Source organism: Meriones unguiculatus, chromosome 7 (assembly GCF_030254825.1).
Source record: "Meriones unguiculatus strain TT.TT164.6M chromosome 7, Bangor_MerUng_6.1, whole genome shotgun sequence".
Lineage (NCBI taxonomy): Eukaryota > Metazoa > Chordata > Mammalia > Rodentia > Muridae > Meriones > Meriones unguiculatus.
Genome location: NC_083355.1, coordinates 22305944 through 22425904, shown reverse-complemented (window position 1 = coordinate 22425904; position 119961 = coordinate 22305944). Strand labels below are relative to the sequence as shown.

The 119961-nt window shown below is 48.0% G+C and overlaps 5 protein-coding genes and 1 non-coding gene across 21 annotated transcripts; all 6 read left to right on the top strand.

Moving 5' to 3' along the window:
• The first annotated feature begins 2570 nt into the window (after positions 1 to 2570).
• Msl1 (MSL complex subunit 1) lies at positions 2571 to 14324 on the top strand. 3 transcript variants are annotated; one of them, XM_021653421.2, is made up of 9 exons: positions 2571 to 3671; positions 6199 to 6422; positions 6971 to 7353; positions 9238 to 9285; positions 9748 to 9812; positions 10542 to 10609; positions 11008 to 11132; positions 11468 to 11540; positions 11800 to 14324. In XM_021653421.2, exons 1-9 carry the CDS (start codon positions 2904 to 2906, stop codon positions 11888 to 11890), a joined length of 1845 nt encoding a protein of 614 aa, XP_021509096.1. In that variant the 5' UTR covers positions 2571 to 2903; the 3' UTR covers positions 11891 to 14324. The 3 variants fall into 3 exon arrangements, with proteins under 3 accessions (XP_021509096.1, XP_021509097.1, XP_060242765.1); XM_021653422.2 differs by lacking the exon at positions 9238 to 9285; XM_060386782.1 differs by lacking the exons at positions 2571 to 3671; positions 9238 to 9285; positions 9748 to 9812; ... (2 more) ...; positions 11468 to 11540; positions 11800 to 14324 and adding an exon at positions 5838 to 5855 and having other exon boundaries at positions 6971 to 8031.
• Positions 14325 to 16135: 1811 nt separating this feature from the next.
• Positions 16136 to 35391, top strand: Casc3 (CASC3 exon junction complex subunit). The gene is made up of 14 exons (XM_021653420.2): positions 16136 to 16466; positions 16821 to 16848; positions 17215 to 17252; positions 24391 to 24543; positions 24622 to 24773; positions 25413 to 25589; positions 25755 to 26437; positions 29765 to 29823; positions 30726 to 30840; positions 31069 to 31167; positions 31443 to 31657; positions 32874 to 32996; positions 33128 to 33191; positions 33819 to 35391. Exons 1-13 carry the CDS (start codon positions 16239 to 16241, stop codon positions 33149 to 33151), a joined length of 2094 nt encoding a protein of 697 aa, XP_021509095.2. The 5' UTR covers positions 16136 to 16238; the 3' UTR covers positions 33152 to 33191; positions 33819 to 35391.
• A 3259-nt stretch (positions 35392 to 38650) lies between these two features.
• Rapgefl1 (Rap guanine nucleotide exchange factor like 1) lies at positions 38651 to 53980 on the top strand. The gene is made up of 15 exons (XM_021653439.2): positions 38651 to 39548; positions 42119 to 42197; positions 43705 to 43840; positions 44071 to 44168; positions 46534 to 46646; positions 46785 to 46952; positions 47758 to 47855; positions 47966 to 48088; positions 50111 to 50289; positions 50367 to 50457; positions 50995 to 51045; positions 51143 to 51230; positions 51424 to 51488; positions 51873 to 51927; positions 52144 to 53980. The coding sequence occupies exons 1-15, from the start codon at positions 39029 to 39031 to the stop codon at positions 52266 to 52268; spliced, it is 1989 nt and encodes a 662-aa protein (XP_021509114.1). The 5' UTR covers positions 38651 to 39028; the 3' UTR covers positions 52269 to 53980.
• Positions 53981 to 60716: 6736 nt separating this feature from the next.
• Wipf2 (WAS/WASL interacting protein family member 2) lies at positions 60717 to 98848 on the top strand. Of its 12 annotated transcripts, none has more exons than XM_060386777.1 (10): positions 60717 to 60917; positions 72944 to 73040; positions 77468 to 77648; positions 81937 to 82068; positions 84881 to 85013; positions 85913 to 86029; positions 87736 to 88395; positions 91228 to 91437; positions 93139 to 93240; positions 93747 to 98848. In XM_060386777.1, the coding sequence occupies exons 4-10, from the start codon at positions 82006 to 82008 to the stop codon at positions 93785 to 93787; spliced, it is 1326 nt and encodes a 441-aa protein (XP_060242760.1). In that variant the 5' UTR covers positions 60717 to 60917; positions 72944 to 73040; positions 77468 to 77648; positions 81937 to 82005; the 3' UTR covers positions 93788 to 98848. The 12 variants fall into 12 exon arrangements, with proteins under 12 accessions (XP_060242760.1, XP_021509102.1, XP_021509105.1 ...); XM_060386776.1 differs by having other exon boundaries at positions 60718 to 60879; XM_021653427.2 differs by lacking the exon at positions 72944 to 73040 and having other exon boundaries at positions 60717 to 60879.
• On the top strand, positions 86928 to 87034 carry LOC132655491 (U6 spliceosomal RNA). Its single transcript, XR_009593299.1, has one exon. It is a non-coding gene; the product is annotated as a U6 spliceosomal RNA (small nuclear RNA).
• Positions 98849 to 101891: 3043 nt separating the features above from the next.
• On the top strand, positions 101892 to 114798 carry Cdc6 (cell division cycle 6). 3 transcript variants are annotated; one of them, XM_021653460.2, is made up of 13 exons: positions 101892 to 102075; positions 102785 to 103004; positions 104404 to 104685; positions 104799 to 104998; positions 105445 to 105617; positions 106089 to 106195; positions 107645 to 107784; positions 108872 to 108972; positions 110267 to 110331; positions 112488 to 112690; positions 113561 to 113701; positions 114000 to 114135; positions 114279 to 114798. In XM_021653460.2, the coding sequence occupies exons 2-12, from the start codon at positions 102824 to 102826 to the stop codon at positions 114087 to 114089; spliced, it is 1683 nt and encodes a 560-aa protein (XP_021509135.1). In that variant the 5' UTR covers positions 101892 to 102075; positions 102785 to 102823; the 3' UTR covers positions 114090 to 114135; positions 114279 to 114798. The 3 variants fall into 3 exon arrangements, with proteins under 3 accessions (XP_021509135.1, XP_021509136.1, XP_021509134.1); XM_021653461.2 differs by having other exon boundaries at positions 105448 to 105617; positions 114000 to 114798; XM_021653459.2 differs by having other exon boundaries at positions 114000 to 114798.
• The last annotated feature ends 5163 nt before the right edge of the window (positions 114799 to 119961 follow it).

The following is a 119961-nucleotide window of genomic DNA, read 5'->3' as shown; positions in this document are numbered from 1 at the left end:
AGCCATCTCACCAGTCCTTTTTTGTTTTAATGTAATACAGGAGGATTGAGCCTAGTACTTTGTGGATGCTGGGTACGCAAGCAAAAAGTACTCTAGCACTGAACCATAGCCCAGACCTGTCACTCCCCGACTTGGGATTTCTGGCCTTTGAGACAAGCCTGGCCTCTGCTTCCTCTCCTACCCGTACATTCTCTATATACCCTAAACCACTGGTGACCTAGAGTATTGACTCAACTGGAACTAAGTCTTCAGGTTGGCTTACATTAAGAGTCTACTTTGCAGAGAAAATAAACACCGGGAAAGGAGGCACTTACAAGACGACATTTAATAAAAAGAGCTAAAGAAGTGACGAGGAAACAGCAAATGTAGAGACCTGAGCAGACAGACGCATGAGGTGAATATGGCAGGAGAGGTGTGAAGGGAAGCAGTAAGAGCTCTGACATCCACAGCAGTGTGGAAGGGCCAGATCCTTCAGGCCATTACCATGACTGCTTTTAATTTAAGTGAGATAAGCCAAGAGGGTTTAGGATAATGACTATGATCTTATGTATGATCAGGCTCACTGTAGAGGCACAGGGCAGACTTAGCAAGGGTTGAAACTAAGAGACTAATTACAAGCATTCCATAATTAAAACAATAAATTAAAAAAAAAGCCGACTGTAGTTTACATCAAGGTGGACGTTATGGAGATGATGCAAAGTGTATTGTTTTGGATTCGGATTTTGAAAGTGAGATGGACTGACTTACTGGATATGGGGAAGCAGGACTCAGGTGGCAGGGTAAAAACCTTGATTTTGGAATGTCTATTAGACACCTACCCTGTTGGGCTCATTCTGGGCAGCTGGAGATAGGATTTTGCGGTAAGAGTCCAACAAACTACACATCTAGGAGGTCTGAGCGCATGTCAAATGATAGTGATAGTACAGCGTTCATGCTGAGAAAGACTACATTCTACAAACTTCTCATCCTCCTGCCCCTCTATGCCTACATATCCCCAAGGCCAGGTCTTCCTTTGTAGATCTGAGGCCGGTCTGATGGAAAGAGGGCTGGGACTCGGGATTTTCACACCCATTCCCTTAAACTTTTCAGTGTTTCATGCTTAAGAGTGTATGGAGCAGAGGTAGTTTCTAACTAGCTTTCCTATTGGGCCAGATGTCCTCTCTATGCCTGTACGATTTAACTATTTATTTTTGGAGTAAAGGTCTCTCTATGTAGCCCTGGTTGTCTTGGGACTCCCTACAGTGACCAGGCTGGCCTCGAACTTAGAAATCCTCTTGCCTCTGCCTCACAAGAGTTGGGATTAAAGGCATGCACCACTACACCCGGCTATCTCCATAAAAATTGCTAAAAGTGCACTACAGACAGAAAAGCAACCAATTAATTTACAACTGTTTACATGTTTCTCTATAGGGACCTGTGTGGATCTGGTGGCTCGAGTCGCTTGGAAAACGAAGGCACCCACAAACACTATGAACCCGGAGAAGTGGGAAGTGCTCCAACACAAGGCCCTACAAACACACTTAGTTCTAATAGGAGCATACACCTCTTCCTGAACCTTCTTCCAGAAGATGCTAGGAGAAGCTTAAGAAGGCTGGGCCCACGGCTGCCGGGAAAGAACTGTCGGTAGTTGGCAGTACTTCACCCAAGGTTGTGGTTACAACTCCCTGGGCAGCAGACATCATGGATTCTGCTGCTCCTGAGAACCAGTGGTTCCTCCATTTCTGGGCTGGATCCCTTCGAGACAAAGAACTTCATTCCTTCCCCAACCCGTGTGGGACCGCCAGGCAGCCCTGAGGGATGGAAGCTTTGACTTCTGCATGCGAGGGGAGCCTGGGGTCGGGGCTGGTCCGGAGGGCGCGCGGGGCTCCCGCGTGGGCCAGGCACGTTGCCAGCTGGCCGGGGAAGGGCCAACCCAACGCAGGCCGGCTCCGCCGAGCGGTCGGTAGGCGACCGCGAGGGGCGGGCGCAGCCACCTCCTTCCTTCCTCCAACCCCATCCCCTCGTGCTTCGCTTCCCCGGGGATCCTCCGCCTTCCCCGGCCGCCGGCGGCCGCCCTCCCCACCCCCGGCCTGCGCAGCCCACCTCGGGCCGCTCCCGCGTCCCAGCCCCCGTCCGCGACCTCCCCGCGTGGGCCCCCGCGCCCCGGCCCCCTCCCCCTCGTGGCGGCGGCGGGCCCCTTTCACAATAGCGCTACCCGCCTCCCTCCTCCGGGCTCCCGGTTCGCTCCCGCCCGCTGCCCTCTCGGCGCATGCGCGCTCCGGGCGGCGGCGGCGGCGGCGGCGGCGGCTGCGGCGGCTCCGTTTTTTTTTAAAGGGAAACGCCGAGGCGCCGGGGGTGACCGTGGGGGAGGGGGGACCCGGAGCCGCGGAGACCCCCGGGGGAGGCGGTAGACCTCCCCCCCTCTCCCGGAGTAGGAGGGCTCTGGGCGGACCCGTCCCTCCCACCCCCTCCTGAGGAGGAGCGGGGGGGAAATGGAGGCTCGGGGCGGCTGAGGCGAGCTCCGGGGCGGGGGGGCCGGGGCGGGGAAGGGGGGGTGCGGGGTGGGGAGACGAGGCGGGCCCGGCCGGGCCAGGGGGGGCCGAAGCGAGCTCCGGGGATGAGCTCGGGGGCGGCTGGGTGCGAGCTCCTGCCTCTGCGGCGAAGGCGACGGTGGCGGCAGCAGAGGCGGCGGCGAGGCCCCCATGGGTCGGCGGCGGGCCTCAGCCGCGGCCTCCACTCCTCCGCTCGCCGGCGGGATGGCGCCGGGGCCTCGGGGAAGAAGCCGCGTTAGCGGAGGCCTGCGGCCGCTCTGCTGAAGCGAGCCCGCCAAACTCCCCTCCCCCTCCTCCGTCCTCGACCCCCCGCACCTCGCCCCTTCCCCACCCCCTCCTCCGTCTCGGTCCCCCGCGCCGCTCCGGACCACTATGACCATGAGATCCGCAGTGTTCAAGGCGGCCGCGGCCCCTGCCGGCGGCAACCCCGAGCAGCGACTGGACTACGAGCGGGCTGCGGCGCTGGGCGGGCCCGAGGACGAGTCCGGGGCGGCCGAAGCCCACTTCCTCCCCCGGCATCGTAAGCTCAAGGAGCCGGGGCCCCCGCTGGCCTCCTCCCAGGGCGGGAGCCCCGCGCCCTCTCCAGCCGGCTGCGGCGGCAAGGGCCGGGGCTTGTTACTCCCGGCCGGGGCGGCCCCCGGGCAGCAGGAAGAGAGCTGGGGCGGTTCGGTGCCCTTGCCCTGTCCGCCCCCAGCCACCAAACAAGCCGGCATCGGCGGGGAGCCAGTCGCAGCCGGCGCCGGCTGCAGCCCCCGGCCCAAGTATCAGGCGGTGCTGCCCATTCAGACGGGCTCTCTCGTGGCGGCGGCCAAAGAGCCTACGCCCTGGGCTGGGGACAAGGGTGGGGCGGCTCCCCCAGCTGCCACCGCCTCGGACCCGGCGGGACCCCCACCACTACCTCTGCCCGGGCCGCCACCCCTCGCGCCCACCGCCACGGCCGGGACCCTGGCGGCCAGCGAGGGCAGATGGAAGAGTATGAGGAAGAGCCCTCTCGGGGGTGGCGGCGGCTCGGGAGCCTCCAGTCAGGCCGCCTGCCTCAAACAGATCCTTCTGCTGCAATTGGACCTCATCGAACAGCAGCAGCAGCAGCTGCAGGCCAAGGAAAAGGAGATCGAGGAGCTCAAGTCCGAGAGAGACACGGTACGGGAGGGGTTAATCTGCATTAGGGACGGGGAGGGAGCTGTGCGCATGCTCGGGGGAAGGGGGCTGTAGGAGGCTGAGGTCCCGGCTTGCTTAGGGTTAGAGGAAGTTGGCCGCCAGGGAAGGAGTGCCTTAGATATTGGGTCGTTGGGTGCCAACACGTTGGGTCGGAGGGAAGGGTTAAAGGGCAGTCTCCAGTGTGTGTGTGTGTGTTTGTGTGTTGTGTGTGTGGTGAATGGGAGGCTGTGGTATCCAAAGGGTTAATTTAAAATGACAGCCCCAGACTTGTGGGGGGGGGGAGGGAAACGTTTGGAGTGGGAAAAGACCTGACTTAGGAGGGGTTAAAAATGATAGGGCGGACTGCAGATGTGCTGGCTGTATGGAAGGTGCTAAGTTAAAGCGCTGTTGCGTTAGAAATGCGTTGTGGAGGTGAGGGACATGACAGCTGTTGCTCTAACCACTGCTGCAGCATCTTGAGACAGAAGGGTTGTCCTAGGTCTCTTAGCCGGTAGAAGGTGAAGACGGTTTTCATGGACTCCTGTTTTAGCTTTCCTACATGACAGTCCCTGCCTTTGATTTCAGATAGTTTTTTAGTAGGAATCTGAGTTATAAGACACTGCCCACCCACCAGGTCCCTTCAGTAAGCCTGCCGATTTTGAGACATGAACTTATCCGATGTATTTGGTGAATCCTTCCACCTCCCAAACCCGTTTTAGACTCTTGAGATGCAGAGAGGTCGTTTATCTCTTTGTACTTCTGAGGAACATGACTACAGAGGCTTGTTTCCACTGCAGCAGCAGCCTTAGACACCTCCGAGTTAAGCATACCCCCTCACACATCAAGTGGGGTATTACCGTGTGAACATACCTCTCAGCTGCCTAAAAATAAGCATGGCTTCTACAGTCGTGCTCAGGCTGCAGCTCTCTTTCTCACTGTCTTTCCCCGCTTCTCTCCCTCTGGTGCTGTGTGTGCCAAAGACTGAGCATGGGAGCCGAAGAGCTATTCATTTTGTTTGTTTTCTAAGGGAATTGCCATCAGGCAACTGTTTGATTGGAGACTGCGTTCTGCAAGGTGGAATGGGAACTGGGGCAGGTCTTGTTGAAATACCTCAGTGTTGATTTGTGGAAGTTACTCAACATGGAGGTGGCAGTGCTCGGTACTGTACTGCAGTCTAGGGGTGTGCTGGTACTGTAATTACAACACATCATATCCTTCCTTCCATGGGAAGGGGGTGGGAAGAGAAAGACCAGGAAAGGAGAAGAAATGAAGACTGTCACCCAAAAACATGGTTAAGTAATGCTAAGGCTGTGAATCAAAACAGAAGATGAGATGAGAGAATGGCTGACAAGGGGGACCCTGCTGGTTTTGGAGGTTTCTGCTGAGTTCCTGAGGTACTGCCCCCTTCATAGGCTTTTCAAGGTAGGAAACAGTGGGGTGAGTTAAGGATAAGCATCAGTCTAAACTTGGCGTTCACTGCTTCTGTAATGCACTGCAGTCTTAGCATTGCTTAAGCCTGTTCCTCTTATTCCAGTTAGTGTTTGGCCTTTACTGAAATCTGTGTAATACACGTGATGAAGGCAACGTTAATATCACTGTGTAACCCAGGCAAAATTCCTGTAGTGTGATAGAAGCAGCACAGTTGATATTTTTTTGTCAAGACTGAGTTAATACGAAGTTTTTGATGGCAACAGACATCCATTTCTGTTTGACTTTCGTGGTTCTCTTTAATTGGAATTAATGAAATTTTAGTAAATATTTAGATAGGTTATTTTCCTGTTATCTTAAATGTAAAGTAGAATATATATATATATACATATATATACACACACATATATTTCCTATGTGTTGGGATTATTTACTGATGTGTATTGTAATTCTTTCCAGTGTAGTATGTTTCAGAGGTGATCCCTCAAATATGCACACATCACATTTTGATGTAATACTGCTGCTATCCCTAGTGAGACTCTGTGAGACTCCTTTTTACTGTGCTGTTTGAACATTCCATTGTGTCTAGAGTTTTGGAGTGAACATAGAGCAGATAGAATTTGGACAGCCTTAGGACACCTTAAAAGAACACTGGGCTGAGAATGTAGCTCAGTGGTGTTCAGAGTGCTTGCCAAGAACACTCATGAGGCCCTGGTTCTATCCCTAGCACCGCATACAACAGTGAGGAACATACATAAGGTTAAATTTAGGGACTCCCAAATGACCTGGGCCACGTGGCTAGCTATAGCAGAGGCCTGGTCATTAAAAGGCACACTGGCCCTGCCCAGCGGGGAGGATCTTCTTTCAGAGGAATGAATTTCTAATTGCCCCATCCCTGTTACCATCCAGACTAACTCCTGGAATTAAGTGTCTTTTGCCTGTATTGGGTTTAAGGAAAGCTGTTCAGATTTGTGCCTGCCAATTCAAAGTTGAATTGGTAGGGTCCACAGCAACAAGCAGAAGACTGCTGATTCCCAACTGGGGCTAAGTAGCCCAGTTTTAACTCTTGTGTTTAAGTCTGCATCTTGTCACTTTCTTTTAGCTCCTTGCTCGGATTGAACGTATGGAAAGGCGGATGCAGCTGGTAAAGAGGGATAACGAGAAAGAAAGGCACAAGCTGTTTCAGGGCTATGAAACTGAAGAGAGAGAGGAAACAGAGTTGTCTGAGAAAATTAAACTGGAGCGCCAGCCGGAGCTTTGTGAGACATCCCAGGCTCTGCCTTCCAAGCCTTTCTCATGTGGTCGGAGTGGAAAGGGACACAAAAGGTGTGCTGCTTGCTAACTTTATTATCCCAACAAGATGAGGAGCTGTTCCTGATGACTGAGAATGTGGGGTTGGGATTTATGATTGGCCTTCTAGCAATCATAGCCTGAATTGAGAGGTCTCTTGTACTAGGGACATGGTGGATCAGCCCTGTATAATCACAGAACTTAGGATACTGAGGCAAGAGGCTTGTTCTGAGTTCAAGGTCTGCCTGGGCAACAGAGAAACTGTTTTGTTTTGCTTTTTAAGTTTCTGTGTTGAGAAATTGTCTTGAAACACTTTTTGTCACACTGCTAAGTACAGAATACAGAGTATATCTTAAAGAATTTTGTAGGCAGTAGAACAGTTAGATATTCTTGAGTATAGATGCTTGCTCATTTACCAAAGGTCTGTTCTATATATTTTCAAACATGACAGTTGCTGCCCATGTCTTGCAAATGAGCAGTAGATGTTTAGGCACCTAGATACTTCTTTTGCCCTCAAATATATTCTAATCACATTTTATTCAAAAGTCAATTAATTTTATAACATTCTCTTTCCTACCTAATAGGAAAACCCCATTTGGAAATACAGAAAGAAAGACTCCTGTTAAAAAGCTGGCTCCTGAATTTTCAAAAGTCAAAACAAAAACTCCTAAGCACTCTCCCATTAAAGAGGAACCCTGTGGTTCCATATCAGAAACTGTTTGTAAACGTGAATTGAGGAGCCAAGAAACCCCAGAAAAGCCCCGGTCTTCAGTGGATACCCCATCAAGACTCTCTACTCCCCAAAAGGGATCCAGCGCCCACCCTAAGGAGAAAGCCTTCTCAAGTGAGATGGAAGATTTGCCGTACCTTTCCACCACAGAAATGTATTTGTGTCGTTGGCACCAGCCTCCCCCATCACCGTTACCATTACGGGAACCCTCTCCAAAGAAGGAGGAGACTGTAGCAAGTAAGGCATAGAGAACACTTGCTCTTATACCCTAGTGGTGGCGGTCAAGCTAACAAGTGTGAAATGCCTTTGGCATTTTTTAAAAAGTGCAATCAATAAAGCAGAGTTCTGTCAAGAATGAGTAAGTTAACAGCCAGAGACAGACACTGTGCAGGCATTGCAAATAGATGGAATTACAGCAAAATGTGCTCAATGTATGTGTCTGCTTACAACACTGGGAGATGTGTTTGCCAGTAAGTTGCTCATCACAAGAGCACCAGACTTGGGGGGTGTAATCTCCGGCAACTTGCATGCCCTCTGAAATAAGGGTTTTCTGTGCTGTGAAATGCATAGAACTTACACTTTGCCGTGCACGACTGTTCCTGCAATTGATATTGTGTGAAACCTGGGAGGGTGGTCTTTGGGTGTTCTCAGGGGCCAATGGTAAATTTTGGTTGGGGAGCCAGGTTGGGGTGGGGAATTTCACCTGGGCCTCCGCTCTCTTAACTTCATAAACATTTATCTGTATCTCTATGTCCCGGTCTGGGGGCAGGAGGAATCTGCCAAAGACCAACAGTCTTACTTTACCTTACACTTCACAAGGTTCTAAGATGTGAAGAGTTTACTTGGATTGCAGTAGCCCATTGGTTGTTCATATATTTAAATAAAATGGTCTACAAACTATTTTTCAAACAATAAGGACTATCTTGGGATATCTGAGCTGCTTGGGGAGGGTGTGGGGTGCGGGAACTTGGTCTTTATTCCTGTTGGTTTCTTAATGGCTTCCACAGAGATGATCCCCATCTTCTATACGAACTAGTAACTGTAATTAATGTGCCTTCAATTGTGTTTTAGTCTATGACAGTCATTGCGGGTGCTCTTGGGTAATGGTGGGGAAAGCTTCCTTAGGTTGAGGCCTAAGTTTCTACCCCTGTGCCTTCCTCTAGCAGGGATGGGGATGGGAATCCGTTCCAATAAGAGGTGACCATTCTCCAGGCTTTGTTTGGCTGCTGTGACAAATCTAAGTGGGAAGACAGACAAACGGTCTAACCTTTATTAGGCCTCACACCTGAGCACGTGAGACAGACCAGGGTCCTGATCTAGATTCAGGTACTTTTTTGTTGTTTCAGTCAGTTGAGCAGGTTCATCTTAATAGTTAATTTCTGCTGCTATAGCAATGCTGTGGGGCAAGTTAGGAGAAACCATGAAGCAACTTCCCATCCGGATTTAGGAAATGGCTTGGTCTGGAGTTATTCTGTGTGACTGGCTGGTTTTGAAAACACTGTCTACTCTAGTAGAGCAAGTTCCGAACACATCTGAGATTGTGGGCATAACAGTATGAGGGAGTGTGACTGGGAGATCCCAGTCTCTTGAGGAGCCGGAGTTCTGCATAAGTGTGTGAATCCTTACTTGATGATACTCCTATCTCAAGAGGAAGTCTCAATGACTTATTCTAAGGAAGCCAAAGTCTTTGTGCATGTTGTTCAGTCTGGACCAGCAAGGTAGTTTGTTTGGAGGGAGGAGGAAACTGTTTAAGAAGACTACATATGTAAGTTCTGAGAACACTGATCTATTTATTTGAAAAATAGGGTCAACTTTTACTCACCTGCCATGTTCTGAGTTTAAGGTTTGATATCCTTGGCCATCAACTGTTGCAGGGAAACCACCCTAAATAATGAAGAAAAGAAGTCGTCTCAGTGTAAAAAAAAAAAGTGGTGGGCTTATTTTCTTTTCTTTTGTCTGTTGTTCCCTCTTCCCCTTCCCCAGAGAGAAATTCTCAAAAGAACAACTCAAAAAACAAAATGGCTTCCTAGTGAGAACATCAGTGATGATCCTTTCCTCCATTTTGGGTATGGGCTTTTTTCTTTTTACACTGAGATGATTCTTCTTTCCTGCATTATTTAGGGTGTCTGATGCCATCAAGTGTTGCAGGAGAAACTTCAGTCTTGGCTGGTGAGTAGATTAGGAAATGCTGGCTGGGCCTGGGGTGGGGAATTGGTGGGATGGTGGCTGGTTGGGAGCTACGTTCTCGTCTGTTGGATGTGGAACAGTAAGATTCCTTGGCGTTTGCTGACACTTCTGTAGACATCAAAATGACAACACATTCCAGTTGTTTTTCAGGAACTTCAATAGCATCCATTATATGAATTGTCAGGTATTGATTGGCTTAGGGTTTTTTGTGACCCTGAGTTTGGCAGACTGCAATGGCACTTTTAGGTTCTTTTATATCATAGCGAGGACACTGACTATGGCTTTGGGTGAGGCCATAGAATGGATTCCTATCATTTGGTAACTGTCTTATCTGGGGAGAAACCTCTTGTCCTAGTGAATAGTTGGACAGTTGTGTGACTTTGGATTTAAGGGTGGTTCCACCCCCTCCCCTTTTTCTTTTTCTTCTTCTTTATTTTTTTTCAGTTCCTTCTTGGAGGGACCACTCAGTAGAGCCTCTAAGGGACCCAAATCCTTCAGACATTTTGGAGGTAAGTACTAAGAGCTGTTAAGGGACTAGGAAATAGAATCCAGGGGTATACAACAGGCCATTGTAGTTGCATCTACAGTCCCAGCTACTCAAGGGATTGAGGCAAGAGAGTTATTTGAATTTAGGAGGTTGAGGCTTGTCTAGGCAACGTAGATCTTGTCTCAGAAGGGGGTGGGGGGCTCTTTTCTTATAACTGTGGATGGATTAAAAAGAACTCTTCTAAAGCCAGAAAGGAGCTTGAGGTTATTCAGTCTGTATTTTTCATCTTATGGATGAGAAAAGCCAGATCTAGAGTAGTTAAGTCATTTTTCAAAGTCAGTATTGAGGTGATGTTCCAAACTAAGGTAGATTCCATGCTAAGCACAGAAATTAGGCTGTGCCCCTCAGCACCATAATCTTATATTTGAAACTTACTTGAGTATTGAAAAAAAAAATGGCTATTTGAATTCAGATTCTTACAAAGTATCTAGAGAACAGGAAGAGTTTATGTGCCCTCACAGGTGTTTGACATTTACCCTGAAAGGTTGGGGGAATTAATTTTGAAATTTGGGTTTTTGGAAAGGATGGGGGTAAGGACAGGGAGTGTCTTTTATTGATTCTTTCGCTAAGAGGTTTACAGATCTATAGAACTCGTAGGTGTTTTTAGAACCTGAAGCTGGAAGATTTTATACTGAAAACTGTGAGTTACTCCAACATGGTCATAAGTAGCTGTCCCTCTGCTCCTCTTCAGAACCTGGATGACAGTGTGTTTTCAAAGAGGCATGCAAAACTGGAGCTGGATGAGAAGAGGAGGAAAAGGTAAGGCCAAGACCTCCACCCCCAAACATCTGAGCCCTAGGACTCTTACTCCCTCTTCCACACTGGGGAGAGCCCTGGGCCGCTTGACATTCCTGTGACACTAGTGTCGTAGTTAGCTGAGTGTCTCAGCTGGGGGTGGTTGTCCTTACAGGCACACGTGTTGGCCTTTTCACGGATGCCCTCCCTCAGTACTACTTTCTGTGGAACACCAACACATATTCTAGACTGCTAGACCCAAAGAGTTCTCCTCAACCAGGTAGTCAGTTCCCTTCCCCCGTCTAGAGGGCTTAAACAAGGGTCTGGCAGCCTCTGCAGAGTGCGAACCGCTTCTCTGGGGCAGCTTGCAGGTGAGTAGTGACGCTGGCTTTGTCTGTTTTTGTTTGTCTGGTCTTTCCCAGATGGGATATTCAGAGGATCAGGGAACAAAGAATTTTACAGCGACTGCAGCTCAGAATGTACAAGAAGAAAGGAATCCAGGAGTCTGAGCCCGAGGTTACCTCATTTTTCCCTGAGCCAGATGACGGTAAGTTGTGTCGATCTAAAACTGTCGCCTTTGGGGCTGGAGCCATGCAGCTCAGTGGTTAAGAGCACTTCTGTTCTTGGAGGGACCTCTTGGTTTCCAGCACCCGTATTGGGCAGCTCAGAACTGCTTGTAACTCCAGTCACAAGGGACCCGATGCCCTTTTCTGACCTCAGAGGGCACATAAAATAAATAATTTACTTTTCGAGGGGACAAAGAAAGGGCTCAGCTCACCACAGCACAGCTTATTTTATGAGTGAGCTGTGTTTTGGAGGTAGTATAGTTGTTAGACATGTCTCACCTCTTGCTAACAAGGTCCATTTGATTTTCTTCCATAGTTGAAAGTTTGATGATTACCCCCTTCTTACCTGTTGTAGCATTTGGACGACCATTACCAAAATTAACTCCACAGTAAGTAAAAAGGATTTTTCCTCTTTTTTTTCAGGTAGTTTGTACCTCCTTTTCAGACTCCATGGAAGTCTAGATAATAATGGGGGTCTACATGGCTTAGGGATAGCCATGGTTCTCTATTGACAAGCCAGGAAGTAGGAATGCCTTTTAAATGAGACCTGGATGGCTTTGCTGCTTTCCTGGTGGCTGTATCAGCTAGCTGTTACTCGGTGTTGGAGCAGCCTTCCCACTTGGCTGTCCTCATCTTTTCTTTCACCAGGAACTTTGAGCTACCCTGGTTGGATGAGCGAAGCCGTTGCAGGTTGGAGATCCAGAAGAAGCAGACGCCTCACCGGACGTGTAGAAAGTAGCTGTGCTGTCAAGAGCCTGTCTTCAGATAGTTGTAGCATGCCTTTCCAAGAGAATGGCAGAGACCTGTATATGTGACCTATGTCTTCATGTATGTTATCTTTCACTGGTAATGCCTTTCCATACTCCCTTCATTTTAGTTTTGTTTTCTTTACTCTGATTTCACAAAAAAACAAAAAACAAAAAAAAAACAAAAGAAACTTTGCATCGGGCTGATTGTGAACTATGGAGTTATTTGGCACTTCTTTTCCCTTTCTGGGGAAATGAGCTCTTGAGCTCATCCTGTAGGATGGTAGATTTGGGAATTTTAGGAGTCACTTTTTACTTGCCTACGTTAAAGGGGTAAAGTGTTCTTCATTAGCCGAGTCAAAGATGGAGCAACCCCTGGCTGTAGGAGCGGTGCCTGCCCTGACTCTGCGCTTACCTGGAGCGCCTTCTAAATAGTGTGGGTGTAGTGGATTTTACACTAAAATAAAGCAAAAAGACCTTACCATGTGCTTTGGGGCCCAAGGAGGAATAACATGAAGCGATGAAGCCAGGCAGTCATCCTCATAGAGGAAGAAACTGGACAATTCGTCAGAAAGTTGGTTCTCTTAAAACTATTCTGTGATAACAGCCGTGGGAAGAGACGGGTGGCTGGTCACTTTCTTAGCTGATAGGTAACTGAACTTCCTTCCCAACCCCCCCAAAAGAAAATGTTCAGAAAAAGAGATTGGGGGTGTGAGTTTCCAGCCAGTTGCAGTGCTGAACCGATGCAGCTGTCATTTGGGGATGGCATGCCAGCATCTGTAGAGATGTCCTTGTGCGGTCTCACTTTTCAAGTATTCCTTAGTGGGGCTTCATCCTATTAGCCAAGCTTCGATGGTGAGGTAGAAACTTGGGGCGGGGGGAGGGTATGGAAGGATGCGTTTCCTCCGGCTGGCACATATCTACATCTTGAAACAGTTGTACCTAATGAACTTTGTTTGCTTAGTGAAATAGGTTTACACATGTACCATCTTGGTTCCCATCTCTTGCCCTTGTTTTGTTAAACCCCCCCCCAAAAAAAAATAGAAAAGAAAAAAAAATCAGAACAGCACTTCCAGGCCATTTAGGTCTCAGTGAAAGATCCCTGTTAACTATCTGGAAGGAAAATAGAGCTGAGGCCTTCGGTCTTCTATATAGGAATTGCCTTTCGTTAGTCTTCAGGACTATTGTATAAAAACAAGTAGGGGTCTAATCTCCTAGGAGGTAGGGGCTTTATCCTTGAAGAGAATATGTCCCCAGATTATTAGCACTTTTAGAGGAGAAGCCAAGGTATATAGGGTGTGTGGCTGGCCCATCCGCTGAGCATGAGAGAATGGGGTTACCATTGTGGGGAGAGAAGGAAAGTTCCTCAGGGCCTCCCACTGCTAAAGCTTTTTTGAGATGTTATCTGTGCTCCCTGGGTTTGACTTTGAAAGGAATTATTCCAGCAGTACATGTAGTATTCTTGGATGATCTTGCTGCTTTTAATTCTCTTTTGTGTGTGTTTGTGTGTGGCTCTGGGTTTCCACTTGTAACTCCATCTTCTTAGGAGCATGGTCTCTCTGTAACGGAAGCTGCTGTAAAGTCACTGCAGCAAGGATGTAGAGACGAGGACTTACTCCATTAGGGGCTTTCATCTCACACCTTAAGGATGATGATAGATCTAGAAAAATTGGGCCAGATTTTTGTTTTTTATTTTTTAACGTGGCAAGCTGGTTAGTGCCCCTCCTCTGACCTGTGTTATGTTTCTTTACAACGTGCTCCTCCCAAAAATAACCTCAATCAGTTGTCTCTTTACTTCGTTTCTTGATCCCTCTCAGTTTCTTCTTGATAACCATGATTTGTCAGATTCCTAATTTGGGTATGGGTTAGCAGACTTAGCCTCTAGGTCTCTGCCCTACACAGAGGAGTCCTCAGATCCTGTTTTTGCTAGACTGAGAGGAATCCATGAGGTGCTATCTGGCAGGACTTAGTGGATTCTATTGCTTTGGTTCTCGTTTCCCTGAGGACCTAATGTTTTCTTATGTCCTCTCCCGGATTTCCTTTGCTTTGGGTCTGTTGAGGTTTGTTGAGAAGGAGGTTGAAGCAAAGCTCCAAGAGTGAAATTACAGTGTGTTCAGAATGTGGGGAAATGAACCTTATTTTTCCCTACGTGGGATACAGCACTGTGAAATTCAGTCTTCAACAAAAAGAGAGGCCCTGCAGTTCTCCTAAAACAGTTCCTTATTTCTTTAACAAAGTTTAAGCTAGCGTTAATAAATTAAAAGAGAAATTGCTTGTCTCTCCACCTCAGCTTTGTTTTTTTCCCATTTCATATCGTTGTCTGTGCTGTAATTCATACTTTTGATACCATTTCTGATGTGTAAAGTCGGCTGTCTTGTAAATATCTTATAAAGAGTTCAATTGTAAATAAACTATTGTGGCCGTTAACTTTTGAACTTTTGCCTCAATTTATTAGATTTGTTGGAAAACATTAAATAATTCTTAAATATATGAAAGATTAAGAATCTTATTAACCCAAGTAAAATAGAATAACATATTACTTCCCTCTTTTTTTATAAGAACCTCATTCCATTGTGTCAGTACAGTAGGTTTCATTCCTTTATCCTGAGCCCATCTTTACACATAACTGGCAAATTACAAGGCTCATGGTGAGACTCAGCCTCTGATAATGATTCCTCCTGGGCAAAAAGTCCAGATCTGCTTGAACCCAATGTCTTCCTACATACATCTGTATGTTTGAAAACTCTCATTGTAACTTGAATCCATTGGCTCCCTATTTGTGATTAGAGATGAAAAGACCAGTCTCTTACTTCCCTCACAGTTCCTCTAATAAGGTGTCTGTGGAATCCCAGACCATCTGTTCACGCTAACCATTGACAGTTTCTTACAACTTTCTCAGAAGGACCGTGATCCCAAGCACTCACACAGCTAGGACAGTCCCAGGTTTGATGTCAGCCTAGCTTACATAAGACACTGTCTCAAAAACAGAAAGTTGGACTCACTAGGGTCTAGCTGTGCACACCTGTAATCCTAGCACCTGGGGAAGCCAAAGCTGGTGGATCCTGAGTGTGAAAACACTAGCCTGAGGTCAGACTCTCTAAAAAATATCCCAAACTGGACTCAGACCAAACAACTGAAGGACAAAGTGGCAAACTACCCTTTTCCTTATTTAGACACTAAACTTGGCAGTCTTACCGCACCTTTTTAGCTTGTGATGGATGAGATTCTCGGGCTTTTCACACTTACTAAATTATGCATCCTCCATTTTGAATTCAGACAGTTTTGGAGCTGAACTCCATGATACAGTTGGCTACCTGTCTCCAGTTGAATCAGTCCCTGCAGACATTCATGGTTCCTTCTAGTCTCCTACTGTCTATAAATCTGGTAAGCAGTGAGATCTTAACCAAAACAGCTCAGAATCCTGTTACCTCAGCGATTTGACGCATGTTACCAATATGCACTAATAACTTAGCTCACAGGCTACAAGTGGCAAAGGTAGCTAGCTGTGCTGAGGTGCTTTGTTTTTCATTGTTAGCAAACGCATTGCCCAAAGCATTTTCTGTCAGGTAACAACACATCAGGTTTCTCTAGACTTACGGGGAGGGGGTGGAGAGGGGCATTCTTCCAAAACTGACCTCTAACTATGTAGTCAAGGATGATCCAGCCCTAAGTTTTCAAAGCAGAGTAAGACTAGTGTCCTGCCAACCCTACAGTGCTCAAAAGGTGGTAACAAGGTTGGGAAGCCACATGGAGAAGGGAGAACTTCAGTATACACGGAAAACAACGCAACACCAAGTTCTGTCTCCACTGCAGACAGTTGCTCCTTTCCCCTCAAATTCAGACTGATGTGAATGAAGAGCTGGCAAATCTGACGCAGGGCTAAAAGGCTTTTTCAGCTGGATTCGTGATTTTTTTTTTTTTTTTTTTTTGCACCATGCGAAGGGATACAGTAAAAAGCTCTGTCTAAAACTCAGGGCGATACGAGAAATGGAAAACGAAAATCATGCAACAGCTCCAACGCCGCTCTAACAGGTCGAAGACCTCCCCAAGGAAAAGCCCAAGATGGCCGAGCTAAGCACCCAGAGAGGCTGAAGCGGCCCGATCCCCCGCGCCCAACGCCCGCCCAGGGGGAAAGGAGCGCCGGGCCACGCCCCCTTACGTCACCGACTACGTCACTCGCTCGCCAGAAAACGTGCCGCAGGGCGCAGCCCCCGCCCCGTAGAGAGAGGGGCGGCCCGCCCTGGACGTGGAGCACGCCGGGACCGCTCTCGAGCCTCCCGGCAGCCTCTGCGACGGGCGTGGTGCGTAAGGAGCTGACCGGCGGTGGCCGTTCTCCGTAAGATGGCGGACCGGCGTCGGCAGCGCGCTTCCCAGGACACTGAAGACGAGGAATCTGGCGCTTCGGGTTCCGACAGCGGCTCCCCGGCGCGGGGCGGCGGCAGCTGCAGCGGGAGCGCCGGAGGCGGCGGCAGTGGCTCGCTGCCCTCTCAGCGCGGCGGCCGCGGCGGGGGCCTCCATCTGCGGCGGGTGGAGAGCGGGGGCGCCAAGAGCGCAGAGGAGTCGGAGTGTGTGAGTGAGCGCCTGCCGGGCGGCGACCCGGCAGGGGGCGGGGTGTGGGCGATGCGGGATGCTGGGCCTCCGGTTAGAGGGAAAGGTTATCCCGCTGCGGATTTGCAGCCGTCCAGAGCTCCGGTAGTGGGGGCGGGGGGAGGACAGGATGCTTTCTCAGCTCCGGGAGTGCAGCACGGAAATTGGGGCTCGGGGTGGAGAGAACCGGCCTTCTTGGTGGGACTTCTGATGATTTGCCTTTCTCCGTATCCCTGTTCAACCGTTTGTGTTGATTCTTCAGTCCTCATTTTTGCGGGTGGGCTTCCCAGGTCTGGAAATCACAGCTCTAACCGGTTGTCATCTTCTTAATCCTAGGAGAGTGAAGATGGCATGGAAGGAGATGGTGAGTGATCCTGCTTTTTCGTGAAATCTTTTGGCCACATGTTTCTCCCAGATTGTTAAGGGTTGTCGGGGAGTGGCTCTTTGGGTCATAGCGGTTAGGAGTGTAGTGGTTTTCTTAGGTTCCTTTTTGGAAAGTGACAGATTGAGTCCACTTCGGTACCACCTGCCAACCGATTAGGTTTTTGTCAGCGGATCACAGACTTCCGTCTGTAGATGAAAACTAACATTTTGTCAGCCTCAGAAGTTGCCGTCGAAATTAATGAGGCTTTTAGCTTGACCCACAGCGAGCAGTCAGAAATGTAGTTATAAACGTGTGTGTTGTTTTCCTCTTCCTCTCCCCTTTAACATATTTGTGTTTTCCTTTCAGCTGTTCTTTCCGATTACGAAAGTGCAGAAGATTCAGAAGTGAGTGTGATAGATTCTTTTTCTTTATGGTGTAAGTGAGGAAATGTCTTCTAAAAACCTACATCTGTATGGAACAAAAATTTCCTGACTTGCTTCTCTGCTTGTACATTCTTCATGTATGCTTTTAAAAGTGTGTTAAAAGCCAGGTAATGGGGGCACAAGCCTTTAATCCGAGCACTTGGGACACCTCTTCAAGCTGCAGGTTACACTTGATTTATTCTTATTTGAAGAAAGCTAGTTTCTGAACCAGAGAATAAGCTGCTGAAATCCTTTACAGGGTGTTTAGACAGTCTATTCTGTCTAGGTGGACAAGACAGCCACTTGGATAGCCCCCCTCACCTCTGTATTTTGAATACTTAAAAGGACAGAGATCTGAGAAGTGTGTCCAAAACCACACCCCTTATTTTATAAGTAGGGCTCTCTTGTGTCTTGGCAGTATTTTCCAAGGCAGGCAGACATTGTGTTGTAAATGTTTTGTTTTGTTTTGTTTTGATTGAATAAGTAACTGTAGACACTGTCAGAGTAACATTGTCATAGAATTATTTGTTATAGGGTTGTTGAACAGACTCCTGAGTTTTGTATTTTGGAGATGGGGTCATATTCAGGGAGAATTGGACTGTGGGTCAAAGATTTGGTCTATGAACATGTTTGTTTCATTCGTTAGGTTTTGTGGTGCTGGGGGTTGAACCCAGCGGTCAGTGCATTCAAAAGAAGTGCTCTGCGGCTGAGTCTACTACCAGCCCTTACCCTATAAATATTATAGGATTTTTTTTGTAAACATTTTTATTTATTTTTATGAATATGAATGCTCTGTCTTCACACACACCAGAAGAGGGCACCAGATCTCATTATAGACAGTTGTAAGTCACCAGGTAGTTGCTGGGAATTGAACTCAGGACCTTTGTAAGGGCAGTCAGTGCTCTTAACTGCTGAGCCATCTCTCCAGCCCCAATATCCTAGAATTTTGACTCTCTGAGACCATATTATACCTTGGGAGATGAGAGCATTATTTCAGAATTTTGATTTTAGGAAGTTGCACAGAAGAAAATGATACCCTAGAAAATCAAGGAAATAAAACCTTGTGACACAGAAATAAATTCATCAAAATATAAATTCATACAAGGGCTGGAGATCTGGCTCAGTTGGTAAAGAGGGCCTGAATTCAATCTTCAGAACCAGTGTGAAAAGCTGGGTGCGATGGTGTGTGTGATTCCAGTGCTGGGGAGGCAGAAGCAGATCTCTGGAGCTTGCTGGCCAACCAGTCTGGCCTTCCTGGTAGCTCCAGACGATGGGGAGACTGTCTTAGAAAATAAGATGGACACCTCTCCTGAGGAAGAGTTCTGGATTCTCTGAGCTCCTCATACATGCTTATGCACACGTTTCTGCACAGACACCAGTCACATTCCAGTATTTAAGAGTCAGTGCCAGGAAGGTTGTTTCACGTTCAAGGCCATCCTGGGAAATGAATCTTTCTAAGATTTTTTTCAAAAAATTTCATGTGTATGCTTATTTTATATATATGATACATATGTATCATATATATCATATATACATATAATGTATGTGTTGCCTAAACACATACTATATCATGTTTATGGGTGGAGGTGGTTGTGAGCTGAACCCAAGTTCTCTGTAAGAGCAACAAGTGCTTTTAACAGCTTAGCCTCCAGCCCCTGGTTGTAAGTTTATAGTGCCTCATGTTTATAAAGGAGTTTGGATGTAATTCTGAGAACAACAAAAGAAACGGTACAGAACGTTTAAATGCATAGCATCAACTGTGGGTGAGGCAAGACTGTAAAGACCTTTAAAAGTTGCTTAAGAGCTGAGTGGTAGCACACACTTTTAATCCTAGCACCCAGGAGGCAGAGGCAGGTGGATCTCTGAGTTCAAGTCTAGTCTGTTCTACAGAGCCACTTCCAGGAAAGCCAGGGCTACACAGAGAAACCCTGTCTCAAAACCACCCCCTCCAAAATAAAGTTTCTTCGGGACTAGGTGTTATAATATACAACTCACGTATAATACTAGTGCTTGAATGTAAAGTCAGAAGGATCGAGTTCAAGGCCAGCCCTTCATAGGGCTGTCTCCAAAAAAGGAGTTAAAAAAAAAAAGTTTCTTAGGTTAGTCTAAGGAACTTGATGGCAGTTTCCTAGACATAGTAGTGAGACTGGCAAGATGTGGACTGATGTGAGTTTATAAAAACAAGGACTCTCTATGCCCGCCTCAGGTCCTGAATAATGACATGGAGACCTGTTATATTTATCAAAAGCTTTAGGCACTATAGCTGGGCAGATACTGAGTTATTCTAACCCCACTATGCTGGCCTGGCCTACTTCCCAGCCATGTGGCTCATTACCTGCCATCTTAGTCTCACGCTAGCTGTTCCGTCTCTGTCTGTGTTCCAATAGTGACTGCCCCTGTCTCCATTCCTCACCTAAGATCCCCTCACTGAGATCAGCCTTAACTCTCCTGCCCAGTTATAGGCTGTTCAGCTCTTCATTAACCAATCAGAAGGTGATGGTGATAGAAAACAATGTTTTCACAACATCGAGACGTGAAATGCTTCATAAAGTGACAGTACCAAAGTCTGGCCTGAATCAGATCTGCACTGACACAGAAATCAGCATTTAAAGAATAAGAGAAGGTTTTTACACAGTATACAAAGACATTATCCCAACAGGTTATTTTTGGTGGGGCTAATAGAACCCAGCCCTTAAATTAAATTTGGACTCTGAAGGAGTCAGTGTCTAGATTGATTACTGGAGTTAATAACTAAAAAAGAGACCATTGTCAGAAAAGTCAGTGGTGTGGGTTTTAGATGCCTTCTTAGATTTATTTCTGTCATGCTACTGATCCATTTCGGGGCCTTGCCCTGTGAGGGTGGTGCCCTAACACTGAGCAACACTCAACCAACCAGGTTTTGGGTGTTTTAAGAACAAAGGAACCTATGGAGCTTTCAAGTACTAATGTCTAACACATGATTTCTAATCAGTCTTTCTTTTCCTAATATTGAAATCAGGTAAAGACATAACAAAAACAACAGACCATTTTCTCAGATGAATGTAAATGCAGAAATTCTCAGCAAAGTACTTGTAAACCAAATTGAGAAACACATTAGGATCATACATCATGCCAGGTGGCTTCATTCCAAAGGTGCAACTTTGATGTTACATGAGTAAGTTAATGAATATAATGCACCATATAAATAAGCTAAAGGTCAGTGAACTCTCAAATTAGGTAAATTATCTCATTCATAATAGAATTCTTGGCCAGATTTATGATTTGTTTCTCTTGCTCTTTTTAGAAGAAGCTTATTATTGCTGTCTGTAAGGAAAAAAGTACCAAACATCATTGTTTGGAGTCTATAGGAAAGCAAAGTGAACTTAAGAATGATCACACTTGAAAAAAAGAAGAAAAAAAAAGAAATAGAGTTGGTCCAGTGTGGAAAATGCAAGAGGTCTCTCCATCTGGACTCTTTAAGTAGTGTATGGGAGCATAGTCTCCTTTCGCAGAGTTGCAGGTGGAGCCAGACTTCATGTCTTTATCCACACATCCGTGAGTTTCTTTGAGACTTGTGGGCAGTGACTGAGGAGACAGCCCTGCAGGAAGCAGACCTCTAGAGCACTTGGTCTGCATTTGAGTTAGTGGGGGAAAGGTGCTTATTTTTCTTTTAGTGCATTAGTAATAAACTATTAAGATTTGTTATTGGGCTGGAGAGATGGCTCAGAGGTTATGGCACTGGCTGCTCTTCCAAAGGTCCTGAGTTCAGTTCCCAGCAACCACATGATGGCTTATAACCATCTATCATGAGATCTGGTGCCCTCCTGCAGGCACACATGCAGGCAGAATACTGTATACAAAATAAATAGATGAATAAAATTTAAAAAAATTTTTTTTATTAAGCCCGGCATGCTGGTACATGACTTTAATTGCAGTACTTGGGAGGCAGAAGCAGGTGGATCTCTGAGTTCCAGGCTAGCCTGGTCCACAGAGCTAGTTCCAGGACAGCCAAGGCTATGCAGAGAAACCCTGTCTTGAAAAGATGGGAGAGGGGGGTGAAAAAAAGACCAGAAAGAAAACACTGCTTTTGCAGAGGAGCCTGGTTCTGTTCTCAGCACCCACATGGCAGCTCACAACCATCTGTAACTCCAGTTCCAGGGGATCTTGTGCTTTCTGATAGCCATAGTTTGTGCATGTATTTGGTGCACTTAACATGCATTCAGGTGGACACACATATGCACAGAATAAAGATAGTTTTCTTTCGAGGTTGAAATTCAGAGAGCATAAGAATGGAAGAGAATAAATAGCATTATCTGTACATCAAGGAAGTTCTTGTATTTGTCTGCTCCATAACCTGGGATTAAGGAAAGTACTGAACGATTACCGTCCTCTCATCCCCAAATAGAGGGAAAGCAATCCTTGCAGAGGATGAACAGAATCAAGGGTGCTTGTTAAGATGTAGATAAAGACTAGATTGTCACAGTGCAGGCATTTTGAAGCTTCTTCAGGTCTCTATTACCTCCTAAGAATCCTCACTAAAAACACTTTGAAGACAAAATTATCCAGATACTGAGTAGTTTGGAGTGTAAACACAGAAATGGAAAGAATAGGAAGAGGGATTAATGGCTTATTTGTTTAGGACAATTAGGCAAGCTTAGCTTTATTTGAAGAAAGGACAGAACATTGAAAGCTTCTAACCTAGTCAGGACTCTTCACGTAGTACCTCTGACCAGATTCTTGGGGCTAGCCTGATCCTGAAGTGAGAGGGCAGTCTGGTTTAGGTTAGGTGCCAGCCACAGAAGGAGAACAAGAGACCAGTCTACACACAAGCATACACACATGTACAGGGGTAGAGGGAACACAGCACCAGTAATTCAGCCACCTTCCCTTCAGCCCATTTCTTTGCATTCTTACAGCTTTTAACCTCCCTCTGTAGTCTATTATTTGTCTTCTTAGCACCAAGTCTGGAGAGAATGGGGGGAGAGTGAGACCTTGTTTTAAAGCCATTGCTTTCCCTGTGTGGAGCTATACTTTCATTGCTTGTCCCACTTTAGTGTCCTAAATGATACTTTCCTTACTAACATTCTTTGTCAGGAACTGGATCATTCAAACTTGGTATGTTAAGAGGAGAAGAAGAAGAAGAAGAAGAAGAAGAAGAAAAAAAAAAAAAGCCAGGTGTGGCAGCTCTAGCATTTAAGCCTGGACTACATAGCAAAGTCCAGGACATCCAAGACTTTGATAAGAAAAAAAGTGTGGGGGTGTGGGTAATGGTTCAGAAAGTGTACTTAGGCTTGTTTGTTTGGGTCAATTAGGTAAACTTAGCTTTATTTGAAGAAAGGACAGATGATTGAAAGCTAACCTAGTGTGTGATCTGTGCTTGTGGCTCACATAATTCAGTGGATACCGTTTGTCCTGCCTATTTGAGGCTCCGAGCTCAAGCCACGGTAAGGAAGGAAAAAAATAAGTAATGGGGTAGAGTAAATGCACCCCAGGCTCTGGCTTAATCCCTAGCTCCAAAAAAAGGGGGTGAAGCTGATGAGTGATGACTCATTGGATAAGAGTACTTGTCATAAAGCCTGTCAACCCTTTAGTTTCTGGAACCCGTATGTGGAAGGAGAGAACTAACTCCCAAAGTGTCCTCTGGCCTCCACACAAGACATGGAGAACTTTTGTCTTTGTGTTTTCTCAGTCTGGTTATAGAAATCCTGAGCGTTTAAATCCTGGCTTCACAAGAGCTGTATGGAGTGGTTTTAGTTGTAGTTTTTCTTTTGAAGTTGAAGTAGGATTTTAATGTGATACCCACGCTGGCCTTGAACTCTCAGTCTTCTTGCCTCACCTTCTTGAGTTGCTGAACTGCATAATCGAGAAGATTGTTAATTTCTACTGTGTGACACTTTTCAAAACAATTGTGTATGTGTGTGTGTGCATGCGAATGTGCACACGTGCTCCCCCAGCACAAGCTTGCATGTGCCATAGCGTGCGTGTGCAAGTTAGAGGAGTGCAAGTAGGTTCTGTGGTTCAAATTCCAGCCCTTGGGCTTGGCAGCAAGTGCAGTTACTTGCTCACTGAGCATTTTTGCTAGTCTCCTAAAACATTTTGAGATTAGAAAATTCTCAAATTAAGCCAGATTATTCTCATTAAACACTGTGTTTAAGATTTGTAGAAAGGGAAATACAGGCTCTATGAAGTCAGCTTTCCAACCCCTTGCTCTTTTCCTCAGACTACGACTATTAACAGTTCCTTACCTGAGCAAGTGGACATAGCTCCTAAGGAATGACACTTACCTGGTGGCACACACTTTTAAACCCAGCACTCAGGGAGCCCAGGACAACCAAGGATACACAGAGAAACTGTGTCTCGAAAAATCAAAAAACAAAACAAAATTCTTTACCTGTATATTCCAGAACTGTTTATAAAGACGTGCATATTTTGCATGCATGTGTGCATGTCAGAGAAGGAGGGGGAATTTTATAGTGCCCCTGTTCTCTAGACCTTTGGTTATGAATATTGGTTTGGTGTGGCTAAAGATTGATCCCATCCCAAGGCCTTGTTATGCTAGGCAAATACTCTACCACAGAGTTAACAACCCCAGCCCTTGAAGTGCTTGTTGTCTTGTGGGGGTAGGGGAAGGGTGGTGTGGTGTAGGCCGGAGGACAACTTCAGGTGTCATTCCTTAGGAGCTATGTCCACTTGTGTTTGGAGACAGGGTCTCTCATGAGGACCAGAGGCTTATCAGTTAAGTCAGGTCAGCTAGCCAACAAGCCCCACAACCCGTTGTCTGTGTCTTGACCTCTGGGGTTGCAAATGTGTACCACCATGCCTAGCTTTCTTCATGGGTGCTAGACATAGGTCCTCATACTTTTGTGGCAAGCACTTTTTTATCAACTGCGCTATCTCTCCAGCCCATAGTTTTTGTTTTCATAAGGAACATCTCACATAGCACAGGTTGGCCTCACTGAATATGTAGCTGGAAATGACCTTGCACACCTGGTCTTCTTGTCTCTACCTCCCAGGTGCTGGGATTGTAAGCATGTGCCACTGTACTTCCAGTGCTTGTGGTTAGTTCTAACATTTTTCTCAAAAGAATGGAAAACAAACGTTTACCATTCAGCTCTTATCTCTATAATTAACACCTTTTCAGGGTGAAGAAGAATACAGTGAAGAAGAAAACTCTAAGGTGGAGCTGAAGTCAGAAGCTAATGATACTGCTGATTCCTCAGCAAAGGAGAAGGGAGAAGAAAAGCCCGAGAGTAAAGGCACTGTGACTGGAGAGCGGCAGAGTGGGGATGGACAGGTCAGTACACAGCATAGCTCTCCGCTGCCATAGGGCCTCTCAACTCCTTGGAAGAGTAAGGAGTTCTTCATCTTCCAGGAGAGCACAGAGCCTGTGGAGAACAAAGTGGGGAAAAAAGGCCCTAAACATTTGGATGATGATGAAGATCGGAAAAATCCAGCCTATATACCCAGGAAAGGGCTCTTCTTTGAGCATGATCTTCGAGGACAGACTCAGGAAGAGGAAGTCCGGTAACAGCCATTTTCTGCTATTCCTGTTGCTGGCTTCTGTGCTTGGTGCTCACTGTGTGTCAGATGTTTTGTTGGCTTCTTTGCCTGTGGTTCCCTTCGCCACTCACATTTAAGATAAGCATTATGACTATTCCTCTTGTGCAGATGAGGAGAATGAAGTGCACGGTACTTGATAGCTAGTTGCTGGGCATGGTGTCACACATTTACAGTCCCAGCACTCAGGAGTTGGGAGCAGCTTAGTCAAACTAGTGAGACCCTGTCTCACAAAGCAGAGAGAGTGGGTGTAGTAGTATGTACCCCCAATCCCAACTCTCAGGAGGCAGAGGCGGGAGGATCTCAGAGAGGTGAATTCGAGGCCATCCTGGTCTACATATTACAGTTTCCAGGCCAGCCAGAGCTACATGGTAAGACCCTGTCTTGAAAAAAAAGAAAAAGAAAGAAAGAATTTGGTAACTCTTGGTAGTAAAAGAGCTGGGATCCAAATTCAGGGAAGTTCTCTCCAGAACCTTAATCATTACAGCTCTACTGCCTTTAATCTGTGGCTCCTGAGATAGGAAGGCTTTTACAGCCTACGTCTCAGTAGAGAGATAGTTTCAAAGTAGTCATTGTCTTAAGGTACGTGTGCTTTGTTTGGTCCAGACCCAAGGGACGGCAGCGGAAGTTATGGAAGGATGAGGGTCGCTGGGAGCACGATAAGTTTCGGGAAGATGAACAGGCCCCCAAGTCCCGACAGGAGCTCATTGCTCTGTATGGCTATGACATTCGATCTGCTCACAGTCCAGACGACATCAAACCCAGAAGAACCCGGAAACCTCGGTAAGAAAGTTCAGGAGCCCGGATTATTGATACGTCAGACTCTTCTGCTTATCTAAATGCCTTTCTGTTAAGTGACCAAGTATGGGGTATGGCACATCTCCTTGCCTTTTGGTATAAACATGGAGGTCTTCTCTTACATTGTCTTAACAATTTTACTGTTTTCAGATTTGGAAGTTCCCCACAAAGAGATCCAAACTGGATTGGTGATCGATCAAACAAGTCCCATCGCCTCCAGGGTCCTGGGGGCACACTACCACCAAAGACCTTTATTAACAGGAATGCAGCAGGTACTGGCCGCATGTCTGCATCCAGGAATTATTCTCGCTCTGGGGGCTTCAAGGAAGGTCGTACTAGTTTTAGGCCTGTGGAGGTTGGTGGGCAGCATGGTGGCCGGTCAGGTGAGACTCTTAAGCATGAAGCTAATTACCGGTCACGGCGTCTGGAGCAGACTCCTGTGAGGGATCCATCCCCAGAACCAGATGCTCCATTACTTGTCAGTCCTGAGAAAGAAGAGGTGGCCACAGAGACACCAGCTGCTGCTCCTGATACCACACCACCAGCTCCTGACAGGCCCATTGAAAAGAAATCCTACTCCCGGGCAAGAAGGACCCGGGCCAAAGTTGGGGATGCAGTCAAAGCTGCTGAGGAGGTTCCCCCTCCTTCTGAAGGACTCACTGCAGCAGCCACAGTCCCAGAAACTCCGCCTGCAGCTGCTAAAACTGGGAGCTGGGAAACTCCAGTAGATTCTACCACAGCTGGACTTGAGCAAGATGTGGCACAGCTAAATATAGCAGAACAAAATTGGAGTCCAGGACAGCCTTCATTCCTGCAACCACGGGAGCTTCGAGGTGAGCATCACAGGCCTGAGGTCAGGGAACGTGTCCCTGGGAATGTAGTGTCTGACAAATAGCTCCCTTTTCCTTAATGGAGCAGAAAGTATAGATTCAGAGGTCTGTCTGCCTATCCTCAGAGCAATTTTCTGTTTCCCAAGCCTGTCCTGCTGCTTATACACACGGCTAACTGTTGGTACTTAGCTCCTCGGTCAAGATTATTTCCTCTTCTCTGCACAAAAGGTGATAGAAGATAGCATCTTAGACTGTTGGAGCCAGTGCTTAAATGTTTGAAGGTAGAAATGTATTTGAATTTGAATCCGGATGCTTTGTTCTAAAAGGAAAGCCTTTCTAATATCCTTTTATCTAGAGACAGACATCTCACTAGAACTATATATAATACTGGTGCCTTTGGGTATGTTTTGAAATGTGGCTAGAAGGAAGAATTGAACTTTCAGTTGATTTTAAAAACACGTGTGTGGTGGTGCATGCCTTTAATCCCAGCACTTGGGAGGCAGAAGCAGGTGGATCTCTTGAGTTCAAGACTAGCCTGGTCTACAGAGTGAGTTCCAGGACAGCCAGCGCTACAGAGAAAGCCTGTCTCAAAACCAAAACAAACATTAAAAGCACATGTAGCTAGCAGGTAGCATTTAGTTTTTGAAATCCAGTGTAACTTTTTAGATAATATCTTTATGTGTGTCTGTAGGTGTTTTGCCTACACCTCTGTTTATGCATCGTGTTTACAGTGCCACAGAGGCCAGAGGAAGGTATCAGATCCTTTGAGAGTAGAATTATAGACGAGATGGTTGAGCTGTGGTGTGGGTGCTGGGAATTAAACCTGGGTCCTCTGGAAGAGCAGCCAGTGCTCCTGACCACTGGGCTGTCTGTCCTACGCTGTAGGCCAGACTTAAAGAGTGCAGATCTTCATGAGCACTGGGAATTTTGGCACTCTACTTTAGTACAGGTGATCTTATTTTCATTATTATTAATTTTTTTGTTTGTTTTTGAGATTATACCATAATTACATCATTTTCCACTTCCCTTTCCTCCTAAACCTTCTCAAGTACTCTTCCTTACTCTTCTTTGAAATTCATAACCTTTTTATTAACTGTTGGCGTATGCACACATGTACATACATTTATATTTCCTAAATACGTAACTATTCACCCTTCTCAGTCTGTGCCCTGTAACTGTCATGTCTGTTTTCAGGGCTGACTGTTTGGTGTTGGATAACCAGTTGGTGTGCTCCTCCCATTTCTCCTGCTCTCCTCATTTACCTTAGTTACCTGCAGGTCTTTGTATAGGGTTAAGGTTTTTCCACTATCCACTTTGACTTGTCTGTTGTTTCCTTGTTCAGCGAGAACATGTTTTTCAGAGTTTATGGGTGTAGTTTTTTAATGGTACTAGGAAATACAATCTCTCAGCAAACTCCCTGATCCTTTAGCTCTTAAAATCTTTCCATCCCCTCTTCCTCAGTGATCCCTGAACCTTAGTTGTGAAAGTTGTGTTGTGGATTTATCTGTTGGAAGTAGGCTCCAAAACTTCATTTTGATTGGTTGTGGTTTTGTTTTCTGTGAAGGTCTCCATCTATTGCAAAGAGAAGTTTCCTTGATGAGTGATCAGAACTACATTTATCTGTGGTTATAAGGACAAATATTTAGAATGTAGTAGGGATTATGCTGATTTAGTAAAATGGTGATTTAGGTTCTCCAAAATCCATGACTTAACTAACTACCTTGGGTAATTGGCCAGATTTCCAGTACTAATCTTGATTTCTCTCATGTTGAGTGGGTCTTAAGTTCAATTAGAGAGCTGTTGGTTACCACCAAGCTTTGTGTGCCACTAATGCACCCTCAGTTTCTCCATGCCATGCTGATTGCTGTGGTTCATATGCATCTTAGTAGGGTATTATTGGTTGGTTGCTTCTTTCTTTAGAAATCTGTATGGTGCTTTCTGGTCAGAGATCAACTAACTCTAGGACCAATATAGTTTACACTAATTTATTTTTTTAGGGTTCAGACTTCATTGGTTCAACCAAAAAGGCAATGTTAACTATTATTCCGGGGGTGTCATCCACTGACATGAACGCCACCTTTCTTACGCTAATTTTTGATGCTCCAATGTTTGATGCTCCTGGCTGGCACTGACCTGAAAGTCTCTGCCCTGACAACTAGCTTTTTTTGTACCAGCACTCGGGAGACAGAGACAGGCAAAAAATGTATTTGCTTGAGAGCTGGAGAAATGGCTCAGTGGCAAAGAGCACGTATTGTTACAAAAGACTGACGTTCAATTCTCAGCACCCACATCAGACACCTGTTAACTGCGTGGAACGCCAGCTTTATGGAGTCAACGCCTCTTGGACCTCCTTGGGTACATACACAGATACACGCACACACACACACACACAAATTCATTTAAGGAGGATTTATTTACTTTATGTGTATGAATATTTTAGCCTGCATGTATATTTGTGTACCATATACATGTCTAGTGCCCAAGTAGGCCAGAAGGGAAGGTAGAATTCCCTGGAACTAGAGTTACTGATGGTTGTGAGCCACCAGTATCAAAATCAAACCTGAGTTTTTTTCCAAGAGCCATGAGTGCTCTTAACCACTGAGTCATGCCTTTATTCTAAGTAATTTTAATCCAGAGAGAATGTAATCTCTTTCTTACATCTACTGTTGTTAGGAAACACTTAGGCCAGCATCTTATAGTATGTTTAATAATGTGCTCTATAGGGAAATACCTTACTTGGGAAAAAGTTGAACTTGAGTTTATTTTTTAGGTGTTTTGTTTTGGTTTGGTTTGGTTTTTTGAGGACTTTTTTGTGGTAATAAAGATGTTGGGCGACAGGGGCCAATTTTCAAATGCTAGCACTTACAATAAGCAGACAATTTAAAATATTTGGGGTGTGTGCCTGTGTGTGTGTGTGCACTTGAGCGCCTGAGTGGATATGTGTACACTGCATGTAAAGGCATTGATCCCCTGGAACTAGAGTTACGTATGGTTGTAAGCGTGTACGTAATTGTTGGGGACTGAGCTGCAAGAGTAACACGTTAAGGACAGGCAATGGAGGCTCTCACCTTTAATCCCAGCACGCGGGAGTCAGAGGCAGGTGAGTTCAAAGCAGCCTGGTCTGTAGAGTGAGTTCCAGAACAACTAAAGCTACACAGAGAAACCCTGTCTTGAATTAAAAAAGAGAAAGAGAGAGAGAAAAATAAGTTAAACAGTTTTAAAGTATTTTGATAGTTTAAAAAAAGAATGCATTTGTTATTTTCTTGATGGTACCTTTGAATCCTGTTCACCTACCTCTGCTCTCAACCAGTGCTTTTTTGTATATTACAGGTATGCCCAACCACATCCATATGGGAGCAGGACCTCAGTTTAACCGGATGGAAGAAATGGTACAAAAATGGGAAGGAGGACTGGGCCTGTCTTCCTGGGTGGTAGAGAAGGCATGGTGCCCTTGATTCAGCCTTCAGTACTGTCAGATGTTGAACTAGGGTCTCATGGTTAAGCTGTGGCTAGCCTTGGACTCAGGCAGATCTGTCTCTGCCTCTCAACTGCTAGTACTAAAGATGTGCACCACCATACCTGGGGCCTTAGTGACTGTGACAAAACACCATGGCCAGGGCAACTTATAAAAGAAGGATTTCACTGGGCTTGCAGTTTTGGAGAGTTAGGGGCCATGATGGCAGAGAAAGACATGGCAGCAGGAACATGTGGGAGCTTACAACGTCATCCAGAAGTAGGAGGCAGGGAGAGCACACCTGGAATGACCCAGCTTTTGAAGTCACAGAGCCCGCCTGCATGACATACCTTCAACAAGGCCATACCTCCTCATTTTTCCCAAACAGTTCTACCAACTCAGGACTAAGTATTCAAATGTGGATCATTCTCTTTCAGACACTTGTTCACTGATAAAACCAAAATCAGCTCTTTTTATTGTTGGAGGTGTTCTCTAATCCTTTAACCCAGCCTGGCCTGGAACATTCATATAGCTCAGGTTAGCTGCACACTCATAGTCCTCCTGTTTTGATTCCAGGGTTCTGAGATGAAAGCTTAGGCTGCTATGCCAGCCAATAGCAGTTTTCTACTGATTACTCAGGGGGCTTTATTTTGTTTAATTTGGACCTCAGAAATAGAGTGTTTAGAGGTTCAAATGCTGGTATGTTGCATCAGATTTTCAGTTCATCTTAAAAATATTTATTAAATACTTCCATGTACCAAATTTTAGCAACCTAAAGCAGGTAGGCTTTGCTGTGAGAATCACTTCTGGGTTCTGAATGAGATCTCTTTACCTCAGGGTGGCCAGGGTGGTCGAGCTAAACGTTATTCATCCCAGCGGCAGAGACCTGTGCCAGAGCCCCCTGCTCCTCCCGTGCATATCAGTATCATGGAGGGACATTACTATGATCCATGTGAGTTCTTTCTTATTGTTGGGCTACCTTTCTTGTCAGCATAAGGGAATTAAGTGTCCAGCCTTCCAGCTTTTAATTTCCCTTCTGGCTTCACAGTGGTTATCCCACGTTGTTTAGTTGCTATTTTCTTCCTATAGAAAATTTAGAACCTAGCAGGCTTGCAAGACAGAAAGTTGCTGATGTGCCTTGAAGGGCCGGGACTTACAAGAATCTCAATATGTCTTACAGTGCAATTCCAGGGCCCAATCTATACCCATGGTGACAGCCCTGCCCCACTGCCCCCGCAGGGCATGATTGTACAGCCAGAAATGCACCTTCCTCACCCAGGTAAGCTTGCATTCCTCTTGTATGCTGTGTTAAGGGTTTGTGTTAAGGACTGTACAAAGCCTACCTTTCTCACACCGCCATGCCATCAGATGCTGTCCATCCTGGCTGCTTATACAGCAAACTTAAGTCCCACTTTAAGGGTTGGAGCCAAGCCTGTTGTGCTTGGTGGTCCAAGTTAAGCCATCCCAAAATAAAAGTGGTATACTCTTTACAGTTTGGTTTTTTGTTGTTGTTGTTGTTGTTTCCTGATCTTTTCTTTTCCTTTTTTTGCACAGGTTTACATCCCCATCAGTCACCAGCACCTCTACCCAATCCGGGTCTTTACCCTCCTCCAGTGTCCATGTCTCCAGGACAGCCACCACCCCAGCAGTTGCTTGCTCCTACTTACTTCTCTGCCCCGGGTGTCATGAATTTTGGTAACCCCAGTTACCCTTATGCTCCGGGAGCATTGCCTCCTCCTCCGCCTCCTCATCTGTATCCTAACACACAGGTAAGATGCCTAGTTTTTCTAGGTTTACATCCTTTAAATCACACAGGAGAGAATGTTAAAAGAATTTTCGAAGAACATTTCAGTGCCTCTGATCTCCTTTGTGGCACTAGGATGCCTCTTGGTGGTCAGGAACTGGAAGTGCAGCTTACGTAATGTCTATCATTCGCTTATTTTCAGAGGTTTTTTTGTTGTTATTTGATACAAAGTATGTTACTGTGTAGGGCTCACTGGCCTGGAACTCATTATATAGACCAGACTGGCCTCAAATTCAGAGATCTACCTGCCTGTCCCTCCTGAGTCCTGGGATTAAAGGCATACACCACCAAGTGTGTTGTTTTGTTTTGTTTTTGTTTTTTTGAGGTAGGGTCTCAGGATAGCCCTGTTTGGCCTGGAATATATGATCCTCAGCCTCTGATTCCCAGGTACTTTGGAAAACCATGGTTGGCTTTCTCTTCAGTTTCTTTAAGAATCAGTGTCTTACAGTATATCATGGGTGTGCCCATGTGCTATTTATTCAACTGTACAAAGGAGTGTCTTCTTCTGGATAGCATATCTTATCCCTGTCCTGAGGCACTTGATACCATCTGGCATCTAGAATGCTACCACTGAGCAAAGCCCTCTATTTGTCAGCTAATGGAAGGGCTGGAGACAGTTGGACAGTACTTTAAAGAATGGAAATCAGGGGCTGGGAAGATGGCTGTGTGGTTAAGAGCACTGGCTGTTCTTGCAGAGGACCCAGGTGCAGTCCCAGCACCCATGGCGGGCAGCTCTCAACTGCCAGTAACTCCAGCCTCTGAGGTCACCATCATATATTCACACAGACACAGTCTTAAGTAAAATTACTGTTGCTATGAAAGAAAAGCAGTAGTATGATCAAAAGCAACTTGGGCAGAGAAGGGTTTATTTTGCTGACATTTCTGCACCACTATTTATCACTGAAGGAAGTCAGGGCAGAAAGCAGGAGGCAGAGGCTGATGTAAGGCCATGGAGGAGTGCTGCTCTCTGGCTTGCTCCTTGCGGCTTGCTCAGCCTGTTTTCTTTTTCGGTTTTTGAGACAGGGTATTGCTGTGTACGGTGCCACCACATCTGGGGGGAGAAGTATTTTTTAAAAATTTTTAAGTTGTTCAGGTTTAGCTAATGTTAGCTAATATTTTCTGTTTCTCGTAATTTGGGTTAACTCTTTGTTTGTTTTTTCTCCTGGCTTGTGGGGTCCTAGGCTCCGTCACAGGTGTATGGAGGAGTGACTTACTATAACCCTGCCCAGCAGCAGGTGCAGCCAAAGCCCTCCCCGCCCCGGAGGACTCCGCAGCCCGTCTCCATCAAGCCCCCTCCACCTGAGGTATGGCTCCACCCACACCCTTAGCATATGGCCTCTGCTTTCTCCAGAGGCTCTTTTCCGTTTAGAGTGTTTGTCTATGGAAGTCTCTTTTGGTATGACATGGTAACACAGTCCACCTTTTATCATTTCAGGTTGTAAGCAGGGGTTCCAGCTAAAATGAGTTTTCAAATATTTTAAGTTTAACATCATGTGAAAGTAAGTACCTGATGTGTTGTGACTCTTATGCTCATCCTTATGTGCTTACCAAGACCACCTACTTTACAGTCGTTGGATATCTCAGGAAACTTGTTTATGAATGCTTTTTAGAATCGAAGAGAAATCATCCCTACCTTCAGAGTTTCATTTGGGAAACTGCAGAATAAAAATACAGAGCACAATCTAAATCCGGAAAGATAAAAAAAAAAAAAAAATCTGAATTTAATTTATTACAACCAAAAAAACCAGTTTTAAGGATTTTACAAGAGAGTGCCTATGGGATTGCTTCCAGGCTTTGGTGGAATGTGTGTTTTCTTTAGGAGGTTAAGATCTCACTGTATAGCCCAAACTGGCCTCAAACTTTCCATCTTCCTGCTTCCACCTCCTGAGTGCTCAGATTACAGGTTTGGGCCACCACACCTGTCTCTGGGATATTTTTATTGCTGTTGTTTTGTTTTGTGGTTATTAAAACACATTATTTAGAAGCTTAGGGTGTAGCATGTTCAAGGTCTTAGACTTGATCTGTGGCACCAAGTAAACCACATTATATAGAAATGTGGCCCCCAAGAAGGCTTATATAAATACTCAGAGGTTCACTGACACACTTCTTCTCTTTTTAACTCTCAGTATATCAGGAGAGGTGGAAACTCAGGAGAGAAGAGAAACACAACTGGCTGTCTTCTCAGAGGGCTTCAAAAATGTGGGGTGGCCCTGCCAGTGGACAGCTGGGGGGCGAGAGGCCCTCTTTCTCTGAGGACAGGTCTGCTAGAGAGAGAAGAAAGAGGTGGCTACCTTCCACCTCCACTCTTCGCTTGAGCTGCCTGGACTCAGGGAGCAGAGACTGGACAACCCAGGTTTCTGAATCTAGATTCAGAAGCTTGCATCTCACTGTTCTTTACTTTCTCTCTGAAAACTCAAGTGTCCTCTGCTCCCAGAGAAGTTCCTTCCTGCTTGTTTGTTTGAATGTTCATTTTTAAAGCCTGACTTACCCTTTTTAAATTAATATTCTTAGTTTTTTTTCTCCTTTTCCCTGCTCTGCCCCTGACTTTACATGGAACAGGTTCGTCTAGTTTACTACCCTTTCAGGGTTCCCTTTTGACCCCTCCCTTAATCCCACATAATTGAGAATGTATCAACCAAGTGTAAAAATAGCTGGCCTTTTCCTTGTGGTTGGTCTTTATTAGTCTCTTAACTCCTCTGAACCCTGTGGAAGCTATCTGCACGCAGTATCCCACTGTAGAGAGAGCTCAGAGTTGGTGAGTAGGGAACACTTGTTTGGGGTGTAGGTTTGAGCCTCCATCAGGACCTCTAGTCTGATGGCTTCAGTCCTCCACTGAGGCAGAATATCTGCTGTGGGAAGAGAAAACAAACTTGTGAGAAGGGAGGGTGGAGCAAGATCCCCTGCTCGGTTAGGGAATGCATGGCTGAGTCCTCAGGGCTGTCTTTGAGGTAAGTGGAATTAGTGGGTCCTGCTGCTTCCCTTCATACGCCTCCTACTACATCCATCCCTTCCCAGTTGCTGTGGACCAACGCGTCTCTAGAGACACACACTACCCAGCGTCTGTCTGCCTTGTCTTTTGCAGTTCTCCAGGCCTTCCCTGCTACAAGTGTTTTTAGATGTTCCTGCCTTGCTGTCCCCAAATTCTGCTCCTGTACCTGCAAACAGAAGGTACCTGGACTTAAATCCTAGGGGAGCAATCACCTTCTAGGCAAAGGCTCTCCTTTCTGTCCTTCCTCTCCATGGCACCATACCACATCCCGGTGCCTATATGGAAGTCTTACTGCAGCACTCTGTATGCCTGCCAGGTTCCTACAGAACCTGAGGGAAAGGCGGTGGCTGTCTCTCCCTGGTAATGTCACTGTTTCTATTCTTCCCTCCTACAGCTGGCCTAACCACTCTGAGTTGGGGGTGGGGGTAAAACCCCAAGGAGGAAATAATTAAGAGGTTCTTCCAGGGGTAGCTGGTGGTTGTGCCTTTTATAGGCTTCCCTTTGCCTTAAACCTGAAGATGTCTTTTCAAGCCTGTGGGCAGCATGCCCAGATTCCCAGACCTTAAGACACTGTGACAGTTGTCTGTTGGTCCACTGTGTTTAGTTGCAAAGATTTCACCATGTGTGTGTTTTTGTTATTGTTCTAACGGGTGCACATTTGTGATCAGCATTGTGACTTGGAGATAATAAAATTTAGACTATAGACTTGACTCTGTTGCCAGTTATTACATGTGTCTTCATTTGGGAGGGAAGAAAGAGACTCTAATTTCACTACAGAATTACAGGCATAATTTGAGCCAGCTCAGACTGGTAAAAATGGAAGGTCAGAGAAGTAAGGTGCCCCTGAGGCCCCAAGTTTGAATGTGTTCACCAACAGTTTACCAACTAAGCTTCCCCCCTTCCTTTTTTTTTTAAGACAGGGTTTCTCTATGTAGCCTCAGCTGTCCTGGACTTGATTTGTAGACCATGCTGGCCTTGAACTCTCAGAGATCCTCTTGCCTCTGTCTCCCTGAGTGCTGGGGTTACAGGTGTGCTCCACTGAGCCCAGCCTCTTCCCCTTTTTTGTTATTGATTTTTGTTTTTCAGGCCAGGAGCTCATGTTGCTCAACCTGGCTCTTAACTCACCTTGTAGCTGAGGGTAACCTTTACTTTCTGATCCTCCTGCTGCCACTTCCCAGGTGATGGGATTTCAGGTGCACACTGCTACACTCAACTTCTGACAATTTATTATTTTAAATATTTATATTTGGGGTTTTGAGACCCTGCCTTGTCTCACTGTGTAGCCCTGGCTGGCCTGGAACTTAGAGAGATCCACCTGCCTCTGCCTCCCAAATGCTGGGATAAAAGACAGGCACCACTACCCTTACCTGTAGGTAGCCATCTTTCTTGGAAAGTAAAGATGGCACTCAAATACCAAGGCCCATCTGAAGGACAGCTACCAGTCTTAACACTGGTAAGACAAGAACAAAGACGACCAATTGGTTCAGGCTGCCTTTTACTTGAGACTCTGGAATACACAGAGTAATTACCAGTTTTGAATTAACTTTGAGTGGAAGTGTACAACTATTCTACAAAAGCAACCCCTGGTATGGAAGACCGTTGGGTATTGTGGCGCAGGAAACGTTTATTCTTGGCTCCGCCAAGCTTTACCTTGGTGGTGTGGGAATGCCCACAAACTGGGACATCTTCCCTCTGTCCCACAAGGTGACACTATAGACCTGATATCCCTGGTCATGCAAAGAATGTCAGCCAATCTTGGGGGTGGGTTACTGGCAGGAAAAAGGCATGTTGGGATGCTTCCTTCTCACCCCTGTCTCTTCCCAAGTCCTGCAGTTAGAGCCCATTGCTCTCTGTTGCCCTGGTAACCAGCTCAGCAAGAAGAAACTCAAGCTTAGCAAATCCCTCAGGTTCTGTCTGTCTTCCTAGCCTTCCTCTTGGTGGGCAGAGATAATGGGAGTTTAAGGGGCAAATAGATTACTGCCTGTCCAATACCTCTGTCGGAACCCATGGGTTGGGCGCCTCCGTTAAGCTTGTTGGCTCCATTTCCTCAGGTAATTTAATACCACCTTGCCTTTCTCTTCGTTTTTCTCATGGTAATGCAGATACCCTATCAATTTTCCCCTGTGGGTCAGTCCATGGACCTACCTGAAGGTGACTCAAAACAGCAAGAATTTGTAGTTACAGGGTCACCTGACACCTGCAGCTGACCTGATGTCATGATTTTCTTATTTTGTTTATTTTGGTTTTTCAAGACAGGGTTTCTCTGTGTAGCCTTGGCTGTCCCAGGCTCGCGTTGTAGACCAGGCTGGCCTCAAACACACAGAGATCCGCCTGCCTCTGCCTCCCCGAATGCTGGGATCACAGGTGTGCGCCATTGTTCCCGGCTTGAGCAGTGGTTTCGACGCTGGCTCTCTGAATCACCTGGGGAGCTTTTAAACTCACAGAAGCCGTGGGCCTGCCACAGAGGATCTCATAATTGATGGAGGGTGTGACCCTGGTGTTGGCAATTCTGAAAAACTCCCATATGGTTCCAGGGAGCAGCCGAAGTGGAAACCACTGCTGTCCCAGGAGGACCGCGAGTTAATGCCGCCTTTGCTTCTGATTCAAGGTCTCAAACTCCGTGACTGACACTTTCGCCGCTTTCTGGAAGGGTCTGGAGTCCTGTTCCCCAAGCCTTTACTTTCTAGAAGTCTCTCACTCTTATTTCCAGCCCCCACACCCTTCACACCCTCCAATTTTTCACCCTTCCTAACCGGCAGTCCCAAATCCTGCCCAGAGAGGAGGTTGCCAAGGCAACCGGCTTAATCTGGTAACTGTGGCATGTGCAGGAAGAGAAGCCCTTCCCTCTTCTTACTTGGTTCCTAAAAGGTTACCTGGGGAGCTCCAAGGCACTCTGGCTAATTTCGGCTTTCAACCTTAAGCAATACTGAGTGTCCGATGAAGGGACTCCAAAAAGCCAATACCCAGACCTAGATTCCTGGCCAAAATCAATTTTTTTTTTTTTTTTTTTTTTGTTCCCTCTCCAAATCCACAGATGGGTATGCAGAGCTCTATTTCTGTGACACATGCTCTAGCACACATGGAACTGGGTAGGCACAAGCGTAACGCACACCCTGTCAGTTCCGCCCCTCCCAGCTATTAGCATTCCTGTCCAACCACGCCGGGTTGAGGCTCCGTAAACAGGGGCGGGGCCTGGTCCAAGGAGGCCCAGCCCACCAGGAACCTGCTGCCACGCCCTCATCACGTACACCCACCCAGCCTGGATGGGTTCGCGATACCCCATCCTCCTTGGGGACAGATTGCTCTGGCGTGGCCAACAGGGGTAAGGGCAATATGTCTCCCGTCCCATGACTACATGAGCTTGGTTGAGAGTTGGCGGTCTTCCCACTCATCTCTCCGGTCTTGCTTCCCTTTGCGGCCACCTGGAGTAAACTACCCGTACGCTCTCGGTCTCCTCTAGCTGGTCTACTATCTCTCTTTGCACCAATTAGACCTGCCACAACCTGCTGGCCTCTGCCTGGCTCTCTCCTACCTGCCAGTACCTGCCTTCCAGGGCGGCCCTGCACCATCTACCCTATCAGAAAACGGTGTGGGTACCGCCCCCAGTGCCAATGCCAGTTTACCCAAGACGCCGTCCTCACAGGTGGAAGATAAAGACCAAATAAAATTGTGGGAAGGATGCAGAGAGTTCAGCGGTCTTTATACGCCTCGCCCGTGTACACGTGGGCGTGCCAAGGCGTAGGTCAGAGATCCGCCCCGGCTATTGGGAACGATCCAAGAGGCCGGAGTCCTCTCCCTTGGTAAATCTCTCCCTCGCCTTTGCCCTTAGTCTCTGCGACCGTCAGACACCGAGTCCCAGTTTCCCTCGCGGTCAGCACCAGCGGCCTGAGTTCAAGCCTGGCGCGGCCCGGTGGGGGCGGGCCTACAGGGGAGGGGAGGGGACTGGAGGAGGGGGCGCGGTCTCGATTCTGCCACCTTCCCGGGGGCCAGGAGCGCAGCCGCCGCCGCGTCCTCAGCCTCGCGCTCCGCCCGCTGCCTCTGTCGCCTCAGCCGGGCCCCGGAGCGCCGAGCCGGGGACGCCGGCCGCTCAGCCTGCCCGCCCTTCGGCCGCAGCCGGCATGGGGGGTCGCTGAGGGCGAGCTCCTCTCCCCCCCGGCACCTCCCCCGGCCGCTGGCCTCTGGACTCCGGCCAGCGGGGCTCGGCCACCTCTGGCTCGCAGTCCGACGCCTGGCACGGCCCTCGGCTCTGCTCCTCCGGCTCTGAGCATCGTGTCCCCGCCCCCCCCGCCCGCGCCTGGGACACCTGGGTCCCCCGGCGGCCCCTAGGAGAGGGGCGGGGGGGGGGGCATGAAGCCTCTGGAGAAATTTTTGAAGAAGCAGACGTCGCAGCTGGCGGGGCGAGCGGTGGCGGGAGGTCCCGGCGGGGGTCCGGGTTGCTGCGGAGGGCCTGGAGCGGGTGGGGGTCCTGGCGGGGGCGGCGGTCCGGCCGGGGGAGCGCGGCCACTGCAGCGGCGTCAGAGCGTGTCTCGCCTTCTGCTCCCGGCTTTCCTCCGAGAGCCCCCAACCGAGCCCGGGCTGGAGCCGCCCGTTGAGGAGGAAGGGGGAGAGCCATTAGTGGTCTCTGAGGAGCCGGGCAGCGGGGGGCCCTGTTGGCTTCAGCTAGAGGAGGTGCCCGGGCCTGGGCCGCTGGGGTGCGGGGTCCCCCTGCGCTCCCCTTCCTCGTACTCCTCAGATGAGCTATCCCCTGGAGAGCCACTGGCTTCACCGCCCTGGGCCCCCCTGGGCGCCCCAGAGCGTCCAGAGCATCTTCTGAACCGGGTTCTGGAGCGCCTGGCTGGAGGGACCAGCAGAGACAGCGGCGCCTCAGGTAAGCCTCCTCATCCATCCCAGAGCGGCGGTGGCGGGGGGGAGGTGCCCCTGGTTTATTTTCCTGTCCTTAGCACCGGTGTGGGAGCTGAGGGGAACCCCGAAGTAATGGAAGGGAAGGGACATGATAGTGCTCATCCAGCTTCCTCCCCACACCTAGCGCCATTCTCAGGGAAGAAGCCAAGCCATCTCTCTCCTCCAGCCACCCTCCCTCTCCCTTGGATATTTAAGCCAGTCTCCCATGGGCCCTTGGTCCTGCCTACCTCCTCCCATGCCCCCAGATTGGGCCTGACACCCTAAGATGGAGGCTTTCCCCAGCTGAGGTTATTAGATAGCACCCTTTAGACCGTATCTGAGGCCTGGAAATGCTGACAGGATTCCTGGCTGGGTAGAAGCTCCCCCAGAACAAGCGCTGGCTCATCTGGTGGGGCAGTGTGGGTAAGACACGGGGCTCGGCTGCCCTTAGGCAAAGTGTCCTCCTTGGGAGGGGACGCAAAGGTCTCTGAGGGAAGGTACCAGGAGACTGCAGCATCCAGAAGGATCTAGGCCTCTGCAGCTCCCAACCTTCCTATGTCATGCCTCAGCACAAGGCCCTTTTAAAAAATAATAACCACACCCTGGGAGGCTTAGTCCCTAAATGATGGTGCATTTCACCCCCTTCGGTACCCTATTAAAGGGTTTTTTTGAGGAACGTAGCCCTCCACCCCACACACACATCATTAGTTGGAACTGAGGTAGAAGACGTCAGGGTCTTTAGATCTAACTAGGCTCTGCACTAAACCCAGAAGGGTCTTAGGTTTGCCCAGAGTTGAGACCCTAAAGATAAGGGTGTTACACGTCACTCTCCGTCCTGTGCAAGGTGTCCTGGCCATAGTGTGGTGTCACCCTGGCTGCTACGTTTTCCCCCCTGGAGGTCGGGGTCCTCTCTTTTGGCTTAGGCTGCAGTTGCCCTGGGGAGCTGACACCTTTTGGATTTAATTAGTACGATATCAGACACACACAGCTCTCTTAACCATAACTTCCCGCCTACACCACACACCGTGTCTCTCTGACACATTCCCCGGGGAGGCTGTGCGTTGGACCAGAGCCTGCCGTGGAAGAAGCAGATGCCAAACTGTAGCCCCCGTATCAGCGTCTCCCCCACTCTGCCCATGTTCCTCTTTCCTTTACTCTGCTTTTAACATTCCCACTCTTGTGAGATGAAGATGCTAGGAAGGATGTCAGGCCTACTTAGGCTTATTCTCCAGCCTTGGGGCTGGGCATTAGGGCGGGGGGGGGGGGTGTGGTGGTGCTTCTGACTGACTTTCAGAACCATAGCAGGGTATCCAGGCAGAGAGGGAAAGAGGGGTTGTATTTCCTCTTCTGCAGGGGCACGGTGCCACAGACTGTTCAGTTTTCCCTGGGTTAAGACTCCTGAATTGTCGCCCATATTATCTGGCTTGGCAGTCTAAATCCCCAGAGTGACTGGTTTGGGAAAGCTCCCAGCTTCACCTGCCACTCCAATATTTCCAATATAAGCCTCGTTCTCCAGCCATTTGGTTGCCTCCCAGGCTGTGTGGGAGGAGACAACTGCTTATTGAAGGCTCTCCACACCCAGCCAGAGCCTCTGAGAGGTCTTCTTCTGGCTCCAGGCAAGTGCCTCCTCGCTCTGGGCCTCAGTTTCTCATCTGTGAAGCAAAATAACTTGAAGGAGACAATCTCTTGTTGCTTCTCTGCCTCCACCTTCATGGCTGGCACCGGCAGCAGGGCATGACAACCAAGGGTTGTCACAAGCCTTGGTTTTGTCCTGGAGCAGTGCCTGGGGACCGGGCCCTAACCTGTCCTGGTGAGGCCACCTGGCTCCCTCCCTGTGCCCTGCCTGTCTGTGGGTGCCAAGCAGCCCTGCCCTACCCCAAGGCTGGCGGCAAGTCAGGGCGACCTTGTACCTGGCTGACTGGCTGAGCCAGGCCCAGACAGGGGTGTGGAGGGAAAAGGGTGATGAGAAAGCCCCTCCCTCTCCCTTCCCTCATTAACCCTTCCACCTCTGAGCACCCAGAGAACAGAGGGTTTCTATTTAAAGACTGCGATAAAGAGATGGCAGTCTGTGTCCTCTGTCAATTTTAATAGGGATGGTCCCCAACGTGCCTTGTTGAAACTCAAAAGCTATGAGGTAGGGAGTGGCAGGGGAGGATGGACATGCGTCCGCACCCATCTCCATCCCTCAGACTGGAACCTCTGTGTTTGCCAATTCTCTGTTGAGGGTTCCTTCTGCGAACTGTTTTTTTGTTGTTGTTTTCCAAGCACAGCTCAGGCGTGCTGTGTTATCTGACCAACTTCTCACACGCTGAAGAGAAGAGTGCATGGCCTTCAAAGCCATCCCCCCTTCCCTCCAGCTGCCTTGGCAGCTGCCAGCCCCACCCCCGCAGCGGCTGCCCAGAACCTTCACACATGTGCGTGCGCGTGTGCAGAGCATGACGGGGCAGGTGGCCGCGGCTCCAGCCTTACTAAAGGGGCAAGAGATGAGGGTGCGGGGTTTCCAGAAGGGTTCTGGAAGCCCCCCTCTGACATCTGTGACACCCGTTATCTCCACAGATATTCTCCTTGATGACATTGTCCTCACCCATTCCCTCTTCCTGCCAACAGAAAAGTTTCTACAGGAGTTACACCAGTAATATCCTTTTACGGAGCTTATTAAGACGGCAGACCGGAAGGGGGCCATTTCTCCTACCCTGACAAACTACATCCCAGCCCAAGCTCTTCCTTAGAGGACACATCCAGCTTTTTATCTCACCAGCTGTGTGACCTTGGGCACATCACCTCATGTCCTGGAGCCTCAGTTTGCTGGTCAGGAAAATGGAGACACAGTTGTTCTGCTCTGGGCTACTGTGAGGACCAGCCACGTTGCAGGAGTTGGGGGAGGGGGCAGTGCTCAGAGTACAGTGTCAGGTTCTAGCTGGTCCTGGGCAGGGAGTTATCAGTAGTAACTGAGGCGTCGACCACATGAACACATGTAAGGGGTTGCTGGTCTAATAAGGGGCTCCTGTGTCCCCACTGAAGATCCTTGCTCTAAGCACACGCCTTTAATCCCAGAATTTGGGAGGCAGAGGCAGGTGAATCTCTGAGTTCGAAGCCAGCCTGCTCTACAGAACAAGTTCCAGGACAGCCAGGGCTACACAGAGACAGCCTGAGTCAGAAGAGAGAAAAAAAAAAAAGTCCTTGCTCTAAACATAGGGTCTGATGTCAGCATTAGGTCATGGCTGTGCTTCAGTAGGGTCAGCTAGAGATGAGCTACTGCTGGCCTGTTTACTGGGTCTCCTGGCAGCATGCGTTCACTTTACTTGGTAGTTTTGTTTTGTTTTGTTTTGTTTTAGAGTGAGATCTCACTAGGTAACCCTGGGTAGCTTAGAACTTCTTACATAGACCAGGCTGTCACTGACTTGTGGAGGGCCTCTCGAGTGCTAGGATTACAGGAATGCACCACCAGGTCTGGCTTCACTGAATTATTTTAGAACCTAATTGTAAGTGTCAAGCCCTTGGGTAGAATGTGTTTAGGCTCTCTTAAAAAAGTCAGGCCTCACCCTCACCGTGACGTGAGGTCAGGTTTGTGGGCTGGGCAGAGATTAGATGGGTTCTGGCAATATTCTAATTTTTTTTTGAGACAGGGTTTCTCTGTGTAACCTTGGCTGTCCTGGACTTGCTTTGTAGGCCAGGCTGGCCTTGAACTCCCAGAGATCCACCTGCTTCTGACTCCCTGAGTGACGGAACGACAGGTGTGCGCCACCACACCAGGTCCTGGCAATATTCTTAAGTGAACCTTTTAACAAGCAAGAGCTGAATGTGAAGTGCTGGGAGTCGTGGCCCATGCCCGTAATCCCAGCACTCAGGGAGGCAGAGGCAGGCAGATCTCTGCGAGCTCGAGGCTGTCCTGGTTTACAAAGCGAGTCCAGGACAACCAAGGCTACACAGAAAAACCCTGTCTCAAGGGGGAAAAAAAAGCTGAATGTGGTCAAGTCGAAGCCTTCACTGTTTGTGCTCTGGCTGGTATGGGTGAGTGTCTTAGCTCCAGGGCCCTGAAAACCTTCTTTCCTTCTGGCACCCGGGCCTGGAATATTCAGGGGGCAGTTTGCTTTTGTCAGTTTCCTTGGCCATCCAGAACTTTTACTTAACTTAGCGGTCAGCTTTGTTCAGTCACAGAATGTGGAGGGTCCGGAGGGGCTGGGCCGGAAGCAGGCCTGCCTAGCTCTGCTCCTCCATTTCCTGGATACCTACCAAGGGCTGCTGCAAGAGGAAGAAGGGGCCGGCCAAATCATCAAGGTGGGCCTGGGAGGGAACCGGTGGGCCAGCCAGCGGGCAGTTCTTCAAGGGGACCCCTTATGAAGGAGTCACGCTCCTTAAGCTGGCTACCTGCAATCCAAAGATGCCAGGGGGCATCACTGTCATTCCTGTGGGCTTAAGGCATCTCGGAGGCCCTTTCTCAGCCCTGGTAGTGCGTGGTCCTTGGGATGAGGCATCTGCCCTCGTCTCATCCTTTGCCCTCTCCTTAGGAACTGTATCTACTAATTATGAAGGATGAGTCCCTTTACCAAGACCTTCGAGAGGACACACTGAGGCTGCACCAGCTGGTGGAGACGGTGGAGCTAAAGTGAGGGGGGAAGGGGGACCCTGAGTTCCTCTGTTGTGGGGGCTGCCTCTGGTCTCGTGGCTTCAACATATTAGTCGTTTGTTTGCTGGCTTTTTAAAGATGCTTATTAATTTATTTTTATTGTTTTGCCTGCACGTATATCTGTATACCATCTGCATGCTTGGGTGCACTGAGGTCAGGGGAGGGCACTGGGTCCTTGGGAGCTTGAGTCATAGATGGCTGTGAGCCACCAGGAGGGTGCTGGGAACACAAATGGGGTCCTCTGCAAGGACTCTAAATCACTGAGCCATCTCTGCAGCCCCTTCAGCCCTTCAGTATGTTTTTTCTTTCCGCTCCTTTCCCTTACTGAGAGTAACATAGGACCACAGAACACTGTCTCTAGTATAACCTCTTTTTGGGGAGCAGGGGGAAGCTGGGCAGTGTGTCTTACTACATATATATAGCTCAACCTAAACGCCCAACTTAAGTGTGTAGCCTAAGATGACTTCTACCGGTAATCCTCCTGTCTCAGGTTTACAAGGGGGCCTGTGCAACCAGGCTCAGCTCCAGTGTTTCCTTTTTTTTTTTTAATTTTTTTTTTTTTATTTTTTTAGTTTTTGATCCATTTTGCCATGGGCTTGCCTATTAATTTGTTAGTATTCTGGCAGACAGTTAGCAACCTGTGTTTTATGAGAAATATCCCTGGTTTCCAGCTCTGGTTCCCACAGTGTAAATTCTCTTACCACAGTTGGTTTCTAGCTAGCAACATGGTGTCCTGGGAAGGGATCTGCAGTAATACAAAATCTTTCCAGCACAGTTACATATGTATAAATAAGCTATAGCACAGGCCATACAAAACTTAGTAAAGTGCTTTTACTGCGTTTTTTTTTTCTCATTTATTTATTTATTTATTTTGAGTCAGAGTCCTTGAAACTTTGCGGGAGCCTTTTAGCCTCCCAAGGTGGGATTCTAAGTTTGTGCCATGATGCCTGGCTTGATACTGTCTTTTGCTTGTTTGTTTTCTGAGATAAAGTTTCTCTGTGTAGCCCTGACTGTCTTGGAACCCACTTTGTAGAGCAGGTTGGCCTAGAATGCACAGAGATCCACCTGTCTCTGCCTCCCAAGTGCTGGGATTAAAGGCTTGTGCCACCACCACCTGGCAAAACTGTCTTTTTGATAATTTATTTGACCTTAAGTTTATGAAATGTGTGTATGAAAGGACACACATATTTAATGGCTGTCATTAAAAATCAGTAAACAGGGGCTTCAGAGATGGCTTTCTGGTTTAAGAGCAGTTGCTCTTCCAGAGGAGATTCCCAGCACCCATATGGCAGCTGACAATCATCTGTGACTCCAGTTCCGGAGGAGCTGATGCCCTCCAGAACTGCCCTCCAAGTGTAGTGCCCGCATATGGCACACATGTAGGCAAAACATGCAAACACACTAAAAACACAGGTGAATCTTAAAAATGTGTATCAGCTGGGCATGGTGTCACACCCCTGTGATTCTAGGTATTTAGGAGGCTAAAACAGAAGACTCATCAATTCAAGACCAGCTTGGACAACTTAGTGAGATCATGTCTCAAGATTAAAAAAAAAAAAAAATAGTAAGGGCTTGGAATATAGTTCAGAGGTGGATTGCGGGTCTGCTGTGTGTAAGGCCCTGGGTTTAACCCCCAGTATTAACAAAACAAACAAACAGTTGGCAAAACTCCCCAAGATTGACTTCACCAGCTTCAGATCATGAGTCCTATTCATCGCTTGGTTTTCTCCTTCATTCTGTTGCTACAGGGTTCACTAAACAGACTTCCATAAACCATCCCTTCACCCTCCAATTCCCAAAGCATCCGTGTTCCCTAATGTCTCAGAGCTAGACACCTAGCACAGCCCCAGCTTCCTGCCATCTGCTGATCTTCCCGGCTCCTCTCATGCATCCCTCTTCACCTATTACCCTGGCAACTTCTGTGCATTCCTGCATTCCTACCTCTTCTTCCCATGATCCTTCAAGGCCTGGGGGTCAAATGCCGTCTCTTCCATAGAAGCACCTCAGACATCCCCCTTCCAGAAAGTTTTCTTCCTCCCCCACACCGGAAGGATGAAAAATACCCAGTAAAAACTAATCCCATTCCTCAAAAGCTGTCAGTCCGGTAGAAAAGACGTGCGCATAAACAATATTATTCCATCGTTTTGCAGCTTTTTGAGACAGGAGAGTGGTCTTTCCTCATGGGTGGGTGGATCAGAGAAGACCAGAGAAAGAGGTGGCGGTTGATTTGGGTCACTTGGACAATTGTCCTGTGCTAGTCACTGTCCTGTCCCTGCTTAATGTTCCTGCCTGGTGCTCCATATGCCTGGCAGGGCTTGCTGATGCCTGGCTGTGTTCATGCCAGGATTCCAGAAGAGAGCCAGCCACCCAGCAAGCAGGTTAAGCCGCTCTTTCGCCACTTCCGCCGGATAGACTCCTGTCTGCAGACCCGAGTGGCATTCCGGGGCTCCGATGAGAGTGAGTGTGGCCATTAGGAAGAGCAAGGCTTCTGTGGGTCGGGGTTGGGGGGGGTTCAGGGAGGTGGGCGGGAGCCATGGGCCTTCTGCACCCAAGGAAGCCAGCCCCTTTCACGGCATCTTCCCTGTCTCTGAACAGTCTTCTGCCGAGTCTACATGCCCGACCACTCCTATGTGACCATACGCAGCCGCCTCTCGGCATCCGTGCAGGACATTCTGGGCTCTGTGACAGAGAAGCTGCAGTACTCCGAGGAGCCTGCGGAGCGAGAGGATGCCCTCATCCTGGTGGCTGTTGCTTCCTCTGGAGGTGAGGGGCAGCCCACTTGGCAGGGCTAAAGGCTAAATTCTAGCTCCTTGACACTCAAAGTGTCACCCTGGGTCCAGCCTTGGTGAGGGCATCACCTGGGAGACCCTACCCCAAACCTACACGATTAGAATCTGCATTTGGACCAGAAACCCCTACCCACACCCCCAGGAGATTCCTATGCACATTTAAATCTGGGACACACCGGTTCAGAGCCATCAGGTTCTGGCCTGGGTGCTGCCTAATATCCACCTGGAGAATTGTGTGCTGGTCATTCACACACACCTCTCCCCAGCATCTTATATGCTCCATTTTTTTTTTCTTCCCACTAAAGACATAGGGGAGGCTCCATCCTGTAGGGAGGCAGAGAACTAGCAATGTTAGCATAACTCCTGTGTGTGTGTGTGTGCGTGTGTATGCATGTGTGTGCACGCACAAGACAAGATCTAGTGTGTAAGCCCAGGCTGGTCTGGAATTTGCAGTCTTCTCTGCTTCAGCCACCCCAGTGCTAGGATTTCAGACATGCACCGTCATGCTCATCTTAGCCTTATTTTCCATAAAGAAAAAGTATTCCGGTGTCATAGGGATGAAGGATTGAGAGATGCCCTACATACAGGGTGGAGTCTATAAATGCAAAAGAAATCATCTGACAAATTTCAGAGAAAGATGGTGTAGGCTGGCGATGATGCCAGTCCCACCAGTCTAGGTCCTGCCAGCAGTGTTACCAGTTTCTGGACGGGAAGGGTGCTGGTGTCTCAGGTATGTGGTGGTGTGGGTGGCCGAAGCTGAACAGCCTGTTCCTCTGCAGAGAAGGTCCTTCTTCAGCCAACAGAGGACTGTGTTTTCACCACACTGGGCATCAACAGCCACCTGTTTGCTTGTACCCGGGACAGCTATGAGGCCCTGGTAAGAACTCCATCACCTGTCTTGGCTGGTAACAGGAGCTGGGGGGTGGGGACTGAGTCTCTTACTCCGCCACGGGGTGCCAAGTTTCTCTGACCCCACCTGCCAACCAGGTACCCCTTCCTGAGGAGATCCAGGTCTCCCCTGGAGACACGGAGATTCACCGGGTGGAGCCTGAAGATGTTGCCAACCATCTCACTGCCTTCCACTGGGAGCTGTTCCGATGTGTGCACGAGGTGGGACCGGAGTTCCATGCTGGGCAGGGGGTGTGGCACGGAATGTGCTGTCGGGTGTCCACTTTTGCAACAAACAGGCCTCCTCGTTAGAGGACGCACTCATAGCATACGTGTGGGCAATGTATGACCATAACCTTTATAGGCCTTTGTCCCCTCCTCTGGGAAAATGGTGGCAAGCCTTTTCAGCAGAGTATACATACAGGGCCCAAGCACTGCTTAGGCAGACTCCGAATTAGAACTCATGTCAGGATTCCTAAGAGTGTTTCCTGGGCTGGGGAGATAGCTCAGGGTTAAGAGCACTGGCTGCTCTTCCAGAGGTCCTGAGTTCAATTCCCAGAATTCACATGGTGGGTCATAATCATCTGTAATGAGATCTGGTGCCCTCTTCTGGCATGCAGGCAGAATACTGTATACATAATAAATAAATCTCAAAAAAAAAAGGTCCCTGTTAGGCTGAGGGTGTAGCTCAGTTGGTAGAGTGCCTTCCTACCATGCATAAGGCCCTGGGCTCGACCCTCACCACTGAAGGAACCCAGCGGTGCATGCATGCTGGTAGTCTCAGCGCCTGGGAAACAGAGACCAAGGGATACAGAAAACCCTCTCTCAAAACAGCAGACAAAAAAAGTGAAGGCTGGAGGGTTGGCTTAGAGGTTAAGCATGCCTGCCAACTGCTCTTTCTGAGGACCAGTTTGATTCCACCTGTAACTCCAGCAACTCCAGCTTCAGAGACTCTGATGCACACACACACACACACACACACACACACACACACACACAAGTAAACATAAAAGTCTTAATTCATTGTTGTTTTTGAAACAAGTTCTGAGTGTGTAGCTCTGCTTGGCCTGGAACTCACTATGTGGACCAGGCTGGCCTTGAACTCAGAGATCAGCCTGTCTCTGCCTCTGAAGTGCTGGGATGAAAGGTGTGTACCACCATACCTGGCAAATTTACCTTAAGATTTATTTTATTTTTGTGTGTGCATGTGTGTGTGCATGTACATGCATGCGTACATGCTCACATGTGAGTGCAGGTGCCTACAGAGGCCTGATACAGCAGATCCCCCTGAGCTGGAGTTACAGATAGTTGTGAACCACCTGATTTGGGTTCTGGGAACTGAGTTTACGTTCCCTGAAAGATCAATACACATTTTTAACCACTGAGTACTATCACCAGCTTCCTGCCTCAATAAAATCTTTTTCAGTTTTATTATTATTTATTTCTGAGTGTGTGTGTGTGTGTGTGTGTGTGTGTGTGTGTGTATAAGGTCACAGTGGTGTCAGATTCCCTGGAGTAATAGGCAGTTGTGAGCTGCCTGATTGTGGGTGCTGGGAATTTAACTTGGGTCCTCCGTAAAACCAATATGTGCTCTTAATCAACAAGCCATGGCTTCAGCCCCCCAAATGAGATCTTTTTTGCGGGGGAGCGTTCGAGACAAGGGTTTCTCTGTGGAGCCCTGGAACTCATAGAGATCTGCCTCCTGAGTGCTGGGATTAAAGGTGTGTGCCACCACCACCTGGTTAAAATAAAATAAAGAGAGAGAGAAAGGAAGGAAGGAAGGAAGGAAGGAAGGAAGGAAGGAAGGAAGGAAAAGAAAGAAAGAAAGAAAGAAAGAAAGAAAGAAAAGAAAGAAAGAAAAGAAAAAGAAAACTGTCTTCAGAAGACAGGAGCGGGGTTGGGGATTTAGCTCAGTGGTAGAGCGCTTGCCTAGCAAGCGCAAGGCCCTGGGTTCGGTCCTCAGCTCTGGAAAAAAAAAAAAAAAAAAAAAAAAAAAGACAGAAGACAGGAGCAGTTGTCCTCCAGAGGGGGAATAACACAGATGTTAGCAAGTGCCTGGTACCTACGTGCTCACTAGGTGGGGAATAGTGTTTATGTTAGTTGCCTCTGTTGCACCTTGTCAGGTCCCCACTTTCCTACTTTCCTGCCAGCTCACTCCTGTCTTTCCCTTTCCATGTGCTCCGTGCTGCCGTTTTCCCACCCATGTCCTGTGGCCCGGCCTCCCCTCTGCGGCTGTGGACACAGCTGGAGTTCGTGGACTACGTGTTCCACGGGGAGCGAGGCCGCAGGGAGACTGCGAACCTGGAGCTGCTGCTGCAACGCTGCAGTGAGGTCACTCACTGGGTGGCCACTGAGGTGCTGCTCTGTGAGGCCCCTGGCAAGCGCGTACAGCTGCTTAAGAAGTTCATTAAGATCGCCGCCATGTGAGTGCTGCTGCTGGCAGAGGCTGGGAAGGGCAGAGCCCCCCAGCACCCCCTGACACCACCTCCCTCCCACACAGCTGCAAGCAGAACCAGGACCTACTGTCTTTCTATGCTGTGGTCATGGGGCTGGACAATGCTGCTGTCAGCCGCCTGCGGCTCACCTGGGAGGTGAGGCGACCTCTCCCTTTTCTACCCACAGTCCCACCTCCCACCTCAGGATCTGTGCTTCTGGGGCTCTCTCTAGTGCAGCCTCAGGCTGCTGCAGCTACTTGGTGGGGAATCTCTGTGCCAGTGGGAAGCAGGTGCCCTCTTCTGGCCTCCGCCTCTCAGGACACAGAGCTTTGCCCCTGTCTTTGCAAGTTAGTAAAAAGCCAGAGTCCCTTCCGAGTGGCCTTGCTATGGGCGTCTGCTGGGTCTCGGCCAGCACGCAGTGGGAGCGCTTTGGTGCCTGGCTCCTGCGTAGGCAGAGGTCTCACTTTGTCCAGAATAATTTGCTCCTCCGGCAGTTTCAAGCTCCCTGATTTACCCTTAGGGCTGACTCTATGTCCTACTGGCTTCTCCCCTCCTTTGCAAGATACACAAGCCTACAGCCCTCTAAGGAAGACTGGTCACATGCTCCCATGAAATTAGAGGAGCGCTGCTCTGACGTTTTTTTTTTTTTTTTTTTTTTTTTTTTTTTCTCCCTTCCTTCAAACTCTCTTACAGAAGCTGCCGGGGAAATTCAAGAACCTGTTCCGCAAATTTGAGAACCTGACGGTGAGTGGAGTTGGCTTTCATCATCCCCTAGGGAATGGGAGACATCTTGGGGGGGGCACTGGGCCCATCTGTCTCTGACCCTTCTGTGGAATGCTAGGACCCCTGCCGGAACCATAAAAGCTACAGAGAGGTCATCTCCAAAATGAAGCCCCCTCTGATTCCGTTTGTGCCCCTGGTCCTCAAAGGTCAGTCGCTCCCAGTCTGTGCTCCTCACAGCCACATTCCCTTCTGCCCCTGCCCCCAGGCCTGCCTCTTAGACCCCCCTCAGCCCACTTGCAGAGAACCCCTCCCCCACTCCGCAGACTGCATGTGTCATGGTGGATGGGGCGGGTTCCCTCTCCTGCTCTGCCCTCACATTCAGCTGTCTTCGTCCCCTAGACCTGACCTTCCTGCATGAGGGGAGCAAGACCCTTGTGGATGGTTTGGTGAACATTGAGAAGTTGGTGAGTTGGGCTCCCCCCCCACATACACACACTAAGCCGTGTCCTGTGAGCAAGCAAGCGAGGGGCTGTCTCCTCCCCCGCTCTCCTGTCATTTCCCCCAAATAGCAGCTTCCTCTCCTGGTGCCCAGCCTGCCTAACAGACTCCAGACTGTCTCCCTGGTGGCATGACTGTGCCAATCCACCCACAAGAGGCAAAGGCTGACAGGCAGCTTGGGGGTAGTTCAGCCTCCCTCTCTTGGTACCGTGCTATCACCCGTCCTTTGGCCCTTCCGAGACCCCATCACTGGAGACTAGGGATGGACAGGAGGGCTGACTTGATTGAGGATGAAGTGGGGAAGCATGTGTCTGGGCCCTCTGCAGGGCTAATTGCTTGTCATCTCCCAGCATTCAGTGGCTGAGAAAGTGAGGACAATTCGGAAATACCGGAGCCGGCCCCTCTGTGAGTACCTCAGCAGAACTGTGGCAGAGGAGGGACTGGGGGACCTCCATGCCCGTGTGTGGATTTCATTAGTTAGACTGGTCAGTTCTCCATTCTCTCCTGCTAACACCTGTCCTCTTTCATACCCCTTTGACCTGCCCTGCCTGCCCTGCCTGTAGGAGATGGGGAGGGAGGGGAGGCTGGGAGTCTGACTGCTCCTCCCTCCCTGTGCCCCAGGCCTAGATATGGAGGCCTCCCCGCACCACCTGCAGACCAAGGCCTATGTGCGACAGTTCCAGGTCATTGACAACCAGAACCACCTGTTCGAGCTCTCCTACAAGTTGGAGGCTAATAGTCAGTGAGAGTGGAGGGGCCCGGCAGCCTTCACCTCAGTCCCGGGCCCCTGGCCCTCAATGACCCACGTCGACATCTTTTCCCTGGAGCCACTTCCTGATCCTACGAGGAGGAGTTGGGTAGCCCTGCCAGGACGCATAAGCCTGTTCATCCTGCTGAGGTCCTTTTGCCTTGCTCCTTCACACTCAAGCTGCTCTGCTGGTTTCTGACCTCTCTGGGCAAGGGGTGACAGAGCACCTCTGTGCCCTCCCAGGGAGGTCTGTTCCAGAGATGGAATTTCTAGCCTCCACTTCCCAAGCAGAGAGGAAGCACCCCCCATCCCCATCACAGCTGCGGTGTGGGAGGCACTGGAAACCTTCTTCCTGTTTCCTTGGATATACAGCCCCTAGGACTGTGTGTGTGTGTGTGTGTGTTCATGTGTTCATGTCCTGCTTTTAGGGAGCAGGAGCACATCTGATAATGTTGGGTGTCACCAGTGTTTTGAGGGTCCTTTCCTGTTTGGTGCTACCCTTGTTGGCTATGTCTCCTCCACTGCCTGCCCAGCTCCACCGGCTGTCCTACATATGAAGACTGTGGGCCAGCGTGTTCCCGAAGGCAGGGAATATCAGTGAGCAGGGGAGTTACCCATCAGCCCCTGCAAATCTCCCACCCAAGATTCCCCAAAACTTCTGGGTATGTGCCAGTGAGAGGCTGAGACGCTCAGCTCAGGGAAACAGGCCTAAGCTGCCTCTTGGGCCCTGCCTCTACCTTACAGTAGATGGGATGCTTGTGGTATTAGAACTAGGGGTGCTGTTCCCCATACCTCCCTGCTTTTGGGGGGGTGGTTCTCACTGCTAAGGAGGGAGTTATCATCCTTCTGGCTCTGTGTCTACCACCAGCCACACAGTCTGTCCGTCTGTCTGTCTTCATTCCCCTTTGTCTCTCTGTAGAGCCAAGGGTGGATCTCAGTACCTAGGGCAGATAGCTCCTCCTCCGAGTGGGGAGAAGCGAGACAGCAGCAGCTATAAAGATGGAGCTGGGCTCTGGCAAGACCTTCAATACCTCTCTGTCACCCTTCCCTCTCCCATCACAGCCTCCAGGGCTTGCAGGGGCTTGGGGAGTTTCGGGGGGCTCCTGGCAGCTATTGGGTGGGGTTTCCTGGCACAGCCTCACCCTCCTTCCTGGCCCTTCTGAAGAGGTAGCAGTGGCTGAGGCAGCAGTGAAATCGGCTGCGGCTCCTGCTCTGGGAGTGTACATATTTTTTACCCAAAGCTCTGGAATTGTACATTTATTTTTTAAAGCCCAAAGAGGGGAAGAACCGTGTATCATATGTAAACACTGTATTATAGGTTATGTTGTACAGTCCCTTTTATACAGCAGTTCCTGTCAAAATATCCACAGGTATGCCATGCCACTTCCCCCGCCCAAAGGGGTGATGGTGACCATGCCTCCCCCATGCTCGGCCGCTTCCCTGCAACTTCTGGCTGCTCCCCTGCAGCCCAGGCTTCCTGCTGCTCCTTGGGAACCCCTCCTCAGCCTCCTCTAGCTCCCAAGTCCCCCAGGAACACCACCTCCCCCACCCCTTGGCTGCTACTTGCCTCTGGTCATGATGCTTGCCCCGCTGCTTCTCAGGGGCCCCCTGTAGCTTTAACGGAAAACCATGCGTATTGTATAGGCCCAGTTGTCATTGCAGAAACTGCTCGGTAGAAGAAAAAAAAATACACTGAAGTCTATGAATCAACCTCCCCATGTTCTCCATCGTTTCTCCGAGGCTGGCGAAGGGCTGGGGTTGGGAAAGGGAACAGGGAACACACTCCCAGCACTCAAGGTCCCTCAGCAGGGCCGTCTAGAATGAAATGTGAGTGGGAGGGAGGGATGCTACCTTAACAGGAGACGGTTCTGTCCTCACTTGTTCCAGGTCACATTGATATGGGATCACACTTCTAACCCTGTGAGGATTGAAGCCAAGGCTGAGCAGGCCCCGCTAAAGTCCTAGTTCCAGGGCTCCAGGCAGGCCTGCTACCCTAATCGTGGCCCCTCTGAGGCAGGCAGCACACGCTATTCATGCAGCTGGCAGTTACCAGTCTTGCCAAGATAGAGACACATGGAGCCTGTGCTAAGTGTCATGATAGCCTGAGCTCCAGCACACACTGTACACTTAAATAGCCTCATGTGAGTTCTTGTCTGAGCCTCCCTCAATCTTGATAACAGAAAATCGTCCTCTCGTTCATCCAGCTTTTTTCTTCTCTGTGTAGCCTTGGCTGTCCTGGACTCGATTTGTAAACCATCCTGGCCTTGAACTCACAGAGATCCACCTGCCTCTGCCTCCCTGAGTGCTGGGGTTACAGGCATGCGCCACTGCACCCGGCTGCTTTTTTCTTTTCTTTTGGTGGTGTTTCCATCCAGCTTCTCAAGGCAAAAAGCTAGACTGTAGGGGCCTGGGAGATTGGCCCAGTCTGCAAGGCTGAGAACAATCTGTGTTTGATACCCAGAGCCCATGTAAAAGTGGAAGCAGGGAAAAGAGTCCTTTGGCCTCTCTACGCATGCCCTAGATCATGTATGCAAAGACATACCACATGCTGGGCGGGGTGGCACATGCCAGAGGCTGGTGGATCTCAGTAAGTTTGAGGCCACTCTGGTCTACAAAGCAAGTCCAGGACAGCCAAGGCTACACAGAGAAACCCTGTCTCAAAAAACAAGACATCACACACACACAGAGTCTAGCATCTAGCTGGGTGTGGTAGGGCATGCCTGTAATCCCAGCACTTAGGAGATGGTAGCAGGAGGATAGAGAGGTCTATCAACTACATACCGAGACCCTGTCTGAAATAAACATCTAGAACTCACTCCACCTGCCTATTCTGACTCATCCTCACTCATCTTTTTGTTTTGTGTCTCACTCATCTTTTTGCTTGATTATTTGTTGTTTTTGAGACGGGGTCTCATTGTATTGCTCTGGATGGCCTGGAGCTCACTATGTACTCTTACTCACAGCAATCCTCCTGCCTCTACCTCCCAAGCGCTGAGATTAAAATGGAGCACTGTCATGCCTAGCCTCATTCACTTAATTAGCCACTCCCCTTGGCTAATCCAGCACATCTGGATTGTTACTTTCCTTGGTTGCCCTAACCCATGCTACCTACGGGATGACAAGGCTAACCTCCTGCTGGTTCAGCAGCGTCTTGTCTCCAGCCCACCCCTACTTTTGCCCAGCCAGGACTCTACACTGCAGCCCACGCATTCTGTCCAAAACCGTATTTTCACTGCCGATAGCCAAGATGAAAAAGACAGGAGGCACCAGTCCCAGTGAGGATGGGGAACTTTTTTCCTGAGACAAGAACTCATTATGTAGCTCAGGCTGACCTATAGCTGTCAGTCCTATCCCTTCAGCCTCCCAAGTGCTGAAGGAATAGGCGTGCACCACTATGCCCAGGTATAACTGGAACTTTTATGTGCTGCTGATGGGAATGTAGACTGGTACTACCACTTTGGAAAACTGGCAGTATCTACTAGAAGTAGGTCACATAACTAACCCATGAGGAGGTGAGGCAGGAAGATCATTATTTCATGTGAGCCTGAACGATGGAGCAAGAACTCATACACACGCGCATGCACGCATACATATCATGAACATACAGATCCACACACACACAAAAAGAAATGTTCTTCAGCAGGTGAATGGACAAGTAAGTTGTGATACATTCATACAACAGAATAATACATGACAATAAAGAAAAATTGACTCTAGATGAATGGATGAATCTCAAACTTGATAGTGAATAACAGACATCAGGCACTTAACACTGTATGACTCCACTCAAGAGAAGTGATTACGCACCTTTAACCACAGTGCTAGGGGGCAGAGGCAGGTGGATCTCTGCCAAGTTCAAAGCCAGCCTGCTCTACACAGAAAGTTCCAAGGCTGGCCAGGGCTGCATAGTGAGACCTTATCTCTAAATAACTATATCTCTATATCACTCCTCTCTGGCCAGCCTGACCATTTTCTTGTCCTTGTCACAGTCAATGTTGTTTTAGAGATTTTTTTTTTTCCATTCTGTAAGCCAAACTTGACCAGACAAAACCCACCCAAGTCTCTGTTTTGCTCAAGGCACTCCTCACTCATGACATCACATATGCTCCTTTGTGTATTTGCTTAATGGTTCCCTCCCACACCAGAATGGATCAGCCCCGTGACTGGATCTTGCTCACTGGCCAGTATCTGCAATAGTAGCTGGCACAGAGCAGACACTCAATACATATTTGTTGAATGAATAAATGAAGTTGGTTGTAATAGGAACCAGAGGAGCAGGACACAATGCAAGATGATAAGTGCTATAGGAATTAAGCCAAGGAGAGTCACTGTTGGTCTGGGAACTCGGAGCAGAGAAAATAAAGAAAAAATTCCTTTGAAGAGATGAGCCCAAAGCAGGGACAGGTTTTTTTGTTTTGTTTTTATTTTTCTTGTCTGGGTTTTGGAGATAGGGTCTTTTCATGTAGCACAGGCTGGTCCCAGACACTCAATGTTCCTGCCTTGGCCGCTGGGTACTGGATTGCAGGTACACATGTACCACCATGCCCAGTGGGGAGAGGGTTCAAACACCAGAAGATGCGGCTGACCAGCTAGAGAACTGCACTGGAGTCACTCAGAAAGCTGGGCCTCATTCAGTATGGAGGGTTGCCATCCTGGACAATATAGTACAATACATCCAGGGGGGCAGAAGTGTGGATGCTGAGCAATTTCTGCCCTTGTTCAAAGGATGCTGCCTTAGCTGTGCTCCTACCCAAGGACAGGCAGAGGAAGTGACCTAGTTAGTCTACTCCCTTCATCCTGTGTCAGCCACCTGCAGAACCATTAGCCCTTATTTTCAAGATAGCATTCCAGGGCATGTCCTTTGTTGCTGCCTGTGTGCAGCTTTGTGTTTTGTTTTGTTTGTTTACCCTGGCCTCTAACTCTCCATCCTCCTGCCTCAGCCTCCTGAGTACTGAAACTGTAGGGTTTATTCGTATTCTTTCATTTAATCTTTCCAGCAAACTCAAAGAGCTGGTTGTGCTGACTCCACTTTCTAGATGGAAAACTGAGATCTTGAGAGACTTCCTTTTTATCTGAAATTCTCTATGAAGCCGAGGATGACCTTGAACTCCCGATCCAACTGTTTCCATTTCCTACTCCTCGTTGGGGCTATAGGCATAAACCATTATCTTCGGCCAGAGACTTTTTTTTTTTTAAACAGAAGCAAGGAAAGGCCAAGTTGTCATCCGGGGTCTCAAATCCACCTTTTCTGACTCTGGACCCCAGATCCAAGGAGTCTAAATCACTGAGAAGTGTGTATCCTTCAAGGTGCAGGCCATCTTTTTGATGGCTGGTGTGATCATGTTTCTTCTTCCACTGCCTGTGTTGGGTGGGTGGTCTAAAGATCAAAAGGGTAGGAAAGGGCTCGGAGTGGGGAAGAAAGTGAGTCTGAACAGAAGCATTGGGTCTCCTAGGCTGGTAAGATGATGAAAAGAATCTGAAGTGGTCAGAAGGGCTGCCTAACCAGAGCCCTGAAGAATCTGAAGTGGTCAGAAGGGCTGCCTAACCAGAGCCCTGTTGGGAGCGTAAGCTGTAGAAAGCAAGGAGCTTAGGCAGTGACATTTTCAACCACCAGGTGTCACCACAGAGACTACTTTCTCATGGTGCCTAGGAGTGGGAATAATCTAGCATAGAGCATTTTTAAAAAAGATTTATTATTTACACAGTATTTCGCCTGCATGTATGCCTGCACACCAGAAGAGGGCACCGGATCTCATTATAGATGGTTGTGAGCCACCAGGTGGTTGCTGGGAATTGAACTCAGGACCTTTGGAAGAACAGCCAGTGCTCTTAACCTCTGAGCTGTCTCTCCAGCCCTCTGAATAGGGCATTTTAAAAAACAGGTGTTTATTTATATGAGTGCTCTATTTGCAGGAATGCCTGCATGACAGAAGAGGACATCAGATCTCACTATAGTTCGTTCTGAGCCACAATGTGGTTGTTGGGAATTGAACTGAGGATCTCTGGAAGAGAAGCCAGTGCTCTTAACCTCTGAACCATCTCTCCAGCTCTAGCAAAGAACATTTTTTTTCCCCTTGAGACAGGGTCTCACTGTGTAGCTCTGGAACTCACTAGGTAGACCAGGGTAGCCTCTAATTCACAGAGATTCACCTGCTTCTGCCTCTGTGGTGCCAGGATTAAAGGTGAGACCCTGTCTCCAAACAGAGAAACACCTAAGTAAATAATCAGAACCACAATCATGTGGCTGGAAAGATGATGGCTCAGTATTTGTGAACACTTACTGCCCTTACAGAGGACACAGGTTGGATTCCTAGCACCCACATGGTAGCTCACAACCATCTGAAACAGCAGTTCTAGGGGATCCAATGCCGTCTTCTGACCTCCAAGGGTATCAGGCCCACATGAGGTACACATACATACGTGAGGAAAAACACGCATACACATAAAAACAACTCATTAACCAAAAAAGGAAGGACGGTATAGAGTCAACGGTATGAATATTAAAAGCACAAAATCTGAAAACCCTGGCCCATTCCTACAGACTTTATATAGAAAATGAGAGACGGGCTCTTGGTTTCTTTCCTCATAAAGCTTATTATTGGTATCTCTCCAAGCGAGATGTCCCTGTGTCCACCCTCGTGGCTGCCCTTGACAGAGGGCGGTGTTGATAAGACAGCAGGGGCTTACTCTGGCTGTCCTGGGCAGGGAATACTCTCTGGAAAGGGGTCACTGCGGCAACGGCTTGAGCAATGAACATGAAAGGAGGAAAACCGCCAGTTCAAGGCCCCTGAGGTGGAAAACTTCACAGTGGGTTTCAGGAATTGAAAGCAGGTCCACGTAATGTTGAGCCACCAAGGATGGGACCAGCAAGATGAGGCAAAGGGTGGGGAAGTGCTAGTAAGCAGTGTAGATTCACGGCCCCACGGGCCCAATCACCCCACTTTCAGGTATACAGGAAGTAGCTACTGAACCTCTCTACCTTTGTACCCACTGATCCTGCCTGACCTGTTCCTGGCTGTCACTATGGGGAGTGAAATTCTACCCATCTTTCTTTTTTTTGGGGGGGATGGGAGGGTTCTAAGACAGGGTTTCTGCGTGTAGTCGTGGCTGTCCTGAAACTCACTATAGAACACGAAAGCCTGGAACTAGGAGATCCACCTGCCTCTGCCTCCTCAGTGCCACCACACCCAGCAAAATTCGACTCATCATTCAAGGACTAGTTCAAACCATTCACAAAAATCTCTTCTCATTCCTCAGCAGGAATTAATGAGTCCTGTGACATCCCAGCACATGTCACCGCAACTCTAATCACATGCCGACTTGGATGACGTCAGCTAGCTGTTTACATGCCAGTCTGCACACCAGCATGGTGACTTCCCAGAGGACAGAAGCTCTATCTTAGTCACTTCTGGGCCCATCTCCTGGTACCAGGCCCAGTGAATAGTCCACAGCAGAAACCCAATGTGACATTTACTTGGCTACTGGGTGGGGGCCGACACGTAAGGCAGAACACAGGGAAAACAAAAATAATAACAGCCTATGGCTTATCACATGCCTTCCCGTTCATTACCCCTACGGGCCTCCAAGGACTCTATGGGATATGAGGTAGCTGAGGCCCAACAGCACACAGCCAATAAGTGTGAATGAAGCCCCAATACTTTTACTTGAGCTTTAGCCCTGGTCATTGGTTTGACTTGAGGAGCCGGTAAGGGGGTTGTCTGGAGGGGTGACGAGCTTCTGTGTGTGAAGAAGAGATCCTTAGTCATCTGCAACAGGGTTAGCAATGAAGGCAGCAAAGGGCAAGGATTCCTCTCTCTCATCCGAGGACCCGGAGGAGTTCACAACACCATCCCTCAGTCCAGCGATCCGGGGATCCCCCTTCCTGAAGAGGATGTTCAGGTTCGGTGGTTGGGATGACATAAACGGACGACTTGTTGGCAGAAGCTTACCTCTCTATTGCCATGGCAACCGGAGCACGTCTACCGGGACTCTGCAAGGGTAGCGGAGTCGTGTTCCTCCATAACTGAACACCATATAAGGGCCTGTGGGGTGTGTGTGTGTGTGTGTGTGTGTGTGTGTGTGTGTGTGTGGCGCGCGCGCCTGTGCCCTGGAATAAACACGGAAAGAACATTTGAGAAAACATCGGTTCGCTCAGTGATTCTCTACCTGCGCAATTTTAAAGGTCCAGATGCTCGGGCTGCATTTGACCAATTGAGTAAGCACCCCGTGGGCCGGGCCCTGGCATCACCAGCCGCCGAAAAGCCTCGCGGGCGGTCCCAAACGCGGCCTGAGAGGCAACCCCGCCTTTCAACTGCGGAGCTCGTCTCGCGACCTCCTCAAGATGGTGTCGCTCCGCCCCCACGTGCGGCGGCCGAGGGCAGGCTTGCCAGGGCGCATGCGTGCGGCGGCTCCCGGCTCCCGGCTCCCTCCTCCTTTTTTCCCCCCCGCCTCCATTTTGTTCGCGGACGCTGGGGACGGTGGGAGCAGATCCATTTCCGGGTTGGTAAAAGGGGCGGCGGCGGGGAAGAGGGCTCGCGGCGGGGCGCACGAGCAGGACCAAAGCAGGACGGAGGTGACGGAGGATTCGCTCTCGGAGCAGCCCCGGCCAGGTGGGCCAGACGCCGAGGCGGCAGAGCCCGCCGCCGAGGTGACCTGCGGACCTGAGTAGGAGGGAGAGCCGGGGAAGGGGGTCGGGCGGGGGGGAGGGGACCCCGGGGGAGGGGCCTGGGGCGGGCAGGGGGGCCTGGGGGCGGGGCCTGGAGACCCCGGGGAGGGGGGCGTGGGCCGGCGGAGTGCGAGGCGGTGGTGCGCGGCGGGTGCCGACCGAGCAAATGGGCTGGAGGGAGGCTTTTGGGAGACAGGAAATTAGAGATCCTGAAGGGCTGGGTGAGGTGAGTAATAAGACGGCGACTCTGGGCGAGGAAGGAGGGGAGCCGCGCGCAGAGGGGGAGATGGGGAAGGGAGGACCTGTTGGGAAAGGTAATGATTAGCAGGATGCCGCGGCTGGAGGAGTCCGGGGTGACATTTCGGAACCGATCTGGGTGGGAAGGAATGGTTGAGAGGGAAGCCTGGGGGGGGGGATCCTGGAGAGTGTTGGGTGAGAGGGGGTCGGAGAGGGGTCCGAGGTGCGCTCGGAAGCACCTGGAGTTGAAGGTCCCTGTGAAATGAGGGAAGGTGGGAATGGGAAAGGGCTAAACGAAGGCTGAGTGTGCGGTTGAGTGACTGATGAGGGGTGATCGGGAAGGCATATTCTGGAAGGCTGATATTGGAACGAGGAGCTGGAGGAAGCTGCTGTGACTGGAATCTAACGTCCTCCCTCCCTCCGCTTGCTTTCTGGGGATTGAATCCTGGTCCACCTGCGTGCTGGGCAAGGACTGTTACTCTAAGCTACACCCCATCCCCGAAATTCATTTTTTCCTTCTGTTTGTTTTTTTTTTTTTCGAGACAGTTTCTCTGTGTAGCTTTCACTGCCCTGGAACTCGCTCTGTAGACCAGGCTGGCCTCGAACACACAGAGATGCGCTTGCCTCTGCCTGTCGAGTGCTGGGATGAAAGGTGGGCACCGGCCTGAGTCTATTTGAATAGTGCTAGGTTGCTCTTTCCTGGACCCATTTTCCCCCTTCCCCCGTGCTATTACTTTGCTCTAGAATTCTGTCTTCTGAATGGCTTGCTGCATGTTTTTTGGCTACTCCTTTCTCTTTTGATGAACCAGAAGAGAACTTTAGGGAGTAAAAAGTACTCAAGCTTATGAATAGATTTACGTGTGACTTTGAGACAGATCATTAAACTCTCTCTTCCTCCTTTGTAATAGGTCTGACCTTTCTGTTAACCAATTAAGATTGTGTTAAAGCAATTAGATCTTTGAAGTGGTTGTAAAGAAAAACAAGATTGTGCTATTGCTATATTTATTTATTTGCTTTTTCGAGACATGGTGTCTAAGTGTAGCCCTGGCTGGGCTGGAACTCCATAGACCAGGCCAGCCTGGAACTCCATAGACCAGGCCAGCCTTGAACTCAGAGATCTAATGCCTCTGCCTCTGGAGTGATGGGATAAAAGGCATGTGCACCACAGCCTGGCTATCTTGATTTTGTTTTGTTTTTTTGGTTTTTCAACAGGGCCTGTGCAACAGAGCACTGGCTATTCTGGTCCTGTAGACCAGGCTAGCCTTGAACTCACAAATATCTGCCTGCCTCTGCCTCGCCTGGCTATCTTTACTATTTTTAATGGTCAAACTTTTTATATTATTGTGTTGCTAAGAGGAAGATATGGGTTAGAGTCATTAGAGTCGGAAATGAACAAGCTCAGCTCTTAGTGACTTGGAGAGGACACTGTTTTATTTTCTAACTCCCTGAGTATTGGAGAGAGTTGAGCCACATGCTTTGGTTCAGTCCCTGTGGCCTTGCCGTCCATGGTAGGTACCATGCGCTAGACAGGATTAGATGCTTTCTTGTCAATCCTTTGAAGCTCTCTTTTGGCTTTTTCTTTGGCTATAACACTCAACACTGGGCATATAAGTGAACTTGTTTAGTTAGCCTAGAAGTGTTTCTGAAAGTCTTGGCATTTCTGAGCTCTGACGTGGGTTTGCCTAAGACTGGGCAGTTTTAAATCTCTGTTTCTCTCTCGATAACAGAAACGGTGTTTACACTAGTTAGGGCTGATTAGTTATGTGGACACAGAGGTGAGATGGGGAGGGGAAGGAACAGAATAGCTTATTAAGTTTTGCTATGGGGCCTGGAGAGATGGCTCAGTGGTTAAGAGCACTGTCTGCTCTTCCAGAGGTCCTGAGTTTCAATTCCCAGCAACTACATGGTGGCTCATAACCATCTATAGTGGGATCTGATGCCCTGTAAGTTTTGCTGTAGACTTTAAGAAAGGAGTCCTGTTCTGCTGAAGAGAATACCATCATGTGTTCTTGCTTGACTGCAGCCTCCTGATCTGCTCCCTGGCACACTTGAGTATGTTTTTCTCTTGCCCTCAAGTAATTCTGAAGTTCATGGGCTGTTAGCTCAGGCTGTTCTAGCAAACCCTAGTCTTCGTACCAACTCAGGAACAGCTGCAGGCAGCAAAGTAAATGCATTTATTTGGAAATAAACACTTGTGTAATATTGTACTACTGGGTTTGTTTGTTTGGTTGGTTAGTTTTTTGAGACAAGGTTTTTCTCTGTAGGCCTGGCCATCCTCGAACTCCCTCTGTAGAGCTCAGAGATGTGACTGCTCCTGAGTACTGAGATTAAAGGCATGTGCCACCACACCTGGCTTCTTGGTTTATTTTTAAGAGGGTTTTGTTATAACTTATAGAGACTCAGAACTGTTGTAAAGGCCTCTTTCTTTAGCCCAATGATTTTTCAGTTTTTTCTGTCCTGTCACATTTTCCCATTGCTCTGCTTCAACTACTCCGAAGTAGAAAGCGGCACATGACTCCCTCCCTCCCCCTCCCCTGCCCCCTTTCCTCTGGTGGGCATCTTGTCTGTGTCACAGTGTGATACCATCGAAATGAAAGATTTCTTTACTGCTTCAAATGGGAAGGGTGACAGAAGCTGAGCTGGATTTCTTGAGGCAGAGAATGGACTCTGTCACAGCAAAGAATAGTTACGGAGACACAAACTGGGACCTTGAAGCTGTGACTAACGTTTTGGCAACATGCATCCCTTTGCCAAATAACTTCTTTTCTTTAAGAGTGTGATTGTTGATCTCTTTTTCAAAGTAAGCTCTTGTTAACTGTTCTCCACACAGCTCCCAAGCAGAAGCTGGCGGAGTTCCGGTTGATTGACTGACTGCCTCTTGAGGGATATGCCCCGGATTAGAGCGGATGGGGCGTTCCATGTCAAAATGAAGTCCACTGGTGGATTGTAAGGGCTGCTCTGCAAGGAAATTGAGGCAGAACTCTTCACTGAATGCTTTGCCAGTCCTTTTCTTCTATTTGTTCGTCATCTGCTGATTCAGTGTAGGACCGTTGCTTTTTGCCCAACTTTGAGGAAGACAGTGTTTCGAGCTTACTCCTGTTCTCATGCCCAAATCCGTGAGCCTGAAGAGCCTTACAGGCTAAAGTTAGGGACAGCCCCCCAACCCCCACCTCGGGGTGGACTGACTCCGGAGCTTCTTGTGTGCCAGGCAAATGCTCTACCACTGAATGGCGTGTCTGCACCTCCAGCCCCAGTAAGTGTTTACTGGCGTTATGTAGGACAGGATACTGGAAAATGTTAAGTGGAAGCTGGGCCTGGCAGTTCATGCTTATAGTCCCAGAACCTGGGAGGCCGAGAGGATGGCTGTAGATACAAGGCCAGCCCGGGCTATAGAGTGAGACCTCGTCTTAAAACCCAAAGGGGTTGGACTCTAAAGAACTTAAAGATGTTAGAGAAAAATACTGCTGATAGGCGTGTTAATGCCTAAGTGAGTCTTAACTAAGTGAAGAGTTCTGGCTTAGCATGCAGAGAGATTCTGCGGAGCCATCTAGGTTATCAGAGAGTGGAGCCAGGCATGGGCCTACATGGCTTTTAGACTGTCTGCGTGCGTTCTACTCAGTAAATAACCTTTTTGTTTTTCAGGGGATAGTTAGTTGAAGATAACATTGAGCTTTGGGTGGATTATGAAGATGTTTTTTTGCCTATATGGCAATAGCCCTAATAGCATGGGAGGTAACCCCAAAATAAATCCTCTTTGAATTGAATCCAGATTTTTCTTCTCATCGTTAGAGTATTTTAAAAATTATTATTCATTATTGTTGTGTATCTGCATGGTTGTGTGTGTATGTGAGAGAAGCTTGTGCTGTGGCGTGTGTGTCAGTCAGAGGACCGCTGTGTGGAACTGGTTCTCCTCTTCCACTTGTGTTCTGGGGGTGGAAGTGAAGTTATCAGGCTGACCTGGCAAGTGCCATTAGCCACAGAGCCACATCCCCGGCCCTGGGATATTCTATTTTTAATACTCAGATTTGAAAACCTGGCAGGGGGGCTGGTGCTAGAGCTTAGTGGAAGAGCGCTTGTCACACATAGCCAAGGGTAGGATGGGTACCCAGCACTCTCCTCTCGGGGGGGGGGGGGAATGCCAGCAGGTTTAGGGATGAAGGTTTCCACTCTGTCCAGAGCTTTGAGTTCTGATTGTGGCAACAATATGAGTTACATTTATGTCCCACATCTTTCTTTTCTGAAAAGTGGCAAACTGGTATATAGGTATATATCTAAGACAGACAGACAGACGGAAAGAAAGAAAGATAGAAGGATAAACCAGGTGTGGTGGTGCATACCTTTAATCCCAGCACTCCGTAGGCAGGCGGATCTCTGAGTTTGAGTCCAGCCTGGTCTACAGAGTGAGTCCAGAACAGCCAAGGCTACACAGAGAAACTGTGTCTCAAAAAATTGAAACAAACAGACAAAAAGTGTGTGCCACTGTTGTCAGGCTTCATCTTTTGTTTTTCGGTATGTTTTGGTCTTTATTCTCCACTAGTAATAAATTTGTCCTATCCTGATACAGACTCAAACTTTCTAGTCTTTTACAAACTATGCTCCAAAAAAAAAAATTACCACAATGAATTTACCTTTTGAAGTTGTTTTTGTGTTTGTTTGTTTGTTTTTTGCTCTGTCTTCATTTTCTACCAGCTGAACTATAACCCAATCCTTACCTCATTAAAAAGAAATCATGCGTGTACATGATTGCTCGCACATGCCTGTGGAGGACAGAAGAGGGTGTCAAATTCCATGGAGCTGGGGTTACACAGGCTGTTGTGAACCCGCAGGTGGGGTGCTGGGGAACCCTGGAGGTTAACCTTGGGTCACGAGGAAGGACTGCAGGCACTCTTAACCGCGGAGTCCTGGCTTTGTGCTTTTGGTCTCGTGGCTCAGGCTGGCCTTCAAGTGTGTGCTACTATGCTCGGCATTTTGTTTAGATTAGTTTAGCTTTTTTTTTTTTTTTTTTAATGTTTTCCTTTGAAGTTACTCTAAAGTTAATGGGAAATAATGATGTTTTCCCCTGAGGTGTACCAAGCACCATACTGGATGCTGGAGGTACGGCCGAGAGCAAATCAGCTTGAGTTTCTGCCTTTGTGGCAACTACTATCTAGTGGAAAAGGCCTCCAGTAAAGAAATGATTAACTGTCGCTGTCCTTTCTTGCGCAGGCAGCTTAATGGGGAGCCCAGGCTGACTAAGGAGAGGGCAGTCAGGTGAGAGCTTAGAGGAACTGAGTTTTTAAGGTGAAACCTCAGGATGAGGGGAGGTTTTAAGGATGACTTAGGGGAAGGTCCTAAGGTCCTTTTGGTTTTTGTTTTGTTTATTATTGTTTTGATTTTTTTTTGAGACAGGGTTTCTCTGTGTAGCCTTGGCTATCCTGGACTCCATTTTTTGGCCAGGCTGGCCTTGAACTCAGAGATCCGCTTGCCTCTGCCTCCCTGAGTGCTGGGATTATAGGCATGCACCACCATGGTTGGCTGGTCCTAAGGAAGGAATGTGTTTTGAGGAAAGAAGACCCTCATAGTTAGCACTATGAGGTGAGAGGCAGAGAAGTCAGGCAAGAGAATGTGGGCCTTCCTGAAAAATCAGGTAGGTACTTCAGTTAGCTAACTAGTTAGTTTTTGTGATACTGAAGACCAGACTCAAGGCCTCTAGCAGGCCAGACAAGTCTCTGCCTCTGAGCTATATCCACCAGCTTCAGCTTCAGAGAATTCTGAGCTCAGCACCAGGAAGCTTCCGGTAACTCTCTCCATGGGGCTGCTTCCCTGCAGTGGGTGCTGAAGCTGACTGCTTGTATTTGGATCGTGTTCCCACCAGAATTTCCCTTGAGAAAGAAAGCCTGTCCCTTTGGTCTCAACTTCTCCCCGGTCTTGTAAATTAAACCTGGATTGCTGGCTGGACTAGGTTTTATGATTACTGGGGAGCAGTCCTTAGATTATGGAGTTTTCTATTGAAGAGACAAAAGATCTGTAGTTGTAGTTGTAGGGAGTCTTGACAGCTTTTCAGAGTCTTCCTGGGGCCAAGGAGAGAATACAGATGTCCTTATACGAATTGGTAAGAAAAGTGAATAGTGTTCTGTCGCCCATCATCTGGGTCATATTTCTTCACAGGACAGTTAAGTCTTGGGCATACAAGTGAATGAGTGCCCTGAGGGGAGAGGGCTGTCAACGTGTGAAGGCCTTTTTTATCTGGGGCCATTATAACAGTGGAAAAGCATTTGTATCTGCTGACTTTTGTTCAGAAATCACAGCATTCAAAGCCCAGATGGTCCTGTGTGATGGAGTACCTCCTTACGTAATTGGATCAGCCTGCTTTGCTTTCATAACTTCAAGCATACTCTTGATTTAGCCCTATTGCTGGTGATCAAGGAATGACAACGTGTGAGCTTTTCTAGCGTTTCAGCGAGAAGTGTCTGCATTTCTGGTGGCTCAAGGGCATTAGAATGTGAGAGAAGAGACCTCGGCAAGGAGAGTCACACGCTGTCAGATCATCTGTGGTGAGCTGGGACGTAATACATTCTGTTTGAAATGAGGCATGACACCTCTTCCCTCTGTGAAGTCTGATCAGCGTTTTGTGGAGCATCTGCAGAGTTTCCATCAGGCCCTTTCTTAGTGGGGTCTGTCAGCAGCTTCCCTCCTTTCTCTGTATGTGCTTTTCTGCTCTGTGTCTGGGGTGGGCATGTGAAGGATGCTGTGAAGGACAGCTACTTACAAGAGATATGGCTAGCTTATAGTGAGAATAGCCTGTTTTGTCATCAGTGACTAGCTTTCTGCCTTTCTTGTTTGTGACACATTTCTTTGTTTGTTTGTTTTGAGACAGAGTCTCACTATGTAGCCTTGGCTGGCCAGCAACCCTGGGTCTGGTCAGTGTAATGCTACTGTTAAAAAACCAATTGGCAGCTGGACTCACCTTTAATCCCACTTGGAGGAGGCAGAGGCAGGGCATCTCTGTGAATCCAAGGCCAACCTGGTCTACATAGTGAGTTCTAGGCCAGTGAGGACTACATAATAAAGAGACCCTGTCTCAATAGAAAAAGAAAACGAGACCCTAAAAGTCGAAAAGTAAGTGATAGGTCTCAGTCATGCAACCCTCCTACATCAGCCTTCAGGTCTCTGGGATGCCAGGCATGGTCCACTGTGCTCATCTTAGCCTCTCCTTGTGACTTTGCACTTAGGTTGTTGTTTTAATTTATTTAAAGACATGAATCCTGTTACCCATGCTGGCTCCAAATACCTAGGCTGAAGCCATTTCCTGCTTCAGCCTCCTGAATAGCTGGGACTATGGTGGTGTCACCACACCCGGTTTGGTCATGATCTGCTCTAGTGTCCTGGAGGCTGCTCACATACTTGGCCTCTAGAATAAGTGCTGAGGCCACTGATCACCGTGTGGTTACACCCAGAGTGTGCTGAGATCCAGGTCACTGTGGGCAGCCTGCGTCTATTAGAGGTTCAAGCAAGACATAGCTAAGTGTCCTTTTAATTCTTTCCTGTTGGTGAGCGTGCACAGGTCAACAGGTGAGTGTGCCGCAGGTAGATGGCTGGTGTGTGTACAGGTCAGAAGGTATCTTTATGGTGTTGTTTCTTTTATCTTTATTTGGATTCCAGGTATCAGACTTAGGGTGTTAGGCTTGAGGGTCCAGCACCTTACCTGAGGAGCCATTTTCTGGCTGTTTTTTGGGGGGGTGAGATGGATGGATAGAGTTTACTCTTAATTATTTGCTTTGGTAACAGGTCCAACATTGACTTGAACCCTTGGCCATTCCTTTTTTTTTTTTGAGGGTTTTGAGACAGGGTTTCCTTGTGTAGCCTTGGTTGTCCTGTACCCACTTTGTAGATCAAGCTGGCCTCAAACTCAAATCTGCCTGCCTCAGCCTCTCATAGTGATGGGATTATAGGTGTGCGCCACTGTGCCCAGCTTTGGCCATTCTTCTTTCTTTTCTTTTTTTTTTTTTTTAAAGATTTATTTCTTTATTATATATACAGGGTTCTGTCTGCCTATACACCTGCACGCCAGAAGAGGGCATTAGATCTCATTATAGATGGTTGTGAGCCACCATGTGGTTGCTGGGAGTTGAACTCAGGACCTCAGGAAGAGCAGACAGTGCTCTTAACCTCTGAGCCATCTCTCCGGTCCTCTGGCCATTTTTCTTAAGTGGTGGTTTTGTTTATTCCCTCCCTCTCTCCGTCCCTCCCTCCCTCCCTCCCTCCCTCCCTCCCTCCCTCCTTCCCTCCCTCCCTCCCTTCCTTCCTTTGTAAAAGGTTGTGAGCCATGTGGTTGCTGGGAATTGAACTCAGGACCACTGGGAGAGCAGCCAGTGCTTTGACCTCTGAGTCATCTCTCCACCCTCTATCCCTTTATTTTTAAAACAGGGTCACTCATACTTAAAAATGAAATTAATCTTAAAACAACAACTAAAAATGAGAGATGGCTCAGCGGTGTAGAACACTGTTTGTTCTTCCAGAGGTCCTGAGTTCAATTCCCAGCAACCACAGGGTGGCTCACAACCATCTATACAGGGATCTGATGCCCTCTTCTGGCCTGCAGATGTGCATGCAAATAGAGCACTCATACATAAAAATGAATACATGCATATTTTTAAAAAAGAAAAAAAAACAACTATAAAAGCTTCGAACGGGGGCTGGTGAGTCATCTCAGGGGTAAAGGTGCTCACTGTGAATCCTCATGATCTGAGTTCAACCCCTAGGACCTGCAGAAGAGAGACCTGACTCTCCCGAGTTGTCCTCTGTCCTTCACAAGCGCACCAAGGCACACAATGCCCCTCACCCTACGCCCCAAATAATGTAAGAAAATAATTAGGGCCTAATGACACATTTCATATAGTAGAGGCACCTGCCATTCAAGCCTGGTGACTTGAGTTTAATTCCTGGAACCCATGTCAAGATGAACCGAGAGAACCGTCTCCACATCGTTTTTGTATTCTGATCCCCTACATGCATGCTGTGGAACACACTCATAAATAAGTCAATAAAGGATGGGGGAGTGGGGAAGACAGTGTCACTGTGTAGACCAGGCTGGCCTCATCTTGCTTTGTAACTGAGGAAGACCTTGACCTTCCTGTCCACCTCCTCTACTTCCAGGGTGTTAGGGTTACAGGCACTGACTACCGTGCCCCATCTTCCAGCTGTTAGGATTACAGGCATCTGTGCCCAGGGTTTTGTTGTTGTTTGTTTTAAGACAGGATTGCAGTTTGTAGCCCAGACTGGCCTTGAATTGGAGGCACTCCTGCTTCATCCTCTTGAGAGCTGGGTTACAGGCATGAGCCACCGCACCCAGCTTGTCTTTTTATTGAAACTGTAAGGAAGAATACAAAGTTTAAAGAGTCACCTAGCGCTGGGTGTGTTGACAATACCTTTAGTCCCAGCACTGGGGAGGCAGGGGCAGGTGTGTCTCTAAGTTCTAGATCAGCCTGGTCTACAGAGCAAGTTCTAGGACAGCCAGGCTACATGTTATGGCTATAGAATTGGCTCAGTGGCTACGAGCCCTTGCTATGCAGTCATGTAACGAGTCTGGCATCTTGAACATGCCTGTAACCCCAGCCCTGAGGTGAGGGAGATAGGAGGATCACTGGAGCTCACTGGCTTCCAGCCCAGCAGAGAAAAATGCAAACCCCAGCATCAGTGCTAGCCCTAGCCCTGAGGCTCTCAAAACGAGTGGGTGGCAGGTGACAGAGGAGCCTACCTGACGACTTCTGGCCTTAGTTGCACACAGACAGCACTTGCCCATCTGAATCAACACAGATATATAAAATCCCTGAAACAGCTGCCTTGTTTCTTCTTGCTTATTCTCAGTTACTGTCTTAAGTTTTCAAACTGTTTTGTTTGTTTATTTTTATGTGTGTGGGTTCTTTTTACTTGCACGGAGATCTAGGCACTGTATGCATGCAGTGCCCATGAGTCCAGAAGAGAGGGCATCAGACCCCTGGGACTAGAGTTGCAAATGGTTGTGAGCCACCATGTGGGTGCTGGGTATCAAACCTGGGTCTTGAGCCATCTCTCCCGCCTTTTTTTTTTTTAATGTTTATTTATGGGTGTTTTGCCTTTATGTATGTATGTCTGTGTACCACATGTATGCATGATGCCTTTGGAGGTCAGAGTATCAGATGCCCTGGAACTTGAGTTATGGATGGTTGTGAATCACTTTGTGGGTGCTTGGAGTTGAACTCATGTCCTCCACAAGAACAAACAGGTAATCTTAACCATTGAGCCATCTCTTCAGCTCCTTCAGCCCTTTTCATGTATATAATATATATTATGCATATGAATGTTATATATATGACATATGAGTATTATCTAGGTGAATATATATTTAAATGTGTTCATTGCCAGGTGTGTATTTGTTGCTGGTGCATGCCTTTAATCCCAGCACTCGCACTCGAGGAAGGAGCAGGTGTATTTCTGTGAGTTTGAGGCCAGCCTGGTTCGTATGAGTTCCAAGTGAGCCAAAGCTACATCATGAGTCCTTAACTAAGAACCAACAACAAAATAATACTGTGTGTGCAGGATGTGTTTGTGGGGTCGGTGTGCAGGTGGCAGTAGGGTGACAACTTCGTGCTGTCAGTTCTCTCTGTTCCCCATAACCGGGGTTTTTAATTTGTGGGTTCTTCTTGTTCCCACTCCCCCAGTTTCACCCCCTAACACTAGATTGGCAAGAAACAAGGAGAGAGGAATTAGGAAAATCCTTGAATCTAATTTCTTTTCGTTTCTTTGAACATGGTACTGACAAACTGCAAACAGCCCCCCAAATGATCACTAACCACCCGCTCCCGTGCGGCCTTTTGCCTCTATGGACCCCCTGAAGAGTTCCAGGACCCCAGCCGTCACACAGGTGCAGAAACTGTGAGCGGCTGGCTCACAGACCGTGTTTGTGCTAGAGCAAGAGGCAAATCATAGTCAGCTGCTGCGGACAGTTCGTTTTAATGCCTGCACCTGAGATTAAAACGAAAACACATTTTCAGAGTATTTCTGTGGTTAAAAAAAAAAAAAAAACCACCAAAATTCCAGAATTGTCACTACAGTTCCCTTCTGTGTGGTTTCTGGGGATTGGAATTATCTCACCAGGTTTTATTACATTGATTTAATAACTGTGTGTGTACAGATATGTATAGGTGTGTGCACGGGTATGTACAGGTGTGTGCACAGGTGTGTGCAGGTGTGTGCAGGGGTGTGTACGGGTGTGTGTACAGATATGTATAGGTATGTGCACGGGTGTGTACGGGTGTGTGCACGGGGAGGGAAGCTGTGCCCTGGTGCACTCGTGAAGGTAAGAGGACAGCTGGGGGAGTCAGCTCTCCCACGTAGGTCCGAGGAACCGAATTCAGGTTGTTAGACATGGCAGCGAGGGCCTTCACCCACTGAACCGTCTCACCTGCCCCTCTCAGTTTTTCAAGATTTGTTTGTATGTTTGTCCATCCCCGTCCGGTTGGCACAGGTGTGCACACGCTGGTGCATGTGCGTGTGTGCACGCACGTGCCCTCATTCAGAAGCAGGTACTGGATCCCTGGGGCTGGAGTTACAGGCAGTTGTGAGCCTTCCAACGCAGATGGCGGAAACTGAACTTGGGTCTGCCGTTTAACTGCGAAGCCGTTGTGCCCAGCCCTCGCCTACTTTCAGTCAGCATGTTTCTGAATTACATATTATCTTTATATTTCCACAGAGCATGCTTATACCGCCGTTTTCTTTTTTCTCTCTCTCTTTCTTTCTTTCTTTGGACACAGGAGTTCACTGTGTATCGGTGGTTGTCCTGGAGCTCACTCTGTGTCTAGATCAGGCTGACTTTGAAGTCCCAGGAACGCAGGAGATCTGCCTCTGCCTGTGAGTGGTGCCGAGATGAAGCCATGTGCCACCACACCTGACATCATACTCTCTAGTCTCCCCCCCACAGGGTTTCTCAGTCTAGCCTTGGCTGTCCTAGAACGCACTCTGTAGACCAGGCTGGCCTCGAACTCACAGAGATCCGCCTGCCTCTGCCTCCCCGAGTGCTGGGATTAAAGGTGTGTGCCACCACGCCTGGCCTGTTTCTTAATTTTTCTGATTTGTGTATATAGACGGTAAAGCTCCCCCTCTCTTTTTTTTTTTTTTCATTTTGAGACAAAGTTTCTCTATGACCGGCTGGCCTCAAAAACTCCACAGAAACCCACCCAACACTGCCTCCCAAAGTGTCATGCCTCCTTGCAGGTGTATGCCATATGGCTGGCAAGCTTTTAGTTTCTGCCTGCTACTTACTCTCAACAGTTCTTTTTATACTAGTGCAGATCATCAGTCTTCAGTGTTTGTGTATGTTATTTTATTTATTTACTTACTGGTTTATTTTATTTATATTTATTATTGTTAATTTTTAAAATATGTTTTTAATTTATGTGTATGGGTATTTTCCTTGTTTTGCACCGTGTGTGTGTGGTGTCTGTGGAGGCCAGAAGCAGGCTCTGGACTCTCTGAACCACTTAAGCAAGTGGACAGACCTGTGGCTGCTGGGAACCAGGCCTGGGTCCTGTGGGAAAGCAGCAAGTGTTCTTCTTTCTTTCTTTCTTTCTTTCTTTCTTTCTTTCTTTCTTTCTTTCTCTTTCTCTCTCTCTCTCTCTCTCTCTTCTTTCTTTCTTTCTTTCTTTCTTTCTTTCTTTCTTTCTTTCTTTCTTTCTTTCTTTCTCTTTTCTGAGACCAGGCTTTCTACACAGGGTTTCTCTGTGTAGCCTTGGCTGTCCTGGACTCACTTTGTAGACCAGGCTGGGCTCACGGAGATCCACCTGTCTCTGTCTCCCCGAGTGCTGGCATTACAGGCATGTACCACTGTGTCTGGCTCAGCAAATGTTTTTGGTTTGGTTTTTTTTTTTTTTTAGATTTTTTTTTTTTTTTAAGATTTATTTACTATGTACACAGTACTCTGCCTGCATGTGTGCCTCAGGGCAGCAGAGGGCATCAGATCTTACTATAGATGGTTGTGAGCCACCATGTGGTTGCTGGGAATTGAACTCAGCATCTTTGGAAGAGCAGACAGTGCTCTTAACCGCTGAGCTATCTCTCCAGCCCTCAGCAGATGTTCTTAACTGCTAAGCCAATTCTCCAACCCCATTATTATTATGGGTTGTTTTTTGTTTTTGTTTTTGTTCTTGCTGTTTTGTTTTTTTGAGAGCAATCTTGGTGTGTAGCTCCAGTTGGCTCTAAATTCATGGTCCTTCTGTCTCCAGAGTGCTGGGATGATAACAGGCATGTGTCACCTCAAGCAACCATTCCTTGATCAATAGTATATAATTTAAAATTTTTGTTACACATATTTATTTACTCAGTGTGTGTACATGTGCGTATGTGCTTATGTACTCACACGTGCATATATGTGCATGATGTGGGAATATGGAAGCCATATTTAAAAGTTTTGCGGGAGTCTGTGCTCTCCTCAGATCTCTGTGGCTGGAAGGACCTTTACCCACCGAGTCAGCTGGCTGCCCTGACCGCTCTCTTCTCAGTGTGGCCCTCTTGTCCTTAGGTGTGACTGGCCGGTCCCCTCGGGGCTCGCTGGTTCAGCAGTCTTCTGCCTGGTAGTGTGGAGGAGGGGGAGGAGGGATCTGTTTCTTACAGACTTTCAGCCTGTCGTGAGGCAGTCTCTCCTGCTCCCTGTCTTCCCTAGGTTCCGGGGACCTCTGCTTTTGTGAGGTTTTTCTAAACTTCATTTGTGGGGATCCTCTCTACTGCCAAGTGTTCAGCCTTTTTCTCTCTGTAGTTACAGATCACTGGCACACCTGCCTTCAGCGTTCCACTTTGTCAGTCCCCCCCCCAGCGTGTGTGTGTGTGTGTGTGTGTGTGTGTGTGTGAGAGAGAGAGAGAGGGAGAGAGGGAGAGATCTCCATTTTCTTCGTCATTGTTTTTGATTTGTTTAATGCTAGGTATTAAACCTAGGGCCTTGGACTTGCTGAGCACCTCCTCTGCTGCTGAGCTGTATTCCAGCCTCATTGGTTCCTTCAGAAAATAAATCCCCTTCTATTGGGATTTTAATGTCTTATGAGGGACCATTGAAAGTAGATGCATTCTGTCATCACCTCTTCTCTGCTGATACCCATTCAGATGCCAAAGTCAATTACTGGGGCTTCCGTGCAGCGCTTCTCCGACTCCTTCACACCGAGCAGCCTTTAAAGTGCTTCTTGACTAGATAGACTACCTGAAGGGAGGTTTCTGGTCAGATAGGTTTGGGTTAGGGCCTTCCTTGTGTTTGAGTTTGTTCCTTTTTTGTTTTGGTTTTTAAGATTTATTTTATTTATCGTGTATATGGTTTTCTGCCTGCATGTACACATGCACTCCAGCAGAGGGCGCCAGATCTCATTTTAGATGGCTGTGCACCACCATGTGGGTGCTGGGAATGGAACTCAGGACCTTTAGAAGAGCAGCCAGCGCTCTTAATCGCTTAGCCAGTTCTCCATCCCTTGAGTTTGTTTCTTAAACAAATGTCCTAGATGTGGTTTATTACAGGGGAGCTGAGAAACCCAACTTTAGAAGAGTTCTTTGTAAGCATCGGCACCTTTCACATCTCCTCAGGCCTTCCCCGGTATTGTCTTCATGTTCTGACAGCTAGACAGTCTGTCTAGCTTTGGTCTTTTGGTCTGGATGTCTAAATTAGAATATGTGTCTTTTATCTGATTAACTCTTCTCTTCAGTCAGTCAGTCAGCATCCTAAATCATGGCCTTTTCCAGTATTAAAGCTGGCTGCTGGTAGTAAATTTTAGCTGTGTGACTTCAGTTTTTCTTGCCGATATCTTTTAAGCTCTCTGGTTGCTGGGATATGTGGGTGGGGAGGAAATATCAGTTATGAACATTGAGCCATCATTTACCTGTCAAAATTCAGGTGTGTGTTAATGCCTCTGGTGAAGTGGGAAGCAGATGCAGTCTCTGAAAGCACATGTAAATCATCAGCCTTGGATTTCCACAGTGTCCTTTTGAAGATGGTGCGCTGAGCTTTTGAAGTTGGCTTTTTTAGTTTTGGAGATGGGGTCTCAAGTAACCCAAGCTGCTCTCCCAGGCCTTCTGCCTCTACCTCCCAAAGCCTGGCCTTGAGGTCTGTTTTTCACATATGACATATGAAGGGCATGTTCACATTTTCCCTTTATAAGGTAGGATCATAAATGATAGATTCATAGGCTTAGAAAAGAGCCACTCTGGTCTTTCCTGCTAGCCAGCAAAGCATCTGGAATTGTGTCTGCAGTGAGCTACTCCTTGGATGCTGTCAATTGCCTGGAGGTCAGGGCCACGCAGTGCTTGTAGCTAGCACTGTGGAGGCAGAGTGCAACGCAACAGTGGCCAGGTTTTGGAAATTCCTTTGTTAGTTAGACCATGTTCATTGGCTCTGGCATTGAGTGCGTTTGCACTCTCTGACAAGTTGCTTTATAGAAACAGCTCTATGTTTTATGTGTTTTCTTTTCTGCTGAGGGATAAACCCACGGCTTTGTGTATGCATGCATATTCCCTACCACTGAGCCATACCGCTCGGCCTCATCTTTTCTGAAATGTTAATTTATTACGGTTTTGTGTGTGAGGCCTGTGCAGCATGTGCAAGTACAGGCATTCACGTGGACCCTGAGGGCCACTTGAGGGAGTCAGTTTCCTCGTTCCACTCTGGCTCCCAGGGATTGATCTCGGGTTGTCCAACAAGTACCTTGAACTGCTGAGCCATCTCCTGGGCCCATCCCATCCTCGACTCTTTCTAAAATGCTTTACAAGTGCTGTTTTAAGCAGTTTTGTGGTGTGCAGAGTGGAAAAACAACCACGGAATAAAAAGTATGAGTGTCTCCCGATTCTTCATCACTGCTGTCTTAACTGTCACTGGCTTATCACTGTTAACACAATACTTTGTACTTCTCTGGTGCAAAGCTAGATTGTCTCTGCCCTGATGGGAGGAGCATGGCAGGGCTGGAGGAGTTTGTTGAGGTCACTCCTCATCTGTTTGGGGTGCTGTTCAGGCATTTAATTTACAGTTTCTTCTGCATTACTTATCTCTAGTCTTCGTTTTTATGAACCATTCTTTGCACTGTGTGGTAACTTCATTGAGTGTGAACATGGTGTCTCCCTGTTTGTCATTATTTTAGATAAGAAGTCTTGCCTTCTGGGCTTTCCTGTGTCTGGAAATAAATATTTACACACAGAATAAGTAGACGTCTGTGTTTACATTTTAGAGCTTAAGAAAATAATCCAGGGCAAGAAGAAAAAGCTCGGTATGGGGGAAAAGTTGGTGATCTGGCTGTCTCTGTTTTTGTTTTTAGGTAGCGTTTGCTGTCATGCACCTTGCTGTCTGACTTGGCCTCCCGTGTGCTGAGGCTACAGGTGTGCTACTTGCCCAGCCTCTGTGCTTTTTACAGCAGTGAGAAATGACTAACCTGGAGTAACAGTTCCGGCTGTGGTGTGTGCCTGTAAGCCCAGCACTCAAGAGGCGAAGGTAGGAAGGTCAGTAACCCTGGGTCATCCTTGGCTACTTAGAGAGTTCAGAGCTAGCCCCAGCAGCGTGAGGCTTTGCTAATTCATCCATCCGTTGCCTACTGCTTTTTGAGACAGTCTTTTCTAGGTAGCACTAGTTGGCCTAGAACTTGCTGTGTAGATCAGGCCAACCTGGAACTTAGACAAATTCATCGCCTCTGTCTCTAGGTCCTGATACTAAACTGTGCACCAACACTCCGGCTAGAACTTTGTTTTAAAACACCCCCCCCCCCCAAAAAAAAAAGACCACACACAACAAAAACCCTGCCCATATATAGTATGTTTTAAAAAACCTAGGGCTTTTTAGATTAAACATTTATGGTAAGTATTTGATTTTAATGTCTTTCTGGGCCAATCAGGCTTGCTACACAGTTAAGTTTATGTGATTAAAACAATTTTTGCCTGAATTTGGAAAAAAATTCGTTCTATGAGATCACTTTGGAATTTTAACTCCATCTCTGCATATGATGAAATGTATTTTACCAGGCATTTGACTGAACTGAATTTCAGAAACAAGTTGGCACCTTTTCTGTTGAGAGAAGAGAGCTCTGGACTGTATAGCCTATTTAATGAAGTAGTGATGGAAAATAAGTATAACATGAAAGTTGATCTTGACTGGGCCACTGTACATTAGAGACACTAGAAATGCCTATGTGGGAGCCTTCTCTAATCTGACCTAGAACACAGACACACGTGCGCTTGACTGTGTGGACATCAGTTCCCCAGTAAGCACAGGAACCTGTTGGTTCCTGTTGTTGGGAGTCCCCTGAGGTGTGCCCTACTCTTGGGCAGCTCTCACTCTTGCTGTATTGGGGACTGGGTGCCATTGCACCACTGTGCTAAGGAACTACTGATTTCCCAGATTTCTTGTGTTGCCGTTGTTATTTTGGGGCGGGGGGGGGGGGTGTTTTTGAGGCATGGTTTCACTCTATAGCCCTGGCTGGCCTAAGTTGTATTCGGAGCGCGCTGGCCTCACCCCAAGAGCTCCACCTGGCTCTGCCTTGAGTGCTGAGCTTAAAGGCACACGCCAACATATCAGGCTTCTCCTGTCTTTAGGAACAATGTTAGAGGACAGGTAGATGGGAAGGCATGTTCCATGTGGTGACTTTTAAACCTAGAAGGCTTCTAAGAAGTGTGTAAGTCTCCACTGTCCTAAAAAGAGTCTGTGTGTGGATCTAGTGAGCCCACTGTGTTCCTGCTGTGCTGTGAGTAGGAAGCTGTTGTTCCATTTTGGCTCCTTTGGTGTCATTGGCATATTGGCTAGAGAAGGACACTTCTGGATGTGGAGAATGACCCCTTAGATTTATTTTAAATTTACCCCCTTGATGATAGGGTTTCCGCAAATGAAGATTTCCTACTTGGGTTGACATTTTCAGGAAGCTAAGCATCTGTTTGGGGCACTGAGTGGGATGAGGCTGGTGTTGGCCTCCTGGGTTTAGAAGGTCTTCCCACCTCAGCTTCTCAAGTAGCTGGACCACAGCTATCGGGCATCGCTCCTCCTAGCAGATTTTGATAAAAAAGACTAAAGTGGTGGTTGTCAACCCTCCTAAGGCTGTGACCTTTTAATATAATTCCTCATGTTGTGGTGACCCCCCCAACTATAAAATTAGTTTGTTGCTACTTCATAACTGCAATTTTGCCACTGTTGTGAATCGTAATGTAAGATTCTGATATGCCACCTGCAAAGGGGTGGAGACTGTGTGGCTGAGAACTGCCGTGCTGGAGGGTTAGGTCTCCAGTTAAGGGAGGCTGCTAGCTATACTCACCTCTGCAACCAGAAGCGAAATGGCATTTCCCTTGGAGGGAGCTAGCTAGTGTGTGTGTGCACTCCTGTGGGGGACCGTAAGGACAACTGAGAATGTCAAGTCTCTCATTGGCCTGGAACTTGTGAAAGCTAGGCTGCCTCCTCCTGTCTTGTTTACTCTGCACCAGGATTAAAAGTGTGCACCGCCATACTAAGCGTTTGTCTGTTTGTGTAGCCCTCGCTGGCCTCGAACTCAGAAGTTCAGCTGCCTCTTCTGGGATTAAAAGCATGCGCTCCCATCTCTGGGCATACTCAACTATTTTAGCGTTGGTTCTGGGGACCGAACCCAGTGCACATTACTGACTGAGCTATCTCTCCAGTCCCTGCTTGGATGTGTGTGAAAGTCAGAGGACAACTTGTTGGGAGTGCTTCCCCCCCCCCCCCCATATTAGCTCTAAGGACTGAACGCAGGCTTGTAGTCTTGGAGGCAAATGCTCTTACCCTTGAGCCATATCACCACCCCACAGCTTGGTTTTGAAGTGAGTTTAGGTGTCAGCCTCCACAAGATGCCATCCTGGCACTGTCCATATCTTTGCTGAGCTCTTTGAAACAGCTCTGTCGTGCCAGATATCACGCTGGCAGGAGCTGGGGTTGGAGATTTGTCAGTCAGGTTTCTAATGAGTTCTACTCCCCTTCGACAGTTCCTGGTCTTAGAGAACCTTTGGGACACCTCTTTCCATTCTTCACTCCAGGACATGGAGAGACTATTGAAATTGCTCTATTCACAGTGGATCATGGATATTCCTGTAAGGCCTTCAAAACTAGGCCTTCCTGTGGCTTGCCATGCTAGCTTGACCTTAAGGCATGCCTTGGTACACATGCTGTCCCATCTGTACTGTGGGTTACTGCAAATCCCTGTGCCCTAATCTGTTTTGTTTTAAGATTTATTTTTACTTTTGTTTCTGTGTGCCACGTGTGGGTGGGTGGGTGCCCGTGGAGGCCAGAGAGGCCATTGGATCTCTGGAACTGGAGTTATAGGCTGTTGGGAACAGCACCGTGTGGGAGCTGCAAAAGCAGCGGGTTCTCTTAACTGCTGAGCCATCTCTCTAGCCCTTTATTTTGTATCTTTCCTATCTGAGTTTGTGTTCATGGTGCCGTGTTATTTTGGCTTCCATTTTTGGAGATCAAGGAAAGAGATTTTTTTTGGGGACCAAACTTTGGAGGACTTGCTGTTCTTAAGCTCTCGTTTTATCTTTAGCCAGTTTAATGACCTCAGTTCTCTCATTTCAGTCCTATCTGAAATGAAGCAAACTGTTATGGGCAGATAGAGGTAGGTTTCAAAGGCTAAGTGTTTTGTGACCAAGTAGGTAGGTAATTTCTCATGTAGTCTTTATTCTCTAATCAAGCCCCATGGGTCTGACTGTTCCGAGGTACAGGTGAACTGTGGCCTGTGAGTCAAATCTGATTGACAGCTTGTTTTTTAATGCCTCTCAAACTGAGAATGATTTCACATGTATGTATATTTTTGCATATTATGTGTATGTCTGTGTGTGTGTAGTAGGTTTTTTAAGACAGGTTTTTTTGGTTTGGTTTGTTTTTTTTTTTTTTTTCTTCTGTGTAGCCCTGGCTGTTCTGGGACTTGTTCTGTTGACTAGGCTGGCCTTGAACTCAGAGATCCACTTGCCTGCGCCTCTGTGCTGGGATTAAAGGCATGTGCTACCACCATGATTTTATATTCTTAAAAAGCTGTAAAAAATAAATAAATAAATAAATAAATAAAGAGACTGAGAAAGCAGGCCACAAACTGGAAGAAAATATTTCACTAGATACATAGAGCTTTAAAACCCAACAGTAAAATGAAAAGTCTAATGAAAAGGAAAGAAAGAAAAAAAGGAAGGCTAGGGCTTTGAATGGCTCATTGGTAGAAGGCAGGCTCACCACACCTTCAGGCTCTAGCACCATCCCCCCAAAGTCAAAGGACTGCCTCAGCCAAGAAAATACGCCAATGGCAGGTAGGCTTATGAAAATAAAGGAATTATTTATTGCTGGTGCAAATCCAAAATTGGGATAGCCACTTTTGAAGAAGTTTGGCATCTTCTGACAGAATTAAGCATGCTCTTGGTGTATGATCCAGCGATCATGCTGGGGTGAGATGCATGCATGGGGACAGAGTTACAGAGAAATTCTTGATGCTTCTTGCTTGGTTTTGCTGTGAACCTGAAACTTCTAAAATATAGTGGGTCTTTTTTGTTGTTTTCTGTTTGTTTTTTAATTGGGCTGGGGGGAGAGATCAGTGGTGAAGCCCACACTTAGTACACATGAGGCCCTGGATTTGAGTCCTAGTACCACAAAACAGAATAATTTATAAAAGGAGACCGTAAGTTGGCGCTTTACAGGGCGTTTATGTATGAGACGAAGTGCTCAGGATCTCTGGTCCCTGTCCAGTGTAGACCTCCTGAGCACACAGGAACCACTAAGTATAAAGTTGTGTTTTGAATTTGGTTTTGTTTACAGGTATATGAATGACCTAAAGCTGCAAATAAAGACGGAGAGAGAACGGTGCCAACTGGGAGCAGGGCAAGGATGCCAATTCCTCCTCCTCCCCCACCTCCGCCCGGCCCTCCCCCACCTCCCACCTTTAATCAGGTAAGTAAGCTCTCCACTAGGCTGTCCTAAAACCTTTAAGTAAACTGGTGGACTTTCCATACTGTTATGTTCTTTTTCTTTTCAATCTTCTTTGTTGAAAACGTTGATTTTTTCTTACCTGACCACTCTTTCACTCTGAGTTTGCTCTTCAGTTGTATTTTTTATTTCTTTTATATTTACTTTACATGGATGAGTGTTTTGTCTGCATGTATGTGTACCATATGCATGCCTGGTGCCCCAGGAGGCAGGAGAGGTCTTCAGGATCTTTAGGAACTGGGATTACAAGCAGCTGTGTTCAGCCAAACATGGTTTCTGGGAACTGAATCTAAGTTCAAGAGCAGCAAATATTCTTAACACTGAGCCATCTCTCCAGCACCCACCCCTCCTGTGGTTTTGTTTGTAACAGGATCTTGCTATGTAAGGTTAGTCTCAGCAGGGTGGTGGCGCACACCTTTAATCCCAGCACTGGGGAGGCAGAGGCAGACGGGATCTCTGAGTTTGGAGCCAGCCTGTTCTGCAGAGTGAGTTCCAGGACAGCCAAGGCTACATTGAGAAACCCTTTCTTGAAAATCCAGAAAACATAGATAAACAAACAAAAACAACAGCAAAAAAAAAGAAAGAAAAGAAAAAAAAATCCAAATAGGTCAGTCTCATTTCTCTAACATCCTTGAGAGGGGATGAGGATTCGAGGTGGTAGTTTCCTGCTGCCATACGGTCTGTTACCCCCAGTCAGTTCATTACAGGTTTCTAAATTGTTTTATTTGATAGGTATGGGTGTGTGTGTGTGTGTGCGCACCATGTGAGTGCCCAGTGTTGTAGGAGGCCAGAAGAGGTGTCAGGTGCCCTGAACTGATAAGTGCCATGTGGGTACTAAGAATTGAACCCAGGTCTTCTGGAAGAGCGGCCAGTGCCCTCAAGCCCTGAGCCATCTCCAGCCCCTTATTTTGTTTTGTTGAGTACAGGTCTCACTGTATAGTGTGGGCTGGTGTGGAGCTCACTGTGTAGACCAAGCTGGCCTTGAACTCACAAAGATCTGCCTCCCAAGTGCCGGGATTAAAGGTGTGTACCACCACCAAGCTCACCACCTGCTGTTTGTTGTTTAAAAAAGGGTATTTGAGGCCTAGGCTGGTCTGAATGTGAGTAGTCATCACACACACACAGATGAAATAAATAAATGGGGGCAAAAAAAAGAAAAACAGCTCTATGCTTGCTAGTGTTAAGATTTAACAGGTGAACTGGGGCTGTAGCTCAGTTGTAGAGCACTTGCGTAGACGATACCGTGCGCTGAGTTTGAGCCCCAGCACTGACACACACACAGACATTTGACAAGTGCACCCAGAACTACAGCTGTGGTGTGCTATATTTTAGATGTGTGGGATACTATGTGGAGATGCCCTGTACTTGCTAATGTGCATGTGGAGCTCAGGTCAGACATGAAGGGAAGAAGTGAAAAACAGGAGGGTTGAGGAGACAGCACACTCAGTAAAGTGCTTGAAGCACAAGTGTGAGGTCCTCAGTTCACTCTAGTTAGTGTATAAAAAAAAAAAAAAAGCTGAGAGCCAGGCACAGTGGTGCACACCCGTAATCCCAGCATTCTGGGAGACAGAGGCAGTCAAATCTCTGTGAGTTCAAGGCCAGCCTGGTCTGCAAATTGAGTCCAGGGCAGACAAAGCTACACAGAGAAACCCTGTCTCAAAAAACCAAAACAAAAGCTGAGCGTAGCAGAGGTGAGTGGATCTTTGTGAGTTCAGGACAGCCAGGACTGTGTAGTGAGGCTTGGTCTCAAACAAATACAAAAAAATGAACTGGAGAGCAATTGAGGAAAACACATGATGTCAGCCTCTGGTCTCCTTATGCATGTGCACACACGCAGATACAAATGAACATATCCACCCACAACACACAGAGATTTGGGGGCTTATATGTAGTGCACAAATCCTGATTGGCTTTCATCATTAACATTTAGGTGGAGGCTAAGGATAGAACTCTGGGAAGTGACATAAGAGGAATCTGAAGGACCTGAAAAGAAACATGGTGTTGAAAGAGGCAGGGACTCTGAGGCAATCGCATCGGCATTTAAAACTTGGCTCAGGTCTGACAGGTACAGGCTCTTGCTGTGCAGGCCTGGTGACCCGAGTTCGCGCTCCAGAACGCAGAGTGGAAGGGGAAAGCTAGCTCCAGAAAGTTGTCCTCTGACCTCTGCATGTTCAGCTACTTTCTAGAACTATTATTACCTCAGTTTTGGGGTAGGACTGCTGAGGCCTTCTGCTTAACACTGTATAGAAGACAGCGTAGTAGGAAGTTGACAGGTTATGCTGGGATACAGTTCTGCAGAGTCAGCATTGGGGTGTGGATTCTTGCTTTTACCAGTTACTAATTGCATGACCATCGGAAACTCCTGAGCTTCTGAGCCACACTTTGAAATGTGGATCATGGTAATCATACCTTTCTGTGGGAGTATTTCAAGTTTTAAATGAGGCAACCTAAGCAATACATAGCACGATGCCTGACGCACGGTGAGTGCTCAGTAAAAGCTTGTGCTGGGATGGAGCTTTTTTAACATGTCCTAGACACAAAGTCGTGGTTGGTCTTGCCCTCCCCAGAAGCTTGTGAATGGAGGGAGGTCTGTGCCCTTCACAGAAGGAAGTGGGGAGTTGAGAGAGTAATGGTGCACATTGATATTGCTACTTGGCACATCTATCTGACTGTATTGCACCAGCATCTTATGGAACACCTTGGCTTAAGTCACTTTGGCAGGCTTGTGATAGAAGGAGCTCTTCAGGGTCACCTTCACATTTGCTTCTTCCTCCAGGCAAACACAGAACAGCCCAAACTCAGTAGAGATGAGCAGCGGAATAGAGGAGCCCTCTTACAAGACATTTGCAAAGGGACCAAACTGAAGAAGGTGACCAACGTTAATGATCGGAGCGCTCCTATCATTGAGAGTGAGTCTAAGCTTTTTCCCTAGGTTTGAGTCAGGATCCAGGCTTGGAAGACGCCTCTGGACCATCCCATTTATTGTCATTTCTCCAGTGGGAAAATGGTATTCTGGGTAGCTTGACTTTGCTGTGAGTTTCAGAGTTGAATACCATGAAAGTTCTTCTTAACTTTTCTCAGCATTTAAACTCCTCCTCGGGGGCTGGAGAGATGGCTCAGTGGTTAAGAGTATTGTCTGCTCTTCCAAAGGACCCGGGTTCAATTCCCAGCACCCACATGGCAGTTCACAACTGTCTGTAATGCCAATTCCAAGGGATCTGACACCTTCACACTGAATGCACATAAAATAAAAATAAATTAATTAAAAAAAAAAAAAGAAATTAGGGCCTGGTTTTTTAAAAAATAAAAAATAAATAAATTAAAAAAAAAAAAAACTCCTCCTCTACTGCTGCTAGTGTTTGTCAGGGCACATCCTTGGCTCTTAGGAGACCACCGCATTCCTGGAAGCTTCTTGGCTGAAACCAAGATGGTTGTCCACTTGCTGTACATGTCCATTCTTGTCGGCTTCAGGAGAGTGTGTTTACACTAATCCCCCTGAGCCCAGAGAACTCTGCTGAACAGATCTTTGAGTTCTTTTTCTGTACCCTAATGGCTTCCCCTTCCCTTGTCCTTGTAGCTTGTTTGTGTGCTAATGGTCTTCACATGAAGGTGTGCAGCTGCAGGGCCTGAGTGTTGTTGGGTTTGATGGCGTTTGGTGTGGGGAGGCTGCTTGCTGCTTCCTGATAGGCAAAAGCAAGATTGGTACATTTGTAAATGAAAGCCTAGAGGGGGGAGCTCTTTTTCCTCAGGCTTGACTTGGCCAGCGGCTCAGAGCAGATGAAATGAAACCCTTACCTCTGCCTTCCAGAGCCCAAAGGGAGCAGTGGTGGCTACAGCTCTGGAGCTGCTGCTCTGCAGCCCAAGGGAGGTCTCTTTCAAGGAGGAGTGCCGAAGCTCCGACCCGTGGGAGCCAAGGATGCCTCAGGTATCTGAGACGTGATCTCTCATGATGTCTCCCAACCACATCTGTTTTTTTGACTTGTTCCAGCTGTGCTATCTTGGGATGAGAACTGGAGTTGAGGGTGGGAAGAAGAAGAAAGAAGAATAGTTACAATAGCATAAAGCAAAGTTGAGGGTGAATAAAATATGATTAACTTAGGTAAAGAAAATGTGAGCTGGTGTTGCCGTACATGACTGCCATCCTACTTAGGAGGCTGAGGCAGGAGAATCACAAGTTTGAGGCCAGCCTGACACAAGAGCGAGAACCTGCCTTAAAGAAACAAAAAGGATTTTAAGTGCTGGGTTATAGCTTGGTGAGTTGAAATGTGTATCAAGACCTGAGTCCAGGGGCTGGAGAGATGGCTCAGAGGTTAAGAGCATTGGCTGTTCTTCCAAAGGTCCTGAGTTCAATTCCTGGCAACCACCTGGTGGCTCATGACCATCTGTAATGAGATGTGGTGTCCTCTTCTGGTGTGCAGGTGTACATGCAGACAGAATATTGTATACACAATAAAAAAATAAAATATTTAAAAAAGACCTGAGTCCAGATCCCAGCACTGCATAAGCCAGGATAGGTGCACACATGTGTAATTCCAAACATGGGAGGTAGAGGCAGGACAGTCTCAGACATTCAGTGTCAGCCTTGGCTACATATTGAGTCCGAGGCCAGCCTAAGTTACCTGAGAGAGACCTGTCTCTAAATACATAAATGAATACATTAGAATATTTACATACACACACACACACACACACACACACACACACACATGAAGGTGTATACAAAGAGAATAGATTACTTGGCCCTTAAGAAAATTAAGTGTTATTTGTGACAACATGGATAGAACTAGAGGACATTGTGTTGTGTGAAATGAACAGAAAAACAAGTGCTCGCTTCAGCAGCACTTATACTAAAATTGGCACAATACAGAGACCATCAGCATGGCCCCTGCGCAGGGATGACATGCAAGTAGTTGAAGTGTTCCATATTCCCAAGTAAGGGGAGCAGGGGCAGCCTCTGTATTGATCTTGGTGGCCTGTTCTTTGATCACTTACCCCTGGTGATGGCGGCCTTACCAGGCCAGAGAGAAAGAGGATCCAGACAGTCCTGATGAGACCTAACAAGCTATGGGCAGATGGCAAAGGAGGAGAACTGCCCCTTTCAGTGGACTAGGGGAAGGGGATGGGGGGGTAGGACTGGAAGGAGTTGAGAGATATATAATGAATAAATTGTGAAGAAAAATTAAAATTAAAAAAAGAAACAGAAAGACAAGCAGGGCCTGGTGTGTGTCCCAGCACCCAGGAGGCAGAGGCAGGCAGATTTCTGAGTTCTGAGGCCAGCTTGGTCTACAGAGCGAGTTCCAGGATAGACAGGGCTACACAGAAACTACCCCCTTCCTCAAAAAAGGGTAAAAGAAATAAATATAATTCAATTTGAATGTGTTCAGCTTATGTCAGCAATATATATATTTGCAGGTTCTGGATCTTTTAAAACCTGCTTAAAACTCAGAACTCGGGCTAGAGGTGTAGGCCAGCAGCAGAGCGGTGCTTTGCATGCCTGGGCCTCTGGGTTTGATCCCAGGGCCCCAGGAGAGCAAGCAAACCCGAGTGAGAGCAGTGCTCGGAGGAGGCTGGGTCAGCAGAGACCTGGCTAACAGACTAACCGTTGATGCAGTGTCGTCTGGTGTGTTGTAGAGACGCCAGCTACTAAGCCAGCCCCGCAAGTCCCCAGTTCTCGAGCTGCTGCACCAAGGCCTCCAGTGTCTGCAGCCAGTGGGCGTCCTCACGATGATACCGACAGCAGCCGGGCCTCCCTCCCAGAACTGCCCCGGATGCAGAGACCCTCCCTACCGGACCTCTCTCGTCCCAATACCACCAGCGGTACCGGCATGAAGCACAGCTCCTCTGCTCCTCCCCCACCGCCCCCAGGGCGGCGTGCTGCCAACACGCCCCCCACTCCTCTGCCTCTGCACAGCAGCAAAGCCCAAGCCTACAACAGGGAGAAACCATTGCCTCCGACACCTGGACAGAGGCTGCACCCCGGTCGAGAAGGACATCCTGCTCCACCCCCTGTAAAGCCACCTCCTTCCCCTGTGAATATCAGAACGGGACCCAGTGGCCAGTCTCTGGCTCCTCCCCCACCGCCTTACCGCCAGCCTCCTGGGGTCCCCAATGGGCCCTCAAGCCCCACCAATGAGTCAGCCCCTGAGCTGCCACAGAGACACAATTCTTTGCATAGGAAAACGCCAGGTCCCGTCAGAGGCCTTGCACCTCCCCCACCCACCTCAGCCACCCCCTCCTTGTTGAGTAACAGGCCACCTCCCCCAGCCAGAGACCCTCCTAGTAGGGGAGCAGGTAAGAGCCTACAAGCCTTCTATCTTTTTTCTTTGCTTTTTCTGCAGCGATTAGGGAGAATAAGAATTCAAGTTTTGACCCGGTTTATTGGTGTCTTTTCATGTGTTAATAATTGTTAGAGAAAATAAAAAAAAACTCAGGTTGTGGACCGCCTAGTAAATGCATATGAGTAACGGTATATAGTATGCTTTAGAGACATAAACCAGGAAAGGAGACGCACTAGGGAAGGGATGATGGCATTTTGAGTAGGGGGAGAGGTTAGAGTGAAAAAAGGCTCAACCTATATGGCCACAGTGTGGAAAAGACCTGAAGTAGGAATATTTATAACACTTGGGACAGCCGGGGAGGTGGGAGGGTGGGGGAGGGGCTATGTAGCGCTCCCAGGAGGACGTATAGGGCTTTGTAAAGACTTGCAGGCCCACACCCAGTGGTCTGTTTTGTTTTTGAAACAAGGTCTTTGTGTATCCTTGGCTGGCCTGGATCTTGCTCTGTAGACCAGGCTGGCCTTGAACTCTGCCTCCCTCTGCCTCCTGAATGCTGGGATTAAAGCTGTGCACTAGCACACCTGGTTCTAAATAAATTTTAATTATAATAATAATAGTAAAAAAAAACAAACATCCTTGGAGATTGGAGTGATGGCTAGATGGTTAAGAGCACTGAGTGTTCTTCCAGAGCCCCTGGGTTAGTTTCCCAGCGCCCGCATATCTGCTTACAGCTGTCTGTAACTTCAGTTTCAAGAAACCTGATATCCTCTTCTAGCCTCCGTGGGTACCTGTGCATACAAGTGTACACAGACATGTAGGCACACACACATACCCATAAATAAGAATAAATACAAATTACAAAGTAAGCTGGGCCTGGTGGCCCAACCCCTTGATCCCAGCACTGGGGAGGCAGAGGCAGGCAGGATCTCTGTGGGTTCGAGACCAGCCTGGTCTACAGAGTGAGTTCCAGGACAGCCAGGGCTGTTACACAGAGAAACCTGTCTTGAAAAACATTTTTAATTAATAAAAAGGCCATTATCATGTTCTGCTGCTTGGTTAGGATGCATGTAGATTCGTGCTCCCCTTACAGTAGCTCATCAATAACCTGATACATCGATGAAGTGCTGTTTCCCTACCTAGAACCATAAGGTAGCTCAGGATTCTGTAAAGTTCAGGTTTAAAAAAAATGTGCACAATGGTTAGAGGTAAAGCTAGAGTGACAGCTCAGTAGTTAAGAGTGTTGGCTGCTCTTCCAGTGGGCCAGGTTCTGTTCCCTTTACCCACATGGCTGCTCACGATCAGCTGGAACTTCCAGTTCCAGGGGAAACTGGAGGATGCTCTGTTCTGACCTCTGCTGGTGCCAAGTATGCACATGGTTCACACACACACATGCAGGCACACATGGATACACATAAAATAAATAAATCTTTAAGAAGCTAAAAACTTTTAACTTAGAGATTTTAGAAGGCTCTTAGTGTGAGCACATCCCCTATCTTTCTAGTCCCATCCTGTAATAAAAGCAGAGAAAATAAAACTGACGTGTGGGTTGAGACAAGTGGTTTCAGGTGTCTGCAGACTGCCGGATTTTCACATTCTACCAGTTTATTCTATTCATAAGCCATGAGCAACATGAGCCAGAGAGAGGCCTCTACTTGCTGCCCCATCAGTAACCAGAGATGAGTTCTTGAGTAGCCTGCCGTCTTCTGAATAGTAGCTGTATTTGTTGTGTAACATTGGGCAGAGTTTTCTGATTCTTTTGAGTTTGTTTTTCGTTTGTAAGCTAGAAGTGTGGTGCTCTGGTGGGCTTGTTGTATGTAAAGGACACCTTAGTTCATGGGCCTGTCTCTACTAAATCCCATTACGACACTGTTGTATGATAACACACACTTGTTTCTGTGGAGGCTGAGCAGAGAGCAGCAAGTTCCGGACCACCCTGGGCTGCCTAGCAAGTCTAAGTCAAGCCTATGTTAAGATGAGACCCATTGTTGGGCAGTGGTGGCCCACGCCTGTAATCCTAGCACTCAGGAGGCAGAAGCAGGCAGATCTCCGAGTTCTGAGGCCAGCCTGGTCTACAGAGTTTACAGGACAGCCAGGGCTACACAGAGAAACTCTGTCTTGGGGCAGGGTGGAAGACCCATCTTAAAAACACAAAAACCATAAAAAAACCCCAACAGATCAAAACTGATAACCAGAGGGGTGGGGAGAGAGGGAGAGCAGCAGCTTTGCCACCCAAGAATACTCTTAGAGCCTGATTCTCTCTTTTATTTTCTATGATTTTTTTGTTGTTGTTTGTTTGTTTTGCTTTTTTGAGACAGGATTTTTCTGTTTAGCCCTGGCTGTCCTGAAACTTGCTTTGTAGATCAGGTTGGCCTTGAACTCAGAGCTCTGCCTGCCTCTGCCTCCTGAGTGCTGGAAAGGCATGCACCACCACTGCCTGGCACTCTGTGATTTTTTTTTTTAATAGTTGATATATAAAATTTAAGAGCGTCATCAGAACATTTCATACATCTGTATCATAATGCATTTCTTATGTTCACTCCCTCACCATCCCTTTTTATTTTAAAATAATTATTTATTTTTATTTTATGTGCATTAATGTTTTGACTGCATGTATATCTGTGTAAGGGAGTTAGATTCCCCTGGAACTGGAGTTACGGACAGATGTGAGCGGCCATGTGTGTGCTGGGAACTGTACCAGGTCCTCTGGAAGAGCAGCGGGTGAGCCAGTGGTCCTAACCGCTGAGCCGTCTCTCCTGCCCCCCAGGCTGCTTTCTTAGTTTGTATCTCAAACTTTTCTCTGTTTGGCCAGCTCCAGCTGAAGCCTAACTGCTTTGAATTTCAATTGCAGCTCCTCCACCTCCACCACCCATGATCAGAAATGGTGCCAGGGATGCCCCCCCACCCCCGCCACCTTACCGAATGCATGGGTCAGAACCACCAAGCAGAGGAAAGCCCCCACCTCCACCCTCAAGGACACCAGCTGGGCCACCCCCTCCCCCACCTCCGCCCCTGAGGAATGGCCATAGAGACTCCATCACCACTGTCCGCTCTTTCTTGGGTAAGTAGTTCGTGGTTTTGTTTCACAGTTCTGGTGGTGACGTCACCGAATCCTGTGCCTTAGTAGAAAGGTGGCCCCTGGAGATAGAGAATGGCCTAGAGCATTACTTGGTTCATAGCACTTCCTCTCCTGACTCCCTGAGTTCTGCTCCCAGTCCATTGACGCCCCTTTCCTTACATGAACAGATTGAAGTCAAGTCATCAGGGGTCATGCTAATTCTAAAGCTCTCAAGTCCCCAAGGACCACTGCTTAGGCTTTCCAGCGTAGACTGTGCTCTTTGTTCATATATCTCCTAGAATTATGTATCCAAGTTTATCCCTGGTTACTTACTCTCAAGAGGCTCAGAATGAAGCTCTGGTGCAGCACTAGCCTAATGTGTGCAAGGCCCTGGGTTCAATCCCTTGCACTACAGAGAAAGCATGAAAAGCTAAATAAGCATAGCTTACAGGGGCCTTAGGTTGAAGCACTACAAAAACAATAATAATAATAATAATAATAATAATAATAATACACAGAGGGCAGTGGTGAACCAGCTTTGTTTTATTTTTTTATTTTTATTTTTTTAATAATTTATTTAATTTTATGTATGTGCATTAGTGTGAAGGTGTTAGATCCCTTGGAATTGGGGTTACAGACAGTTGTGAGCTGCCATGTGGGTGCTGGGAATTGAACCCGAGTCCTTTGAAAGAGCAGACAGTGCTCTTAACCACTGAGCCATCTCTCCAGCCCCTATTTTTTGTTTTTTTGTTTGTTGGGTTTTTGTTTTGTTTTGGGGAAGTCATTCATTTCTTCGGACTCCACTTTTTCCATATACAGAACTGGGAAATTGACTAGATGTAGCATATCGGATCAACTTTTCCAAACTTACAAATGCTGAACTCTCTCTACTTGAGAGACTTCATCTCATGGGGTGGGATGGCCCGTAAGTAAAGGTGTCCAGATGTGTTGTGAGGCCTCTGCTGAAGACTCGTGGAATGGACCATGAGGTCTCTAGTAACTCTTAATACTCTAGACTCTTTAATGGGTGCTCCTCTGTCACTACCCCCAATATATTCCAGTCTGTTCTTAATAGGTGCACCAGGGTTTTGCTTTGAAAAGAAAGGGTTGAAGCAAAAAAACCTCTTAAGCTCATGATCAAGCGATGTTCCTAAGACTTTTGAAACTTGTGAAGGGTTCATAGAAAGGAGAAGTGCGCCAGGACATGGCTGTATGAACTGTATTGCAGAACAACATAGGGTGACCTAGGCGGAACACCTTTTTCTGGCTAAAACTCTCACTAGCTAGAGACACACATTCCCATCTGAGGTTAATGATACCACCTCGTAAATTTAATTCAGCTCTTTTTCCCATGGGAACAGCCTTTTAAGCCCACCCTGTTTCCAGCCTTTTAAGCCCACCCTGTTTCTCCTGGCGCACACACAGGTAGATGTGCTCCTTTCCGATGCTGTCTGAATTTTGGAGGAATCAGCCGGGTGTGGCACACGCCAGTAATCCCAGCACTCACGGAGGCAGAGGCAGGCGGATCGCTGGAGTTCAGGGCCAGCCTGGTCTCTAGTCTATACAGAGAAACCCTGTCTCAAAACAAACAAACAAACAAAAGAAGATTTGAAGAATCTGCCTAAAACTCCTTTAGAATAGGAATTTGAAAAGGGCTGGTACTAGTCTGTGGGAGGGTGACTTACTGCTCTGTTCTTTTCATAGATGATTTTGAGTCTAAGTACTCCTTCCATCCTGTGGAGGACTTCCCTGCTCCAGAAGAGTATAAGCATCTTCAAAGAGTATACCCCAGCAAGACAAACCGAGGTACGAGGACAGTGGAGGGAGCCCCAGTGATTGTATGCAGCATGGTTTGTGTGTTCTCTGAGGTCACATGTGTTTTGCACATGTAGATGTCAGCTGGAGGTGGTTTTCTCCTTCCACCAAGCAGATCCTGGGGAGTAAAGTCAGGTCAGCAGGCTTGGCAGCAAGCACCTTCTTACCAAGCCATCTCTCCAGCCCTAGTCCCCCGATTTTAAACATTGACTTAGAGAGCCTCTCTCAGGCCAGAGAGATGGCTCAGAGCTGAAGAGCACTGGCTGCTCTTTCAAAGGTCCTGAGTTCAGTTCTCAGCACCTGGTGGCTCCCAGCCATCTATAACTATAGTCTCATGGGATCAGATGACCTCTTCTGGTGTGCAGATAGCTGTACATGCAGCTAAAACATCCACATACATTAAAAAATCTTTTTAAAAAAGGAGCTTGTCTCATTTCAGCAGTGTTATTTAGGGTCTAGTATGTGAGCTGACTGCGTATGTCTTTTGTCTTCTCCAGCTGCGCGTGGAGCCCCACCTCTGCCACCCATTCTCAGGTGAAGCCTGGCTTGGTCCTGCTCCTCAGGCAAAGGATGGACCTCCTCTTCTCAGATGGTCTCCCAACCCCTGAAACCTGCATGAGAGCTCCTACAGTGTTCCTCCAGTGCAGCCGACCCTCGACTCCGAGCATCCTCCAGCCCCGCTCCATCTGTGCGTCTCCTCTCTGGACTTGGCGATTGGATTCTTTCTGTTGGTAGCAGGGTCTCAAGCCCTGTGCCCGCCCTCTTCCAGCAAGCCTGCTAGCCAGAAGAGGAGAAAGCCTCCACGTCTCCTGCTTGCTTCCAGGGAAAGGTGCCTTGTTGTGGTGAAGGGACTCACATGGATGGGGTGGAAAATGGACTCCTCTGTCCGCTGTTACTCACCTCGGGCGAAGTGTGGTGTGTGCATTATTTTCCATAGTTTAGGGGTTGGTGTGGCCGGGACTTCTGAGGAAAAGGGTACTTTTCATGAAGCAGGAAGGGGGTTTGCAGAGAGGTGATCTGTTTTAAAGGTCAGGTTACAGAAAGGACAAGGACATGACTCTTCCTCATTTTAAAGAGTGTTTTAGTTTTGTTCTCATTCCTCCTCCCCCATCCCAAGGGATAAGCTGAACATTCACCGGGTACTAATCAGTTGAACTAAACAGTAGAAGAGGAGAAGTAAACTGAGGATCATTTCAGAGTGAGGCAGCTCTTCTGCAGCTAAGGGCCAGGGCTGCCCGAGCTCCAGGACCTCCTGCCCCTTCCCCAGTGTGCTAGGTTGATCCTTTTCCTCATCCCTGGAGAGAAGAGTCATTCTTGGTAGAGGGCATTATTCATTCCCAATTCACAAACCCTAGAAGCTTCTTAAAAGAGATGAAAAGAGAGGGTTTAGGGCCTTAACCTCAACCTCAGGATTGCCTCAGTGTTTTCTCATTAACCGTGAAGTGGTCAACAGCCCTTAGACTCCTTCAGCCCTTGGACAATGCTCCAGGGAGACTTAGAAGGAAAGAAGGAAGCACTCACTTCACAGGAAGGTCTGGCTCTTCTGGCCAAAGGTCTTGACAGCCTGTTCATACTGGCTCTCACACCCACCTGACACAGCAGGCTCTTCCTGTTTTCTCTGCCGCCCTTACCTTCCCCAGACGCCCTTACCTTCCCCAGACGCCCTTACCTTCCCCAGATGGCAGAGGTTAAGGCTGAAGAGTAGAAAAGGACAGGAAATCTATGCGATACTCAGTCTTGTAAACCAAGAAGCACAAAGACTTAGGGAGGTGTGCCACAATCCAGTCAGTGGGTCTTCCTTGGCAGCCAGCAATACATTGTTTCTCGTCTTCCAAGTGATAGGTGAACAGCACAGGAAATAGATGCTCCAGTTGAGGTTGGTTTCTCGGCCGGTGGTTGGCTCTTCTCCAGCAGTGTGGGACACCTGGTTGCCTCCAAGCAGATAAGCTGGTTCCCTACAGAGTCGTTGCCTTGGGCACAGGCTGCTCAAATCTTGCATGACAGTAGGGAGATAAGGCTGTTCTTTGAATTGGATAGGGGAAGCTACCTAAAACCTTCATCTACACCACGGGGTTAAACTGTGGTAGGGACCATTCTTCTTTTTTTTTTTTTTCTCCTGAGACAGGGTTTCTGGCTGTCCTGGACTCACTTTGTAGACCAGGCTGCCTTTGCCTCCCTTGTGCTGGGCTGTGCGTCATGCGCCAGCACACCTGGTTCATAGGGACCTTTCTAATCTAGTGGAACATAGGCTCAGGATGTGTGCGAAATACCAGGTAAGACCCACATCTTCCATTGCTGGTGACCAGGAACCTAACTTGGCTTATTTATTTATTGGGTGTTACCCTCTGTCATCTCCTGGACCACTTTGACTCTTGGGACAGCCATGATTAGATCTCACCAGTCATCTAATTGTTCACTATTTATCATTCTTCTTCTCAACTATGTTAGCAGTTACTCCCAGGAGTATCCCCAGCGTCCTCGAATTAACAGAGCTAAGAGAAGAGCTGAACTGCAGGCGTTCCAGGGTAGATGCTGACTAATTAACTGAACTTTGACTGTGAAGTCTTCCCATTTGTTTTTGAAATGGGAGTTGATGCCTTTTGTACAATGTTATCAGAGTGTGTAAAAATTTCCCCTTACTGAAACATAGAACATCAAAATATCTATCTATATATAAATAATCTCACAAATAAAGCCAAACCCCAGCTTTTAGGTGGGGCTGATATCTTCCTTGACATGACCTGCCGTCCTTTATATTCCCCAGCCTTAGACTGTGTCATGTGGGTATTGATTATATTCTCATTGTCTTTGCCTGATGGAACAACAACCAAAAAAAAGGCCTGGATTTAGATCTAAGGGAATGGGTTTGCTCCTCCATTTGATGGAGCATGTTGATGACACAACACCCGATTTAAATGTCTTTGCCTTATACATCATTGGTCCCTCTGTTAATAACAGATTTATTATCATGTATATTTGCTATTGAAGATGGGAATGTGCTCCTCAAAACTGTTGGTCTATTTTGTATGTTGTACAAAGCTTGTAATATAGGTTTAAGGTGGGCGGACTGTGAGAGCACTAAAATTTTTCCCGTTTGAACTGCTCTTACCTCCTCGTGGGAGTGCTGTCTCTCCAGTGGAAGATTGGGTGGTCTCATGTCGAGGCTATTGCCTGCTCCCTTTGATTCCCTTATCCCCTCCCAAATCATTGCCCAGCTAAGCAACAAGAAGCTTTGTCAACAGTGGGGTTTGTGCTATTTTTTCCCTAATGGGAAACACATAATCGCTGTTACTGCCCTGCCTGAAGGTGGGCAGTGGCCTCTGGTTTTCAAATAAGCTAGATGCCCCTCTTTCCCTTTCTCCAATGACCAAACCTGGACCAAAGTGCTTTGCTATTCCAGGTGTGCTTTTCTCCTGGGAATTGGCTTTTTCGCAGCCTAGGCCAATTGTGTGTGCAGGGCTACACCAGATGATGAACTGGAGGCTGTTGTCAGGAATTCCTCCCTGCCCCCTTTCCTAGCAAAGGCAAAGAAACCAGTCACTGGCCCTTGCCCTGGGGATCCCTTCACCCAGTGGCTTCCAGCTTGAAACCTAGATTTACCTCCAGGGAGAGGTGAGGAGGAAAAAATAACTGTAAATAGACCTGCTACAGAGCAACTCAGGGGTGGGGTATGTTTTAATTCTCCTGATCACTTGAAATAATCTGTAGGCCAAATGCTAACGGGAGCGCGGGAGAAATGTGACTCCAGGGTCCTTGGTTCTGTGAAGTTCTGGGGGTGGGGCGTGGGGCATCAGAGGCCCTTTGATAGCACTGTACTGCACTGTCTGTCCTTCTGAAGACCCAACCTACAATCATCTGCAAAGCAGATTCTTCACATTCCAGGTGTAATCTTACCCTCCCCAGACTCCTCAGTCCCTAGCTATGTGGTCAGAGACTGTTAAACCACCCAAACTTACAGAATGAGGGGGAAGAGAGGAGGCCATTAAAATTTTGCCTTCAAGACTCATTTCTTGAAAACTAAATGAAAAGGAAAAAAAAAAAAAAAAGGACAATCACCTTCAATCACATGCAAAAAAACAAAAAGAACAGCAAGCATTTAACTGAAGGAAGGGTTCGGTTCCACTCCACTCCACAGTCATTGTGCCTTTACTTGTGTTAGCTCTCTGTGCTTCGACCCTCGCCCTCTGCGAAGTAATTAAAACCTTCCTTGATAACTGCTGTTTCCTTTCTGCTCCTGTTTCTTACAGCTCGGCGGCTTTCTTCTCTGACTGTCTTACTCCCCTGGTGGCAGAGGGCTTTAGCGCACCCTTTTTTTTTTTTTATGTCTAACTTTTTTGTTCTTTCTCAGTTTCACAGTCAACACTGAATAAAAGACCAGCGTAACGTGTGTGCACGTGTGTCCGTCATCCTGCATGTGATCAGTTTCTTTGGAACAATAACTTCCTGTGTGATTTATTTTGGAGTTTTATTTTACTGTTTTTTTAATTCTGGTTACAGGGCTGCTCCACAATAGCGTGGGTCCCTGCACCCCCCACCCCACCCCCGACGTAAGATGTGTTAGCTGGACTCAGGTTGGATTTCTTGGTACATTTCTTTTCTGTGCAGTTGAATTAAACCTTAAAAGCAAGAAACAAACAAACAAAAAAAGAAAGCGGTGTGTTTTTGTCATGAGTGACACTGTCTGAAGTGATGGCATGGAGAGGAAACCCATTGTCTCCTCTCCCGGCTAAGTGTGGCAGTTTGATTGCAGGTTTCCCCACAAAAGGGTGTGTGTGTGTGTGTGTGTGTGTGTGTGTGTGTGTGTGTGTGCAGAATCTCCTGTGGTTTTCTGAGGGCTTTCTCTGCCTGTATGTTTTAAAAACCGCCATTTGGCCCCGTTGGTTTGTATTTGCTGCCTGCCTCCCGGTCGCCTTGATCCCAGGGAGCCCTAGAGGTTCCTGTGCTTTGTTCCTTGTGACCCCTCAGATTCTGTTTACCTGTGGGTGGCTGTGCTTTGAGGCTGATCCCCCAACAGGACAGTGGAAAAAAGGTGGGGGCAGGGCCCGCGGGGTCTTGTGAATCCATTTGTATGTGTGTGCTGTCTATTTCTCTTCACTTATTTGGTTTTTTGTTGCTGTTGGTTGTTTGTTTATTTGGTTGGGGTTTTTGTTTGTTTGTTTTGTTTGAGACAAGATTTCCCTGACCCAGAACTCACTCTGTGGACCAGGCGGGCCTTGAACTCAGGGATGTGCCTGCCTCTGCTTGTGCTGGAATCAGAGGTGTACAATATCACATCTCCACTGCCTTTTAAGCTGAAATCGTTGCGGGTTTCCTTGAGCTTTGACTTAGGTGTTAAATTTTAACTAGGTCTGTTTGTGGTCAGCAGAGAGTTAACAGAGAGTCCACTGAGCTTACCACAGCCAGCAAGGGTGCCGGTTACTTCCCTACTGATTCATTCTGGGTGTCTATATGGATTACTCTCACATGATTTAGATTAAAAAAAAAAAAAACCTGTGGGGGGAGGATTAATACCACAGTAGCTGAATTCCTGATTATTTGACCCCCTTATTGTTATTGATATGATTAATAAAGTATTTATTGATTTTATTGTTCCTCCTGACTTACTAGCCTGAACATGGTGCTTGCTTAAATGACCCTCAGCCCTGTAGGTTCTCTCTCTGGTATAGTACTGCGAGTCCGAGTGCATGCTCAGAAAGATGCCAGACAGGTCTTTCCAGTGTGACTTGATTCCTGCTCCGTGACCCTGTGTGAGTTAAGTGATAAGAGCACCAGCTTGCTCACTGAGGGTTGCTTAAGCCCAGCTGTGCGCGCAGTGAATGTGCCTCCGAACAGACCACGAAATGGAACTCACACGGGAAGGAGGCCACCTTCCTCTTGCTTCTCAATACCCTGTGCATGGTGAACGTCCATCTCAGGATCCTAGCCGCTCCAGAGAAGAAGGGTTTTTTCACCTTTAATACCACCGAGACCCAGTCTCAGTTGTTTTTTTTTTTTTCCAGCTGTTTTTACAACTGATAAAATTTATTCTTCTAGGTTTATGGCCTTGAGATTTAAAAGACTATATATATATAATATATATAAAAAATATATATATATATAATATCCAACCATAAAAATTGTTCCTGCAAACAGCTTGACTGGGTGTCCTTTTTATTCGTTCACATGGAGAGCATTTGTCATGTCCTTTGGGGCAGAAATCTACCCAGGAGGATGATTAAGATATGGTCTTTGCCTTCAAAGCCTATTGCCTAGTAGATGATAGTCCTTGGGAGGAACTCATGCAGGGCTTGATAGGGGTTGACCAGGAAGGAAAGTAACACGCTGCAGCCAGGAAATGAGTTCAAAGGTACAGAACCAGTGTGTTCTGTTACTGGAGGAAAGGCCTCCAGCAGATAACCATTCACAGTTCAGTCCAGCTCTGCCTGCACAGTGGTCACTTACTCTCGCAGGCTTCTTTATTTTTTTAAACTTGGTGAGTGCTTGCCTAGGCTGCAGTCCACACATTAAGCACAGCCCCCCTGCTCTCCCCTGTATCTGGGGTAGGTCGTGTGCCACCGCCTCCTAAGCTGACCAGGCCTGTATTGCTGTTTCAGATGGTGTGGGCGGGTTTTAGGTCCTCAGATTATAAAAATGAGATGTAAAGGTGGTCCCTTAGGTCCCATTGTCCTATTAAGGACCTGAGAAGGAGGAGAGCCTCCTTCTCCTGTTACTTTTCCTTATTCATGGCAGCTTGTTTTCTTCTGGAGTTTTTACCTGCTAGGAAACTGTTGTGCCCTTTTAAATCTCTATTTTATTTTAGTTTCTTATGCCTCTTTTCTTCAACCCAGTCCCGTCCAACACCTCCAATACTGGGTAGGAGAGAGGAGGTTAGTGGGGGGAAGGAGCGTGGTTCTCTTGGGCTACTTCCTGCTGGTTAGTGTTGTCGGGTTCCAAACCTCCTTCCAGGAGATCTCCAACTTTTTGTCACACTGCGTCAACAGCAACCAGGAGCAGCAGGGGTGTGTGTGTGTTGTGTGTGTGTGAGAGTGAGCACCAGCAGCCTTCTTTCTCAACGCTCTCAACACTCTGGGCTCTGGCATTTATTATTCCCTCTCAGCCTCCTCAGAGTTAAACTATCTGCAGCTGGCAAAGAGCCCCGCTCGGAGCCCACATGAAGCAGATACTTTGCTGCTATGGACAGTCTGAATCAGTCCCATATCCTACACCTGGGGTCAAAACAAAATGGTATTTACATCCACGACAGGAAACACTCACAAAACATACTCCTTCACTGTCTTGTCCTGTTTAGAACCCACCTCTCTCTAATCCTCCGTGATTACGTAGTCAAGAATTTAGTCTTCTGTCAAGACTTCAGAATGCAAATATCAGCTCTTCCACTTAGTAGTTTTATGACCTCGGGCAAATTTACTGAGTCCTCTCTGCTTTAGTTTCCCTGTCAACTTCCTAGGCTGCTTGTACAGACTGATGAAGGCCATAGAAGGAAAATGCTAGTCCAGCAGCTCTTGCCACCTATTTGAAGTAAGAGCTAACTGACGACTGTGATACTGCTTTCCTCTTCCTAGCTTTATGTCTGTTTTGTTTGATATTGGAGGATAGACAACATATTTCACAAACAGGTACGATGGCAGACTCCTTTGAGCCCAGAACTTGGGAGAGAGTTCAAGGACAGCCAGAGCTGTTTCGCAGAGAAACCTTGTCTCAAAAAACAAAAGAACAAAACAAAACAAAAATCCCATAAATTTTTACCATAATGTAGAATTGGGTTCTGGCTTTTAAAAGAACCTGAGGTGGGTTATTAAACCTTGGAACCTGGCCTGCAAACTACTCCCCTAATTTATGTTTTTCATTAAATGCTCAGCTTGCCTCCTGTAACTGTCTTTCCTGGCCACGAAACCCTAGGGCTTGGCCGTAAAAGATTGCCAAATTGAAGGGACATCATTTTATTCCCTGCAGTGTGTAGAAAGACTAATATTAAGAACGCACATGGAACATATTATCTTGAAAGCCTACATTTGGCGTTGGACTTGTTTCTCACTTTTGAAGTGCAAGTCAACAGATAGTCAGTTTGCTTATATAGGTATAGAAATTGGCCCCCCAAAGGCCCTGGTTCAAGCCATCAGCCCTTGACCGTCGAGGACGCTGTGACCCGAGGCATTCACTTGCTTCTTGCCATGCAGGGCCGCCCCCCAAATGGCAGGGCCACAGAGGTAGCAGCCCTCTTCCAATCTAGCCCACCGCAATAATGGAAACAGGTTTGGCAGACAGGAGGGGCAAAGATAACCCGGTAGAATGAGTATGTTTGGTAGAACGGGAGGACAAAGATACCCCAGTAGTAATAAAAATGCGGAAATAGACGTGAGTGGAGGAAAAAAAAAAAACAAAAAAACCAACCCTACACTTCCGCCCAGGCCTTGCGGCGTGACGTGCGCTCCCAAAGAGTCGCCAGCGCGCGCCTTTCCTGGGAAGTCTCCGAGGTTAACGCCCTCCCCGGGGAGTGGGTGGGGCTTCATGCCGGGCTCGGAGACCTAGGGCTGTCCTATTGGCCGCCTGCCGTCACCGGCGGGGGCGTGGTGATCGGTGGCGACCAATCAGGAGCGCGGCTGGGCTTTGGCGCGAGACGGGAACACGGAGGCCCTGCAGATTTGGCGCGAGCTGGCTGTGCAGCGACCCCGGGTCTTGCGGCGGGAGAGTCCTTGCGGTTGTGACCGGGGAGCGTGCCCTGGGGCGACGCAGCCCTCAAGAGCGGAAGGCAGCGGATCGCTCTCGGGAGGTCTGAGACCCGGAGCTGGTTCGAGCGAGGCCGGTGGAGAGCGGAGATCGTCCGAGGTCTGAGGCCGGCTCCGGGAGGGGGCTGTGCGCTCTGGAAGCGGTTCGGGCCGGGAGGGGTGGGATGGAGCGGTGGGATGGAGGGGGGAATGGAGGGATGAGATGGAGCGGTGGGATGGAGTTGTGGGATGGAGGGGGGAATGGAGCGGGGGGGGCGGGATGGAGCGGTGAGATGGAGAGGTGGGATGGAGCGGTAGGATGGAGGGGTGGGATGGAGCAGGGAGCTGCCGGGAGCTGTGTGGAGTGCGGGCTAACCCCAGGCGGAGAGGACCCGGCTGCGCTGCCCGGGCTTGGGAGAGCCTCAGTGTGATGATCTGTCACTAAACTAGCGCTGAAGATGTCCCGCGCGCCTAGGGTGAAGGATCTTGCATAGGAATCACTGGACATAACCTTCTGGCATCGCTCGGGTTTAGGACCTTGGTTCCTGGTCCCAGGACGTCGAGGGTGATAGCCTGTTTTTCTTTGGGCTGTTTCTTTAAGAGAGGGTTAATAGTTTCTGCGTCCGAGGTACTGTAAGGCTGACGTGTGATATGTGTCTGATGTCATTTTCCGCATGCTCGGCAGACAGACGTTACCAGTTACATAGATTTGGATGAGAAGCAGAAGTAAATGTTAGAAACGCCATGTTAACATAATTTACGAAGTCAGCGTTGCTCACCAGTATATATAAGCTCTGTGTGTCTTTTGTCTTTGCTTTTATATATTACAGGCTTTTCCTGACTCGTCTTATATCTTTCGTGAGGTCACTATGCCTCAAACACGATCCCAGACACAAGCTACCATCAGCTTTCCGAAAAAGAAGATATCTAAGACGCCGAACAAAACAGACTCTGGGGACAGTAAAGCAAAACTTAAGAGCGTCCAGGCTGTACCCTCTACTCCATGTGTGGACACGAAAATTCTGCCCCTCAGTCCCAGAAAACGTTTGGGTAGGTTTTCCTCTGTGAGCGCAACTCTGTGACTGAGCCCTCAGCCTTCCTTTCCCCGATGCCGAGGTTCCTGGCAGTTCAAACCGTAGCTGTAGTTGTTTTCACAGTGGCTGCCAAGTATGTGCTGGACTTCTCTGCAGATAAGCCAGTCACTAATAGAGATCATTTTCTGGGGGAGCTGATCCTCATTTCCCTAGTCCTGCCCTTTAGAATTACCTTGAAGTTACACGTAGTAATTGAAATTTTGCCTGCATGCTTGTGAAGAAACAAATAAGTCAGGCTGCGGTGGGACTCACTTTTAATCCCAGCACTCTGGAGGCAGAAGCAGGTTGATCTCTGAGTTCAGGGCCAGCCTGGCCTACAAAGTGAGCCCGGGACAGCCAAGGCCACACAGAGAAACCCTGTCCGAAAAACCAGAAAAAAAAAAAAAAAAAAAAAAGGCAGCAGCAAATAGGTGACACTCTTAATGTTTTTGATTTTTGTTTTAAAATAGTACTTCACAATCATTTCCATTTTTAGAGGTATTGTTTGTTTTGAGTTTGTTTTTTGAGGAAAGAACTCTAGCTCAGGCTGGCCTGGAACTTAATTTGTAGCCCGGGATTGCCCCAAACTTGAGGTCCTTCTCCCACAACGACACTTGTCTCTGTGTGTGTGTGGTGGTGCTGCTGCTGCTGCTGGGTGTTGGGGATTGACCCCAAGACCTAGGAAGTGCTGTGCCACTTAGCTGTACGTGCCCAGTCGAGGAGCTTTCGTGTTGTTACCGGTAGATACTTGCCTGTGGTAGTAGAAGAGCTATGTTGTTAGCTGGGGTGGGGCCGGGGGACTTGGCCGTATCTGAAGATTTTAATCCATTACGGTTGAGGGGATGGTATTAGGACAGTGCTGCTGGGCATCCAACAGTGTGCAGAACAGCTTCCTACGGAGGAGAGGCCATTCTTCCCAAGGTATCAGTGGTGCCAAGATGGTCAAGTCCACTTTTAAAATAACCTTAGACTCACCCGACACGAGAACTCCCTTGGTTTCTTACCAAAGGATGAGGCTCAATGGCGCCATCTAGTGGCCACATTTGCTCCTTGGTGAGACATGTCTTGCGGTTCTGACTCTGGTAGAACTATCTTCCAGACTTTAGGCGGCTGTGGTGGCTCCCGAGAGGGAGAAGCAAGGGGATATCTGAGTTTGAGGCCAGCCTGCTCTACTGAGTTCCAGGACAGCCAGGGCTCCATGGAGAAATCCTGTCTCAGAAAACAAGAAAGAAAGAAAGAAATTGGGACCTCTTGCTGGGTGTGGGTCTTTGCGGTTTCTTTCCCTGTCCCCCAGATGAATGGCCACACCCTGTGTTGAGTGTTCTAGGGTTCGACAGCGTCGCTGGGAATGACCGTGCCCTGTTTTAACGTTTCAGGTGACGACAACCTGTGCAACACTCCTCGATTATCTCCATGTTCCCCGCCAAAGCTGGGTAGGAAAGAAAACGGCCCCCCTCGCTCACATACGCGGAAGGGGTGCAGATTGGTGTTCGGGGATGAGCCGGCAGTTAAGTCTTCAAGCCAAAAAGAACAAGACAGGGTTCACCAAAGCCAGGTACCTTCCTTGGCTCAGAAAGGTCAAGAGAGCGAAGCAGATTCCGAGCAGACGTGTCCAGCGGAGAAGGACTCCGCCTGCATAAGACTGTTCAAGCAGGATGGTGAGTCCTCACGTGGCAGCGGGTGGTGAGGCCGTCGGGAACTGTCCTGCTGGTTCTGGTGAGACCCAGTCACCTCCTGCCATGTCTTAACTGTACTTTGGTGTCTGGCACAGGCACTTGCTACCAGCAGGCGAAGCTTGTCCTGAGCACAGCTGTCCCCGACCGGCTGCCTGCCAGAGAGCAGGAGATGGGTGTCATCAGGGATTTCCTGAAGGAACACATCTGTGGGAAAAAAGCTGGAAGTCTCTACCTCTCTGGCGCTCCTGGAACTGGAAAAACTGCCTGCTTAAGCCGGATTCTGCAAGACTTCAAGGTACAGTGAGAACACGAATTATGGATGTGATTGCTGGAGCAATTGGCTCATATATATATATATATATATATATATATAGCGTGTGCCCATTGGTGTTTTGTGTGCGTGTGTCTGTTTGAGGATGTTAGATCCCCTGGATCTAGAGACACAGACAGTCGTGAGCCGCCACGTTCAGGCTGGGAACTGAACCCCTGTACTTTGGCAGAGTAGCCACCACTGAGCTGTCTCTCCAGCCCCAACAATTAACTCTTAAGGGCTAAGGAAGAGTAGATGGTTAGGAGAGTGAATGTGTCCTAAAAGTGCAAGTTTTCGTGGTATAGATAAAGTAGAGCTTTGCTCTTGTATCCCGTTAGCTCTCAGAGACCTGATCAGGTTTTCAGTAAAGCTTTGCCTGAAGCCAGCGTAACTGCCGTGTTTAGATCTTTTTGTTGTTGTTTTCCGCCTAGAAGGAAGCGAAAGACTTTAAAACTGTCCTGCTGAATTGCATGTCTTTGAGGAATGCCCAGGCAGTGTTCCCAGCCATCGCTCAGGAGATTGGTCAGGAGGAAGTGTGCAGATCGGCTGGGAAGGACTTGATGAGAAAACTGGAAAAGCATATGATGGCTCAGGGCCCCATGATGTAAGCATTTCTCTGCGGCATGTTGCTCCATGAAAGTCGGCTGGGTTTGGTTTGGTTTTGGTTTTGGTTTGTTTGTTTTTGCTTGCTTATTGCTTATGTATTTGGTTGGTTTGAGTTTTTTTTGGGGGGGGGGTGTTTTTTTTTTTAATGATTTGTGTGTGTGTGCACCCACGCGCATGTAGCCTTGGCGGTCCTGGAAGTAGCCCCGTACGTAGACCAGGCTGGCCTTGGACTCAGAGATACACCCTTCTCTGCATCTCTGAGTGCTGGGTCATCGCTGCCAGGCCTAGTTTAAAATTTAATTGTTTTTGAGCTAGTTCCTTGAAAACTGTTGGGTGATAGGTGTTACTGACGGAGGGGAGGGGGTGTCCGTCTATCAATAACTATAAGACAAACAGCCTAAGGTAGGCCCCAGATCAAACGTCAGAAGATTGAGTGAGCGGCCGGTGCTGATTATCTCTCTGTGTGCAGTGTGTTGGTGTTGGACGAGATGGACCAGCTGGACAGCAGAGGGCAGGATGTGCTGTACACGCTGTTTGAATGGCCGTGGCTGAGCAAGTCCCGGTTGGTGCTCATTGGTGAGTGCTCAGCTCTCAGGGTTACACGGTGAACTCGAAATGTCATTAATCGTTTAAACTCCTTATGTGTGCAAAGTGTGTGTGTGTGTGTGCAGGGGTTGACATCAGAGGCCTTTTTTTGTTGTTGTTTTTAATGAACCCGGAGCTCACTGATTCAGTCCAGCTAGCCAGCTTGCTGGCTCCAGGGACCTCACCTCTGCCTGCCAAGTGCCGGGACTGCAGGCGGGCCACCCTGGCTTCCTGGCTTTGACGTGGGTTCCGAGGCTCTGAACCCCACTCCTCAGGCTTCTGTGGCGATGTTTTGTCCCCTGAGCCTTCTCCTCAGTCCCTGTGTGGGTTGGTTTCCTATTGTTTTGTTATTTCATGTGTGTGGGTATTTTGCCCTACTTGCATACCTGATACCCATGGAGGCCAGAAGAGGGCATCTGATCTGTCAGACTGGAGTTAGGCTCGCTGCCTAAGCACCTGAGACCCTGTCTCAAAGTAGTAGTAGTAGTAATAATAATAATAATAATAATAATAAAGTAAGTTGCAAGGCTGGAGAGATGGCCCGGTGGTTAAGAACATTGGCTGGTCTCCCGAAGGCCCGGGTTCAATTCCCAGCACCAACATGGCAGCTCACAACTGTCTGTAACTCCAGTTCCAGGGGATCTGACATCCTCACACAGGCATACGTGCAGGCAGAACACCAGCGCACATAAAATAAAAATAAATTGTTTTTAAAAATCAGGTGAAAACCCTGGAAGCAAGCATGTGGCATCAACTCCGGGTCCTCCTACACTCACACAGAAGTACATACACATGAATATGTACATTGTCATGCTTAGTGACAGGTACTGGGTGGTGTGAGTTGCTAGTAGAGCATGGGCAGAGCCCCTGGCTTGGTTCTCATCACGTACATACTCAGAAGAACATACTGCTGCATTTTGAAACAATAGATTTGCTTTCTGGTTTGTTTTTGTTTTCAAGTCAGGGTTTCTCTGCATAGCCCTGGCTGTCCTGGAACTAGCTCTATAGACCAGGCTGGCCTCAAACTCAGATCAACCTGTGTCCCAAGACCTGGCATCAGAGGGGTGGCCCGGTAGATTTGTTTTTGAGGCAGAGTCTCACTGCAGCCCTGGCTGGCCTGCAGTTCAACAGAAATCTGCCTACCCACCTTCTTTTCTCAGCCCTTTCTTCCTGGAGACAAGGCCTCTAGCTCAGGGTAGCCTCAAACCCCTGATTCTCCTGTCTCAGTCTCCTGTGTGTTCGGGCAGTGAGTATGTTTCATTCCACCTGCCTGAGCACTGTGTCTTACCTAGAAGGTCCATCTTTTAAGAGTGTGGGGGAGGGCGAGTGAACGCAACAGTTGAAATACTGGGTTATGACTGGGGATTTTACGTTTCAGAGCGTTTAATTTCCTCTCAGGATGATTTGACTGCTGATGGCAGTTGTTATTTATCCTCTCAGGTATTGCTAATACCCTAGATCTCACAGACAGAATTCTGCCGAGACTTCAAGCTAGGGAGAACTGTAAGCCACAGCTATTGAACTTCCCGCCCTACACCAGAAATCAGATCGCTACAATCTTGCAGGATAGACTTCATCAGGTGGGTGCCTTCATCAGGTGGGTGCCGACCATCATGCCAAATTCTGTTGCAGGGATAATCTCTGTGATGGAAAGCTAACAGTGGGTTTAAAATATCTCGATTTGATTGCTTTATTAATGGTGTGGCAGGCTCCCGTGGACCATAATGAGTGAGAACGTTTTTATGTGAATTTCTACACGCGGTTCCATTTATTGGCTGCTTTCACTGTTGAAATAAAAGTAGGAATTAGAGGACTCAAATGCTTCCTTAATGGCCTTTAAAAGGTAGGGCCTGGGCCAGTGATGTGGCCCGGCAGGTTGAGGCGCTGGTTGCCAATTCTAATGACCTGAGTTCAGTCCTCCTGAGAGCCACATGGTGGAGGGAGAGAGCTGACGCCTGGAACTGCCCTCGGTATGCATGTTCTACCCATCCTCACTCCAAACAGAAATAAACAAATGTAGTAAAAGTAGGGCCTGTGGGCTTCGTCTGTGTAGTGGTGTGTGCCTTTAGCCCCAGCACTCAGGAAGCAGGTGATGTGAGTTCAAGGCCAGTCAGGGCTACATAGAGAGACCCTGTCTCAAAAAAAAAAAAACAAAAACAAAAAGAGGACCCATGGAAGAACACTTTGCTTTTTTTCTTCCATTCACGGACCTCTACGCCATATAGCTGTAAAATTCTTAAACTTGTGCGGTGTGTTCCTTAGACCTAAAAGGTGGCCAGTTTGGGTTCAGATCTTTGCAGTATTGAGTGTTAAGCTTAGAGCCCTGTGCGTGTACTCCGAGTTTCAAAATTAGACTTACTCTGTGGAAGCGTTTATATGTTTAGAATCTAACTTGCTAAGAGAAACTGAGTTCGGGTTGTCTTTTTATCGTTGGCTAATGGCTAGTGCTGGGATTTATAAGGCCTCTTGTTTGAGTAAAAGCTCTACCCTGCGCTGTATTTGTTTCGTATTTATATTTACCTGAGACAGAGTCTCACCATGTCGACTTGACTTTGTCTCACTGTCCTCGACTTGCGGGGGACCTGCTGCAGCCTCCCAGTAGCTAGGATTACGGGCTTGCGTGTTACTAGGCCTGACTCACTCGTGTCTTCTGGGTCTTGTCTGAAGGTGTCGAGAGAGCAGGTTCTGGACAGCGCCGCGATTCAGTTCTGTGCCCGCAAAGTATCCGCCGTTTCGGGAGACATCCGTAAAGCACTGGATGTTTGCAGGTGAATTATGGCACCGTTGACTGTTTTTATTAAAAAAAAAAAGAGGAAGCGCTGTCAGTTGTCTCGTGTAACTCAAATGAATGTGACTTAAGAGGCTCCGTTCTTGCTACTTTTTATGCTCAGAAAAGAGGACTTGTTTCTCAGTGGGGAGCTCTGAGTTTCCACCGTGTTAATGTCTGAAACATTATCAGTCCATTACCTACGGAGGGAGAAACAAATGAGATGTTGCTGGCGCTCCCTGCGGTGATTATAGATTGGTTAATTACATTTGTATTAAAAAAGACTCCAGTTTGCTTTTCCACTCGCTGGTCTCAAGCAGGTTTATTTATGGACCTCAACCATCTTTGCCTTTAGACTTTCTTCTTCCTTTCCTTTTGTGGGCACCCCTTCCTCCTTCCAGTTGGTGGTCCCCAAGTCCTACCCTAGACCTCTTTTCTCTCTTCCACCCTCCTGCTGGGGAAAGCCTGCGTGCTGACTGATGAAAGTTCTTCCCTCCCAGTAGGGGCACTGGGTCTATTAAAATGATCCTCACTGTGCTGTCCCACTGGTCCAACGTCCCCCTATTGCGGTGCAGAAGATCCAGGTCTGCCCGTGGCCTCCTGTGGACAAAACGCTTTAGAGAAAGCAGTGGGAGAGGAAGCTCTTCCTGTTGCTGGATTGCAGGATCTGGAATGTGAAAGTTCCCCCTAGTCAGCAAACCGCTTGAATGAAGACTACAGCAATGAGTAATGGCCGTGAAGTCCAGCAAGATTAGCCTGCATGTGTCCTATGTATATCTGAGGGCTCCCCTTTTGGGTCTGCTGTGTGGGGGTGCTGTCAGATCCCTCAGGCCATCCCCACACTGCATATCCCTTCTACCTATGACATTTTCCCTCATCTAAAATGTTGCCGGCTCAGTGTGTGACAACCTCCTTGACATCTGTAAAAGGAGGTTTCTCAGATTCCCAGTCTTTTTTTATTTTATTTTAAAGGCAGGTGAGTCTCCCTTAAGCTACAGCATAACCCAGTTTGTTTAGAGTCCTTAATCTTTATTTTCAGGCCCTCACAATGTCTAGCTTTGTATGTGTGTATGTGTATGTGTGTGCAGTGCCTGTGGAGGACAGAAGAAGGTATCAAATCTGGAGCTACAGGTGGTTGAGAGCTGCCTGTTGGTGCTGGGAACCACTGAAAGGGACCTTAACTTTTTTAAAGCATGTTTTTAGTTAATGTGCCTGCCTTTGGACACAGTGGCTTGGTGTGGTGTTTGGTTTGGCCCAGACTAAATTAATTTTAGAAATTTTTTTTTTTTTTTTAGGCGAGCTATTGAAATTGTGGAGTCGGATGTGAAAAGCCAAACCATCCTCAAGCCGCCATCTGAATGTGAGTAGCCTACCTGCTTCCTGTCTGCCTTTCCAAATGGAGGGAAGAGAAGCGAGCACGGTTAAATCATCCCTTAGACACCTAGGAGGGGGAGCGAGCAGGGTGTCATTTCTTCTAGAGTATTTCTGTCTTGTCTGCCAGAGTCAGGCTGTGTGTTACAGGAAGTGAGGTCCTGGGACTCAAGTAGTAAGGTTTCGGCCCTCGGAATGAAAATGAGGCTGCAAGGTTGAGTCGCCTTCTGAGAACTTATGTTAAGCGCACTTTGGGTCTTTAGGAGAAGGTGATGTCTGGTAAATAGAGGAGAGGAAGCAAAAAGATGGGCAGATCGGGAGTTCATCTCCGGGCAGCCTGTGAGGGCAGAGCACCAAGGTCCTGTGACTGCAGGAAACCAGAGGCTGTCACAAGTGAGGTTGATTTCCCTTTTCCTCGGCCCGGTTTTCTTCACTGGCAGATGTCATGGGCTGTGAACTTACCAGTGTCCACTGTTCGTCTTTAGAAAACAGGGTGTTCTAACTTGTACTGGTCGGGAGTTCGACATAGAACGCTGTCTCCTTTTCATCAGTATTTATTAAAAGAAACAATTTAAAAGGTTTCTGGGGTAGCCTGAGTTAGTGCTTGGGCTGTGAGTAGGCAGTCTGTGCCAACAGACTTAGATCATTTTCTCTGTCTCTTTGTAGATTTTTCCTTCCTTCCTGGCTCCTCTGCCCTAGCATAACACATTGGCTTGTCACTGGTGCTGGGATCACTCCTAGTGCACAGTGCTCAAAGAGCTCAAAGTTCCGGGTGTAAATGATGGGCTTGACCTAATTTCTGTCTTTTACTTCTAATATGAACGGGGTTAGTTTCAACAGCCTAAAACTATAGAGACAGTGATTTCAACTAAATATGAGGAGTTTTCTAAAACGTAGGAATAACTAGGTTTCTCAGCATTGGAGATGGGCAAACAAAAGCTGGCCAGATACCAAGCGTGGTGGGCCGTACCTGTGATCCCAACACTCAGTAGGCCGAAGCAGGAAGAACGCTTCGAGTTCAAGGCCAGCTCAGGCTACATAGAGAGACTTCATTAAACTTTGAAACAACAGAAAAAAACGAATGGGTGGGGGGGTAGAAGGGACCTGGCTTTACGCAGGGGGTCAGGGTAGGCTTCCAAGCTCCTTTCATCATGGGGCTTCTGCTCCCCGCTCTGAGCTCTGGTTTCTCAGTTAGCCCCCTGCAGCTTCCTGCCTGTGGTAAAGCAATAGAGGCAGATTGCGGTGGGGCAACTGCAGATGGTCTCAGGAAGTGACTGCGGCAAAGCTTGTCCAAGAGCAGATCCCTCCTCTAGGGCACAGTCATGCTTCTCCAAACAGCGGGGCCCTGGACCTGTGCGTTCTCCCTGGTTCCCAGCCTCCAGCTCTGGCGAGGTTCTATCTGCCAGGCTCCCCAGTAACATGTTCTCAAGTGTTGCTGTCCCGCAGATGGGTCGGGACAAGTGAGCAAGCTTCAGAGGTCGTTTGGGGAAGCCCACATCCGGGACGTGGGGGCCAAGGTGGGCTTGACTTTACCGTCCATACTTGACCCACTCATCAGACTCAGAGTATTAGATAATTTCTCCCAACTTTCTTATCCTCTTTTGGTTGCCAGGCAGTTGTCTTTGCTTCAGGGTTTTGTGCTGGGGGTCAGTCAAACAAGGGGCTTTGCGTGCACAAGTCAAGTGCTGTAACACCGTCCTTCGTCCCCAGCCAACCTCTGAGGCAGGTAGCCGTGTTTGGTGGCTTCTGTCAAGTTCTTGCTCATCCAGGGGGCAGATTAGTCTCTTTCTCAACATTAAACTATACGCTAAAGGAAAAGATAGATCTCCTATCATCTGGACCTGTTTTTTTTCCCCCCTGGTCTTCCACCTCAGAGGCAGAACCTCTGCTTTGCCGTCACATGAGAGCATGTGGGTTTCTTTTAGCTAAAACCTGCATTATGTGTCTCCGCACATATACAGGTGATCAAAATAAGAAATCAAAATAAGGTGCCGAGTGGTAGCCTACTCCTTCAATCCCAGCAGGGGGGTATCTGGGTTCGAGGCCAGCCTGGTCTACAGAGTGAGTTGGAAGACAGCCAGGACTTCAGAAAGAGAAACCCTGTCTTGGGGAAATCTGATTGAGCTTGGCTTACTCACTTTGCAGGTAAATCACCCTCCGAGTCGCTGGTACCCAAATGTGTTACTCTTGCTCACATTTCCCAAGTCATTTCGGAGGTGGATGTTAACAGGGTGACTTTGAACCAAGAGAAAACCCAAGATTCCCTCCCTCTGCAGCAGAAGATCTTGGTTTGCTCTTTGCTGCTCTTGACCAGGCGGCTGAAAATCAAAGAGGTCACTCTGGGGAAGGTAAGATGGAGTCCCAGCAGGTGGAGCTGAGGCTAAAATGCAGCTTTTTTCCAACAGACCTGTCTTTTGGTTAAAAATCTGGTTTTTATCAGTAAATGTAAATGTTAGGATCACTGCCTTTAGGAGGCAGAAGGCACGTGGATCTTTGCACATTTGAACCAGCCTGGTCTACATAGTGAGTTCTAGACCAACCAGGGCTACATTAGGAGACCGTGTCTCAAAAACATGAATCAAGGCCAGGCAGTGTGGTGCAATGCCTTTAACCCCAAAACTGGGAGGCAGAGGCTGGGTGATCTCTGAGCTCCAGGACAGCCAGGACTGTAGGAAAGCTGTGTCTCACCACCAGCCCCCCAAAAATTAAAAAATGGAGTTAACCATTAACCAGATATAGCGGCACAATAACATCCTAGTACTTAGGAGGCAAAGCCAGGAGGATTGCCATCCAGAGCTACATAGCAGTCCATTTTTCCCTTCGTTTCTGTGTTTCCCTCTGAACTTCCTGCATTCTACATTAAAGTAAGACGACTCGGCAGTCAAGACCCGGGTTCCATTCCCAACACCCACACGGTAGCTCACAACCATCTGTAACCTTGGCTCTTCCGCTCTCTGTGGGCAAACGGCCATGGATATGGTGCATATACATAAGTACAAGCCAGCAAAACACCCAACATAGAAATAAATCTTAGAAAGAAATAATCAGAAAGTGTAAGAGGGGCTGCAGAAGGTTATTGCCTACTTGAGGGCAATGGGATATTCAGATAAGTTAAGGCAAGGTTTCTGGCCTTATTGTGTGTGTGTGTTTAATCTATAAGGTTCTGGTTCTGAGGTGTGGCTTTTAAATGACACTTGTTCCCCTTCATTTCCTCCCAGTTATACGAAGCCTACAGTAGTGTCTGTCGCAAACAGCAGGTGGCAGCTGTGGACCAGTCTGAGTGTTTGTCCCTTTCAGGACTGCTGGAGTCCAGAGGCATTTTAGGATTAAAGAAAAATAAGGAGAGCCGCCTCACCAAGGTACAAGTAACGGCCTTGTGTGTGTGTGAGTCTGTGTGTCCCCTCTTTTAATTGTCCTGTTTTGGAGAGCGCGTCCTTTGCCAAAGTAAAGTTCGGGAATGACTGCTGAACAGTTTGTCTTTTCTGCCAGCTAGGGGTTAAGGTGTGAGGGTGGGAACGGTGTGATTCGGGCGGCCGACAACAGCCGCGGTTAACTCGCTGGTCTCTGGGGAAAGTGGCGTGTGATGGGAGGTGTAATGACGGGTGCCCGTGAGCGTGCACGTGTTCCTCGCCATGAAAAGTCCCTTTCTCTTTCCAGGTGTCTCTGAAGATTGAAGAGAAGGAAATAGAGCATGTCCTGAAAGGCAAAGCTTTCATTGGTAACATCCTTGCTGCTGGTCTGCCCTGAATGGTTCTCTGACTACACCTGCAAGTGTCCAACTGGCATTTGACAGGTGAGGGAGTCTTCTTTTTAATAGGGTCATTTGGAAACAACTGCGACCTTTTTTACTCCCCACCAGTAAATTTTAATGTATGGATTCATGAGTGTTAGCACTGGCTAATATCTTTGGCTCTTCGGTGTTTTTACCCATAAAAGTGGCCAAATAGCTGGGTGCGATGATATACGCCTGTGAGTCCAGCACTTGGGAAAGAGAGGCACAGGTCTCAGGAATTCGAGGCCATCCATCCTTTGCTACGCACGTGGTGAGTTTGGGGTTGGCCTGGACCACATGATACTCTTTTTAAAAACAAAACCAATGACTCCTCCTTTTAAAAGTAATTATTCAGTCCCGTGACCGCTGACATTCCTAACCGGCGTGCCTGCAAGTGTATGCAGACTTGTGTTGGAGAGTTTGTATGTATGCACTTCTGCCTGCAAACAGCATACTCTGTAAAGAACTTGGACGTTTAGAAGGATGAAGTGGGTTGATCCAGGAAAATGTACAAGCTGACGTGGAAATTTGAAGGAACTTTCGTTCAAAGAATTCTACATTCATGTGACACGTGCTACTGCTTTGGACTTTTAAGACTGGTGTTTCTCCAGTGCTCCCGACCAATATGGGGGTGAAGAGGGGAATGTAACTATAGATTGTGAATATATTTATTTCTAGGTTTCATTTGTTTGCCTCGCATTTGTTGTCTTGTTAACAGGAGCCATTTTTTATTTACCTTCTACACTGTGGATCCCAGGGACTGAACTCTTCCTCAAACTTGGCAGCAGGCACATTCCATGAGAGCTTAAGCTCGAAGAGGTTAATGCAAAAATCTCTTCTTGCCAGGAGGTTGTCACACAGGCCTTTAATCCCAGCACTCTGAAGGCAGAGGCAGGTGGATCTCTGTGAGTTCAGGGCCAGCCTGGGAATTCCACGACAGCCGGGGCTATATAGTGAAACAAACAAATGGAAATGCCTTCTCGTGCTGTCCCAGCATTAGCTTGCCTCAGGTGAAGCCATTGTTCCAATATGACTCGGTTCAAGGCTCATCTGAGTCCAATATGACTCCTCTGAGTACATTATTCCAGTCCTCCTTAAGATAAGTTCATCCCTACGGTTACTGAGACTTCGGGGTTGGATTTCCAGTGGCATTAAGTGGCAATTTGTAACAGGGACACCAGAGGGCACCATTATAACACTGCTTCGAAAGTGTGGGCTGGGCCAGGCTGGTTTTGAGGGAAGGTGCCTGAGTCTGACTTGTCCGGTGGCTGCTGTTCCTTTACTACCTGGGAATGCTTGCAAACAAGTCGTGCATGGTATGAAAGGTTTCTCCGAGCAAGGCTGCTTCCTCCTTGTCTGATCGGGCCTTGAGTTTGAGATTTGATATGCCTACAGATCTGTGGGCCACTGTCTCATTCATTCTGTTCACTGTATCCTTGTAAGGTGATCTGTGCTCCAGCAGGTGGTATGGGATGGGGTGGAAGGGCGGGGAGCCCTCTGAAATGCACACTCCCTCACCACAGCTTTCATTCCCACTGGGACAATGTGCAAACGGAGAAGGCGGTTCTCTACCAAGAAGTTGTGGAGAGTGTCCCGGGACTACAAGGGTTAAGGAGCATAATTGTAAAGATTGTCCAAAGACTGATGGAAAGCAGAGACTGAATGGGATTGAGAACAGATGTGAGGCTTGATTTAAATTACATTTTATTGGATGCTGCAGCCTTAAGAGACGTGACTGCTTTACAGTTTGTTTCCACACTGTGGGCAGCTGCTGTCTGTTCTGTGTCCACAGTAGGATCCTGCCCAAAAAGGAGCGGCCTCCCCACCTCGTTGTATTTGAGGCTTGGCGCCTTCCTCTAACTGTGGGGCTGGAGTCTGGAACACGGCTTGACTCTCGGTGGGACTGCGCCGGCCCGCATCCTCCCTGGCTTCTAGCCAAGCTTGCCTTTGCAAGGGGGCCAAGTTCCTTCCCCTCTACCTCTTTCTCTCCCCTTCCCCTCCGCCACCACCCCCACCCCCACCCGCTCCCCGTATTTCAAAATCGGGCTTTCTGTGTGCTGTTTTGTTAGTTTCCTTCAGCTCTTCCCCCACTGTCAATTTCTAGGTCATTGCTGCTCTTAAGACTTCAGCAATTGGAACAGGGTTGGTTCTGTCAATGATGCGTGAAGCAGACTTACAGTCCCTGCCCGGCTTCCGCTGCCCTTGTGGGAGCAGAGGCTGATGTATGTTTGTCAGTAAAGCCTTAAGTGTAATTCAGACAGCCAGGGCAGAGAGGAAGAGAGCCCTTTCCTCGCCGGTTTTTCTCAGTGAAGCCGAGAGCTATGGGAAGGTGGTGGGAGTTTAGGATGGGATGGGCCTGTGGTTACGAGTTTCTGCCAGCATCTTAGGCCACATGGAGTAGTGGCAGAGATGCTGACCTACATTTTCTCCTTTTGAAGACGGGGTATGTGTGTCTGTGTGTCTATATCCTGATCTGTCTTTTTAATTTTATTATTATTATTTTAAGAACCAAATTAAGCTTCCATAGTGTTGGGTATTGCTATGGAAAGAATATAGACTCAATAAAGTTGGTATGAATTCCAACCCCAAGATACATCGGACATTTCTGGCTCAATGAAGACTCGCCTGTGGCTAGCTGACTCCAGAGTGTGTGAGGTCCCGGCTAGCTACCCAGAAATCAGAAAACTTGGCTGTTCCTCTTGCCTTCCCTCCCTTTCCATTGCTCCTTGCCCCACCTCCACCCCCAGTACAGGAACTTTACCACGGAACTGTTGCCCGGCCCTCCCAGCCTCTGAAGATACACAATAAACTGGACCTTGTGGTATAGGCCTGCAATGCCAGTTATGCAGGAGGACGGATCACAAGTTCAAGGTCTACCTGAGCAACAGTGTTCAAAGCCAATCTGAACAATTTAATCAAATTCTATGTCAGAAATAAAGAGAGCTAGCCGGGCGAGGTAGCACACTCCTGTAATCCCAGCACTCATAGAGGCAGAAGCAAGAGGATCTCTGAGTTCAAGTCCAGCCTGCTTTACAAAGCAAGTCCAGGACAGCCAAGGCTACACAGCGAAACCCTGCCTCAAAAAAACACGCACACAAAGAGAGCTAACATTCTTGTCTGATATGCATAGGGCCCTCAGTGCTGGGGTAGGAAAGGAAAGACATGATAAGGACCAGTAACTGAAATGCCAGTATGTAGAAATACTTTGACCAGACCTGGGACTGGAGCTCAATTGGCAAAGTGCTTGCTGTGAACCCAAACTCAACCTCCAGGATGCCCTGCCACACATTCACACACAAGTACTTTAGTTCCAGCCCTGGAGAGGCTGAGACAGGTAGGTCCCTGGGGCCTATTGGCTGTGGCTTCTGCTTGGTCAATTCAGGTAAGGGACCTACCCCTGATGTGAAAAAAAACAAGCCTAACGGCTCCTGAGAAATAACACCTACAGTTGACCTTTAGCCTAACAGTGCAAAAATAGCTGGACTATGAAAGAAAGAGAAAAGCCTAAATGTTTTGTTTGTTTTTGCTTTGGTTATTTATAGTGTAGGTGATCCAACCCTGAGCTTGAGATTTTATTTACATTTGTATCCAGTCTCCAGCACTTTACTCTGGCGGCTATTCATTAACTACTATTCGGTGAACAATACAGGGAAGATAGTGCCTTCCCTGCATCTTGAAAACAGCCTCTCAGCTGGAGGTAAAACGTTGGTCCACAGCCTGGTGCACTCCTGTGAGCCGGGCTCCTGTGAAAGGCCTTCCTCTCCCCTGTTGCACGCCCTGCACTGGGCCCAGACACCAGTCCTTGGTAATTTGCTTCAGGCAACCTCTGTCCCTTCAGGGAGGCTTCGGCTATGGGTAGAGACTTGCCCACAGGCCAGGAAGAGAAATGGGTCTTTCAAGAAGCTACCTCACGATCCCAGAGACTGCCCAGAAAACTGCCTCTAAGGGACTGGGGCGGAACCAACCTCTGGTGCCCTACGTTTTAGTTTTGTGGGCAATGTTATCTCAGTACCCTCCTGGTGTCTTCCCCTCTACAGAGGAAGGTGTTTGGGGCATACGTGTGTCCTCTGGTCTCATATTCCAACTCTACCAGTTCAGGCACTGCCAGTAGAAGCTAATTGGGTGCAAGGAACCGGGAAAGGCTAAAGGCTGGCAAAAGAGCCAGTTCCCGGTGTTGTTTCTTTTTTTTTAATTTTTTTTTTTTTATTTCTAATTGAGTTCTGAATCAGCCTCACTCGGCTTTGATCCCTCCTCTGTTTCCCACACTGCCTGAAAGAGCCAGATCAGCACTTTGTAACCAGGGTGCGCCTGCTCTCCCCACACCCCCCCTCCCCTGACGCTCTCTGCTGCCGCCATCCTCTGCTTGTCTCCTTCAGTTAAGATAATGAAGATGCTGAGAGATAAAATGTGTATTTAATAAGGGTGGGGGCAGGGAGGCGGAAAGGGGCAGCCAGGGCCTTCCCTAGTTTGGGGCCTCGCCAAGACTCTAGCTGAAAGCAAAGCTAGAGTAAGACTTGGCCTCAGGGTGTGGGGGTTTCTGGGCCTTGATCCAGCTGACTTCACTGCCTGCTGTTTGCCCTAAATTTCCCCCACCTCCACCCTCTCACCCCCACACTCCTTTTCCTCTCTGCTTGCTCCCAGTGGGAAAAAAAAAAAAGGAGTCTCGCTTGACTTTCTTTTCAGCTGGTAACTTGGCCTTTGCTGTGGTACCCCCACCCCAGTGTCAGCTGCAAGGTCAGACTAGGGCAGGCCCCTGTAGCCTAGGCCTGTAGAAGCTGTGGGTTCTCAGTGGGGGGCGAAAAAGCTGGAGTTAATGAAGGCCAGCTGCCCGGCTGGGTACTGCCTACAGCTAGCTGGAGGCCAGCGTTCAGTGGTGGTTAGGTGGGGGCGGGGAGGGTGACCTCCATTCCTGGGTACAAGGATATCCTGTGGCAGCTGGGCCTGGGCTTCTCCCGGAGCTTGGTTTCATCCTCGGCTTGTGAGAGAGGAGTCTGCGCCCCTCTTCCCCTGCTCCGCCCCTCCCCAAATAACACTCAACCCTCATTGAGGTTTATAACTGTAGTGGTGGCCCAGCTGAGATCTGAGGAGCTCCAAGCCCTTTGGTAAACACTCATTAACTGCCTGGGAAGAATCCCGAGTCCTGTTTAACAGCTGGGAGAGAACTGAGGCACATTAGGGTGAGAGGCTTGACCTGAACTCACCTCACAGACTCCACCCTGGCTGTCTAGCTCCTTCCAGTTCTTCCTGCAACGCCGAGGGCGGCTGGAGGCACTGCTCTTGCCCTCTCCCCTCCTCAGTGTACCCTGGTCCTCTGCCGGCCCTTCACCCCAAGGGCCCTTCATCCCATGACATCCTCCACCTCCCCACCCCCCACCCTCCACCCCCGCCTCCGCTGCTGGAAATAGTACAACACTCCTTGCAAAATGTTCTTGGTCCGGCACTCCACTCCGGCGGACTCCCCAGCCACCTCCCTGCTGCCCGCCTGGCCCACCGTGCCGGAATTATTCTTTCAGGGTGACCAGAGAGAAAGGACAACCTCTGAGAAGGCTGCTTATCCTATGCTACAGAGCCAGTGACCTTGATGTTGAGCTGCTGGCTTTAGAGACACCTCTGCCCCACAATACCTGGGCAGACACACTTTAACACGTTCTTTATGCTAATGAAGACTCAAGATCCTGTTGAGGGCCCAGCAAGGGCGCTGACTGACCCCTAGGTTCTGTGTCTCATGCCTCCCCTTCTCCCCCATCCTACCTGCTCAGACACTCCTATCCATGAGTGCACACTACAGGCTCCCCAATAGGCTTCCATGGAGACATCCACCCCGCTCTCTCCCTGAGGACCAAGGTT

What these genes read in the sequence shown, in the direction of transcription:
- Msl1 (XM_021653421.2), top strand. Translation starts at nt 2,904, where the DNA reads ATGACCATGAGATCCGCAGTGTTCAAGGCGGCCGCGGCCCCTGCCGGC. An exon ending in AGTGGAAAGGGACACAAAAG is followed by an intron (nt 6,423 to 6,970) that starts GTGTGCTGCTTG and finishes CCTACCTAATAG; the next exon opens with GAAAACCCCATTTGGAAATA. An exon ending in ATCCTTCAGACATTTTGGAG is followed by an intron (nt 9,813 to 10,541) that starts GTAAGTACTAAG and finishes GCTCCTCTTCAG; the next exon opens with AACCTGGATGACAGTGTGTT.
- Wipf2 (XM_021653427.2), top strand. Translation starts at nt 82,006, where the DNA reads ATGCCAATTCCTCCTCCTCCCCCACCTCCGCCCGGCCCTCCCCCACCT. An exon ending in CACCTCCCACCTTTAATCAG is followed by an intron (nt 82,069 to 84,880) that starts GTAAGTAAGCTC and finishes TTCTTCCTCCAG; the next exon opens with GCAAACACAGAACAGCCCAA. An exon ending in GGGAGCCAAGGATGCCTCAG is followed by an intron (nt 86,030 to 87,735) that starts GTATCTGAGACG and finishes GGTGTGTTGTAG; the next exon opens with AGACGCCAGCTACTAAGCCA.
- Cdc6 (XM_021653460.2), top strand. Translation starts at nt 102,824, where the DNA reads ATGCCTCAAACACGATCCCAGACACAAGCTACCATCAGCTTTCCGAAA. An exon ending in CAGTCCCAGAAAACGTTTGG is followed by an intron (nt 103,005 to 104,403) that starts GTAGGTTTTCCT and finishes TTAACGTTTCAG; the next exon opens with GTGACGACAACCTGTGCAAC. An exon ending in GTCCCGGTTGGTGCTCATTG is followed by an intron (nt 106,196 to 107,644) that starts GTGAGTGCTCAG and finishes TTATCCTCTCAG; the next exon opens with GTATTGCTAATACCCTAGAT.
- Casc3 (XM_021653420.2), top strand. Translation starts at nt 16,239, where the DNA reads ATGGCGGACCGGCGTCGGCAGCGCGCTTCCCAGGACACTGAAGACGAG. An exon ending in AGATGGCATGGAAGGAGATG is followed by an intron (nt 16,849 to 17,214) that starts GTGAGTGATCCT and finishes TTTTCCTTTCAG; the next exon opens with CTGTTCTTTCCGATTACGAA. An exon ending in AATGCACCTTCCTCACCCAG is followed by an intron (nt 31,168 to 31,442) that starts GTAAGCTTGCAT and finishes TTTTTTGCACAG; the next exon opens with GTTTACATCCCCATCAGTCA.
- Rapgefl1 (XM_021653439.2), top strand. Translation starts at nt 39,029, where the DNA reads ATGAAGCCTCTGGAGAAATTTTTGAAGAAGCAGACGTCGCAGCTGGCG. An exon ending in CTACAGGAGTTACACCAGTA is followed by an intron (nt 42,198 to 43,704) that starts ATATCCTTTTAC and finishes CTTAGCGGTCAG; the next exon opens with CTTTGTTCAGTCACAGAATG. An exon ending in TTCATTAAGATCGCCGCCAT is followed by an intron (nt 50,290 to 50,366) that starts GTGAGTGCTGCT and finishes CCTCCCACACAG; the next exon opens with CTGCAAGCAGAACCAGGACC.